Consider the following 144,179-nt stretch of genomic DNA (forward strand, 5'->3'; position numbering starts at 1 on the left):
TCACGCGACAGCCGAAGTCATTTGTTTTGTTACATGTCGCATCGCCCTTATTGAAAAACCCTGTGCTCACACATACACATATTTCAGTAAAAATGCATTTTACTGGGGTTTACCATTTTGTTAGTCTCTTCTTTTGTTTGGTGTTTCTATGCTTTCTGTTGGCGTTCGTTTATTTTATTTTATTTTATTTCGATTTTCAGTCTTTGTTATTGCAGTCCATTTGTTATGTTCCTATGGCTTGATGTTCGTTGCTCTGGCTGCTTATGTGCTGCTTTGGATCGTAATCCACATACAGTGGTTTTGTGGTTGGGTCAGTGTGGTGTACAAGTTACTCCGGAACGGAAGTGTTGTGCTCGGAGTGCTCACTTTGTTTAGAGACGCATTTCTATTTACAAAGCAGTGTTGTTGTATATAATTTTTGCTTCTAGTGCTATTTACAAAGGTGGAAGGAATATTAATTATTTATATATTCACTATTACGAATGAGAAATGAAACAGCGCTTGTATAATTTGAACGTAGTTTCAGTATAGAGAACTACAACACATACATACGCGTAACTACTACAGCATACACAAGTATACATATGCATGTGAATTAGTTGTTTGTAGTTGTTTTGTGCAGTTGCGATTGAGTTTCGCCCTGTTTTTTTTTTTTGTTTTTTTGTGATTTAAGACGCAGTGTTGTTATAAAATGTCGCGGGAAGAGGAAGAGGAGGAAGTTCGTTGTCTGCTTCTGCGGCACAAGGAACGCATAATGCTCGATTTGTGTGAGACTGACCTGTTGATGATCCTTGTTAAGAACTCTGTGCTATCGCAGTCTGAAGAGGATTTGCTTTTGAAGCCAAATTGTTTCGCATCAGAGCCGTCCAGTGCTCCACCTACAGTGACCGTCACAAAGAGAAAATTAAGCGCTGCTATTAGTAGTGGAAGCGGTAGTAGCAACAACACTGTTACTAGTTATGGTGAAGGTGGTGTTGGTGAGGAAGGCTGCTCGTCTAGTGCTAGTGTTATTGGAGAAAATGCCCAAAGTGATAATCGCTCCATAACCTCACCCCTGGTGAACGATAGTGGGACAGATGGTACCGAGTGTAAAATAAACCAAACAGAAAATAGTTGTGATGACGATTTGAACTCAAACTCAATTAATGACATCGATATGTTCCAAGAACAATCAACCAATTTGATAGAAATCATTGCCAAAGGGGGATTCTCCAAATTCAAACAATTTTGCTATGCCATCGATAATGAATGTCCAAAGCTGATTGAGGACTTGTTCAACGACAAGGAAAAATGTGGTAAGTCGTAAATTTATGGATCAAATTAAGAAAATTTCTACAATTGTATTTAGTTCCCTCGACAGGCGGTTCTGCGCTACCGGAACGACCCGGATTTATATCCGGTCAAGGACTGTCACACACACCTTTGTCAGAACACAAATTTGTGGAAAATGCTTAGGCTGTTACAACAGCATCTTTGCAAGTGTATTTATTTACATATATTTTTACATAATTCCAAGTGCATAATTATTTTTCGGAAATAAAACTGGTTAATTGACATACAAATCCATTTACTAGCACCGAAATCAATAACTACTGGAGTAACAGGTCCATCACTGATTCCGAATGAACTCTAATCATCGATAACTGGTTGCGAAACTCTTTTTTATGTGAGAGCGTACCCAGGAACTCGTTTGAGTACTTGGCAGCACTGCAACTCCCTGGGCAGATAAACAGCTGATAGACGAAATTCAAAAACTATCATATTTCTACATTTCTGCATGCTGTTGTAGCAGTCCATCGTCATCGTCTCACTCATCTAACGATAGGCCCAGAAAACATGATGTTTCGACAGGTTGGGTCCAGAGGGAGAAAAGTGTTAGGTGAGGGGGCTTAAGAGTGCCTGTGAATAGGTGGTTAATACTGAGCTCTGTACCTTCACGTGCCGGACATATATTGAGTATTTCGGGGTCGATTTTGGATAAGTAAGTGTTTAACTTGCTACAATATCCAGAACGTAATTGAGATCAATCGAATAGGGGGGTGGTTGGACCCCGGTAACCGTAGTCGGGAGTTAGGAAGGTGGTGAGAGTGTCCCAATGAATGTCTTCTAAAGTCAGTCTATACCCTAACCGGTCCAGTAGTTGCAGTTATGTTTGGTCCTGGACCTTTAAGGCTTTAGCAAATGTCTACAGGGGTGATTGCTACGGTAGCACTAAAACAGAAATTGTTTGCTGAGAATTTTGCCGTACTACTTGACCGGGAGCTTGAGAGCCTCGTTGTGAAGTTAATTCAGAAAAGACCTCAAGAGGTATCCCGTCGCTGTCTTGATAGTTGTATTTAGACAGGTCTGAAGCTTTGTCCACTGCCAATCACTAGTATCCGGGCAATTTCTTTAAATGTCGCCAGCAACATTTAGAATGCAGCTCGGTTCAGTTTCGTGGAACCGTAGAGATAATATTTGTGTTGTTGAATGGTTGCGCGAATGCATTGCGCGAGGTATATGCCGTGGGGGCTAAAGGCGCTGTGTGTGTGGCCACAAACCGTGTGCACTTCTCCCTATGTGTATTAAGGACTGAGCAGCTTTTAAGGTGACACCACCCGTTGCACTGCTTGCATCTAACCGATATGGAATTTGGGTGAAGCCGTTTTCGGGGTCCACTGTTAGGTTTAATGCCAGCCTTAAGAACAAGTATTTGGAGAAGTCTTGCTGCATGGAGCTGCTTAGTGACGATAAACGGGGTGTGAGGTTTAACGTCGGGGAGAACCCGAGTTCAACCCAGGAAAACAAGAAAAAACAGTTTCGCATCTAGTTATTCATGCTCCCGTCGTAAAAATCTCCGGTCACGAATTCGGGAAAAATGCTCTAATCAATTCCGATGTTTCCTAAGTTAGGACTGCCGCCTATGTATGTATGTGAACTAAATTCGAATCCGCGCTACCAAATCTTTTCATGAAATGCAACTATTTTTTAATAGAGTTTAAAGTTAATTTTTTATAAAGGGTGGTTAAGTTTCAAGGGCCGGTATTGATTTTGAATAAAATACAATTTTTTTAGGAAATCATTGTCATTTCTCTTTATTATGATAATATTGCTATGGCTCAATTACGTGTGGAACAAAATATTGGCCAAATGGCCACCGCGGCTTCGGCGGCACACCTCCATCCGATGGTCCAAATTTTCGATGACGCTGAGGCATAATTGAGGTTCTACGCCGTTAATGCGCCAAATTATCTCATCCTTTAGCTCTTTAATTGTTGCTGGCTTATCGGCGTACACCTTTTCTTTGAAGTAACCCCAAAGAAAGAAGTCCAACGGTGTCGTTGACGTTTAGGTGTGGTTCACATTCAACGTCGGCCCTTGAAATTTAACCACCCTTTACAATAATAAAATGGCTCCATTGCGGCGAAAGTAAAAATCTTTGAAAATTGAGCGTACAACTTTACGGGGCACCTGGAATCCTTTCAGTTTGGATGATAAAGCGTAAGTTGTTGTAATAAAATAAAGATATCCAACTAATATTTTATTTCGCAGTTATATAAAAAACGTTTGCTCAAAAACATACTGGATGTGGTATACGATGTTTTAGGGCCAAATCATAAACCAGACGTAATAAAACTAGGCCTCATAGCAGGTACTCTGCGATTTCTGCCAGGGGATCGATACCAGTAAGGTGTCTGGAAGGACCAAGTTGTCGAATGATGCAACTAACAGTGCCCGTAATGTTGACAAGATGTTTGACTGGATTGAAGGAGATGTTGCGCCCGGAATGGTTTAAACTGAAAATGAGTAATGAAGAAAAAAGAGCAGCAAAATGGAATTTTTAGAACACGATTTCCGGATACTACTATGCGTCTTGATGATACTTTTTTTAGAGTAATTCCACTCGCTGAATAAAAATTCCCTTTTTATAACCGGAAGTCTACTACAGCAGCAACACAATACTGGTAAATTAAACTTTATTTAATATTTTAATTGATTATTGTAATTTAAATTTTTTTATCAAAAGTGTATTCAATTATTAGTATTTCCAGATATGCGAGCACAAAATGCTTCTTTGGCTGGGCATTGTCGTCCGAATGGATACAATTGTTTCGCAGCTGGTGGTAGTAGAGGAAGAGGAAGACCGCTTCTGCGTTGGAAATATTAGGTGGGGCAGGACTTGTGTTCACTTAGTGTGTCCAGCTAGCGCTGGTTAGCATGAGAAAGAAACGATTGGCTCGCTTTGTCAAACTCGGTCAATCGCTTAAGCGGTTGTTCCGCCAATCAAGAAGAAGAAGAATACACTCATGCGAAGGAATACTTTGAGAGAACTTGCGGAGAATGAAAACGAACTATCTGGACTTTTGTTGTTTTAAAAAGTAATTAAAAAAAGAAAACAATAATTGATATTCCACATCAAATAGGTAGTGCCCGTTATCTACTGCAACCGTCGCTGGTTACACCATTTTATTAACCGGTGGAAGGAAGTTCTGAAAGCTTGAAAGATTTCTACTTAAGTGCATCAAGGCTTTTGGCGATTTCCTCCACTTTTTGCTCTACTCTATTAGAAACCTCCATTAAATCTTTCTAAATTTCTCCAGTGACGTTATCTGCTTTTGCAGAAGAGATCGTGTAATATCTACTACCTGCATTAGGCTGCCGCTGGGTACATATACTGTTACAGCTATCAGGGAACAATAATATCTTTCGTGGGGAGTTTCAGGTGGAGAATCTGCAATATTTTCACTAGCAATTTTGCACCAATAGTTTTCGTTCTTTGCATGTCCGGATGTGGGATGTCTCCAATTCGCAAATCTTTATGACTACTTCCTCCATATCATTGAACGTGTGTATGTGATTGCTTACTCCTCCAGTTCTTCTGGTTAGGTTAGGTGAGAGTAAATGGCTGCTCAAGCGAGGCCCCACTTAGACAAAGAATGCATTTCATCAATTGTGATGCCATACAGAGCGAAAACAGAGAGCGAACAGAGCAACTGGAGGAAAATGACCAGTGGCTTTGGACTCAGCTTTGTTTTAATTTCCGTTTTACGTAGCTTTTATGATTCAACCAAACCTGAAAAATAAATATAACCCATTTTATTTATTTCTGCTACAAAAATCCCCTATTGTATTGCTTCTCCCGATACACAAAATGTTCGTATAATAATTTCACGAAAACCCGCCAAAAGAACGTTTCACTCGGAATCAGTGATGCCAACCTCTTGAAGTTCCAAATTGCGAGAGAATTTCGTGATCATGTCGGAATTGATAATAGCATTCTCGTGGCAAAGTTGGTATTGCGATATGGGAGGATAATGTTATATACCACCAAAAATCGGTGCCGCAATATTGCATGTGCGCGTATTTGCGTCTTTGTGGATAAATCATTCGAGCGGAGCGTTGCAATTATTTTAGTGAGTGCTTTGGAAATCGAACGATTTAAAAGTTAGATATTAAATTTTGTGTGTTATGAGCAGAAATTATGAAGGAGGCCCTTAAAGGGTAAAAGATGAGAGTACATGCAGAAAGAGAGAGTCATCTGGAAGAAAACCCATGCAATCCAGAGGAGAAACAAACTTAGAAGAACCACTCGCCAGCACAGTAGTGCAGCTACGAAAAAGTTAATTACATCTTAAGAGATCGCACCACCGTCTAAACTAAAACGACCTGCCAGTTCCAGAGGCTAAGATGCTTTGTACAGAGATTTTATTAGTACCTCAGTTTTCTCCAAAGATGCTTTGTACAGAGATTTTATTAGTACCTCAGTTCCGATGGTACTAATAAAATCTATGCACAAAGCATCTTTGGAGAGAGCACCAAAAAGAGAACGAAAGAAGGGACCCATTTTATAAAAGAAACAAAAAAAGTGGTGGTAAAACGTAATGCATAAAGCAAACCAGGGAATGTTCTGCGAGCGAGTTTGAAATTAGTTTGCTTTCGCCGAGCTCAGATGAAGACATTTAAGGGGTTAGGGGTTAGAGCTAATCAGAAGCTCGAAAAAATGATGATTTTCAATAATTTTTTTTGCTAAAAATAAAAACATAGCATTAATAAATCATGTTTTGACTTGACTTTAGCAAAATTTCAAAAAAAAAAAAAAATTGTAAAAGTTATCGCTGTTTCTGGGGATCCCGTTTTTCCAGAAGTCCCTTGCGGTGATCATCACAAGTCCTTGGAGATTCATCTAACATCAATCGGACAAGAGAAATTAGTTTTATGAATGGATAATCTTGTACAAAATGGCGGCCTCAGGAAATATTTTTCAGATTTTCGAGAAAAAATCGACAATCAATTAATAAAAAAAATCGAAATTTTGAAAAAAAAATCCTCCGTATACATTTTATTGAAATCTACCAAGCGGTTTTTAAGTAACATTGATCACCAGTTCAAAAAATATAGTTTTGAGAAAAACGCATTTAAAGTTTTGCTTTCGATTTGTGTAGAGGTAAACGAATTATTTAATTACTTACACTGTGTCATCTATTCTGGGGACTAATAATAGTTCTTCAGCTGCTTCAAAAATATCGATTTGCTGTAGCCTACGTAGCATTCTACCTTCTCGAGTGTTATCGTCCGGAGCGTCCGAGCGCCCTTTGTTAATTGTTGAATAACTCGAAAAATATTTATGGGATTCATTTCAAATTTTCACACAATATTTTTAAGATATTATACTTCAAGAAAATGCAAATAAATGACTACCCCTAACCCCTTAAAAACCTGTCTACCTAATAAGGAATGCTGTGTATATCTTCTGCAAAAAGATCTTTCAGAGCGCTTGCAGTGCACCTTAGACTAGGCACACATTAATGCCCTCCTAAGCGACAATCTATAACTATTTTTGCATGCGGGTCTTGTACATCCCCTTAAAAAGTGTAAACTCAAGAGATTTGTATTTCTTTGTATGTATTTCATTTAAATTAAAATTTTTCACTGAGTCCAATATTCTGGGATGCTCCTTGGGTCACAAATTTTTTAATCATCGATTAAAATTTAAGAAGTTTAAAGGCTTACAAAGACAAAATATAAAACTGGATCCATTTTAATTACATTTTATTGACGATTACATCATAAAAAAGAGTTTTTTATGGGACTAATTCTTAGTGTTTCACAACTTTTTTCATATTCCTTTCCTTAAATAATTTTTTTTAATTAATTTTAATTATTGTAATTTTTAATTCAAACCCATCAATTATGCATTTACTTATACACAAACATATTTAAATTTATTTAAAATTCTGTTTAAATATACAGTAATGTACATAAATATTCGAACAGGCATGCAAAAGGATTGATACCCATATCAGCTGTAAGGTGCAACGGGTGGGCGACTACTTTTATAATATAAAAATCAGGGATCATAACTGTTATAAGGTTTTGGACACGTTAAAAGACTGATAGAGGCCTTTAACCCAGTTACTTTTTACTTCATTTCGGTTATTATTTAAAAGTACAGTAGGTTCTGTTTTTATGCGGTAGATACGTTCCGCAAGAAACAGCATAAAAAAAGCTACTAGTTCTATAGTAAAACTATAGATACGTTTCAAATGCTAAAACCGCATAAATCTGAAATAATGTAATAAAATCGCATAAAAAAGGGCACTAGTCCCATATTATAACTATAGATATGTTCCATAGACCGCATGAATCTGAAATAATTAAATAAAATCGCATAAACAAAATATTGTATTTTTGAAAATTATATCTTTATTTAAGAAACGTCAGAATCGAAAAATAAATTTAAGTCAGGAATAGAATCAGACAATACCCACATGTTGCGCGTTCGTTTAGGATTTGGCGTAAAATCACTTTCGTCACTTTAGGAAATGTGCACGTCTGATCTGGATGGTGATGCAGGCGGTTCCATACTTGTAGGGTTAGCATTTCTGATGTAATCTGTGATGAGTTTTTGCTTAGCTGGTTTAGATTCTTGTTTATATGTACAATTCCCGATAGGTCGACATGCATTTTGTAATTTAAATAAAAGCCGCACTATTTCAAAACCAAAAAAAAAGCCGCATAAAAACGGAACCTACTGTATTTGAAATTTGAAATTTATACTGGATAACGTCCGAAGCGAGTAAACGTGCACGAAGCTGCACGCGAGCGGCTTCATACAGTACGAATAGCGCGAGTTGCTCTGTATTGTAGGGAACAGGGGTATGCGTCGCTACTAAAATAGCCATAACTCAGAAACCATTGAAGTCTCCTTACCTAAGTCGAACATTTTCTTGTTATGAACGTCGAACAGAACAGGTTTGTGGTTACCCGTTGCTCATACGCCCGGGCTATTCGAAAATGTGTGAACAAAATCAAGAGCTCTAGTTTATACTGAGCACTTCTAAGAGAGTAAAAGTGCGGGTTTTGGAGTGGTGGCATCATTGAGCAATTTTCTTTTAAAATGCTGTGGGAAACTCCAGCGCTACAGAGTGGTAGTAAAGTTTGTTGCTTGGATGATTTTTGGTTTCAGCAGGATGGCGCGACATGCCACACAGCCCCTGCTGCAATCGCTCTTTGGCGCATCAAGTTCGGTGTTATTAGCCGTCTTGGTGATGTCAATTGGCGACGTGATCCGAATAATCCTTTAACTATTTAGGATCTTAAGGTGAATATCGGGCAAAACATTCGTGAGATAGAGCCAGAAACCGTCACCAAGGTCTAGGAAAACTGGGTTAAAAAGATGCGCTACTGGGAATAGGCCGAGGCAGCCACATTAATGAAGTTGTGTTCTATAAAAAATGAAAATGTTTTGTCTTTCGAATGAAATACCGAAAACATTCTTTTTTGTTATTTTTTTCCTGAATTTTCAAATATAAACCGCCATATGGACCACTTAAATTTTTTTAGTTAGTTTTAAGAAATTAGTAAAATAAAATTAAAAAATCATTTTCTTATACATTCCATCCGAAATTTCCGCTAGTTTGTTGAAAGGCGGTCGAACAACTCATTCAGCACTAGAATTACCATTGAATTCGAAATTTGATGTTTATGAAATGAAAGGTGATCGTCAGCACGCATTTGATTGCCTCCTATAGCGAATTCACCCTTAAGTCAATAAGCCAATACTAAATATAGTAACATTTACTTATCATAATCATGAAGAACGTGTTCATACAGTCAAACTTTTGTTACGGCAACTCAGGTGGTGGCGGAAGAGCGATGAATGAAGTGCAAGGGTACCGAGTCGCGCGTACTCGGGCAGCATGCTTTGAGTTCTTGTTCTTCTCAATGTTGTTGCAGACCAAAAATAAAAACAATTACAAGCAACCGAACTGCCGTGTGTCAACATGACGTGCAACACCAAAAGAAAATTAACAAAGCTGCGCCGACAAAAATTTCTTTGTATGAACGCGGTCAAGCATGGCAAAAGCAAATGGCATAGTATGTAAATTTACACGCAGAATATGTCATTGAACTCAATTGAATATATATTTATTATTCTATCATACATATTTATTATTCTACATATTTTTATAAATTTTTTATTAATCGAGTTTTATTAATTGCCGCTTTAAATTATTTTCAGACGCAGCAATCAATAATACCTCCCCAATCGAGGATAAAGTTCAAAAAGAATTAGAGCCGATCGATTGCACAGATAAGTAAGTATTTCACCGCCCAAGAGTTATTTTTTATTTGGTTTATTCTACTGTCTTTCTAAAAGAGGGGGATTTGTCGTATTAGTTAGCAAATTGGGTAAAGCATCACCAACATTGTCAATTATCGTTACAATCCAGGATGGGTTTTAGCCTTTTCTGGGGTATTCCTCCAGGCCTCTTTGTCTCTTGCTAGGTATTTCCAGTTGGTTACTTCGAGCGTTCGTAGGTCTTTTTCTATGATACTCGCCCAAGACCTGATTCTTCAGTTCAGTAGGCTAGGTAGGCAGGTATATTAGTTGTCAATTGACACACCTAGGGCTATCCCCTCTCCTCACTCTACATTTTCTCATTGAACCAACCTGTGGCTTTGATATATCTACCAAGGCTTGTTATTTTTAAATTAGCTACTTCTACCAAGTTATTCAAGGAACTTTTTTCTAAAATATTGAAACTTCTGCTATCCAAAGCCATGCACTCGCATAGAAAGTGTTCTATAGAGTCTTCTTCTTCAGTGTCGTTACAGCTTCTGCAATAGTCCTTATAGAGTGCTCCCAATCTACTGGCATGCCAGCTAATCAGACAGGGCCCTGTTAGGACCCCAAAAAGATTTATCATGTCCTTCCTGTTCAGTTTCAACAGTCGGTTTGTGCAGCCCATGTTCCATTCAGGCCACGTCATTCTACTTGTTGCACAGGTCAGGACTGAGTCCGTAATCCGTTGACAGCTCTGATAGTGTGTTTGCCTATAAGCATCTTAAAAGGTCCTAAGGGTATAGGTATGTTCGCTTTGTCTGGTTGAATCGGTAATGTGGTACCCAATTTCGCCAGTACATCTGCTTTGCAGTTGCCTTCCATGTCTATATAACCCGGCACCCAGAGCAGGTTTATTACAAAGTACTGTGATAGTTCTGTCAAAACGTCGATAAATTCTTTTACTGTCTTCGAGTTAATGTTAGGCGATTGTAATGCTTTCAGGGCTATCAATATATATTTATTTCTCTTGTGGTGAGAACACTTTTCTTAGAGCCAACAGGCCTTCCCTGATAGCCAGAATTTCAGCTTGAAATAAACTACAGGAATCCGGTAGCCGAAATGAAATGTTGGCACTCATTTCCTCAGAGTGAAGGCCTCCGCCTACTTGTTCATTTAGCTTGGAACCATCAGTATAGATACTGATTCCACTTCTATTGTTCATTACCCAATTATCCCAATCTTCTCTCGTTCAGTAGGGTAATTCCGCAATAGTTCTCCCACGCAAGTTTGTCACCTTTTTTATGAATTGGTGTTATTGCGTCGCAAAACCACGATTTTGGAGTGTGCAGTTCCATCTTACCTTCAATATCAAGGTTTTCAAAAGCTCTGCACGTACATATATTGTCTTCAGCAGGAGCTTTACCATTTTTCATTTTGTCCAGAACTTCGCCTAAACTACCTTTATTCTCGCTTCTGATTTGCGCAGTATTTTCAGAGTATGTTCTCGCAGTAGCTGTTCTTACTTGTTAAAAAAAAACAAAAAATTGGCACGTACACTTCTGTTAGGTGTTTGCCCGAACTTCTGCTTGAGCACCTACAATTTTTAGCCGACTCCGAAGGGCAAATGGTTTACAAGATGAAGTCCAAAATAAACAAGACTGAGCTAAAATATAAACGACAGGAGGTTTGTTCTGATAACTTCGTGTTTATTTATTCAAAATAGTCCCCTCTGGCCTCGATGCACTGTTTTGTGCGATCTAAAAGCTTTTCGAAGGAGTGTTTCAGGTCATTGACCGGAATGTCCTTCAGGATGTCGGTACAAGCTTTTGGATGGTCTATACGGGCGTAAAACGTTTTTCTTTCGTTGGCCAAATGCAATTTTCCCAATAGATAAAATTCACAGGAAGCCTTATCAGGTGAATACGATGAGTAATTGATGGTTAAAATGCGATTTCTAGTCAAAAAATAAGTCACAAGAGTAGATCGATGAGATGATGCATTATCATGCAATAAGCGCCAGCTTCCTCATTCGCGGTATTCAGTGTGAATTCGACGAATGCGATGCAATAAACGCTTCAAAATGCCAAGATAGAAAATTGCATTGACGGTTTGACCCGTTGGCACGAACTTCTTGTGGACTATTCCCTTGGAATCGTAAAAACAAATTAGCAACGACTTGATTTTTGACTTCTCCAACGCGATTTTTTGGGTGGTGGCTTTTTCTGGTTTCATCACCAGTTACAATGTTGTAGAGGAAGTTCTCGTCTTTTCGCGCCTGTTTAATGAGGCCTTTCGAATGTTGTATTTTGAGCAATTTTTGGTCCTCAGTGCGGAATGAATCGTGCACAGACCTTTCTTAAGTCCAAATGATCAGTTAAAATGCGATAAATCGATGTTTTGGAGATATTCAACTTCGATTTCATGAATTTCAACGATGATTTCGGTTCATTTTTGATAAATTTACGAAGAATTTCGATGGAGCTTTCGGAGCTTAAACTACACTTTTTTCGAACGTATGCTCGTTGTCATCTCTGAAACGTGTATGCCACTCATAAACTCTGGTACGATATAAACAATCATCGCCATAAACTTGTTTTATCAATTCAAATGCTTCGGTAAACGTTTTACCGATTTTATTATATTAGCTTTTTGTTCCAACTCATTTTTGTACCGATGGCGCAAACATACTGACACTTTAGACGCAACAACTTCGCTTGTATTGAACCGAATGTCACCAAGCTTTCAGTGGAAGTCAGCTAGAGATGTAGCTTCCAACGCACTAACTCATTAAAAAGATTGCGCCATCAAACACATTTTTGTGACACCAGTCTGGTTTATTTTGGACTTCACCTTGAATTATGTCAGAACTGCACTCGGAGGTTTGCCATTGTCTGTCGAGGGGCGACCGCTATTAGAACAAACGTTTGCTATCTTTTTGGTGTTTCATGCACGAAGATGCGAACCTATGCACTCCCGAATGGTAGGCACACACCAACTCATTCGGCTACGGCGGCTGCCGTACTTGGGTAAACACTTTTTTTTCTAATTCTAAATAAAATATTTGGTAAACATACTACTAATGGATCCGGCTGACGTTGCCGTACCTTAATTGGCTGCCGAATGTAAACATATCTTTAGTAAAATTTTAGGTGTGTGGGATGGTATAAATCTTGTAATACGTTATTTTATTAAATTTATATCTACATTGGTGTTAACTCCACTATGCTTGATACCTATTTTTTAATATTTTATGTGCCGCCTTACTTAATCACTTCTATTGTAGCTTACGTTTATTAATTATACAAAAACTCTCTTATGTAAATGAATTTTCAGACTTTTTGCCCTTTATTGTAATGCTTTCTTATAAACTACACTTTTTGTTTTTCTCTCACCGTTATTGCATTACATTTATATGTTCATACATACATATCTATATACGAGTATAAAGCATATGACTTTATAACTCTAAATGCTCCACAAAGCTGCCCAGCGAGAATACTGGTTCTCGCAAACTAATTCCACAAACGTGTAATGATTGGCCTTGCGATTTATTGATTGTTATTGCATAGGCAAGGCGAATGGCAAATAAATACCTTTGCAATTGAATGGTAAATCATTTGGAAACAGTGGCATTCTTTGAATAAGAACATGTACGCCTTTGCATTTCGCTTTCAAAATAGTTGCTTCAATAACATTTTCCATACACTCTTTTTACAGTAAATCCAGTTTAATTTTTTTTTTTTTTTTTTTTAAGGAGGTTGAAATCAAAATGTCAGAAACATCTCAAAGGTGCCGTCACACCAATGGTATGTGGGGCACGCTCCCACTAATACTATAACAATCCTCCACCTCGCTTAGTTCTACCCTGGGACCACAAAAGTATAACTTCTGGGTAGAGCCGCGTTTATGTCCGCAGATACAACAGGTACCCGCATCCAGGTTCCTCTCCTGTAGGCGTATGAAGGCTATACACCGTCGATAGTCTCAACTACTCCCACTAGGTTTATAGGTGGTCCAAAGTAAAGGAGGCATCGGAAAGCTTGCAGTAGTGTTATCTTAATTCACTACCGTCTTGTCTTCTGTATGATACTGTATTGAGTGTTTCACTCTTGGTGTTTCACGCTTGGTGTCGGTTCGTCAGAGACTGTCCGGGCAGTTTGGACAGAAAGGGCTGTCTGCCAGCTTAAAACGGTGCAGGTATTCCTGAAAACAGCCATGTCCGCTGAGCAACTGTGAGTTCCATTGCAAAGCCGTGGTGCATTTATGTTACAAATCATAAAAAATGGTGATCTAACTGTTAATATATTGTTGATGCAACAAAATTTGCCCTGTATAAATGCGGTGTAGAAGGATTTTCAAAGCAGTTGTGGCAAATGGGAAATGGTAATGTGCATACCGACTCCGAGTGGTCGGAATTTATCAGTAATCTTTCGAAGACAAAAATCTTAACCTAGAAGAAGTAAACAATTTCCGAGCTGACAGATGGAATTTCATTGAGCTCATATGCTAATGAAATCTATGGTTATCCCACACAATTCGGTTTTTCTATGCATGAAGGTTCACCCTCCCCTACTAAACTTGGGCAAACTACTAAACTTGGACAAAGGATGCAATCGTTGCTGACGTAACACTTCCGACAAACAGTGCCTGTAATTTTACGAACTACGGCTGCAGTCGAAATAAACCCATGTCTAAAAAGCTCGAACCTATATTTCCCATTTGCCACAACTGTTTTGAAAATCCGTGTAGACCGCAATCATACAGAGAAACTTTTGTTGCATTAACTTGCAACTTGTGGAAAAAGGGGAGACGAGATAAGAAACACTTTGTGTTCTCGTTCTTTTCAATGTTTTTGTTGGCTGTGGGCTAAAAACTACAGCAATTGCAAACAATGGAGTTGCCGTGTGTGAACCCGACGGGCAAATGCAAAAGAGAATCCGCAAAGTTCAAGCAACACAAGTTTGTATGTATGAATGTGGTTCTCCTACTGGTGCACCGTTGAACGCTACAAACGTGCGTGTCAATGTAGCAATTTTTTTTTTATAATTTATTTTATATTTTATTTTTATATTGCCGACTAGCTTCTCCAGAAATCCACGTGATCCATTCAATTTCATGATTTTTTGCTTTTATTTCCCTTTGCATATGTAATTTTCAATTGGCACATCACTGGCATTTTAATAATAAAAGTTTTAATTTTTTAGCGAGGTGGCAACTTTACTTAGAAAAATGTTGAAATTCAAAACTTTTCAACACGTTTTGCTTGATAGAATATTGTAATATTCACACATTCAATAGTGTAGAAGTGGCAATCCAGTTAAACTCTCTCATACTTGAATTTTAGACAAAAAAGTGTAAACAAACCAATCACACAAATTTTACGAAGAGTAATTCTCCCGAATGCTCTCAAAGCATTATCATTATCTGGAGTCAAAGAAGTTGTTGAGACAGTTTTTAAGGACCTCTTTGTCATCGAACGCCCTTCATATGGTTTGACAGGGAGCGGAAAATATGCTAATCGGTTTTTGCACGGAGAATACGGCGGATGTTGAAGAACCTCCCATTCGAGCTCTTGGAAATGATTTTACCTTGTCGATCAGGTCGTTTCAGTCGAATAGTCCCAGTGCACTCTGCCTTTCCAGTCCCACCAAACACTTTTCATTGTCTTCTTTGGATGAAGAAATCAAATTCAGAAGGCCTTCCGCTGCGGAATGAGTCATCGACGTCAAAGTCGCCGATTTGGAATTTTGTAAACCATTTCCGTGCTGTAGACTCGCCTATAACACCTTCTCCATACACGTCCCCAATGTTCCGGGCTACTTCGGCAGCTTTTTGACCTCGATGAAAAGCAAAGAAGAGCAGGTGTCGAAAATGTTGATTTGGGTATTCCATTTCTAAGCCGAAAAACTAATAAAAAATTAAATAACTCAAAAATACAATTAACATATATTAGTTTTGTAGAGTAGAAAGAGTTCATTTCATTTATTGCCCAAAATCATTTTAACATAGGAGTTTACAAAGTTATGATAAAATTAGATTACTTAGCATTATCCTAACATACATTCGTATTTATCTAGGAGTTTAAAACTTATTTTTCTTTTGATTATACAATAGGTTATCATTATTATTTGGAATGTCTTTGGCATAATTTTAAAACTTATTTATATTCTCCCAAAAAGGGCTTAAAAAGGAGATAACGTATATTAAACTTCTATAATTTATTTGGCTATAAATTGATCAATGTTATAAACTAAATTTTCATCGTTGAAGTTTTAAGTATTGTATCGCCTATGATAATATATTGCTTTACTATTTTTATGTAACATATTATTATTTTTTAGTATTTTTAAATATATTGGTGATAAATGTTTTTCTGTGAGAGGTAATGATATTTCCCTTGCCTTTGGTAGATATTTGTTTATCAGTTCATTTTCTATGAAAGAGTTCTATCGAATGAATACTTACCCTTTGCCAAACAGCAAACAAATTGTTGTAAAGTAAAAAAAAAATTCCCCAAACCAATATATGCATTTATAAATATATATTTTGTTATATGGCATGTTTAGTTTTGCGAATCCGCAGATCCCGACATCCAGCACTCATGCAAGCGTTTTGGCGGCTTTCCGGGTGGTCTGCGTGGATTAACTTTACCATCAAATGCTATCTTCGCCAGGCGTCCATTTGGCATTCTTTGGACTTGCCTTTCTTTGAGTTCGGACTCATCTTGTTATTTCCGCTATGTTGCAAATGTTTCTTATTTCTTCGTTTGCCTTTTGGTGTATCACGCTATTACGCTCAGTGTTGTCATTTCAACCGCAACTTGCTCAAATTTGAAGCTAAGTTCCTGTAGGTCGCCTTCATTCTCAGCAATAAGAACTGCGTCGTCTGCGTAACTAAGTATTTTGAATTCGCCGGTTGTCATTCGTAATCCAAGTGCAGCCATTTTGACTTGATCTGTTAGGCCGGATTCACACTATGATGCCGATCACGGTCCGCTCTCGGTCCAGTCTCGGTCCGGTAAAATATTCCCAAACGAAAAACAATGACTGTATTCACACTATCCGTGCTGTTCAAGTTTCGGTACAGTCACACTCCAGCATCGATCAAGTTCGAAGAATATTTTGCTGGAGCGTGATCGAACTTGCCGCGACTTGTACTGATAGTGTGAATAACGTTGCGTTCTCGGTTCAGTCTTTCGACAATAGCAACCTATTGGAGAATTGAAAAAATTTTCAATTTCATTTTCATTTTCAACGAACGATGAATCGCGACTGGACCGATGTAAGAACACAAATGTAGATGTCGAAAGATTTTACCGAACCGAGACTAGACCGAGAACGAACCGTGATCGGCACCATAGTGTGAATCTACCCTTATTCCTTTGGAACACTATTAAAGAGGTCGCTTATAGTTAAGCGCTTTGAACACAAAGTGGATCGGTTATATCAACTCGATTAGGTTATTTTGTTGTCCAGGTAATTCACTAAATTACATAACATTCTTTTGCAGGTCGGACGCAAAAGAATACAGCTACTATACGATCCCGATATCTGTTGATTTGCTACTGTGTTACTCACTGCTATTTCGTATAAATGCATTTTGCCTTAGCGGTAGAGCAGCGCACGCCGTGTATTTGCTAGTAATTAATAACTTAAATTTAAACATTTTGACGTAACTATGTAGTATGGAGTTGATTTTCTACATACATACATGCATATTATTTAATTTAATATCCATTCTCTCTACATTACTGATTTTATGATTCGGGGTGGTGATGTCCGACTCTCTCTCTGTCTACTTTCTCTCACGTCTTTCAGTGGTGCCGATGTTTCCAAATGCAAATGAAAAATATATTGTATATATATACATATATACATGTGTGTACGTAAATATGTGCCTTTGTGCGTATGTGAATAATTCATGTGCACATCTTTACATCCATCTGCACATATACATATTTTTATTTTGGATGTAGCGTGTGGCTCTTTCAAAACTTCTTTAGTTTGTGAGCAGCTGGCGGTCGGAGCAATTGCTCGAATAAGTAGACAAACATACGGGATGTTTTAATCTCTTTGTGTTAAAACTGCATTATGTTTAATCTACAAGCAAGCGAATATATTTATACTCGTAGTAAAAATAGTTCAAATTATACCTGCAGTTATTTGTTCTGATTGTATTGATAAAAATCCGGGAGAAGAAACTCCGTGATTCGCGCCGTGCAGTTAATCGGATGCTCGCGTACCGGCATGCAAAGTCGCTTCCGATCTAGCGATAAAATAAATCCCATTGGAAACGAAAAACAAATACATTTTATATCTATTAATAGTCTAGACAATGAAATGAATTACAAAAGTTACTTAGCCTAGCCTCCTTTAGGGTGTATTATTTTTAGTGCAAATTCACAAATTTTTGGTTTAATTTACGAATGTATGAATGGAAGTGCACACACACATGCGTGATCAGAAAAATATTCTACATGTGTACATACTACATATGTATGTATGTATGTATGTCTAGTCTACGTACATAGTACAATATAATACTTATCTCGAATTATGTTTTATATTTCTGATGCATCTTATAGCCTAAACAGGCGGCGACGTTAATCTGGTTTACCAGCGCAGTTAATTCTGATAAAATTTGTAGTGTGACAAACGGTTGTTACGTCAGTGAACAGCTGATTTGTTTATTGGATAGTTTTATCAGTAAAAGATGGATTGCAGGCAACAAATATGGGTGTTAGCTGCCCTAATACTACCGTGTTAGTGCAAACATTGCATCCAGTTTTTCTTGTTCTTCTTTTGAAAAGTCTGATTATTGTTCATTCACAGTAGATATTAACTGTAATTTTTCGGGAATGTTGCCCTCGAAAATTCCCCTAATCCGCTTAAATGAGAATTAAGTTTAGTTGTCAATCTACATTACTTGCACTTAATTCCGCCTGTCTAGGCTATTAGTTTTACTATCTCTATTTTCTAAAGAGGCAATATGCGATTTAGGATGTTTAATACAAAAATTTAGAAAATGCAGATTCTAGCAATCGAATTGTTTTGTAGCTTCATTTACGTGCATTTTCTATACCTTTAACCATATTCGGGATAATTTCATAGATATTTTCAACATCACGACATCTCGCAATGCCTCAAAGCGGTCGCCCTAGTTGTTGTTGTTGTTAACAGCATAGGTAGCCCTGTCAGTGTAGGCATATCATCGTTCGTCTTCGTCTGGCTCATCTAGGGGTAGGCCCAGGAAACATGCTGTTTCGACAGGTTGGGTCCAAAGGGAGAGGGGGGTTAGATGAGTCGGTTTGAGGGGGCATGTGAAGAGGTGGTTAGTGTCGTGCGGGGTACCTTCGCATGCCGGACATGTGTTTGGTATGTCGGGGTCGATTCTGGATATGTAGGAGTTTAACCTGCTACAGTTTCCAGAACGTAGTTGCGCCAGTGTTACACGGGTCTCACGGGGAAGCTGGAGCTCTTCATCTGCGATAGGTGGTGGTTGGACTCCGATTACGGCATTCACAGGACGGGAGTTCAAGAAGGTGGTAACGGTCTCCCGGTGAATGTCGTTTATAGACTATCTAAATACTGTCCGGTCCAGTAGGTTACGGTCAGTCTTGTTCTGGATATCGCCAGCGTAGTCAAGGAGGTGTCTCCTGACGTGCCTGGGAGGCGGCTCGGGCTCAAGCAGGTGTCTGCAGGGATGAGACCTACGGTAACATCCGAGCAGGAACTGTTTGCTGAACAATTTGTTGTGCTCCGCAACTGGGAGCATTTGCGCCTCGTTATGAAGGTGTTGGATAGGTGACATCAGGAGGCACCCGGTCGCTGTCCGAATGGCGGTATTTTGACAGGTCTGTAGCTTGGTCCACTGCGAATCACTAGTTCCAGGCGACCAGACAGGCGCAGCATAGTTGAGAACCGGCCGGCCAATTGCCTTAAATGTCGAAAGCAACAGTTCTTTGTCTTTGCCCCAAGTGCTGCCGGCCAGCGATTTGAGGACCTTGTTGCGATTTTGGACTTTAGTGGCAATTGCGGTTGTATGCGCAGAGAAGGAGAGCAAGCTGTCAAAGGTTACACCCAAAATTTTGGGGTTATTCACAGTCGGAATTGGTGTGTCGTCGACTTTTACCTTAAGGGACAGCTTGACCTCCTTTGTCCAGGTGGTGAAAAGGGTCGCCGTGGACTTGGTGGGGGAAAGTTGGAGATTCCTCGCAGTGAAAAAGCGAGAAAGGTCGGTGAGGTAGTTGTTCACTTTGGAACACAGGCCATCGATGTCATTGCCCGACGCCATTATCGTGCAATCGTCGCCCTAGTCGAATGGGTTGGTGCGTGATTACCATTCGGGAGCGTATGGGTTCGAATCTCCGTGATTTGAAAGAACAAATTGATAGAAAAATATTTTTCTAATAGCGGTCGCCACTCGGCAGGCAATGGCAAACCTCCCCATAAAAACCATTTGCCGTTCGGAGTCGGCTTAACACTGTAGGTCTCTCCATTTGTGCAACAACATCAAGGCGCACACCATAAATAGGAGAAGGAGCTCGACCAACCACGCAATAAAGGGTGCAAGCGCCAATTGTTATTATTATTACTGTCGCTCGTGAGTTTTATTAAATCAGTCGTACGTTCGCTGTTTTAGATGCTCTCTGCACTCGCTTTCTGAGCCCACGTCCGGAAGTGCATTCACATGTTCCTCAACCAAGACATTATTTTGGTATTAATAGGGAGCTACTTTTCATGAAGCTACTTTTGAGAAGCTCTACAGGAAATATATGTATGTATGTGCTTTAGAAAATAGTACATACGTGAAACTTCAAATATTAGTTTGAGGAAAAAGAAATAAATTATTTTCAGGGTAAATGGATGTAGTGATCGATATCTCGTAACGTATTGATCAAACAATTTAAAGTTTATGCTCGCTGTCAAGGTGACGTTTCAGACTAAAAATGCGTTTGCTATTTTTTGTTTGTTCGATTCAGTTGTGAGTTACAAGGTGCTAACAATGGAAGACAACAAAGAGAAAATTCGGTACAGTTTTTCTTTGATAAAGGAGAAAATGCAAGTCAGGCTACAATCAGCGGAAATTGTGAATGGTGCTTATGGTGCGTATACTGTAACAGCTAATTCCGAACAATTTTTGTTTCGTCGATTCTGTTCAGGCATTTTTGCTATTAAAGAAAATGTCGGTAAAGTCGATAAAATCACAGAAATAAGCGATGTTTGTAGTTGTATCGTTGTCGACCATAAAACAGTTTTAAACCATTTACGCAAAAATAATGATTTCTTTTTCCCCAAACCAATGTTACGAACGGCGATGATGGTGAAGAACCGATTGTCGAAAATAGGTATGAGCTTCTCGAGCGTCTAATCAGCTCTATTCGATCTGCCAACAAAGAGTAGTATTATTTTTCTAGAGAGCTAAAAGAATTAACGTTTTTCCGGTTGGAGTCAATTCGTCGAAAATAGAAACCAAATAGATTTACCTAAACAAAGATCTAAAAAAATCTGAAGTGATTCGCATTATTAATTACTGTGTTTTTTTAAATTAAATTAAATAAATGTTAAATTACTTAGATCCATAAATTTGTATTTGCTGCATCGGGTTATGTCCAATTGACTAAGTTAGTTCAAGAAAAATAATTAAATAATTAATTAATAAATTATTTTAAATAGTTATGGGTTTTATTTAAATGCATTAATTTTTTAGAGCATCAATAAAATAAGAGAAATGTCACACGTTGATTATGAAGCACACAATTTCATATGCTACATTGTGCCGAAGTATACCGGCGTTGATGTTAACGGCAACTCGAATGAAACTCCGTACAACAGGATGCGATCGCTAAGTCCGCTAGACTCGAATTCTGAAACAACTTCAGTTAATAATGCTTTGTGGAACCAAAAATTAAAGCTTAAGTATCATAGGAAAATCTTCACACCGTCTCAGCGACTTTCCGAAACGTTGTCGTCGTCACCACAATTAGGGTATCTACTTTGTTTCTCTCACAACTAATAATTTTTGCAACTATATTTTAATTTTTTTTTAAAGCTATATTTATAAATTTATATATGTATGCACATATGTCCGGTTCTTAATCCACGATTAGTTGTGAAAATTCTTAATTTTTCCTACGCTTTTACTTGCAGAGAAAAACAAAACGATCGTAACCGACGAGAAATCGGCTATAGTGATGTAGATACCAACACCAGCTCTTTACCGCGTGCTGCTCCCCGTCGCATTTCATTGATGAAAGACCCTCCTCCGCCACCTCCACCAAAGCCAAAGCAACTTCCTGTGGCTAAAAACACTGGCACCGTCTCACCCATGCCGAGCAAATACCCTCAGTCCGATTATAATCTAATTCAGAAAATGGACTCGAACAGTCCATTAACAGCGCCCGCCCAATATCAGTTGCCGAACTTTTATGTAAATGCTTACAAGAGTTCAGCTAGTAATTCTATGGTCGGTAACAACAACAATTACTCGTTGCTACTTTGCCATGCCAACTCCGCGTCAAGTCCAACGGCTGTGCGTAAGCGTGAGAAACTGCTTCATCGGTTTAGTGATGCTGCCACGCTGGGCCGGAAGCTGAAGAAGAAGAAGAATACGAATAGAACGTGCCGTTCAATGACTGAAGCCATAGAGATGCTTGCTGATCCCGTCATTGAGGATGAATTCTTTGTAAGTACAACGCATAGTGTAAATGTGCATATGTATGCATTTCCAAATGTATGTATGTTTTTATATCTATAGATAATAAGCCTACTTACTTATATGCATTCTAATGAATGTATGTGTCTGTATATATGTGTATATAGATAGCGATTCCATGTCCAGTGATCCAAGTATTTTGGGCATTGTCGTCAATTCAGCTAAAAATCGGTTTATTAGGGTTTGATGCCGCTTTCGTATTCAAATTTACAACTTTCAAATTTAACAGCCTGATAAGGCGCATTCATTACAGGTGGTGGCACTAGACCAACAACAGTATTTTGTACGATTGATTGCCAAAGCAAAGTATTGGCAAAACAATTAATGAACAAACAAACAACAAAAAAAAAAACGAAAAGGAAGTTTAATATAAGTAAAAAAATGGTCAAATGTGTTTGATTTACAGAAAAAGAAAGAAAGAAGATATGGGCAGATCCCGTCAGGTCTTCAGATATTATAATCTTTATTTCTTGCTCATCGTCCAGGAGTAAGTAATAAATCTAGGAAAGTTTTATTAATAATAATACGAATTTACTTCGAACAATTTAAACGAGACACTCGAAAGACTTTATTTACATTTCTTTGTTATTGGTACATTATTCAATTAATTTGCCTTGTAAATAATCATTTAGTTTTAGTAAATAATCATTTTAGTTTTTTACTACTGCTATCACCTTAAAAAGATATGCCTTGCAGCCTGATAAAGTTTAAAACTGATTGAAAAAAAATTTTATGATTTTGAGATTTACTCAATCTTGAACCTTTTGGTATGGATTTGCATTTCTTTTCAGATTTTTTTAAATTTTTTTACCGTTGTGTAAAAAAAAAAAAATATAAAAAAAAAATCGTTTTGAGAAAAAAATATTTTTTTTTGTTTTTATTAGAGTTTTTTTATTAATTTTTTTATAGCTAAGATTATGCTCAGTAATGGCTGTAAGTTTCATAATGGAATCCCCATAACATTTTGAGTCTCAATACGATTAACAAAATCTCAGCTTTAGAGTGTCGTAAGTGCTGTAACCGAATACTGTCCGCTACACTGCTGTGAGTCTCGGTATTATTTCGAGTCCTTCTTGAGTCATCTGCCCTGCTCTCACGATGCTAAGATTAAGGCATCTTGGCTCTCATTTCTTTGCTATGCAAATACAAAATATCCAAAAAGCTCCTTATGAAAACCATTTGCCATTACGATTCGGCATTTGTAGAACACCATCAAAACGCACGCAGATGTATACACGCCAATTTTGTTTTGTCACAAAGGATGAATTTGGTTTCTTCATTTTGAACTAACCCAACTAGCGAATAAATGAAAATTACCGTGCGCCTGCGTGGTTGCTTGGTTGATTTAAGAGGTGATTCACCAAGAATCTAATTAGCGCATCCTCAACATTTTGTTGTCATATTCCCTGAGCGATTGAGAAACTTTATAAGGTTGGTTATGTTTGTACCAGCCAGCTATTCGAGGTTCTCAAAAAGTGGTTTACCAAGGGTTAACTACCTCGCCTTCCACAGGGCAGGGCATTCACAGAGGAAGTGGAGGATAGTTTCCTTTTTCTTCGGTTGATTACAACTATGACAGCATAAATTGCAAGGGGTACCCATTTTGGCTGCTTGCTCACCTATGGGCCAAGGGCCAATTATCACTGCCGTGAGTCTACAGGCATCCCTGCATTTCATATTTATCAATATTGAAGTTTGTTTGTGGTCATACTAAAGGTAGCCCATAACGTTCTGCTGACTTTGCATGCATCTACAATCCGCGCTTCGTAGGTATTTTGAGGAGATTGCATTCTTGACTACTGTGAATACTAATTCTGCAAGATTGTTACTCATGGCAGATTCCCCTATTGCCAGTTCGCCTGCTTTTCCATTTCATTTAATGTTACGATGTCGTGGACCTAGATTAAAGTAACATTATGGTATTTGCTCGAGGTGTTTCCTTCTTTCTTCCACTAGTTTAGAGAATGTTGTGGCCGAATTAAAGAATAGCGATATTGCCCTTAAAACAGAAGTCTGCGATTAGTAGCCTAAAAGAAGCCCAAAGTATCCTCTATTGCCAATAATTCCGTCTGGAAGCCACTGAAATTATTAGAAAGACGCACAGATTTTTCAATTCTAGTTTAATTTTTACTTACCTGCTTTGCAATGTAAGTAATATACTAAAGGGTGATCAATTTATAGGTATCGGGGTCGAAAGTGCCATAAAACATCATTCAAGTTGAAAGTCCATTCATTACATTTATTTTTTAAAGATAACCCCTTTCAAATATTGACCGCAACTGCGCCGAAATTCGGCCATCCGTAAACACCAATTTTGAATGACTCGCTGGAGAACTCCGGTTGGTATCTCGTGAATAACTTTAGTAATGTTCACTTCCAATGTCTCAATCAAAGCTGGTTTATTCACAAAGCATATAGATTTTACATATCCTACAATTAACAGTCCAAAGGTGTAATATCACAGGATCTGGTCTGAGACGAGAGATAAATCGGTAACAGAAACGACAACGCAGTAAATCCATTGCTTCACGGGTTGTATGGGAAGTAGGGCCGTTTTGCTAGAACCAAATATTGTGAAGATCACGGGGTTCAATTTCCGACGGCAAAAAGTCGTGTATCAGGGCGCGATAGTGTTCGCCATTCACTGTTACATTGGCACCAGCCTAGCCTTTGAAGAAATATGGGCCTATGATTCCTTCAGCCCATAGGCCGCACCAAACGATTGTTTTGGCTGTTTTTGAATGGCTTCGGGTTGCTCTTCAGCACAAATATGGTAATTTTGCCTATTGACGTAGTCATTAAGCCCAAAATAGGCCGCATCCATGTACACCATAAGTTGGCCTGAGCGTGGGATGAACACTTTTTCCCTGATGAAATATTAAAGAATACTGAAAAAAATTATGTATTTCGTTTCACAGTAGTCAAGCGTGATTTGTCAAAAAAATCCTATTGGAAAAAGTACCTCCAACTTGATCACCTTTTGAATGTAGAAGAAAATACGGAGAGAATCTAAAGCAAAGTTTAGAAAATTAAAAACCTTCATCATATGGAAGCAAAAATAAGTGGAATTTATGATATATCATCATACAAGCCTATACAGGGGCGGAAATCCGAAAAATATATAGGAGAGTAGAGTGCGGTAGTAGATGCTAGAGTCACGATGAGTCGTGAGTTGTACCAAAAAACTGCCATACAGAAATTGTTTCACACCCATTAAAGCTATAAACATTACCAAAGATCTTGGAAGATAATATGTGTTTCATCAAAACTCCTCACCGGCTCACTTGGGGAGGAAGACTTAGGCCTGGCTCCACATCAACATTCCCTACCACTGCTCGTTTGATTTGCGGACACACACTTTCAAAGGGCAAAATAAAGTTGGCGTGTAGGCGTTTTAGATCGCGACTGGAGTAGTTAATTGCAGCATGCGGTCATAACATTAAACAATTTTCCGATTGCTGTAGTGTATTTCAGGCTTAACTGATAGCAATAATCAAAGCCACGACACTGGTACAGTGTGATGCGATACCCGGAGATGATATTTACATTTGCACTAATAGCCAGGCAGCGTTGAAATCCCTTACAAAAGCAGTCGGCAACCAAATTGACCGATGAGTGCACAGACAATGGCATATGAATACTCTTACAATCCCTACTTATCTTTAAGGAAATCGTAAGAGCAACGAATGAAAGTTGGCGTAATGAAACTATCAGCAGAATCGCCCGCCAGTTATGGTCGACTCTCAATCTTAAACGTGCAGAATCTCTGCTAAGCCAAAATAAGCGCAGTTTTAGCGCACTGATCTCAGTTATAACGAGGTGCCTAATAGGTGCGCATGCCCAGAGGATGGATGTGAAAAAACATGACTTCTGCAGAAGCTGTCTAGATGAGGAAGATACGATCTTGCATCTTCTGTGCCATTGTCCTGCTCTATCCAGACGTAGTCTTGCTATTCCAGGTAGACAATTTTTTAATGACTTGTAAGATCCCAGTTCTGCATAAATCAGGAATATTCTAAAGTTTTTGAAAAGCACACACTGGTTTTAATAGCGATCGCCCCTCGGCAGGCAGAGGAGCTGGGCCAAATACCTAGCAGAAGTGGGGCCAAATACCACGCCAATTATTTTTTTTTATATTTTCACACACTGGTTTTAGGAGAGCCAAGTTCCCCACGCGGTATCACAATTTGCTACGAGCCTGAGTGTGTCCCACAGGACAACCGCTTCAACCTAACCTAACCAATACGTATTAAATACAATTTTTCGCTGAACGTACTAGTTTTTCATACAGTTATAAAATAAATGGCAAGCCAGACTACACCAATTTTCCGTAATTAGTCAGCGTATTTCTTTTTACACACAGATTCATGCATAAACACATGAATGTACAAGTATGTATGTGTGTATGCGCATAAAAAAGCGCTTATCTTTGTATACGCCCCGGAATCTAAATGATTTTGGAAAACTTATCAAAGCCGCTGGAAAGTGCTGCAACATTTCTATTCAACGTCTATTTTCTGCTTTGTTTTCTCCCTTCAAACAGTCGAACCTTTTCTGATATGAAAATTGTTTTCAGTTTCAAATGAGCGGTCGCAGTTAAAACAAGTGGGCTGGAAATCGGTAAACAGAAACGCGTCAGAAACGAATGTAAAAGCTTAAGGATGAAATGTGCAGAAGTGTAAATAAGTAACCAAATAAGCAAACGGTTATTTTGTGCTGTGCATCCTTATTAAATTGTTATTGTTACCCACTCCACACGATTTCCGTGCATATAAAACCGAACATTGGTGCGATTCGTGGTATTCAGGTCAATAGAAGATTTAGGATGTAATCGGAAGACTAAATCTAGTAGAAAAGCAACGGAAATCTAAAAAAAAAAAAAACAAGAAAATGATTAGCTCATTATTGACTGTTTGAAAGCGTCGATGAAGGGCGTTTTTCGAAGTGTGTCATTTTAGTGACAGCTTAGAATGGCACCCACTCAAATGTGCAAAACACAACTGCATGCATTTGTATGGCTAAGAAAATGAATAAACACTCAGGAAAAACAAAAACGCGCAAGTGACAAACAAATGATGAGCGTCGTATGGGGCAGCCACGGTTCATGGCAGTAAAGAAAAGCGATCAAATAAACTAATTGGCTTATTACTTTGCTTTTGTGCGTTTGTTGGGTGTGAAAGAAAAAGGCCACAATAGCAGTACGCTAATGTGAAAATAATTTTCTGTCATTCATTTCCCAAGATTCACGGGTGAAAGTGCTACATAGGAAAATGCGGTTAATAAAACGAGTGTACGAGTATATTTGAAGTGCTTCATATAACTATTAAAATGTACTATACGTCAGAGCGTACGCACTGTACAAGAACGCTCAAGTTTTGTCTAAAAGTATTGCCTACATTTAGGCCGCCACAATACTGATAAACGTAAACGATCTGCGGTCCACTCAAACGGTATAATGAAACTTTTGAAGTATAATTCGCGGCGACATAGTTTTAAGGCGAAGCAGCGCAGAACTGTGTTGCCACCGCAATCAACAGCCGTCCGTCGTAACTGCGGCAATGGTAGTGGTGCTAACACAATCAATACCCAGGCGCGCTACATACGCGCTGGCTACACGCCTACAGCCTTCATACGTAACGGCATCACAGGTGGTGGCGAAGGTCCGGGTGCAAATGGCCTCTATCAAATTAACGATCGTATTTACACTACCACGAAAATGTTTTTACGCGATGCTTACATGTATCCGCGGCAGGCAGGGCAGCCAATAGATCCCCGTTATCCGTATGAATTGCATGAGTTTCCGGAGGAAACTGGTGCCGCTGGTCTACAGTTGGTGTCAGTACCCAAAGTGCACATTTCCGGTGAATACTTGGCTAGCAATAATACGGCTGCAGAAATTGTGGAGAGGAACAACAATGCGTCTTTGAATCGGCGCAATATTCGGAAGGCGGCTGCAGAAATAAATTTGGCTAACGAAGTGTATTCAAAGCAAAAACATCGCATAGACGGAGAGGGTTGTCGCTCGCGTAGCAATAGCCTGGGCCGAAAAGTGGTCGATGCGACTGGAAGTGTTGGGAATGCGGAAATTAAGGATCAAAGTTACATACAAAATCTTGGCGGTATTTTGCAAACGTTCGGAAAACCAGACGGTAGTGGTAAGGGATCGCCACACTCAACTGCTTCTAATCGACGTAGGAAAAAGGTAAGCTGGCGTTCGAACAATGTGGGTTATATTCTAGATGTAGAATTGCAATAGAGGAATAGAATTTGAAATAATTAAAAAAAAAAAAAAATGGATGATTCATTTTGTGCCACCTTAAAATGATAAAACGAAACAGAAATATTGTTGGAATTTTTTTTTAATTTTAATCCGGCACTAATGGCACTAATTTTTTGAGTTATTTGTTCCATTCGATCAGTCCAATATTTGACTACTTTTTTCAATAGATCTGGTCGTGTGGCGTCAACGTTGGCTTAATATGGTAATAAATCGATTGTTAGACGCGCTATATGGCAAGTTGCGCCGTCTTGTTGGCACCAAATGTTTTTGATGTTTAGCTGATTAATTTTTGGGAAGGAAAATTCAGTCAGCATGTCTCGATATCGTAAAAGTAATGGTGTAATGGTTGTACGGCTTAGGCTAAGGCCTTTATGCACTGTGACCAGTTTGATATATTCTATTAAGTTATTTAGTATTGCGAGGTATCGAACCAGCTCCTTTGAAGGGAGCTTTTGCAAGTCTTCATCCTTTAGTAGGTTCGAGCCAAGCATTTCTGTGTCTCTTGTGACGTAATGCTGTACAATTGGTGATTAGGTGTTCAATGTACTCCTCTTCATCACAGCAGAAGTTGCATAAACTAGTGCTAGATAGTCCTATTCTATTGAAATGTTTATTGCAAGCAAAGTGGCCTGTAAGTGCTCCACAGAGTAAGGGTTAAGGCAGATGGCTCTCTTCGTATTAATGACCATTCAGCGAAATGGCAGCCCCTTCCTCATTTCGAAAGTAATAAGGACCGATGATGCTGCCAGTGTTCTATGAACTTTGCGAGTAGATTTATAATTTTTGTTTTTTTTCAAAGTAAATTTCCACAATTTGGAAGCGTTTTTCTGGCATTAAGCGATAAATGCCTTTTCATTTTTCCAATTGTTACGAATTTTGTGCGAAGTGTAGCATTTCCTCGCGTTCTACAACAAAAGCCCCAAACATGGTACAAAATTCAAGAAAAATTAACAAATTTTTAAAAATATATATATCAAAATTTCGAACTTTTTATTGGGAATTTTTAGAAAATGCTGGGCATGTAGTCTCTCACAAAGTGCAAGTTTCAGTTGGCTCGAAATTCTCGCTGATTTTTCAAAATTTTTATTTTCGCTGTTGCTATCAAAATTTCCGACATTTTATTAAGAAGTTTTAGAAAAGTTCTGGGTATGCAGTTTTATAAATAAATAAATAAAATAAATAATTGGCGCATACAGTTCTGTTCGATGTTTGGCCGTGCTCCTCCTCCTATTTGTGGCGTCTGTCTTGATGTTGTTTCACAAATGGAGAGACCTACAGTTTTAAGCAGACTTCGAACGGCAGATGCTTTTTTATGAGGAGCCTTTTCATGGCAAAAATACACCGTAGGTTTGCGATTGCCTGCCGAGGGACGACCGCTATTAGAAAAAACTTTTTCTTCATTATAGTGTTTCTCGGAGATTCGAACCTATGTTCTCTCCGAATTTCAAATGATAGCCAATCCATTCGACTATGGCCGCCGCAGTTTTATAGCCTACTCAATATTAGGATAGCAAAGTGCTTTCAAGAACTAAAAATTGTCGCTGATTTTTCACAACTTTTTTTGCTGGTGCTTACCATTTTTATCTATATAAAAGAATATCTGAACATCTGCTTCATATGGAGGAAAATTCTTAATAAATTCGGATGCAAAAAAAAAATCAAAAATCAATGCAATTTTTAAGCGACCTCAAGCTCATTGCACTAAAATTGGATGGGGTATAAAATGGGATACCTTGAAGTTTTCTAAAGATTCCAATGAATCGAAAAGTTTGATGAAAATTTTTTGAAATTTATTACATTTTTGTAAATTCTGTAAAAAGTTTGGAGAATTTTGTTATATGTTTTTGTTGTAGTAGTGCATTCTACCCTTTTTATAAAACCAAAAAAAAAAAGTTAAAACGTGGTAATTCGCGGCGCTTCTAATATGAACACAGGTGTACCTATTATTACGCTTGATATTTTCTCTTTTCCGTAGTGAAATTGGGTTAATATTATAATTTTCCTTAGTAAGACTCTGTTCAGACAGGCCAATTAGCTGAGGCAACTCTTACACACACAATTTAGTTTACATAATTCGTATTTGTCAGTGAAAGTGTTTTGATTTTATTTGTAAGAAATTCGCTGTGAGAAAAATGGAGAAAAACTCAACTGTAGAATGAATTTTATTAATTTATAAGAAATACAATATATTGAACTTTCCCAGTCAACACAATCGAGTTTTGATTGCAGTCCGACTTTTTCAGAAAAAAGTGGGATAATTTGCTGATTCTTCAAAGTTTCAGAAGACAGCAACTATTGCTCTTTGCAACATTTGAACAAAACGCTACTCAAAGGTCGTTGTAGAAGCTGCTAAATGAAACTAAAATAAGTTTTGTTGCTATAAATAACATTTCCTTTTCATAGAATTTTTTAAAATTTACTTATCATCCATTTTTTTCGCCATCGTTGTTTTTTTTAACATTTAGTTTTTCTGTAATTTCATTTTCATGCTGTTTCATTTTCTCATTGAATAGACACTTTGCTTTATTGATAAAACAGATTTCACAGTATTGCATAAATATTCTGACACAAATTTAAGCCCATACAACATTAATTGCCAATTCATAATTTGAATTTTTGTATAATAAATTGTATTACAATTAGGGCTTAAATTGCTGAAATGTTTTAATTCCCAATTAGGCGCCAGTACGAACATAGTTTAAGTGTTGACATTCATGTTCAATACTTTTGCGTTGAGGTTTTACCAAAGAAAGTATTGGAAAATACCAAAATCTGTTGTAATAGAGCATACAATTTTTTTGGCACAACTTCAACGCCTTTGATTTTTTTATTTACAGCGTATTTTGTGTGTGAATCACGTATTACACAGCACCAACTTTCTTTCTTATGACGAGTGCATAAACGTACATAAGTTGCATCTGCTAAGAGCTCACATTGACACATTCACCATTGAATGTCGATAGGCGACTGGTTGGAAATGAAGTGCCATTTTAATTTGATTCTTTACGTCCATATGATATTAAATAAATGGAAGAGGAAATATTTCAATATACCCAAACACAATATGGTATTATCTTTTGATCTACAAGTAGTACTTGGTCGGTGCTCTAGAAATTGTCGAAAACAAATACCTAATTTATTCTTGATAATTCGAAAATAGAAGTTAAATAACTTTGAAACTTAAAAGCACTTACTATCATCCATAAACAAATTACAGTACTTACAAGGAATATTAAAAATGGGAGTAGAGGATCGTTTGAAAAGTACGTGTAAGGTAAGAGAGCATATCGAAGTTATGTTTAGTTAGTAGCATCTTTTGGAAGAACTCATACCAAGTCTAAGCCAGATCGGTATATTTCTCTGTGCTTTGTGTTTGCCTATTCTTTGAATCGGGGAAGTCGAGTGATTTTCCTTATTCACTAGCAAAATTCCATGACAGCAAAATTAATGAAAATGGAGTTCCCACTCGCTTCACATCCCCCTTATTCTTCAGACTTGGCTTCCTCAGACTACTTTATTTTCTCCAATTTGAAGAAATGGTTGTGTGGGGAAAAAGGTTTTATTCGAACGAGGAGGTGATGGCAGAAACGAATGGCTATTTTTCAGACTTGGACGAATCCTATTATTCCAAAAGTATCAAAACACTATAAGGGCGTTGGACGAAGTGTATAAGCCTAAAGGGAGACTATGTCGAAAAAATAGAATAAATTCTTCCCAAATAATTAAGTATCTAGTTTTTATTTCTGCATGGGCTTTTCAAACCACGTATAAACAGCTCACAAAAGTGCCAGATTTCCATCACATTTTGTTTACCAGGTCATATCAAAAATACCAGAGACGGAAAATAAGTGGAATGCAGAAAACGAATTTCATTGAAAGTAATCACAAATTTAGTGTCGAGAGTTTAGGCTAACTAGAAACACGTGTTGCTGCTATGGTAAGGGTCATGCCAAAGTATGTCTACGTCTAGGCTAACACAGTTCTAAACCTTCTAATTAGTTATGGAAAATAATGAAGAATGAGCAGCAAGCGAAACTGTCAATGCGATTTTTTATTTTTTATTTATTTTATTTTTTATTATTATTATTATTTTTTTTATAAATATGGTTGTAATACTCAGTTTATTATAGCACATAAATACGAATTAAATTACAAAATTAAAAATCAAGTTCTTAAATCTAACGTAAAACAAGGAATTGAGAACGAAAAAAAATTGTTAATGACATTATTACTGACTTATACATATATATAATTGGCGCCTACACCCTTTTTTGGCTGTTTGGCCGAGCTTCTCCTCCTATTTGCGCTGTGCGTCTTGATGTTATTCCACAAATGGAGGTACCTACAGTTTCAAGCCGACTCCGAGCGGCAATTATTACTGACTTAAGAGCGCAAAAAATCGATTTCTATCACGCAATCTATCCATAAGCAAAGACACTCTTAGCTGATCTCAAAAAAAGCCCACACCTGTGATCAACTGATTCCAAAACGCTCTTTCACGTAACGTGGTTACTTAAAAAATGATTAAATTTCATAGAAAATCGATGAAAAAGTTAAAAAATGTTTTACAAATTTAGATATTTCTCAATAAAAAAGCCTTATTATAGCTGAGAAATATATTAAAAATATTTGTTATTGTAAATTTTCCAAATCAAAAACATTATATTTGGTTTTTTGGTCGATATTCTATTGCTTTTGTGGCAAAGTACAAACGCTCCGACTGTTGTATCAAGATGGGGATGTTGGATAATGTACTTTATATCATGTACTCTTTAGCATGGCTGTACAGCCAATTTCCATGTTGGTCCAATGTTGACATAAAAATTAAAATGTTTTAATTTTTGTTGGGCGGATTTAGCGATTAAACAATGAGTTGGAACGTGTATACGAAGATTGTACAACCAACTGTTTACATTTGGCCTTTTGTTTATTTACACAAAAAAAAAACAATAAAAAACTTTAAAAAAAATTTAAGTATACACAAAAAAAAATAAATAAAATAAAAAAAGCTAATCAAATAGTTAAATAAATAACTCCAAAAAAATAAAAAAATAAATAAAATAAAAAATTCTAAAAAAACAAAAATATTATAAATAAAAAAAGTTAAACAATAAATAAATTAAAAAATAATATAACAAATAATAGATAATAAATAAAATAAAAAATTATAATCAATTATTATTATTGAACAAATTTTCACTTGATTCCTGCATTTTGCGAAATGTTCAACCCACGAAAATGAGAATAATAAAGTTGGATAACGCGTTAAGTATTTGAAACAGCCATCCAACTCATTGTACAACGTGTCGATGCAACGGTTGGAGCGTGTATACTCTGCATAATGCTACCATAAAAATTCAGGTTTGGCATAGCAACCCCGCCACTACGCTTAACCCTTTCGGTCCGAACGGGACTTATATGTCCCGGCACATGTTTGAAGATACCTAGCCTGGAAATTAAGCGAATTTAATGGACTTTATTTATCCCATTTCGTAGTTAATGCCATTCTTAACGGTATTTCCTTCCGTTATTTGAAGTTAAAAGGTAACCACTTGTTCATTAGTCAAAAAACAAACGCAAAAGTGGACGCGAATTTTACAAGTGGTAGGTTTTTTTGCGATTTTTCGTGGTTTCTTCAAAGTTTACTGAAAATATATTTATTTATTGTGCTAGTGCTCTATTATTATATTGAGGTAAGTAAGTAAAAGTTTTTGTGTTATATAAAAAATTACTGGCATTTTTATCCTGGTGGGACGTATGTGTCCCATCAGTATTCTTGTTTGCTCCTTACCATAAGTAAAAACCAATTTTTTTATACTGTATTATTTGCTCATTGTTTTCTTCTTTTCACTTTACTGAAACTAAATATATGTTGAATTCATAATAAAACCAACTTTTATTTAAAACGATATTGGATCATAAAATACTAAACGGGACAAATGCGTCCATAAAAATACTGAGGGGACATATATGTTCCAGCCCCTCCCACCGCCCCTTTTTAACCGAATACAATTTCGATGGGACAAAAGACTTTTATTTCACCCATTGCAACATATAAAATAATTTGTATTTCCGTTAGCGGCTTTCCGTACCGAAAGGGTTAAACAAAATTATCAAGCACTCACACCATCACCAACTTAGATGCCTGTCAACAAAAAGAGGAAGAAGAAGAATGTTCTTACTTGTATGATAATTTTGTACAATGGCCACATTCAATTCTGTTGAATGTGCAACAACAACAATCGAACAACTGATTACTATTATTTTACATTATTATTATTATTTACCATATTTCTATCCGCCAAAAAATGTTAACTGCGAGCTTAGCATGTGGCTGCTCAGGGGTAAGCTGCCGATACACTGCACATATGGAATTATTTAATTGCATACCTATGTATGAGTGTTTTGTAGTTTTGTCGCCAAACTAAATCTCAGCTAACTGCTGCGAACACTTAACAGCAGCGTGCGCTGACCACTTCGTGGGTAATGTTGCTGAGAGAAGTTCGAGTCGCAGGTAGCTTAAAATGTTGAAAGAGTCTGCGCTACTCTCTTTTCAACATTGAGTTTGAGTTGCGCTAGGTCTGTCTCCAGCACTTCATTGCATCCAGTTTAAATGCATGCGGGATTTTGTCGCGAGAGGTTGAGACTGGCGGACGATTTGAGCGCAAACATAAACAGAATAGTCAGAGTGTATCTACCTGTTTTGGAACATTGGAATCTGTACTTTTTCTAAGTAGTTGCGTGCTTTTGACTTCGCTATGCCTGCTTATTGGAATAATCATATGAACATAGATACGATTGCGTCTGTGTAGTTGCACCAAGGGTGGTACTGGTACCAGTATTGAAAACGAATAAAGTGAACGACGTCTCTTAAGTGCTTTGCCATTTTTTTCGGAATACAGCGCACTGCACATACGCGTATGGGTGTATACAACAGAAAGTAGTAATTCATAAGGAATTTAATAAAAGATATAAAAGTGGTATTTATGTATGTGCATACACCTATGAATAGTAAAAGCAAAAATACAATTAAGTTTAATTAAAACACTTGCGTTTGCAGACAAATTCACCTTTTAAAAATAAAAGTGCCTCTATACAGTGATTAAGTGAAAAATGTGAATCAAATGGATATACATGCCTACATACACACATACACAGATGTAAGCCTAACAAATAATGCAAAACTGGTCGCTCTTGTCCTCTACCTAAATATGAAAATACCTGTTTACACCTCTGCTGCCACTTAAAGGAAAATTCAGCGGACCTGTTATTTGCGTATATTGTGTTTTGCCATATACACACGCACACGTTTAAAGAAATATTTTACCAACATTCAAACGGAGTCTTGTACACATGAATATGGTGGCTTTCGTATAACGAGCCTGGACAAAAGAAAAATTAGCAAAGCTCAAGACCAGCTCAGTTCAAAAGTGTGTTTAAGTGAAAAATAGTGCCTTCAAAATGCAGCATTTTGCAAATGATGTAAATTATAGTTTGTAATTTTAAACAAATTGGTTTCTAAACTAGAACTAAACTGGTGCTAACCATTGAGATTGAGAAATAAAATGGATAGTGGTGTCGGTCCCACGGGGGTCAATCAGCTACAGCTAAATTTGCCAAACAACAATTTCCGTCATGAGTCACAACAGGTAAAATATACAGGCATATATGTAATTGTTTTGGTATCTAAGTGTATGTATATAAGTATACAAATCGCAGAGAAGTCGCCGGCTACAAAATATTTTCGGGACTTAAGCAGGAGTTCTGCATGATAATAAATATATTTAAGACACAAATTCGCACTACTATAGCATTTGAACAGCAATAAGTGTTAAATGCATAGTATTTGGCTTGTTAAGTGCGGCAGCTTTCCATGTTTTATTAAATTTATTTATCAATCGGTAACGAGAATTTTTGATAAAAAAGAATGCATTTTTGATAGAAAATTGCAGAAAAGTATGACTAAGCCACAAAAACCTATAGAAACTCAAACACTGCAACGCTACTTTCCAAAAGTTCTAAAACAAACGACTTAAGAAACGAACCCGCTCTTTTAAACAAAAGGATTTACCCTCTCATAAATTACATAAAGCCTGTGCATATGCAATCTCGTTCTGTGTTGCTATAAAAAAGAAAACAAAAAAACTCTTTAAGCTGCTCAACTGCATCTGGTTTATCGACATGCGCAAACTGGTTTAGTTTACAGCCGCCTGTTTTCAATGAGCTGGGACGCGTACATCGTGTTATTTTGCTCACCGTTTTTTAACCCCAACCGAGTTCGGTTTTATTCGATTTCATTTTACTTGTTGAACACATCTGCAGCACCAGCATTGACCACTCAGTCGAAAGCGAATTAAACCTGGTTATAACAAAATGGGATGGTTAGTAGTAGTGTTCTAAAATTTTTTATTGTCGCTTTTTACACTAGCAAAGGAGTAAAAAGTCTCGCCCGTTCTTTAATTTGTGTATTATACGGACGGATTTCACCATTCAGCGCACATTTGTGTAGAGCTTACTTCAGTAGGTTAGGCTGTTGTAAGAGCGATTCACATATATATTCACTTTCTTTCCGATTAACTTATTATTATTCATTTATACTTTATTCGGGCGAAAAGTTTGCTACGCGTTTAAATTTTTAAAGAGAAATTTGAAAAAAGTGTTAGATTGACACGCACGGCGACTTAGACTTTAGTAGCAGAAAATGAAAGACGTCTGCTGTGCTAATCGCATTGCATTAAAACGTTGAGCGCCATGAAAATAAGAGCGACATAGCTAGAATTTTCGTGTGTGACAAGATGAACTATTTTTGTAATATTTCCAACGAAAATGCGCATATTCGCAAGTCTTATATAGTATTTAAAATATTCATCCAGTACTATTTTTTTGAATTTCATAATGATTTAAATTCATGTTTTCAGTTTTTTATTAATGATAAAAGTTTATGTTTTTGCTTTTCGAAATTTCTCCTGTATGCTGATGATCTTAAAATTTACTACGCCACATCGAAAGTTGCAAATTCAGTTTTATTGCGATCTTACCTGGCAGTAAGTGAAGAATATGACCGGGAATCGCACAAAATGGAAAAAATTTACTTTAGCCTTATGCTCCGCAACGGAGACGATTGAATGATGATGATGATAAAAAACGCATTTTTATTTCAATGCTTTCAAGTAGTTTTTTTCAAGAAAAACAAGCACCATATATTACACCTACCAAATTTTGTGGTCTAATCTAAAAACTGTAGGCGGAATTAAAAATCTACGGGGTATACCCTATGATCAGAAAGTACCGGGAATTTTTAAATAAAACAAAACAGAGTTAAATTTCAGGCAAATTATTCTATTTCCTTCAAAATATAACCCGTCTGAAGCAACACACATCTGCCAACGTTTAACCCAGTCCTCCATGCACTCCTGGCCTGGTAGGCCGACGATGGGATGATCTTCAGCTCCTTCGTCGCTTTCTCTTTGATCTCCTCTATCGATTCAAATCTCCTACCACGAAGTGGTAACTTTAACTTAGGAAACAAAAAGAAGTCATACGGGGCCATATCAGGTGAATACGGTGCTTGCACGATGGTATTTACTTGGTATTTGGTCAAATAATCTAGCATAATTTGAGCTCGGTGCGATGGCGCGTTATCATCTTGCAAAATCCAAGAATTGTTTGCCCACACTCCCGGCCGTTTGCGACGTACAGCATCTTTCAAACGCTTTAAAACGGATAAATAATATTCTTTATTGACTGTCTGGCCCGATGGAAGGTGCTCATGGTGCACTACGCCTAGGCTATCGAAGAAAACAGCCAAAATCACATTCCCGATACTTTTTGATCATAGGGTATTTCGCTCTTCGAAATTAGTCGGTGAATGTAAGACAAAACTGAACAGTGTTGCAAAACACACCAAGTATGTCTTATTTGGGTACCTTGACATTGTGAAATTGGCCTACAAACTGGCTAATGAAGGCTCTGCAGGCATACCACTAGGCCATGAGGCCTTTCTAGATGTCAATTATGTATCAATTCAACTATGAATTGACGACTTCGTAAGGTCTACTCATAGAAGGCATTGATCTGAATTGGAGTCTTGAAGAGTCGCCCAGTACTTTGCGAAAGAAAACAAGAAATTAGCGACCTTTCTCTTAAAACTTAGTTAGAAGGACCTCAGTGGGTGTAATCAGTGGGAACAATGCCTGGGGTGAGCATATGGCTACCATGGGAATCACTGGTGATCCAATGTGCTTAACCTGTCTTGATAATGAGGGCACTGGAGAGTATTTTTTCTGTAGCTGTCCGATGTTTTCTAGAATCAGACCTAGGCTGTTGGGTTGCAAAGTATTAGCTTTGTTAGTCAGATCCTTATAGTCTCAAAAAGTTGTATATAGCATTTCGTAGAGTCCATTTAGAATGTGCCGCTTTTATCTGTTGTCCCTTCCAAGCAACTTACATTAAAAGAATTGCGCATATTCAAAAGGTACATATAAAATATGCAATACGGTCGTTGAATTTTTCAAAGTCACTGCCTTCAAACTCTTCTCAATGTCAGCTTTTGAATGTAACATCACTACACAGCAGAGAAATACTTTTGTCGTGTTCCTTTGTATTAAATGCGCTAGCATTGAAATTGATTGTACTGATATCTTGGGGAGATTACCTCTGAATATACCTTTTAGGAACTCGCGCCATTTTGACATGTTTCATCTGCAATTAAACAAATTCAATTATGCTATGAATGCATCCAATTTAGGGTATTTTCAGGAGTTTTTTTACAATAAAAAAATGAAGAAACGATTTTTAAAACTTTTACGCTTTTTATTTAACTTCTTTTACATACAAAAATAAAAAAATAAAATTTTTTTTAAATTTTAATAATTTTAAAAATGGCGCTGAAGTTGGCTCTCCCGAAAAATTGAACCTGAACGGTGTTGTCCATTTTGGCACTTTTACTTATCTGAAGTACAAAAACCAAAAAAATTACTAATCAGTATGACTGTAGCTATGTCTCGTACTAGAATAAAAAACAAAAAATTTGACAAAATTGCGCGGTTTTGATTTTGACACTCTAAAAATCGGGGTTTTTTCAGTTTTTTAATAAAAAAAACGAAATAATTAAAATTGGAATTTACCAACACCAGGTCGAAAAAAGTCGTTTCGAGATAAATGAGTTTAAAGTTTGAGGTACAGGAGCGCGCGTGCCGCTCTCTACCTAGTTAATGGGCTGTAGAAGCTAAAATATTGGGAATTTCCGCATGAAAATTTCACGGTATGTTCTTAAGATACTATACTTTCCAAATATCGAAACAACAAAAAATCGATTTATTTAAATTCCTAGACCACCGGTCCCCTTAAGTGAACTAAATAATGTCAAATATATCGACTTCTAATTTACTGGAGCGGCATTGAAAAACTTAGTCATATTCAACCTCATAGATCGTATATATAAGTGTTAAGCTGGCAAGAATATATAATATAATAATTATATTCCTTAATTAAATAAACTAAATCCAGGTTGGTGCAAATACACACATATTTTAGAGTCATAGTTTTATAATATTGTCCTCGGACCTAAATGACAAATCTCCTTCCAAAGTGAGTACTGTATTTGTCAAAACGTGCGTGCGTTTAAACGAGTTGATTGAAGCGATGGTGACACTTGAAAGGAGTTATTTATTATCAGTTGCTTTCGCATGACCAAACACTAAATTCAGATCTCTACTGTCAACAACTGGACCGTTTGAAGCTAGCGATTGAACAGACACGGCAAGAATTGGTCAACAGAAGAGGTGTTGTGTTCCATCAGGACAACACAAGACCACACACGTTTGTAGTGACTCGCCAAAAACTTCGGATCTTGGTTGGGAAGTTTTAATGTGTCGACCACATAGTCCGGACCTGACATCAAGCTTGCCTTTACCACCTTTTTCGCTCATTGCAAAACTTCCTGAGTGATAAGAAATTGGTATCAAGAGGAAATTGTGAAAATCGATTACTAGAGTCGATTTCTTTTTCTTGAAAGTAATATTTAAAAGAAAAATTGATACAGCTACAATTTTTCTTTTACAATTTTTGCGCCTACACCACTTTATAGGGTGTTTGGCGAAGTTCATCCAACTATTTGTGGTGTGCATCCTGATGTTTTCCACAAATGAAGGGAGCAATAGTTTTATGCCGCCTTCAACGGCGTTAGACTTCTTCTTGTACGACTTTTGTAAGAAACCAATTAGCTCTAAAAAGCTTGAAAAACAAGCAATGCGCAGACGGAATCTCCACAGCAGAGCTATTAAAAATTTGTTCCGTGCGAAGTCGTGGGAGCCTTTCAAATATAAAACAAATTTGTTAACAGCTCACCCGCTTATTACTTTCGATTCACTCTTTACGGGAAAAATATATTTTAGGGTCATAGTTAATACTCTATTAAATAAAATTATGAGTTTTAGTGAAATTGGAGTTGAAGTTTTTAAATCATAGTTTTTGACATACTTGTTTGAGAATATTTTTAAATTTATTTTTTATTTGGTCTTGTCTTATACATATTAGATACTAGAAAGAGATGTACTTGTATTCCAATGTTTCATGAATTTTTAAAATTTTAAAGTTATTAAATTCCTTGTTAAAAAAGGAGATTCGCCAAAATTAATTTCTGCAAAAATGTTTTGAGGATTCTTGATTTTTGAGGATACTGCACCTTCATATCGAATCGAATAAAATGGCCTCGACTATCTTAGTGTCTAGTGACGAAAATGACTAAGATAAAGTCGGAAAAAGTCAACAATTTATTCCTTAATTGATAATTGGAAATATTAATACTGGCCGATCGAAGAATTTGGGGCAGACATCAAGTAAATTACTCCTGAAATATCTAGTGCGACTTGGGTACCGCGTATGGCTCAGACCATTCGGCAAGCCACGACGATGAAAGAGTTGTAAAGATTTTTTGGAGTTATGTCAGAGTGATTTGGACGAAATCTGCATCCCCATTGTGACGGTGAGGAAGCCTGGATTCTCTAGTTCAAACACAAGTCTGGAGTCCAAACAAGAGTCGATACAGTGGATAGTAAGGGAAGAAAGATAAATAAAAGCGGAAAAGTTGAAGTCGAAGACTGCAGCAACAATTTTCCAGGATGGAATTTCATTAATTGATTACTTGCCTTAGGGACTACAATGAGTCTGGCAATAACCTCTTGTGCTGGAAATTAATTTCCAAAAGCCGGAGACTGTATCGTGTGAACCCAGCTATAACGAGCTCTAGCTAAGAATAATTTATATTAAAGCTTTTAACAGAGTGTGTTTATGTTTAGTCACAATATTTAAATGAATATTAGGACAATTAAAAATAGTTTAAAGAATTTTATTAATAATTTTTTACAGTGGGATATATTTCAAAACAATCAGGAATGTGCAGTGCAACAAGACATTTCTTACATTCCAATACAGTTTCACTGCGTTTATTTTACAAGTTTTTCGTGCATACCTGACATCTTCGTTGAGACTTTTGTTTGCATTGTGTAGGAGAAATTTTTCTTGGGAAATGTCTCCATTATTTTGCTTGCGGAGTGGTGTGTAGTCCTTTCGCGTGTTGGTTATTTAGGAATATAAACATTTTGTAGAATTTCTTCTGCAATGTCCAGCCAAAATTTTGAAAATGAATATTTCTTAGAATTTGGAATTGATTTTGATTTTCATATTTGAATATCAACAACTTGCTTTTTTACAGTTTATTCAGCATGTCACGTCATTGCCGGTCTAGAGCAGATAGTGTAACATTGCAAGAGGTAAATGAGGCAGACGACAGTCGTACGCCAGTCGTTGCAAGTGGCGCATGAAGTGCTGTTCACACCGCTCGGATTGCGAGGGATGCATTAAAAGTTACAGGATTCTCAAAAGTAGGCCACAAAACCTACGGTCCGGGCATCCAGTGACTTTTTCCTTTTTTATTTCAATTTCAAAGAATTCTTTCTCGGCCCTAGAAGAAAAAATTAAAGGTTAATTTGTTAGTGGGTTAAAGCAAATGCAGTGACTTGCATTCAATAATTGGGTATTAGAAATTTAAAAAAATTAAAAAATGTTTTCGATTTCAACGGTTACGCGTCTTTTCAGTAATTCCCTTAAACTCTTCACCACTTAAATGTTTGGTGGCGTGCCTTTGAAAGCAATTTCAAGGTTGTGTTGCTTTGCGCCGCGAGCTTTACAGATTTTTGAGTTGAATTGAATAACGATTCACCAGGAATTCCCAAACTCAAGCAAGCGCCAAATGGCCAATTAGAAAAAATGATATCAAAAACTTTATTTCCATCTCTGTTAACAAATTTGAGCGCAAAACCAATAACCAATCAGTTGGACCAATTACCAATTACCCTAAATGTTTTCGTAGCATTTGATCCTTAAACAGACCAGTTGCGCCACGGAGGCCCAGCTTTTGTGTTCTACACCTTCTACACATTCCCATGCAGTTGAAACGTTCTTTATTACACTTAGATGCATTTAGATTTTTACTAGGTGTGGTAAACCTGTTTAGAAGCGTTGATATCAAATGCACACACATACAGGTATGTCTAAGAATGAATATATACCAGTATGTGTGTGTACTTCTATGGTAGTTACATAATACAAATAGACAAGCGCTCGGTGGTATTTGCATATCGTATGTTGGTTAACATAACAAATTTATTGTGTATCAGTACATTGCGAACACATTTTAAAAACTTTATTTTTTATTTTCAGCAATAATTGTTGAAATATTTAAAATTTTTAGTTGATCACAAGGTTTAATTCCCTTTCAAACCGGTTGAAGATTGCCGCTTATTCATTCAGTTAATTGAGATTTTATGTTGATAGGAATTTATGGGGAAGATTTAGCTATGGAAATGTTTTACTACATTGTAATATTATACCTAGTATTGTAATTGTGGACACAAAATACCTTTGAGGTCGAAGCGTCGGCCAATGGGCACACTACAGACACATGCATATTTAAGCTATTTTCGAGCGGAAGAAAAGATATTAGAACAGGAACTTGTGCCTGGTGTATTAAGGGGTTATATACTATTATAAGGCCGAAGAAAACCGAACTTTCCAGAATTTTTTCTGAGAAAACTTTTAAATTTATTGATCTAAAAATTTGTTCACATATTATCTTATCTGTTAGCTGTATTTTAAGACTTAGTATTAGTAAAACTATTTATTTGGAAAGAAGCTACAGCTGATCTCCGGGAGCTCCTCTCAAAAACGACGTTTTGCGGTGACCACTATATCACTGAACTGGATCCTCTGAAATTAAAAAAACGAAGCAGATTTCGTTAAAGTAATGTTAAACATAGAAATTAATCAAAGGAATAAGTAAAATAAGTTTTTTTGACAAAAACCGCCATTCTCAAAAAAAAAAACATCGATTTTTAACCAAAATTTCGGCCTCAAATTGTTTATAAAAAAACATATTTATCGGTGAAAAAAAATCTTCGAAAAATTACTAAAAAATATATTTAAGAAGCTCGTGTTAAAATTTGAGACTAATCGGTACTTTCAAGCACGCTGAAACGCCTTTTCAAATTTGCGTGTAACTTCGAAAGTATTCACCGGCACGATATTAAATTTTCTGCGTGTTTTCCTAAATATATGTATGTGTGATACATTAAGAAAAAAAAAAAGGAAAAATCGATTTTTTGAAAATTCGAACTGTTAATAACTCCTAAGGCCCTCACCTCATTTGAAATAGTATTTCTTGGGCATTTTTTTAAAAGCGTGTAAAACGGAAATGAAAAAAAAAATTATTTTTGTTTCCAGTATTTTATTTTTTGATCCATTGTTAAAAAATAAAATTTTTTTTTACCATACGAAGCTCGTTCAAAAAGTTGTCAGCAATAAAGCATAAAGATAAAGCACAAAGATATGTCGCTTTCGACACGAATTCCGGTAATTAAAAGATATTCTCTTAAACTTGAAAAACCCTTGAAAATCAGCTGTTTTCTTTTTGGCGAGGTTCAAAGGTCTCTAGTAAGTTTTAGTTTTGTCCGTATACTCCGAACGTCCAAGTTAAAGTGGGACTTGCTTAACCCTAAAAGGGACATTCATATTTTTAAGACGATAAAGACATTCTTCGTCAAAACGTCGACACCCATTTTTAAACTTACCTCAAATGCCACTTTTATTCGGAATATTTATTTATTCATTTGAATGCTTGTTTATTTATTTTAGTGTGATAAAAACTTAAAATTAAATTGTTAATTTAAAAATTTTTTTTTTTTAATTTCTTAGTTTATAACTTCTGAGCAAATTAAATAAAAAAACAAAATTAATTAAATTAAATTTCACAAATTAGTTGTAAAATAAAAACTCTGTTTAAGGGGTTAGGGGTAGTCAGAGACCCGAAAAAATGATGACTTCCAATAATTTTTTTTGCTAGTCAATTGCTTTATTTTACGAAATTAAAAACATAGCATTAATAAATCAACTTTTAGTCGCTGTTTGTGTGGAGCTCGTTTCTCCAGGAGTCCCTCGCGGTGATCAAGTCTTGGAGATTCATCTAACATCAATCGGACAAGAGAAATTAGTTTTATTAATAGATAATCTTCTGCCTGATCGACACCTTTTTTGAAAATTAACAATATGACAGCCTTAGGAAATATTTTTCAGATTTTCGAGAAGAATTTTCGAATAATCGAAATTTTGAAAAAAAAAAATCCTTTGATCAGGCACGAGTTTTTTATGTATACATTTTATTGAAATCTGCCAAGCGGTTTTTAAGTTACAGTGATCACCAGCTCAAAAAATATAGTTTTGAGAAAAACGCATTTAAAGTTTTACTATCCAGCTCCGGAGCGCCCGAACGCTCTTTGTTAATTGTTGAATAACTCGAAAAGTACTGGTTGGATCCACTTCAAATTTTCACACAATATTTTCAAGATATACTATACTTTAAGAAAATGCAAAAAAAAAAAAAATACAATTTTTTGAAAATTCTAACTACCTCTAACCCCTTTAAACTTTATTTTGCACTTGGGGCACGTTATGCTCGCCACAGAAGCTCTTTTGACATTTAGCACATGAAGATTTAGGCCGTTTGAATGCTGGGCAAATTGCGCACATTTTTCTTTCTTCACTAGTTGCCAGCTCTCCATTGTTGTCGCATTCTCAGCATGTTTAGGTAATGCAATTTGTATATTTCGTTGAGCCGACGCTTTTAAATTTACCACTCTAAGTTTTTTATTTAAGTGCTTTTTAATGCGAGCAGAATGGAAAGATTTCATAAATTTTATGCGGCCAAGCGGCTTCTGCCCTAATTGTGGGAGTATATAATGGAGATATAACATAAATATCTATACAAACCCTATAAAGTATACTACAAAATTTTGCCATTGGGTCCACAATATTTTTTGACAAACGTGCAGCCATGCACTTGACGCAAAATATTTTGTCCATATCTATGAGACTTAGCTTTGTGTGTCAACCACTTAAGACGGCTTTTCCCAAGTAAAATAGTTTTCGAAAATGTGATTATATTAACCTTTTCACGCAAAATAGTCAACGTGATATCGCCTTCGTGTGAAGAGTAGTCTTCAGAAAAATTTTCATTTTCACTTAGCTCACCCAAGGCAAACTCAAGTTCGTCAATCGCACCATCATACGATCCAATAAAGTCATCGTCCTCAATCAGAAATTTTACAATTTCCTCGTCATTTAATGAGTATTTTTTTCTTATAAAATTAAGTATGTATGTATAGTATAAATATGTATGAGACACATAAAACTAAGTCCTAAAAAAATATTGCTTTGTTAGCAAAAGTCACGCAAAATACAAGCTTTTTAAAACGGTACTTACAAGCAACTAGCGCAGCTTAACGTGCGCACACAACTTGAGCGCACCAACGACCAAAGCTGTACAAAAAATTAAAGAAAAACAATGAGGGGAAACAATAATAAAATGTTACTGCTATTGAGCGTCGTTGATACGACGAAGAATGTGCGTCTAGGGTTAAAAAATCAGCGCACATTACTCACCAGAAAATTATATTAGACAGTAATAATTTGGAATTAAAGTAAGCAACACTAATTGAAATCAAAAATAAATGTTTAATAAACTGTGATTTTGGATGCTTTTTTTTGTATTTATTGAGTAACCATTTTGTCGTTCAGTGGTACAGTAATTTTTTTAATGAAAATAAAATTAGCGTACGTTTAGCGTATGTAATGCTTTTTAAATATTTTTTTTGTAAATATATGAGAAGTTGGTGAAAAATATAATGGTTAAAAAAAACTTTTTTTTTACCATCTAAATGTTTTTTTTAATATATATTATAAATTTTACGAACTATTTTATTTCGTTACAACATAGTGAAGTGCTACTTCTGTGAATTTTCCTTTATAATTTTATTTTGTTGCTATAATTGTTTTCCAATAGTAGTCAAAAGATGATGAGTTTCGCATAAATTGTTGCTGAAATATTGCAAAAATTATAAAAGTCTGGGTTGGTGCGTGACTACCATCCGAAACTCGGAGAAGTAGGTTCGAATCTCTGTGCATGAAACAGCAAAATGGTGGAAACAGTTTTTTCTAATAGCAGCCAATGACATATAAGTATAAAAAGTCGAAAAGTTAACTTTGGGTGGCCCACTTGGAAAAACATCAGACAAACTCCGTTGTTCAAATACAGTAGGTTCTGTTTCTATGCGGCTTTTTTTTATGCGATTTTGAAATAGTGCGGTTTTTTTTTTAAATTACAAAATGCATGTCGACCTATCGGGAATTGTGCATATAAACAAGATTCTAAACCAGCTAAGCAAAAACTCATCACAGATTACATCAGAAATGCTAACCCTACAAGTATGGAACCGCCTGCATTTTACGCCAAATTTTAAACGAACGCGCAACATGCGGGTATTGTCTGATTCTATTTCTGACTTAAATTTATTTTTCGATTCTGACGTTTCTTAAATAAAGATATAATTTTCAAAAATACAATATTTTGTTTATGCGATTTTATTTAATTATTTCAGATTCATGCGGTCTATGGAACGTATCTATAGTAATAATATGGGACTAGTGCCCTTTTTTATGCGATTATTTCAGATTTATGCGGTTTTAGCATTTGAAACGTATCTATAGTTTTACTATAGAACTAGTAGCTTTTTTTATGCTGTTTTTTTTTTATGCTGTTTCTTGTGGAACGTATCTACCGCATAAAAACAGAACCTACTGTATACGATTTCGAGGTTTTCGATTTTCCCTCTTTTCGCATTTAAGAGAATTCGCTATCGTCGTTGAAACTGGAGTCGTAGTAGCTTTAACAAATAAGAGAGTCGCTGGTTCATGTCGCAGCTCATATAATGAATACGAGCCACTTTTCCCAAGAAATACGATTTTTGTGTTATCTAGAGGCAGCTAGTTTTCTTCAACTTGGTAATGTTAACAATTTCAAAATTGACTCGGATTGCTAAGATTAATCCTTTCGAATAGTATATTTCCTTTTGGTATAATGGGTAGAAGTCACTCGTTTCTATCGCTTTTGTTTGAAAAAGCTTCTCATTTTAAAAAATTCTCAATAAGAATGCTTGCTTCGCCCTTATACTTGAAAACCAGTGGCTCATTCCTATAGTTTCAGCAATTTTGTCCGCACCCAGGTGTTCTATATCGTCATAATATAATATATAATTTACATAAAACATGTTTTTCCACAGGCTCGAGTACGTAAAAATGTAAGTTTTAGTATTTTTTTACAAACTATTCAGTTTTTCCACCTGTAGTGACTTTCGTTAATGTTTAATTTAATCTCTCGTTAATTTTTAGCTTCGTTTTTACTTTGACATAATCTTCTACTCAAATACTCCCACTTTTCTTATCTCAATTCTAAGTTATTTTGTACAAACTTTAAAAATACTTTCCCCGTCAGTTCGTTCTAATGCACAAATTGTTCGAGTATATTGCGTTTAAAATAGTGTGTGGCTTCTTTTTTACGACATGAACGATACTTATTTGCTACCAATTCAAATCCATCATATTGGCTAATGCCTCAAATCAGTCTTAAGGCTGGTTACCTAAACTACTCTTTCAGATCTAAACACATACATATATGGAATTGCTATAAAAGAAAAGAAATATTAAATCTCAAGGAGAAAGCACTCAGTTTTTTTACCGGAGCTAGCAGAAAAATGAGTATTTTGCTGAACCCTTTTGCAATGAATGACAGTGATACTATAAGCGACTATTTGATACTCTGCTGTCTTGCAGTCCCAACTCTGATGCCTTCTCATGCTTTTACACATACGTATTAACAATTTATTTTCCTTGTTGTTAGCTTTTTACTTTCATTCATTTAATGGGCACAAATTGTAATACAAAAGCGAGTATTCATTACAGACACTTACAAATAAATGTACTCGTGTGTACGCACTTGTTAGCAACGATGAGCTTGCTGATGACAAGCTTGAACTACTGCAAACTAATTTCGTTATTTGTTCAAATGGAGAGTCTTGAGTGCAATACAGAAGACAGATTTGTCATTTTAGCCTAGAATTTTTTATTCAGGTTTCTGTATCTTGGTAAATAAAATGCCTTGTCCAAGAGCTTAGCCCATTGAGGTGTGAAATTTATTTAGTGTGAGCTCACAATACATACTTACCGCTTGTTTTTCTAATTTGATATTTTGAATGTAAAATTTTCACTCAAAATGTAAAGGAAAAAATAAGCAGAAACAAAGAAGCACCACTTTGACAGTGTTGGGGGAAAGGAAATAAATTATTTTCTCGGTAGATGGCAACAGTGATCGCTATCTCGTAAAGTATCGATAGAACAATTTAAAGTTTATGCTCGTTGTCAAGGTGACGTTTCTCTCTAAAAATGCTTTTGCTATTTTTTGTTTGTTCCATTCAGTTGTGAGTGGCGGCCGCCATAGCCGAATGAGTTGGTGCGTGACTACCATTCGGAATTCACAGAGAATACGTAGGTTCGAATCTCGGTGGAACACCAAATTAACCGAGTGTATTTCTGCCATGAAAAAGCTCCTCATAAAAATAACTGCCGTTCGGAGTCGGCTTGAAACTGTAGGTCCCTCCATTTGTGGAACAACATCAAGACGCACACCACAAATAGGAGGACCAGCTCGGCCAAATACCCAAAAAGGTGTACGCGCCAATTATATATATATATTCAGTTGTGAGTTTCAGGGTTTTAATAATGGAAGTCAACAAAGAGAAAGTTCGGCACATTCTACATTTTTTTTTTTTGATAAAGGCAAAAATGCGAGTCAGGCTACAAGCCGCTGAAATTGTGAATTTCGTTTATGGTGCTGATACTGTAACAACTAATTACGTGCAATTTTGGTTTCGTCGATTCCTTTCAGGTAATCGATAACATTGTAGCCGTAGCATCCCCCATGAGCTAAAGATCGACCATAAAGCAGTTTTTAGCCATTTGTGCAAAAAGTTTACGAAAAAAACATGAATTTCATATCCCCATTATTATCATTAAAGGACAGGACATTCCTACATTTCTCTTGCCTGCGTTACATCCGATGCATTTGCGATGCCGAATCTTTATAATTTTGAGGATGTAGAATTACGTAAATATATTTTGGTACAATACTTAGAAAATAAGACAACGGCTTAAAATGTTTCTTGGAAAATCCCAGCACTGCAACTACGCGCGTGCATTCGTTCAGCACCACTCTATGAAAGTTTAGGATAAATGGCTGCCCTTGCGAGCGGCCCACTTGGACAAATATTCAAAATGTGTCCGTTGTGATATAATATAGGCACAGGGGAGGGGAAAGGAAATGGGAAGGAAGAAGGGATTTTGGATTAGAGGATGATGACCGACGGCGGCGACTTACGTTCGTATTAACCGCTTCAAACTACTGATGAATTTCACTATTGCGGGTGTGATATTTGAACCCGCAATATCCACAGGTGTAGCAGAAAAGTAAAAGCCCAGGTGTCTAAATCTTTGCTTGACGAAAGCAGGGAAGCTGAGAAGAAGGTGCTGAGATGATTCCACCTCGTCCTACAGACAGCTTCTGCAGAAAGCACTTGAAGCAATCCCAAGCCTCACCGCATGAACACCTAACGGACAATATCCGGTAACGGTGCGTACCAAATTCGAGAGCTGCAGCTTTGTTAGCGTACCCGATCTACCCGTGGCCAGAAGAGTTCAATGACGTGGCAGTTTTGCTCAACACCGCGGTGGCTTCCCTGTCAAATGAACCTAATATCGAAGTATTCGGATGCAATCAGTACTCTAAGACGTGCAATTAGTTGTTTGAAAACTACTATGGTGGAATCATTCAATAAATGATAAATATAATCATTTTTAAACATAAAAAATATTTAAAAATGCATACATATACATACATATATAAGTTTTCTTTAAAGGTTTGTGTATGTTTGTTACTGAAAATGAGGCGAAATTAAAATATTTTAGATGAGTTTACAAAAATCCGCGAAAACTTATCATCATTTATTATTTTTTATATGTACCTACATATGTATGTTTATATTGCTGTAAATAAATTGGAGTATTCGGAAAGATTGGACTGCCCCTTTGTAATTAGCTGGCTACGCCTTTGCATAGAAGAATCATTCATTTGTGTGCATTTTGAAAACACCTTCCAAAAAGACATGCACACATATCTACATAATGCATGTATACAAAGATATCCCCACTTAATTGCTTATACTCTATACATACATACATATGGCTGTGTATATGTACCTACTTATGTACATATTTATGTATGCATGATATGCACACAGGCATGAGCTGAAAGTAGTTTTTAAATTATAATAATTGAAAAAGCAATTGTGTACAAATGCGTGTATGTATGTATGTATATGCCCATACCTACGTGTAAGTATGTACATACAGACATGCCATATGAACCATGATTATTTTGCCAAAGAATGTGGAATGACCACCTCTAAAAATCCGATACCCAACGCTGGCATTGCACAAATGTCTGTATTCAAAGCGCATTTACATGCATATGCATGACACATGTATGTATGTATGTATGTATGTATGCGTGTATGCACACAAGCTAGACGAACATGAATGCCTGTAGCTTGGTAGAATAAAGTACGATGGGAGTTTAAATAACTCAGGGTTTAGTCTTCACATTTTTGTTTGCATTTTATTCTACGGATGTTTGTATGTTTGTATTTATTTTACTGCTTTCTCAACCTTAATTTTCTCCATTCCATTTTCAAATCAATTCGTGTGCCTTTATGCACTCATGTACGTGTTATAACCCTGCAGTAAATGTATCTAGTTCCGAACTAGCGGGTTCACTAAACTTCGCTGTTCGTCACTGGTCCCACGCAAAGTAGTTTTTTTGTAAACAGTTGGCGAATTTATCATTTATTTGTAATCATGTCCGAAGAGGAAGGTTATTTTCCTGCCTCTCTCTGGTGCTGGTATGCCAACTATTTCACTACAATCAGCGTCCGTACCGTCTACGTGGTTAATGCGTGCTACTACACTCACTGGTGCCATTGCACTCTACAGTTTACTAGATCTAATGAATCAACTTCCTCACTAATGAGGATTTTTTACAATATTTTTATATTTTATATTTAGTTCATTGTTTATTAAGTATTTGAATATCTAATGAATCTTAAAGTGGACGATAAGTAGGTATGAACCTATTATTATTATATATTAGTTTGGGAGAAAAAGAAATCCATTATCATAGTCGATCTTTAGCTCATGGGCGATGCAGCGACTACTAACAGTCTGTCAGCTTCGATTATTTATGTGAATTTGTCGACATTTTCTCTAACATCAAAAATGCCTCAAATGCCTTAAATGTCAAAATGCCCATAAAAATCATTCACAGTTTCAGTGGGCCTGGATTGCATTTTTGTCTTTATCAAATAAAAACTGTAAAATATACCGAATTTTCTCTTTGTTGACTTCCATTGCTAATACCCTGCAACTCACAACTGAATGTAACAAACAAAAAACAGCAAAATAATTTTTAATGTGAAATGTCACCTTGACAACGAGCATAAACTTTAAATTATTTGATCAATACTTTACGAGATATAAATTACTACATCTACCGAAAAATAATGGATTTCGTTGTTCCTAAACTATTCTATAATAAGTAGGTTAGGTTAGATTGTGTTGAAGCGGTTGTTCACTGTGGGACACACTCAGGCTCATAGCCCATTGTGATGCCGCGTGGGGAGTTTGCCCTTGTAATAAGTATAAAGTGTAAAATTGTATTCAAACTATGTATATTTTATCGCATCTTTAATGCGATTTGCATTTCCAAAGTTTTACAAACATATTTTGTGTCTGAAATTAAAATTTGGTTAATATTAAAATGTAAATTAGATTAAAAACACCCTTTGCCGCTTCGCAGAGCTTGAATTTTTGAATAGACAGCATCATCCGGACTTATTAATTTTTTATTGCTTTTACTTATTCATCTTTATGCAGGCGGCCGACGTATCCGCAAGTTGGTGCGCGATTACCATTCGGAAGTTCACAAATTCGAATCTTCGGAAATGAAACATTAAATGCTAGAAATTTTTTAATAGCGCCCTCCCCTTGGCAGGTAATGACAAGCTTTCGAGTGTATTTCTGTCCTAAAGAAACCCTTCATAAAAACCCGTTCAGAGGCGACATAAAATTGTAGGAACAATATCAAGACATGTATCGCAAATAGAAGGAGAAGCTCAGCCAAACACCCAAAAAGGGTGTAAGTGCCAATTATATATTTATATTACCCTAGCATCGCTGCCGCAGGAAAACTCATTTTATTAAAAAAGTTATTTTGTTTAGTAGTACATACAAAAGTGCACTCATGAAAATGAAACTTTGCTATAACTATGTTCCTACAGTACTTCCAGATTGTGTCGATAGGTATAACCGTGTCTCTTTTCCTTTTATTACACTAATACTATATTCCATGTCATGAAATTTGGAAAACCCGTGATATTAGTGGGCAGGTCGAAACTAAATATTAGTGGAATATATTTCTTCAATACTTATTTTTTGTTTTTTGTGCTCCGTTTACCTATACCTGGAGGACTGCCATGCCTCTTTTACCGATGCCGTCCACTTTTCTAAATTTTTAAGGCTTTAATAATTCATAATTCATGTCCAAATTTCGGTATTCAGAATCGAATGGTTCTTAAAATATTAATGTTAAAAAGCTGGCCCTTATTTTAAATTCATTTTACTATGCCTGTATCCTTTCGGCAAATGCAAGGTAATAAGTTGACGAAGTTGCATTGCAATCCGATGACTGGTTTGGCAGCTTTTAAAATACATGCAAACAAACAAATATTCATTTTTATATAAGAGATATGCCGTTAACTGCTCATTTTTATAATATGAATTCACTTTTTCACTACCGACTTATTTGAAGTTTGCTCACTTTCGCACTTCAGTTTCAACTGAACACATTACAACATTTTATTACACAAAATGCACTAAAAACGCAAAAATAATAATAAAAAAATCTGTGAAATTATGGCATCACTCTAGATATTGATGTTTGGACATGATTAATTTGGGCCGTTGACTTGAGATCGATGACAGCATTCGGGGGCATAACTGGTAGTTGTTCTAAACGCAACAAAATATGTTATTTATTTATTTATGTGAGATATATTTATAGATATTTACATTAAACTGTACGCGCCTTTCATTACCTTGGCATAGAAAAGTGGTTAGGTTTAACGTCAGTGATACAGCGGCAATTGACACTGGTGACACTGGCGGCAAACGTATGTATGCATGTATGTATATACAAACGGACATACTCGCTTTCCCTTTATTTTTATTTTCAGAATCAGATGAGCCGGCATTTCCGAGCCATGCTATGCACTGCGTTTTGTGAGCCCAATTCACAAGGCAACTCAGCAAGTCGGCTAGTTTTGTATCGCGTTTCGAAGTGTGAACATACATACATTTTGTCTAGGCGGGATTAAAATACATTTGGTGTTACTAAACTGAGCAACTTTACGTTAAATATCCTGTATCTTATTGCAAAGCCAACACATTAGATAGTTTAAAAAAATACTAATAACTTCTGTAAAATATAAATTAAATATCTACGCTTGCATGTCGGTTAAGGATGCATAAAAATGCATGTTAATGCGATACATTTTGTGTGGACTCATACTTTCATACTCGTTCGTACATGCAAACACACATGCATGTGCACATCTTTTTTGCAATTTCGCACTGGGGTATTCTTTGCTTTTAGATCATTGACGTTTCTGTGGCTTTGAGCTAGCATGAAAAGTAAAACAACAACAAAACATTTTCATTGAATGAAGCAGACAATACAAATATGACCAACTTCTTAGCAAAAGTATAACAAATATTTCTTTACGCACTTGCGATTAAACTCAAAGTTACAGCTACAATTCTCTGCGCATTGTATTGCACGAACATGAAATTCCCAAACTGCGTGCTGAACTATGTTCAGGTAAGCAATGACAGCTTTTATAAAGGGAACAATTATTTCTCTTCATATTGATAATTTCCGTTGACCATTTTAGGTAATGAGGTAATCTCTAACCGGAATGTAATTTTATAGTGCGCGTGCTTTATGCTCTCAAAACATGTGTATACATATACGAGTCCATATCTACATACATACATATGTATGTATATTCTTGTACTTACAATTCAATTGCACTGATTGGCAGTAAAGACTTACATACATACATACAAATGTATGTAGTTACTTCAGTAGTTAAACCAGGTGGCACAAAATTAATCATCCTAATAGCCTAGACAGACGCCGGCGTTAATCGAGATTACCGGCGCAGTTAATTCTGATTAAAATTGTAGTGTGGCACACGGTTGTTACGCATATTAGTGAACAGCTGATTTGTTTATTGGATAGTTTTATCAGTAAAAGATGGATCGCAGGCAACAAATATGGGTGTTAGCTGCCCTGATACTAAAAAATAATTATTTATTTAAAAAAAATCTTAAATTGCTATTTCTCAAATTGCTCCGCTATATGAAAAGAATTAATGAAATTTGAACGGGCTTGTGCAAACTTCTTCTCTTTGAAAGTTTCATTATTTTTCATGCACAATAGATATTAACTGTCATTTTCGGCAATGTTGCTATCGAAAATTCCCTAATCCACTTAAATTATTAGAATTAAGTCTAGTTGTCAATCCGCATTAATTGCACTTACTTCCTGAGATAATTCCGCATTAAGTCGTTAATCCCGACTAACACCACCGTCTGTCTAGGCTGATTATAAGATTTATAGTTCTTGCAAATCGTGTCGTACGTCAATCATATTTGACATTTGATAGCTGCAGTATATAAACAGACAAGCAATGGAGCGCGTAAAGGCCAAAATAACGATTTCTATCACGCGAAATTTTTCTTTTTCTGGTTTTTTAGTAAAAAAGTTATTTAAAAATAAAATTGGATGATTAATTTTGCGCCACAACTGAATTGAAATATTTAAATAATTTTTTAAATTATTTAAATTTTTATTAAATTAATATTTATTTTAAATTATTATTAAATTAATATTTATTTTAAATTATTATTAAATTAATATTTAAATTATTTGAATTTGGTCCACATAAAAATTATAGAAGAATAATTCCTTGCATAAAACCTTGAAAGATTAGAGCCGAACTCGCCCTCCATTTTTCTTCTCCGACCGGCAGATGCTTTTTTTGGTAAAAATTGGAGCAAAATGATTTGCAATTACTTTCCGGAGAAGGAAAATTGCTAAACAAAACTTCGTCTGTAACTTTAATTTTATGTCTTCTGTGGGTAATGAGCCTTCGTTGTTTTTTTTGTGTGGATATATCGAGCTTCGAGGCCTTTCAGATGGTCATAAACAGTTGAATTCGATAAATTTAACCTCTCACCGACCTCACCTGTTGTTATTCCTTCCAGAACGTGGTGCATCTTCGACATACAATTTGCCGGATCGAAATTTTGCAAACCAGTTTTGGCACTGGCGTATTGCCAACACATCTTCTCCATACACATCGGTTAATTTCTTTCTGACTGAACCGCTTTTTTATCTTTTCTATAGTAAAAAAGTAATTAAAATATGAGGAAAATGCTACTTATTGCTCTCCATATTAAAGAGGGCACCTTAGCATATAAAGAGTCCTTCAAAAATTGAGCCTAGATATTTTGTTTAAATAAAACATGTAAAAATGTGTATTCTTTCTGGTTTCACTATTTTTAAGCAAAAGACGGCTCTTAACAACATTTAAATTCCCACAATGAGCACGTCTACAGTCGATTCATGAATGCGTAATTGTGCAGAATGTCGAGATATCAGCAATCCAGTTTTTGGTCTTTAATCTGCAAATTCATTTTCTACCCTCGACAGAACCAGTTTCTTAAAATTATTTCACCAACCTTTAAGCTATCGACTCATTTGGACGTTTATATTCAGCAAAAAAATCACGAGTTTTGCGATATGTTCTTAAAGACAACTCATGCATACATCCCTACATACCCGTATATGTGTGCGCATTCCGCATGTACTCGTAAATATGCGAATTTATTTTTACTTTTTTTAATTTTAATTCTGAATAACTTACTTATATTTGGTTTTATTTCTATGTAATTTCAGGGCGATCGTACTACGTGGGAGTATCATACGGTGTCTGTAACACGTGTTCCGGGATATGGATTTGGTATAGCGGTTTCAGGTGGTCGAGATAACCCACATTTCGCTAATGGTGATCCCTCAATTGCCGTAAGCGACGTACTAAAAGGCGGCCCTGCCGAGGATCGCTTACAGTGAGTAACTTAATTACATGCAAATGAATAAATACCAGGTTTTTCAATAAATTTTGCGGTTCGATAAGAAAAACACTTTATTATTCAGTATAATCTTCCTGCACATCAATTCACTTCTTCCAACCAGATTCTATTTTTTTATGAATGCCCTACCTGAAGTGAAAATCTGGAAAGGTTGCAAAATATTCTTATGAAAGTCGTTGGGGGCCAAATCTGGTGAATACGGTGGATGCTCCACCAATTCGAACTTTAATTCATGGATTTTAGCCATTGTCAAAATGCTCTTGTGACACAGTGCATTGTCCTGATGAAAATTAGTTTTTTTTCCACTTTATTTTTTCACGAACTTTTTTTTTCTGCTGGTCACAAAGGTTACAATAATATTTAGAATTTATTGTTTTACCAGTTTGCAAGTAATCCATAAACAAAATTCATTTCGCATCCCAAAAACGGAGGACTCAGAAAGTCCTTTGGACTCCTCGCCATTCAATTTCCACTTCTGGCACTTCAACCATTTCACTTATCTACCCGCCTACCTTATTGGCCGATTTCTGGACACGAACTCGTTTCGGAGCCGAACAACCAGGTTCACACCACTTTTTAGCCTCTTTTTTTGATTTACGATCATGGTGATAGACCCAAGCCTCAACCATAGTGATGAATCGACGCACAAAATCCACTTTATCCTTTTGAAATCGCTCTAAATTTTGCTGAGAAAGTCGCATTCAAATATATTTCTGTTCCATTGTTAGCGAATGTGGTACCCTTTGTGCCGTTACTGCTCAATGAGATGCCTAAGGATTATAATACATCTGTCTCAGTCACTCGACGATTTTCCAATATGATATCTGGTATTTTTTGTACCATTTCTGGTGTTGTTGCTGTTTTTGGATGCCTTTGATGTGGATCGTCTTCAAGGCTGGTACGACCACGTTTAACCCCTTGCCGTGCCGTTTAGCTCGGTGAAACTCAGAATAATATAAACTACTTTGTAACAGCCATTATGAGACTCGTGACTAACTCTGGTGGCGTACAGATAGAAACTAACATTCAATCACGACCCAGGCTCGAGATGTTTATGTTTGAACCGACTATCTGTACACGACCTCGGTTCGCGATATTTCCTTTGCTTTTAAATCTTCTAAAAATAAAAATGCAATCACTGTATCGTGATTTTTTGGATGGTAGAAAATGAATTGACAGATTGATATTCAGATTCATAAGAAAAGTGTACCAACATAACAAAAAAATGTAGGCCAGTAGCAACGTTCTCTCTTATCGAACCGCAAAACTTATTGAACAACCTGGTATTTTACCAAAACCACACTCAGAACATTTTGGTATAGGCGCCATATTATCGTTATTTACAGTGGATTTTTTTCATTTTTATAGTAAATACATTTTTTATGTCACATAAAACTTTATTTATAACAAATTAGTTATTATAATTAATTTAATATAAAAATTACTTTCATATATTGTATTTTATTTGTCTTTAACAGAGTCAACGATCGAATAATATCTGTGAATGGAGTTTCTTTAGAAAATGTTGAATATGCCACTGCGGTGCAGGTGCTAAGAGATAGCGGCAACACAGTAGCGCTTGTTGTTAAACGGCGCGTTCCTATTAGCTCCACAGCACAAAATCATCAGCCTCCTAATATGAGTTCGCTCGGATTAACGGCGCCAAATGTGAATGTCAATGCCATACCAATTCATACGAGCGGCGCATTGACTGGAGCGAGTCAATCCAACTCATTGAATACTTCGCTCGTACAAAACAATACAGCGCAACCCATTAAAGTGACTCTGACTAAGGGAAGTAAAAAGGACGACTATGGCATTGTGCTTGGCTGCAGATTATTTATCAAGGAAATTTCGACGAAGGCTCACGATCAGTTGGCCGCAAACGGCTATTCGCTACAAGAAGGTGACGTAATCACACGGATACACAACACAAATTGTGGGGATACGATGAGCTTAAAGGAGGCAAAGAAAATAATCGATGGCTGCAAGGAGCGTTTAAATTTGGTTGTGTTGCGTGATATTACCAATCAGGCTGTAACAGCAATCACCAATCAGCTGAACAACTCTACAACACAATCAAACTTGTATATCAGTCACCAATCGCAGGTTTCCAACTGTAGTAACAATCTGGATGATCCCTATTTAAATGGTGGTACGAACTACTCATCGCAAAATTTGTATGTACAACCACCGACGCGCTCATTGGCGAATGGTCCATCAAATGGATTGAACGACGAAAAGAGCAACCTAACGCCTAGGGGTCGTTCGCGTGGACCCATTATGGATGCTGTTTCACTTTCGCAGCTTGATCGTCCAGTAACACCACCAAATGATATCCGTGCACGCACCGATGAACCACCGCGACCACCACCGCCTCGAGGCAATGGCACTGGCAGCACAGAAAATTTTTATAGTTCCCGTCGACAAATTTGCGAATCCGAGCAGTTGGCACACCCAAGGCAATCATCGGAGCCACGCTTTATATCATTCCAAAAAGAGGGAAGTGTGGGAATACGACTAACCGGTGGCAATGAGTCTGGAATTTTCGTTACAGCCATACAACCTGGTTCGCCAGCATCTTTGCAAGGTCTGATACCGGGCGATAAAATTATAAAAGTCAACGATATGGACATGCATGGTGTAACACGTGAAGAGGCGGTGCTATTTCTGCTTAGCCTGCAAGATCGCATTGATTTGATTGTACAATATTGCAAAGAAGAGTACGACGAAGTGGTAACGAATCAACGTGGGGACTCCTTTCATATTAAAACCCACTTTCACTGCGATCATCCGTCGAAAGGTGAGATGGCTTTTAAAGCCGGAGATGTGTTTCGAGTCATTGATACACTGCACAACGGTGTTGTCGGCTCTTGGCAAGTACTGAAAATAGGACGAGGGCATCAGGAGATGCAGCGTGGTGTCATACCAAACAAATCTCGAGCCGAAGAGTTGGCGACAGCACAATTTAATGCCAATAAAAAGGAAATGAATTCAAATGAGTCCCGTGGAAATTTCTTTCGAAGAAGGCGGTAAATTGCATTTCATATTCTTTCTAATAACTTACTTTATTTCTTTCGGTATTTGATTAATAAATTAAGATTTTATATTTGTTTAATACAGAATTTCTCGTAGATAAATATTTATGTGGTTATTATGAGTGAGTGCTTATTAGAATGGCCGGTAATGCAATGTTTCATGTCAGTAACTAAGATTGGATCCTTTAACTTCACACTCTAATTGTTATTACGCTATTGCTAGCCTTATCGTATTTCGGGTCAGCTCTCTTTGTGCGAGGTATCCAGATCACGCGGTGCTGAGTCTTCTCTTCGCTGACGTTTCTGTATGGTATGTCGTTTTCAATGGTGTTTTCCAGCCTTTTGTTGGTTTGCCTGTCCTTCTATTCGTTACCTCCATCTGCAACACTTGCCTCACTGAGTTTTTCTCTGGTCTGATCATTACATGACCGCACCAGCGTAGTCGGTTTTCCTGGACCTTAGTGCTGATTGCAGCAATTTTATTGCTGCAAGAATAGTTATTGCTATTTGAATCTTGCCCAGCAGTGTAACACCACTGGCCCACCTCAGCATCCGCATTTCTTCCGCGTGCAGTTTTAGCTCTGCTTTACGTGGTACAGCCCAGCACTCGAATGCATATGTCATTGCCGGCCTGATCATGCTTTTGTAGAGTTTACCTTTAAATTTTTGTGGAACTTTCTTGTCGTACAAGACAGCGTATACTGCTCTCCAGCTTTGCCATCCACAATGAATTCGGTGAGCAATTTTTCGTTCGAAGGTGCCATCTTCGCTGGCATGCGAGCCCAAGTATTTAAAGCTATCAACGATTTTGAGGGGGGCGTTATTGATTTTAGGAGCTGTTTACTCGTAGCCCATTCGATTCAATCCATGTCACCAACCGGTCCAGATTTTCTTGGAGGATGGCTTTGCCGCGTACAGTAAGGGCTACATCATCCGCATACAGTAGTGTCCAAGAGAGGTTTCCCTGGATTTCACGCGTAAGGAAGTCCTTCCCCGGATTAAAGAGAAGAGGGCTTAAAGCTGAGCCTTGATGTAAACCCACATTAACGTTGAAGCTTTGAGTCAGCCCACTCGGACATTTTACCTGTGTAGTTAATTGATGGTAGGTGACAATGACGAGTTTAATGATAGTTTCCGGGAGCACGTGCTTTCTTAATGCCGCCCAAACGAGATCTTTAGGCACGCGGTCGAACGCTTTTTCGAGGTCAATAAAGACTTCAGACAGATTTTTTTATTTATACGGTGCCGTACGAAGAGATAGCATCAACAGTCGAGTTTCCACTCAGCAAACCGAACTGGTTGTTAGTGATCTTCACCATACTTCTAATGCGTACATCGAGGAATCGGACCAATATCTTTAGACAGTGTGACATAAGTTTTATTCCGCGGTAGTTTGAACAGCACTTGAAATCATCTTTGATTTTATAGAAAATTATGAGATATGTTAACTATTACGCCATTGTTATTACTGATTTACAGAAGCATGCCTTGTGATTCATGGGAAATCGAAACTAAAAACTACTTACTTCTCTATTCCATAGGTCTACCCACCGGCGTTCGAAAAGTCTGTCTAGGGAAAACTGGGATGATGTGGTTTTTGCTGATAGTATATCAAAATTTCCGGCATATGAGCGTGTAGTTCTGCGCCATCCGGGTTTCGTTCGCCCTTTGGTACTCTTCGGGCCAGTGTCTGACTTAGCGCGTGAAAAACTTGCTAAAGAATTTCCCGATAAGTTCTCAACACCGCTGCAAGATGATGATAAGTCGAACACGAAAGGTCGGATAGTGCGCCTCTCGAATATACGCGACATAATGGATCGCGGCAAACACGCTCTGTTGGATATAACGCCCAATGCGGTCGATCGTCTAAACTATGCGCAATTCTATCCGATCGTTATATTCTTGAAGACTGACAGTAAACATGTCATAAAGCAGTTACGCCATAGATTGCCCAAGTCGGCACATAAGAGCTCGAAAAAATTGCTCGAGCAATGTCAAAAATTGGAGCGTTTCTGGTCGCATATATTTAGCACTCACATAGTGTTGAACGACGAAGAGTCGTGGTACCGAAAATTGCGCGATGCGATTGATCTACAGCAAAGTGGTGCGGTATGGATGTCCGAGTCAAAGGTAAGAGATGCTAATGAACAACAACACAAGAGATTATGCCTTTTAGTTGTATTTCAGCAGAATTCTAATTCAAATGAATAATGCATTGCATTCTTAAGATCCTTTTAAGGTTGGTTATTATCTGGCAGATTAAGGAATAATTTAAATACATATTACAATATTCCGGTGGCATAACAGTTATGCCACATAACATAGCATAAAATAAAATAATATATTACTAATTGCCAGTATTTTAGCGTCATGTATTTAACCCTTATAATTGCTTGGTATTTGATCTCTGAAAACCACAAGACGTGCTGAAAAAAAGATCGGAATCAAAAATATTTATTAGAAGAACGTCACAATAAAAAAATATTTTTTTAGTTACGAATAAGCGCTCTTTACGGAAATATCGGGTGTTTTTTAGCTGCATAAGAACTATCGATATCAATAACAAATAGCTTGAGAGCTGAGAATGGCAAACTGTGCTGACATTTCTGTTCAGTGAGGTTTGGCAAGTCATGGTGAATCGTTTAATGCCAAAACAACGCTTCCAATCGTTAAAATTTATTTTCGAAAGAAAAAAATATATAAATAAATAAATAAATCTATTTGCGAAATTCATAGAGCGATCTGTTGGCGAAATATCGATTCCTCATCGTTCTCAACTTGTTGGTCTTTGTCCTTCTTGGCTTACGTGTAAGAATTGAAGCCAATAACCATCGTTGGCATTGCATTTTTGCTAATTGGGCTCATTTCGAATTACTATTCAGATTTATCGGAAAAAGTAGTTCAAAATTATAGTATAACTCATAGCCGCACCGGACATATGGCGGATATTACTTTATACTCAAAAAATAAATGCCATGAAGTTATCTACCAGATTATAATATAAGATTGGGGAATAAATTCGTAGCATTTTTACCAAAGACTATTATTTCAACAAAAAACAATAATTATATTAATAGGTTAATCAATTATATCATATATTCGCCTTTGCTGTTTACAACCTCGTCCCACCTCTCGACCAATTTGTTGACGCCGCTCCGCCAAATATCGCCTGGTCTGGTGTCAAAGAAGTTGTTGAGCCAGTTTTCAAAGAACTCTTTGTTATCGAAGGTAATGCCCTTCATATGGTTTAACAGGGAGCGAAAAAGTTGTAATCGGTCGGTGCAAGGTCCGGAGAAAACGGCGGATGCTGAAGGACCTCCCATTCGAGTTCTTGGAGTGCGGCTTTGACGACTTGTGCAACATGGTGACTGGCGTTATCGTGAAGGAGTATGGCTTGACCATGTCGATCAGGTCATTTAAGTCGAATAGGCTCATTCACGTGGTGAAGCTGGGCAATGTAGTGCCCCTTGTTGACCGTGGCATTCTTTTTGAGCATTTCACAGTGCATCATCCCTCTCAATCCCACCAAATACATATCATGATCTTTGATCTTGACTCTTTCCCATACACATCGCAAATGTCCCGGGCTGCTTCGGGCCTCGATGAAAAGCAAAGAAGAGTCGAAAATGTTGATTTTTGCCTCATGGGTATTCCATTTCTAAGCCGAAAAACTAATAAAAAATTAAATAACTCAAATATACAATTAACATAGTTTTGTAGAGCAGAAAGAGTTTTATCGAATGAATACTTACCATTTGCCAAACAGCAAACAAATCGTTGTAAAATAAAAGAAAATATAAAAACGCCATGAATTTTTTCCCCAACCCAATAAAAATAACAAAAAATGCATTCCAACAATACTTCTGTTTTGTATTATCATTTTAAGTCAACAAGCTTTAAAAAAAACACCCGATACAGTGCCAAAAAATATAAACATACGATTTGAAATGGGTAAAATTTTGTTTTAAATATTTTTTATATGTAGTGCATTTCTTATGATGGTACCTTCAAAATCAATCCTGCTTCGTTAATAAATTTTGAGTATATTTAAATTTGTGGCCACATTGGTGAATATCCATTTTAATAAGTGTGAGTTCTCGTAGTTTTCAGAGTATTGTAATATTTACTATGTATGTATGTATGTATGTATAATATTGACATCGTATACGTATAATATTACTAAGCCTCTTAGGCACATACCCTTATGGGGTATTAAATGCTGCACTTACGCTACCATGAAATAAATGAACTAACAATATATTTTTTTTTTATAATGTAATGAAAATCCGAGGATTTATGAGATTTTAATGCCTACGCTTACATACACCGCACGAAAAATTATAAGACCAAGATTGTGAAGATATTTTTAATATTTGACAAGTAGAAACTACGCCATTAATAAAAATGGAACGATACAGGCTTTAACAACGCATTGAAATTATTAAAATTCACTTCAAAAATGGCATTCCACAAACTTCACTACACCGTACACTAACAACATCGTGTCTTTGCTGATTGGGTCGTTGAAATGCATGAAAATGATCCAGAATTTCATGGAAAAATCATCTTGAGTGATGAGGCCCATTTCCACCTCGGTGGCTTCGTCAACAAGCAAAATTGTCGGATCTGGTGCTCAGAAAATTCAATAGTTATTGTTGAAAAGCCTCTCTATCCTCAACGTGCGACTGCTTGGTGCGGTTTATGGTCCGGCGGAGTCATTGGACCTTACTTTTTCGAAAATGAAGCTAGAGGAACAGTTGCGGTGAATGGATTGCGCTATCGAGAGATGATTAACGATTTTTTATGGCCGGAATTGGATGGTGTTCATCTGGACAACGCTTATTTTCAACAAGATGGCGCTACGTGCAACACAAGCAACGAAGCCTTTGATTTTTTTATCAAAATAACAACTCTTATTGGAAAACCCTTTAGAAAAACCCTGTTCCAATATCGTCTTGTTGGTTGTATGTTTCACGGATATTATTCCGCATTTATTGTTGGAGTTACGCGCAAATTTTTTTTTTTTTTTACAATGCAAATTATTACATTAAAATTATTATATTATAATAATAATAATAATTATCTGGTTGTCATATTTACGCGGTTGTTTTGGTTTAGAAACAAAAAGTATGCCGCGCGGAAAAGCTTTGTCTGAATTTGTTTAGGAAAAAATTTTAGCATGATGAGAGAGGATTTGCAATGCGAGAAATTGCTTCAAAATTAAAAAGAAGCAAAACTGTGGCCTTGCATTACTTCCATTTGAAATAAAAGTAGGGATGCACCAAGCGAATTTCTAGAAAACAAAAACTTAGCGGTAGAAGTGTTCGGGAAATCAAACGTTTACAGATTACAAACAAATATCACTGCTGAAAATAATTTAGAAGTTAATCTTAATTTAGAAGTTACTACCCGTCGTGTGCAACAAATTTTTCAAACGGGTTATAGTCCAGCATATGTAAAACGAGTACCTAAACCTGAAATTAAATTTGAAAAAAAGGCGAGCCAAGAAACACAGAGAACGTTAACTCCTAAAAACACCCTCAGGCTAAAAAGCCCATTGAATTTAAGTAAAAGGGTAAATATTCAAGGAGTAAAGGGTGAAGTGACAGAGAGATAGGAAAGCATAGAAACAGAGACAGAGATAGCTACAATAGTATTTTGAGAGTTTTCCAGATTTTTTGGCAAATCTGAAAATATCCACCAGTTTGAAAAAACAAATATTACTCATTCTAATGACATCGGAACCCAAAATTCGTTGCTTTGCTCTAAGCAAGACAAGCAAATTTGGCCATGGGCTGTGTCCTGTAATAATACCAAGCATAACCCGAACGTCTTTTCTATTAACTTTTAGAAGAAAGTTCGACAGTTTTCTGTTCGCGCTTGTCACAAAACACTTTGCAGTTTAGCAGTGTTCTAAACTGAACCATCGCTCTTTATGTAAATCGCGTACATAATTGCTGATCTAATTCATGATTCCTGTAGAACTGATTCCAATTATTGGCTCTGGTTCCTGTGGGGTAACCGCTGATCTGCAGTTGACCTAAACCTAAGTTAACCACAGGACACAAACAGATCAGCTTGACATTTGAAGAAAAGTACTAATTTTGGGAAGATGAATGCGAAAGAGAAATTTTTCGGATGACAAAAAAAATGCAATACGTAGCAGATGGTTCCCAAATAAATTGGCATGATAAACGGAAGAAAAAATAGGAGAGAATGGCTCGTAATTTCTGAGGAGGTTCTCTAATGATTTGGGCAGCCATTAGTGTCAAAGGCAAAACGCCTATATGTTTCATATCCACAAAAATGAATAGTGGCAAGTATATAGAATTTCTAGACGAAGCGCTTATTACGTTTTTTGATGACGATTTCAATGAGGAGTGGGTTTTTCAACATGACACTGTGGTTGTTCATGCTTCCAATCAAAAACAGGGTTTTTGGCAGCGAAAAAATACCAATTTCTCAATCGGTTTTCAAAAATTGCAGCAGTTTGATAACGCTTAAATCCTTGACAGACGGAGGCGTTAGGCGCAGTTAATTCTGATAGAATTTGTAGTGTGCCAGACGGTTGTTAAGCGGATTAGTGAACAGTTGATTTGTTTATTGGATAGTTTGGTTAGCAGGTTTTAGCTGTCCTGATACTAAAATAATTATTTATTTGAAAAAATCTTGAATTGCCATTTCTCAAACTGCTCCGCAAATTCAAAATAATGAATGAAATTTCGAACGTGTTAGTGCAACTAGTCTGTCTTGTTCTTCTCTTTAAAGTTTTCGTAATTTTTCATTCACAATAGATATTAACTGTAATTTTTCGGCAATTTTGCCATCGAAAATTCTCCTAATCCGCTTAAATTGTAAGAATTAATAGTTGTCAATTCGCATTAGTTGCATTTAATTCTTGTGATAATTCCGAATTGTATTAAGTCGTTAAGTCCGATTAACGCTACCGTCTGTCTAGTCTATTAGAAGTGCGATTAATGTTTAATGCCCAAAAATTTATCAAATTATTATAAGAAACTTAATTAAGCCGATGCCTCGCTGGTTTCAACAAGTTATAATCAAAGTTGGATCCAACACAAATTACTAAACTCCGAATAAAAACTAACCCCAAAAATTCTATGTTGTTTATTTCAAATATAATTTTTTTTTTTAATTAATTTAAATTAAATATCAAACACGTAATTGTAAGACCTAATCTGATAATAAAATCATAAGAAATTTAGTTGATCATATAATTTTTTCGTCTGGTGTATATCCAAATATAAGAAAATATAAGAAATTTAGTTGGTCTTATAATTTTTTCGTGTGGTGTACATCCAAATAGTGTTTTATTGACGTATGTGTACAGCTGGTGATAACAAATAAGATGTGAAAACTTAACTATTGAAAAATATATTTTTTTGTTTTTTTGACTTTTGAGTTTTGTAAACGAGTTTTTATAAGGGTTTAATATAAATCACTCTTCATTAATTAAGCTTTAATTTACAATAATTTAAATAGTGTATTTACTGGTTGAGGTAACTATTAATATTCTAACTCTCTGATTACTCTCTCATACTCCTTGGTAATCCAATAGTTTCCTGATTCCCCAAACGAAATGATATTCCCTCCACATATTGCACCACCATGCAACTTTCCCTGCTGTCGCCCATCATCAGCTTCAGTACCGCGTTGTTCCATTGGCAGACAAAATTCCTTTTCATTATCAATGGACCAACGGTCTCCTACACCGCCACGCCCACCACCTCTAAGACAAGAAATAAATTACAATTCCACACCCAACACGCCAGTTGGTAAGCTAAAACAGCCAAACTGTGTTTACAAAGTAATACCAATCATAAAACCAGCTTCCTCTATGCCCGGTGGCTTAGCCACCAAAACATCCTGTATGCAACGCGCGAATGGCGCCAATGACATATTAAACGATAATGTAACGTCACAATACCACAGCTCGCAACCAAATCTGCTAAGCAGTATGTCCATACGGAATATAAACTCTACCACCAACTCTTCCGCTATGAACAGCAATTTCGATGGAAATCTGAAAAATGATAGTTATGGTGGCGGATCTACGCGCATTATTGGACGCACGCCGCATTCCGTCGAGCCGCGCACCACTGCCTACTACTACAACGAGCTAATAAACAAACCGGCCATATTTGATTCGAATTTAAATTTGCTTAACGAAACGATGAAAGACGACAAAAACATATCAGAATGTAATAATGTAAAAACCTCGGAGCAGTCCAAAACGATACTACGCTCAGGAATTGCTGCACCAGTAGCAGCAATTGGCACGAGCGTAATGAACAGTAACAGCATTTCGTTGGCACCACAGAAAGGATACAGCCACTGCTTGAGCACAAGAAATAGTGAAGACAATAATGAAACTGATACCGGTTCCGGTGCTGCCTTCAATAACGGTGGTGGTGCAAATGATGACTGTAATGGCTATTTTAAGGTGTCGAAGACATACGGAGAATACCCCTCGTCTAGCAGTCAGTTTATTAACAATGGTAATACTAGAAAGCAAGTTGATATGCAAGCAGCAGCACAAGATGATAATTTTAGCCCAACGCCGGCTGTTAGAAACTTTTCTGCAGCCACTCCCTCTTCCGCTTCCTTAGTTAAAACTTCTACATCAGCTGGCATTCATAATCACCTCATTAACAATAAAAGCTATTACACCAGTAGAAAACCATGTAACGCTGCTGGTGACTCAAGTAATATCTTTGGCAGTAGCAATCAACGTTTAGCATGAGATTGTCACATTCAATGTTAATTCAGTTGAAAAGAAGAAATCACGCATTAATGCCAGACTTTCCAAAAATGTATTGCCCAGAAAGTAGACCTACTAGCTGACGTACAGCCTTGGCCAAAAGTGTTAGGAACCCCATTAATTAATGAATGTTTCATTGTAAAGTTATTATATAACTTTTTATTAGTAAATTAGTACAAATATAAGGAATTAGTGATTAATATTTAGTAGGTCCACCCTTTAATTTGGTAACAGCAGCAATGCTCTGGGGCATGCTGCGTGAATGCTTTGCAGATTCGGCTGTACTTATGCGCTGGACTCGTGAATTAAATAATTTTTCGGGGCTGTTTGCGATGTTATGCTGTGCTCCTTTATCTTACGTTTTAAAATAGTCCGCATGTGCTCTGTGGGGCTTAGATTTCAAGACTGAAGACTTAAGATTTTCAAGGCTCAATCTAACAAAATGTTGTTATTGTCTCTAATCAACGCATCGTAGTCGCTGATTTGTGATAAGGAGCGTTGTCTTGTTGATATTGAACTCTATCTATGTAAATAAATGTCACGGAAAATGCGCATTAACGAAGGCAAAATTACAATTTCCTATACATTTATGCACTTTTGACAGTCTATGCGACCATCGCAAATGAACATTTCGCCGTCACCATCAGCAGCCATACAACGCCAGATCATAATGCTGCCTCCCCCATGCTTAACAGCGGGTATCACGCAATCTGGATGCTATTTCTCGGCAACCCGTCGCCTCACCAACGTCACACCAGGCGTTCCAGATAGCTGTAGTAAAGGAAAAAAATCACTTTATAAGATTTGTGTTATTTCCTCGAAATAATTAGGACTAAAAAGATATGGCTGTGTCTATATTTTAAAATGATGTAAACCAAGCCTCTCTCGAAGCACGATTCATCAGCCACGGCTTCAATTGAGCTTTGTACCCTTTTAAACCTACTTCCAGAAGTCTTCTTCTAACTGTGCGAGCACTAACGGTCTTTCCAATTTCTTCTGACAGAGCTACTGCAAGGGTGGAAGAGGATTTTGTACGATCCTTGAGAGACTCACATATAAGTTTTCGGTCTTCCCGTCTTCTCAACTGCGACTCCCCTTCCTCACTGAAAACTTGGATTCTCACTCTTTTGTCGTAACATATTTCGATAAAAGAAATTATTTATATCCGCTTGATAATTTTGCACTAAAGATTATTCACACATTGACGACTACCAAATTTAAAATGCCAAAATATTTTCGGTATACTTTAAAAAATGCAACTTTTTAGACTTAACGCGCCAAATGTGCCATGGCCTTTCCCATAATATTGGGTTGTTCGGAAAGTAAATTCGTTTTTTTTTTGTGAATATATCGAGATTCGAGATTAAACCCAGGCTCTCAGGTGGTCATAAACAGTTGAATTCGTTAAATTTAACCTCTCACCGACCTCACGTGTTGTTATTCGCCGGTTTGCATCAACCTCTATCGCGTCTTTATCAGCTTCAACCGGCCTTCCAGAATGTGGTGCATCTTCGACATCAAACTTGCCGCATCGAAATTTTACAAATCAGTTTTGGCACTGACGTATTGTCAACACATCTTCTCCATACACATCGGTTCATTTCTCTCATACACATTGTTGATTTCTTGCTGAACCGCATTTTTATCTTTTCTATAGTAAAAAAGTAAAATATGACGAAAATGCTACTTATTGCTCTCCATATTTAAAAGGGCACCGACCAAACACTACTGCGTACAATCAATTGAACTTATTCACACACAAGCCTTGCTATATCAGCTGTCAAAACATATAATGACAATGCGACTTAAGTGTGAAGTTAGCTGTGAAAAAAAAAATTAAATCCTCTGTCGGAAAAAAACGAAATTACTTTTAGTGGGGTGCCTAATACTTTTGACCACGGCTGTATGTTCTCTACCTTAATTGTCAGAATTCCAATTGAATTGTTAATTCCTTCTGATTTCTAACAGAATTGTTCGATTTTCAAGTAACAATACGAAATTGCACTATTTTCTTCTTTTCAACTGCTTTAATGAGAAGCTCTGTTTTGCATGGAATTCATCATTTCCCAGGAGTTTTGCCAAGCATACTTTTTAACCCGAAATATTATGTGTATCATTATGTGTATGTCTAATGTAAATTATCATGGATATGTCAATGTTTTGCCACGACCAAAGCCCATTACAAATTTTATTTATATTACGAGTATATCGCTTTGTAGTTTTATTTGTTACAGTAAGCATACAAAATTCGAATTAATTGCTATGGTTATAAATTATATATGTATGTATGTATGTATTTACCACACTGTTGCTAACTAAATGTTTTTATTACTTTTATTTCATTTTTCTTACTTTAATGAAAATCATTTCGACAAATATCACCATGGTCATTCCCTTGCTTAAATCACTCCGCACAATTCAAACCAAACCCGATTAACACAAAACGTATTTTGTTCCATTTCGTCCTTTGTTCGAATTGTGTACGTCCAATACAACGCTCGACTATTAAATAATTAATATATTTCGAAAACGTTCATATATTCTATTACTATTTTTATTTAATTCCTTTTTGCTTTTTTCTCTGTATAATGTAAAATATATACTCATTGTTTTACGTTTATATTTTAACGTTAATTGCTACTTTTTTGGAAAAAATATGTTTCTTAATTAATATCCCCATTTTGCTCCTGATAAATAACAAAATTTTTATGTCAATACAATCATATCTTCCTTCCTCGCTTTAACACTCTCTCAAATGTACCTATCTAACTAACTGTACCATTATCGAACCAATCTTAGCCGATTGAATCCCTTTCCGACGATTTCCTCTTCCCTATGACCACCTCCCGTCTATCGTATGCATCGAGTCCGGAATCTGATTTGGAATTAAGTCCGGGACCGTCGACGTCATTGTCCCTTGGTAATTTGCCGCAATTGGTCAAATCGAGCTCAGATCCGTCGATTGCCACTAATCAGGATAACTTGGATAGGGATAGAGATACTGTTGGTGATGGACTACCACCTCCATATACGGTAAGAGGCAAACACCTACACAATCATACATCCTTAACAATCATTTTCTTATTGTAAACTTATGAAGCATAAAATAATACAACTAATAATTGAATTATGGGCAAATACTTAAGTGTTGCTTATGCAAACTAGTCACTCATAGACTCATAAATATATTTTACAATACTCCTACATACTCTTCAAACATTTTTTGCGCGTAAAAAATTCATTAACAACATTCGTTAACTTAAAATTAAATATTAATTACTCTTAAAAACATCAGCCTTAGGCTCTTTCCGATTATAGAATTAACGAAATTTTCTTCTTTTGTAATGAAAAATTCACTTTTTGGTATCAGATTCCTTACGACCACGCTGCCAATTTACCACCGAACCGCCGCCAAACCATGGATACTAATAAATATGGTGCCTATGCGACAGCATCCAACATAGTTGCTGCAGGTGTTGGAGTTTCTGACTCATCAATGCCCTCTACACGCCCACAATCCTTTTATGGTATACATGCACCTGATCTGCCGCCACGCATCGATCGACAATCTAAGCCTGGACCAGGTGAGATGCCGCCGCCTCCTCGTTCCAATAGCTCGGGTGGGACGTTGGGTCGATCGGCACAGGAGCGTCTATTTGGCAAACCGATCGTCAATGATGAAGTACAAGCTGAATATATTTCACGAAGCACCAGCGACTCAATGGATCGTCATCATGCTTCATTGGAACGACAGGCACTTCTCAATGCAGCCATTTCCAATCCACCCGTTGGTGGCAATAAAGTAACACAACAAAATGGCAGTGCATACGACAGTGTGTCCAGTTACGATTCGTATAATACGTCACAGTTAACAGTACAAAATCTGGGCAGACTTGGCCCAAATGCACCCGATGATCTCAAGTCCGTTCCGAATGCAAGGTAAGCGCACACAACTTGCCACATTCTACCTGCTTTTTGTGCATAACTTTTTGTATTTTTTTTTGTATTTATTTTATTCATTTTTTATAATACTAACGGTGAATGTGAATTTACGACACAATTACTTGTGTTCGGGATGTTAATTATGTAGTAATAAAAAATGAAGCCACGGCTTTTATAATGTCACTTTGCAATTTCTTTCTTCCAATGAAAGCCGACCACTACCACCCGTTGGTATGAACTCCCAAGCGCCAGATTATGGGCGCACCACCCACGATCACCGCAGCTTTTCAGGTCCCAACGATCTTAATCGCCAAAGCAGTCCCGTCAGACCCTCTTACCATGAAAGCAGTTCAGCGAGAAATATTGGTAATTCAATTTTGCGTTTGTAGAAAATTTCACATTTAAAATTTTCCTCAATATATGTTTTTACAGATACTCGTAATGGACAATTACAACGGCCATCCAATTTGGGACTTGAAAGTAGTCCACGTAAGTCAGTTGTTGAAACGAAAACTGACTATGGAAAATACAGGTATGAAAATAATTATTGTTTAAGGAATGCCATTTGCATCTTGTGATATTATTTCTAACTAGCAGACCTCGAGGTCCAGCAAAACTTTATCATATCCATACCAAAAAAAATGTTTACCCCAATTTGGTTAGGTTAGGTTATTGTGGTTGTCGGTCTGGACAACCAACTCACTTAGACCTTCAGGTCAGTTGAGATACAACGATACGACAAGAGAACCTCAATTATTTGCCTTCGTTGAACCGTTTTGTTGTGGCTCTTATGAAGCGCAGAAGTGGTCCCATCTCAACGCCAGGCAGTTCCGTAAGAGAATTGAAAAAATATTTTCCTAGAAAACCTACTATGATTTTAGCTAAGGCTAGACAATTGCAAAGAAGCTGCTCAACTGTTTCTTCCTCTTCGTCATCTTTACAACTTCGGCAATATTCATGGCGCGGTAATCGCTTAAGCGATTTTGGCCGAGTTTAATAAAGCGTGCCAGTCATTTCCTTGTCGTGCTAACCGGTGCCAGTTGGACACACCAAGTGAAGCCAAGTCCTTCTCCAACTGATCTTTCCAATGCAGAGGATGTCTTCCTCTTTCTCTGCTACCACCAGCTCGTACCATACTTTCAGTGCCGGAGCGTAGGGGCAGTAAGGACAGACTACAAACTGTTAATAGCTGTTTATCAATAAGTAAAAATTTGTTAAAAAAAAAAAAAAAACCATAAAATTTATAATTAGTTTTTCTTTCGACATTCGTTAGAATCATAAATTTCACACAGCTCCTATGCAGCAACGATTATCGCTTGCGGCTGTTTCTTCATACACACAGGTGAATCCAATACCTCTTACGCCTATTCCTTCCACGATTTCGAAGATGATGAGCTAGAAGCATGATTCAATAATAAAAGGTTTGCTCAGTAAGCAGCTTTCTCATTCCCTCTTGACAAATCGGCTCCCTTAGCAAGACACTGGGTTGCTAGCTCTAGAAATTTTGACTAAAAGTGGAGGAAAAGTAAAATTTGTAGAAAAAACATTTCTTTTTCAAAATGGACTCCTTACGAGCAACAACTCGCTCAAGAGTTTTCATCGGTATGTTCAGGACTATGGTAGTATGACATGGAATACATATCGCTTTAGTCAGGACATGATAGAGTATTCGACGTAATCCAAGATCGATGAGTGGAGAATTTACAAAGCTTTATTTCTTGTGATGTGTTGATTTAGAAGGAATTCATGTTTTGCAAAGAGCTAGCATTTCCCAAAGAGTTAAGACAGTGAGAATAATTGGATAGTCCCGACGCAATCGATTACATTGCAGATCTCATTATAAAAATGTTGGCAGAACTTGTTTCCAATGAGCCCACCTTCCTATGGATGGATGAAGTGTCCAGAGGAGGTTTAGAAAAGCACAGTACCAGTATGAAAGAGCTTCTCATAAAAAGCATCTACCGGAATCGGCTTCCAATTGTGGAACGCGCGCTACAAATAGGAGGAGGATCTCGGCGAAACACCTAACAGAATTGTACGTGCCAATTATTTATTTATTTTTAACAAAATAGTTTCATATTGGCGAAACGTTGCGATTGGTTTTAAATTTAAAAATTAATTCACAAAATAAAATCTTGGATTATGTGAAATAATTTATTGTTTTAATATTAGGCTTGGCAATTTCCTCTAATCACTTCTATCTATACCATTATTTACATTCAAATATTAATTAAAATTTATTTTTTAAACCGTTCGCAGTTTGTTTCCATTTAAGTAACAAAATATTATTTTGCTACCATTTTTACCAAAAAGGATTTAATTTTTTCCTTTTTATGCACCTTCTTAAATACAACCTTTTGTAAGGGAGTGTCAAAATTCGAATGTCACTAGTGAGCAAACCTTTAATAATTGAATCATGAGCTAGAAGCACAACGACATCGTCTTTGTTGTTGGATAAACTCTTCACAAAACCGCATTAATTTTACATTTAATAACCAAGATTTCAATGGAAATATACTTTCAAAGCGAATCTATACGAGTACGAGTAGATTTTACAAATACAACAATTTATGGGGCTATTGTCCAATTTCAACTGAAGAAAAAAGAGGAAAAGATTTGTATTTTCTCGCTCTTTGACAATCAGGCATCAAACAGCTGATACAATAACACCACCTTGTAACTTAATTTGCTTGTCTTTTATTGACACATTGCCGGAACTTAATTGCCTCACTTTATTTATTTATTTTTTTTTTTTTGTTTTAAACTACATACTAAATATTAGTATTGTTTTCTTCTAAACGTTTACTTATGAATATAGTTACTATTTTCCATCAAAATCGCTTCTTTAAGTTTTGTAACCTTTGTTTTCGCCGCATTTCTTATCCTTTTCATATTCTATTCGCCCTGTTGTTAATGACATCACAATTTCAATCGTCGCCATCAGTCGCAACAACTCAGTAACACAAGCTGATTACAATAAACTGCCGAAGAATCCTCATATGGTTGTTCCACCACCAAACATTAATGGCAACAACAATAGCAGCGGTAACGGAGCATCGAATAGCAGTGGTAGTGGCCCATTTAAACCTGTCCCACCGCCCAAGCCGAAAAATTACCGGCCGCCAGTGCATGGAGGTAACAACGCCAGCGGTCAATGGGAAAGTGGGGTGAGTTTATCTTATCGTATGTATATATGTTTGTATATGTTATATTTAAAAATATTTTCCTTTTCAGGACTCAAGTTCTCCACGCTCACCAAATGGATTTTTTTATCCGTCCATGACAGCCTCTCATCAACATTACGCGCAGCAGACGCCTGGATCACCGGGCCATGGTAACAATAAGAACGCACATTCAACATATGGTAGCAACAGTAATTACGTTCAACAGTCACAATATCCGCCTCCGCCTGTGAATGGATATGTTGGTAATCACCACTACAATGGCGGAAGTGGAACGGGCCCGTACATCGCGCCACATCGTGGGATACCAGCGCCTCTTGGTAAGTAAAGAAGCAAGTCGATTTTTTATGTCAATTAAGGACATTACTGTCCACGCGATCAAATTATCAAGGCGCATTTGATAATGGATAAGAAGTTGGAGCTAAAAGCATATGACCATAGTGCGAATGGAGCAGTTTTTTCTAATTTCATTTTATGCTAATATTCGGATACGGCGAAAGAAATAAAGCAAATCAACTGGTTCACCACCCTTACTCAGGGCCGTGGAGAGAGTATTCGGGCCCCTTCAATTTTTTTTTATTTATCAAAATGCGTATTATGTTATAGTGATATAACATTTAAACATTGAAAAACTCATTGATAAAATTTTTGATAGAATTAATTATGAAATATTGATTAAAATGAATTTTAGAAAACTCTTCAGCAGATCTGGAATAAAAAACGCAGCTGAAAAAAGTTAAAATTTTTTATTCATTTTGTGAGCCTAACAATTATTTGAAAATTACTGCCACGTTTCAAAATTGGTCTTCATTTAAAATACAACTATCTAAATTTAATCTAATCATCACACGTGAGAGTAAAGACTGGGACTGCTACTACAGTAAACTAAAAATTTACAAAAAAGAAGTTAGGAAAGCGAAAAGGTCTGGTTGGAGAACGTTCTGTGGAGAAATCGAAGGAACCACAGAGGCTTCCAGACTGCGCAAAATCCTCTCAAAAAAAACACAATCCCACCGGATACCTCCAAAAACCGGACAGGAGTTGGACTACTTCGAATGACGAAACTTTGAAGTTGCTGGTGGACACACACTTTCCCTGCAACGAATCTTCTAACGTAGTAATCGACAATGGTACAGAAAGACCAAATTCTGACATTGAAGAAATAATCACTGAAACCAGAATAACCTGGGCAGTGAACACATTCAAACCATTTAAATCACCGGGCCCAGATGGATTATTCCCGGCCCAAATACAACATTCACTCAACTACATCATGGAGTGGTTGACGGCCATTTTTAAGGCCGCTCTGAAACTGAAAAGTGTCCCATCAACATGGAAAGAGGTAAAAGTGGTCTTTATCCCTAAAGCGGGAAAAAGTTCACACACAACACCTAAGGATTTCAGGCCAATAAGCCTATCCTCCTTTCTGCTAAAGACATTAGAAAGAATTCTAGAAGAGCATATTAGGGCTAACATCAGCCCTAATAAGCTCAGCATCTCACAACATGCGTACTGTAAAGGGAAATCAACTGAAACAGCACTTAACTCACTTGTTACAGAAATTGAGAAGTCAATGTATAATAAAGAATTCACACTGGTAGCCTTCCTAGATATCGAGGGCGCATTCAACAACATCCTACCGGATACCATAATAAAGGCACTGACGGATTTCGGGATCTCTGGCGCTCTGGTTGAGTTCATCAAAAACATGCTCTTGAGCAGATTTGTGATCGCAACCCTAGGGGCCTCAGAGATCAAGAAAAAAGTTAGCAGAGGAACACCTCAAGGCGGCGTGCTGTCCCCTCTCCTATGGGTGCTGGCACTAAACTCATTGCTAAAGAGCCTAGAGGAGAGAGGACAACACGTAGTAGCATATGCGGACGATGTTGCAATGGTAGTAAGGGGGAAATTCCCCAATACACTCATAGAAGTAATGCAGGATTTACTAAATATGGTTGAAAACTGGTCAAAAGCAAATGGGCTAAGCGTCAACCCCAATAAAACTGAACTAATCCTATTTACCAGGAAACACAAAATACCAAATATAACTCTCCGACTCTAGGTGGAACGGCACTGTCATTTAGTGATGAGGCCCGCTACCTAGGTCTAATACTAGACCGAAAGCTAACATGGAAGGCAAATGTCGAAGATAGAGTAAAAAGGGCGACAATAGCACTATACTCTTGTAAACAGCTGATAGGACTAAGTTGGGGTCTCTCCCCATCTATCGTATACTGGCTGTACACGGCAATTGTCAGACCTATCCTAACATACGGCATATTAGTATGGTGGCCAGCTTTAAATAAATTGTACATTAAAAGAACCATGGCACACGTACAAAGAATGGCCAGTCTTTGCATCTGCGGGGCCCTCAGAACCACACCCACAGATGCACTAAATATCATACTTAACATTTTACCAATAGAGCAGTACGGTAAGCAAACAGCTGCCAAAGCAACTCTCAGACTAAGAGAAATCGGCATACTCAGAACGAACCGAAGAGGACACTCCTCAATTTTAGAACAATTCCCCTGCATTCCCAACACAACGGATTTCTGTAGGACCAAGGACATCAATTTTAATAAATCATTCGTCACAGTATTTCCCTCCAAAGAGGAATGGGATAACGGGCACATTGTTAAGATAAATGACTTAAACATCTACACAGATGGCTCAAAACTGGATAAAAAAGTAGGTGGAGGGGTCTACTCCGACAAACTCGGAGTACGCCAATCATTTCGCTTACCTGATCATTGCAGTGTATTTCAGGCGGAAGTCACTGCCATAAAAGAAGGGCTTAAAGAAATAAAAACGAGAGTATTATCCACAAATGAAATCTTCATTTACTCGGACAGTCAAGCAGCAATAAAAGCGCTGGAATCAAAAACGCACTCGTCAAAAACAGTTCTAGAATGTTTTAAACTACTAGATGACGTATCTAAGTGCTACAAGGTGCACCTTATCTGGGTACCAGGCCACAGGGACATTCCAGGAAATTGTAAGGCGGATGAACTTGCAAGAGCCGGTACAACGCTCGATCTCGAACCGGATAAGGCGCTGATACCCATGCCTATAGCCACTTGTAAATCACTTATAGACAGGGAAACCATCAAAAAGGTAAATACAATCTGGCAAAACCTCACAATATGCGAACTAAGCAGACAGACATGGCCGAACTGGAACAGCGGTCGATCGAAGATCTTGCTAAGATTCAACAGGGAATCTATAAGAAAAATGATAGGTGTACTAACAGGTCATTGTTTAATAGGCAGCCACGCTAGAAGGTTAGGACTACCTTACTTCGATTTCTGTAGAAGCTGTCTAAATACAGAAGAAGAGGAAACAGTTAGACACCTTTTATGTGAGTGCGAATGCCTAGCTAGGAGAAGGCTGCGCACCCTCGATACAGCATTTCTAACCGATGTAGCGGATATAGCGCATCTAAAACGAACGAAGCTCTGCTCGTTTATTAAAGCAACCGGATGGTTTGAAAGGGAACACGTAGAGTAAGGATAAGCTCCAGTGGTATCACAATGGACCTGCCGAAGGTCTAAGTGGGTCTTACGACAACCACCCTACCTACCTACCTACCTCACTATAATTACAAATTACCTTATAAATCAGTAGCATAAAATGTTCCATTTTAATAAGGGCTCAATAATATACACTTGTGTATCACCATATTATATTTATTCTTCGTAATCGTGATCATAACATTCGATATGGTGACACCAAAAAAAGTCTGTGGCGGAACTCTGGTAGAAGTATTATTTACTATATTTTTTCAAGCAGGAAATTTCTTGGGAAAAAGTACCCGATCCAGCTCACCCGGTTGAAGTACCAGTCTGGCACTTCCCAAGTAGTACTAAAGCGCCGTTTTTATACCATTATGAGACCCCCAACAGACAAATATCTACAGCCAACCAGAGCTGTTGATGTAATGAAGAAGATTGATGGCATTTAGGTTGGCGCACTGCCCCAGGTTGTCAAAGAAAGGAGCACCCAATGACCTTAATCACCTAGCTGCCAATCGCGGACATTTACAGAGTATAGTACAGTACAGTCTCCTTCTCTGAAAGCTCCCCCACAGCTTTTGCCATGGGGCTTAAATGGTAAATCTAGCTTTTCCGCGAGTGTGCCGATCGTCCAATAACCGGTAAACACAGCTACGTGTTTGGAAATTGAATGGCGTTGAGTCCTCAGAGCTTTCTGAGTCCACCGTTTTTTTATATTGGGGCTAAAGGGCTTTTAAAATAGCATATGAAGATATGGAGCTTCTTCTTCTCTGCGCTTTCCTAAGAAATAAGTTGTGTAATTCCCCAACGGTCAGGTGGATGGGTAGGAGGTCTCTGAGACCAATTTAGTACCCTTCCTGGCAAGCTCATCAGCAATTTTATTTCTTTCTATGAAAATGATTAACCAAAAATACGAAATACGGTGCTAGTAAAATTTGAAAAACTCGGCGGTGCCACACTCTTTTTTGGATAAATGCGATCATCTCGATAACTCTTAGCGCACATATTGCTCCACAACTCATTTAGATTCGTCTTAAAATTTTTGAAATCGGATAAAAAAGACGCCCACTTAATACTAAATTTCCGTCACTTTCCTACGGCTGACAAGTTATTTACTACAGACCCTTGTAATGGACGTAGGCCATTACGATGCCTCATGGGGCGGTCTTATTCTTGTAGCCGCACAGAGGTGATTTGCCGCTTTTTTACACGATAATGCTTCGTCTCACCGATAGATACTTTTACCTTTTCTGACCTTTTAACCCTCGCCCTGAAAGACGTGGAACCTGTTGCTGATGCAAACGAGAATATAAAGAATTGTTTCAAAGTGCTTTAATATTGGTCGAAAATAGGTTGTGTTGGTTAAATTACACTGTGTGACAAAACAAAAAATTAAATATACTTTTATGGAGACCTAGCACAACTTGTGGGCATAGAAAAACTAAAAAAAATGGTATAGCAGAAATTTCCAATACACCCCCAAAATCTCATTTTATGGCCATAAAACCGTTTTTCAGTAGGTTGTTGTGAAGAATCACTCCTAACTTCGCCAATTTCCATCCATTTCGAATTTGTTTTTTTAAGTCGAAAGAACAAAAACAAACCTTTTTGACAGTGTGTTGACAATTTTTCTGAAATGACAACTGGCGAAACTGTAGACGGAAGTATTTGGATTTTTTTTATTTTTTCTCTATTTTTTCAACTTTCACATAATTTTTACGATATTATCCGTTATTGAGGATTTTTTTAGTACACCACTGTTATAGTAAATTTAATTTTGCGTCGAATGAGCTATATTTTACTGCAATTGAATTAAAATTAATAGAGTTGTGTAAGTTTTAAGATTTTAGTTTTTGTTTTTACTAATTTGGTATGTAGGTATAACTTACGCTAAATGGGAATAAGGACGTGTTTTGATGCGTTATTATAGACACGTAATATTTATTGGAGTATATATGTATACATAAGAGTTCATTGTACTGCATACAACAGAACTGGTTAGAACTTACGAAAATATCTGACATATTATAGCACTGTTTTTTTAGTAGAAATATGGAAAAGCTCCCAAGTGTACCAAAGTTCACACTGTACATTGATTAACAAAAGAAGTTTGTTATTATAATTTAACCTTATTAAAACGTCAAAGTTTTATTTTTTGTTTCATTGAAATTCAAGAGATATAAATCAAAACATTGCCAGAAAAGTCGAATTTCACAATATTATCCGATGATGTGGCATCATCAGCCTTATCATAAACCAGATGATTGTTATTTTTATAAAACGGACGTAAACGGTCATCATTATAAAGCTCGAAAGCACATAAAGTATGCTGATGTTGCAACTGCTAAGAACCCCGTAGTCTTGGACGATCTGATTGACTCAACTGCAGGAACTGAAGGAAGTTCAACTCATTGCTGATGATGATCAAACTGATAACAATAAACCTGATGATGAAGAGTACTTTCCGTCTGGTTCTAAGTCTTCAGAACGACACATTGTATCAAATTCAGATTTTCAGGATCTTTCTCGTGATTTACTTCTATCGGGAAGACAATCTGAAACGCTCGCTTCTCGATTTAAACAATGGAATTTAGTTGATGACGACTTCAGATGAATGATGATGATCGAATTTCTTACAGAGAAGTATTCAAAACTGATGAAGAGAATGACAAATGTACCGTACCATACTAAACTCCAAAGGGTCGTTTCCAATGCATTTTTAAGTTTGGAACCAGTTCCGTTGTGTACTGCACCGTACCATACCGTACAGTGCTGCACTGCACAGTACTCCAATAAATATTATGTGTTTATAAGGACACTTGTTATCATTTTCATGCTTCGAAACCTTATTCCCATTTAGTGTAAGTTATACCTACATACCAAATTAGTAAAAAAAAAAAAAAATCTTAAAACTCACACAACTCTATTAATTTTAATTCAATTGCAGTAAAATATAGCTCATTCGACGCAAAATTAAATTTACTATAACAGTAGTGTACTAAAAAAAATCCTCAATATCGGATAATATCGTAAAAATTATGTGAAAGTTGAAAAAATAGAGAAAAAATAAAAAAAATCCAAATACTTCCGCCTACAGTCTCGTTAGTTGTCATTTCAGAAAAATTGTCAACACACTGTCAAAAAGGTTTGTTTTTGTTCTGTCGAATTAAAAAAACAAATTCGAAATCGGATGGAAATTGCCAAGTTAGGAGTGATTCTTCACATCAACCTACTGAAAAACGGTTTTATGGCCATAAAATGAGATTTTGGGGGTGTATTGGAAATTTCTCCTATACCATTTTTCTTAGTTTTTCAAAACCTACAAGTTGTACTAGGTCTCCATAAAAGTATAATTTTACTGTCGCACAGTGTTATCAAAAAGAACTTTAGAACTCAACTTGTATTGAATTTTTCTTTCACTATTTAATTTACGCAAACCTTTAATCAATTGAATATACATGCATACACAAATATAAGTTGTATTATAATTTTTCTTCGAAAAGGTAACATCCCATCGCATACACCCGAACGAAACCCATTGGATTTGGCGGGTAGTCGAGAGCAACGGGGATCAGCATTTGAACTATACCGCAAACCTCAAATTGGTACAACAGGGCACCATCACAACATGAGGTAAGTGCATCCAATTTATATGATCTTAATATGGTGTGGCCACAGGTACTTACAGGGCACATAAAACAGTAGCAGCTGCACGATTGCAATTTTGATTTTTTTTTTCATTTATTGGTCTGAAAATTGTAATTTTTTTTGTGCAATTACTCTAAACCAAGGCGCATTCATTAAAGGTTGTGGCTCTAAACCAACAAATATGTTCTGTACGTATGATTGTTAAAGCAAAGTATTGGGAAACTAGAAAACAAATAAGGAATTCGCCTTGTTTCACTCTGAGCTCACAGCCACATGACACAGCGAAAAAAAAAAACAGATCAACTGATTTACCAACACCACCTTTAATAGATGCGCCTTGTTGTTCTAAACTGTCAATGGATAGATTTTATAGATTTTGACAAAAACAGAAAACATTGCTCTTGTGGCTTTTGCTCACTGCTGCGACCTGTTTAACGTGCCTTGGTACTTATCTACATAAATAATTTTTGGGAAGTGAGAAGTTAAACTTTACTTCGATCCACTCTAATCATAAAAAACAAAAGCTTATTGGTATTATTTTTTCTGCTTTCTAGGATTTATGTTAACGAAAAATGTTTTTATTTTTGTTTATGCACAAAATACAGTTTGCTAATTCATAAATTTTGCCATTTAATACCATACTTACATAATAAATACGACTTTTTCGAACATAATTTTTTAATCAATAACACACGGAGGAAAACCGAAGAAAAACCTGAAAAATCCTTTATTTTGCAAAACCCAAGAAAAAAAATTAAGAAACGAAAATAAAACATTTTTCGGGGTAACATTCTTAAATAAGTAATAACCTTTCAACTTATTTCAATGGCATTGCGGAAAGTTATTATTAAATTATTTGAATTAACTGTTTCCTTTCGTACTAAATTAATTGATTAATTTTTAAATGGACTATGAAATCAGGTTGTGGGCTATCATGCTTTTAGTAAATAGTTGATAATGTTTTTCATAAACTTAAATATATATTAATAGATGGTACAAAACTAACCCATAAACAACATTCTCAAGCTCATAAATCTGTACGTCTTTAGTATACGTACGTTGAACTACTTTTTGGTGCAAGTTATAAGCAAAAAATCCCCAATTGGTATTTGCAAAATAAAGAGTTCAAAAATTATTAAATTTTTTTTAATGGAAATTTATGCTAACGTATTTGATGATGACAAATGTATGAAGTCAATAAAAACAATCTACAATTCCAATCGATTTTGAACACTTGCTAAGATAAGGCTATTTCAGGAATGCAAAAAAAAAAAAAGATGTGCGGTACCCTGTACAAACAGCTAAATCGGCATTTTTCATCTGACCTTTTTATTTTAAGTTTGATTTTTATGAGTGATATAAAATTTCTATGAACTCTTTTCCACAGCCCGCGTAAGTTTATCCGTTGATTTGGGTCGTAAACGATCTGGTAAACTTACGTTGCAGGTAATATACAAGGATGATAGATTTACAAGGTTTGCTCTTTAACTATGGTGAAAAAGAAAGTTGTGAAGGGAACTTCGGCTGCCACCCCACTTGGAAGATTCGGTGTGTATTCACACACTCATCCAATCGGTAGTTGTTCGTATATTCCTATCTTCTACAATCTTATCACTTGCCGAAATTTGCAAAATCATTCCACACATATTCGCACACTCGTCCAACCATTCGTTATCCAGACGGCAACGAAGTGTGATCGGTTGATTTTTTTCGTACATCACCAACACAATCTCAGTCAGCCCATCAACTGATTCTGTCAAATTCGCTCAGAACGGAATAACAACTCTAAAAATATGTTCTCCATCTTGCCAAGTGTAAATTGTTGTTGTCAAACAGCTGGTAAACAATGTTTACGTCAATATTTCGAAGGAGCTCCCGTAAACATGTAAACATATGCAATTCTTAAACTTAAACGCTTAGACCACTTAGACCCTATTATCTTTAACAATCATTAACCTATATGAAAACCATGAAATTCGAAGTTTATGTACATTTTTCTGAAAGTAGCACCGCATATTAGAGTATAGGGTACTCGTGTTCATCAACTTGTTTGATTTCATTAATATGTAGTGCGTAAAGTACATAAATTCTTTCACAATTAAATAAAATCTTTCCTGGATTCTACCTGGCTGTAGCGCCAACGACATCCGCTTACCACGTGGAACATCTGTAATATGAAATTAATTATTTATTAGGTATGCATGAAACTCCAAATGATAGCCACGATTTTTCTCACTGCGGTCACCCCTCGGCAGGGATTCGCAAGCCTCAGAGTGTATTTCTGCTATGAAAAAGCACCTCAAGATAATCCATCAGCCTTTCGGAGGTGGCATAATATTGCAGGTTCGTGTGTTTGGTTGTTTCCATCGCTTTCGCATACTCTTCCTTCACAAGCAAGTAATTTCCCTTCCTTTTGATTGTTTATTGATGGAGTCTTACGACACGGCGAATTCGGAAGTCGTAACTATGTGCTCTACCATCCTTGATTTTATTTAGAGAAGAGGCTGATGACAGCTGCAAATGCTTACTGCTCTTCTATTCGTTTACTATTTTGTACATTTTTCTCTTTGGGAGAGATCAGATGATAATTCGCCAGAATTTCGGCTACTGGAAATTCTTTACTGTCAAGCTAGCCGAACAAACGCGCGAGCTGCTGGTTTTATATAGTAAAATAGCTACTGTCAAGGGGTTATTGGTAGTCAGAGGTTCGAAAAAATGATGATTTTAAATATTTTTTTTTTTTGCTAGTCAATTGCTTTATTTTACAAAAATAAAAACATAGCTTTAATACATCAAAAAATTAATAATTGTAAAAGTCATCGCTGTTTGTGTGAAGCCCGTTTCACCGGAAGTACCTTACGGTGATCATCACAAGTCCTTGGAGATTCATCTGTGTACAAGCTTTCGTCTTGTGAGAGCTGAACATTCGCAGACATTGTGCTCTGGAGTTTCGTAAGACGAAAGACGACAGACGATTATTTCTACGAGCTCGAGTTACTTGAAATGATAACGAATAATGTTCCATATAGTATTCAATGAAAGTTCGAGCCCTCTATTCAGGTTCAGAAAGCCCTCGATCCAGATTTCGGAGCCTATTTAAGTGATAAACTGTTTAGCCTGCCTCTGTTCTAGACTATACATACAGTATCGTATGAATTCTCTATCGTCCCAGTCTTTGATTACCTTGTGTGGGCTTTAGTGACCCCACTAAAATCGAGGAATGTTGACGTAGTGCCCAATTTTTCTATGCAGTCCGTCTGTTTGTTGCCATCATAACCTTCATATCCTGATACCCAGTCGAGCAAAAGGTGTTTCTAGCTCCCAGGGTATTGAGGACGGTGAAACATTCTCTGCCGCAAATGTCTTTGCCATGGAGGTCCGCTTGAAAGATTGTTGGATAACCGCCCATTGGTATCGATTTTTGTAAGTTTGATCCAAAGTCATCAGCACCAGTTCTACTATCCACAAGCTTCGACGCACCTCTGTACCAGATTTCCGAGTCAAATTTAAAGTAATGCAGAAGTTATTGCACCACGCATTTAGAGGTATTCTTATGAGTGCACTGAGCGCATCCGACATACATATTTGATTTAACATTTAATTTTCCCACGGGTGCCTTGTTTGACGAAAAAAGATCTCCGATTCGTGCATGGTTTGTATCAATTCAAGAAGTAAGGAAACAAATTTATTCATATGCAGCCTGTATCCGACTTACTTCGGACTTGTTGTTCGGCAAAAGAGTGGATTGTCCCACGTTCGTCGGTTGATCGTCGTCAAGATATACAGCGCGAATGCGGCGCTCTTCATACAAATATAATCTACTCAACTATTTGTCAGACTCTCTGCCATAATAGACGAAACGGACATATTCCATTATTCATATATTTTTTTGCTTGCAAATTCGCACAAATAAAAATTTGTCTGGCAAGAATTTCCATATTTCCCTCAATAATTAATATAGCCCTGCGCTCGTAATTTCACCTTCCTTGCAAGTTTTTAACGTCCGGTCAATTTAATTTTAACAAATTTGTGATAATTCGTACGAATCTGTAACAATTGTTTGCCGTACGCGCAGTCTAAGTAGGCAATTTGATAAGAACTAAATAAGGAACTTGCCCGGTGCGGAGCCTTACATATAATATAATAAACAATTCATAAGTGTATTCTCTAATATTGGAAAATAAAGTGGTTTTTTCAAAATTTCTTTTTGTTTTTGCAAATCAAAATTTGAAGTACACTTCATGAACTACATTCTCTATTTTCGATTCACTTAATAACATCTTTAGCGAAATGGAGCCATTTGAAGAAAGATTTGACGACCGTTTTTCGATGGCGCCACTACCACCAGGTCATCCCTGTTCACGTCCAGCTTCACGTTATTCCAGCCAATTAGGTCACCCACCACCACCACCACCACCGCCACCACCAAATCATAATCCCGATTATTACAGTTACCAAATGTGCTCTGATTATTCTCAATTGCCGCGCCAGTACTATGAGGAAAACTCAATGCCTCCACCATTGCTACCACACAAGCCGAAGAAGAAATCTGTACTGAAAAGCCCATTAGTAGCAATTAAAAACGCCTTCATAAAAACAACGCGGCCGCTGAGGCGCATGAGTAGTATGGTTGAGCCAGAAAGGAAACCGAAATTATCGCTGAAGCGTCAACATTCTATGCTGGAGCGAGGTATGCAAAGACCCTATTACCCTGACGAATACCCCACCTATCCAGCGGGCTTCGAAGGTCGATATTATAACGCATCACGTGGAAACGGTGCACTTCCGCACGGTATGATTCAGCGAGACCAGTATTATCTGTATCGAGATCAATACCACCAAGGCCTAATAGATAGCACTTACCAACATTTAGAAGGTGAAGATATATATGGAAACATAGGGACTGTGCCGCGAATGCATAGAGATAGACGAGAGGAATATAGCACTATCGGTCAGGAAAATTTATATGCAAACAGAGCTTTCATTGAACTGGAGCGAAGGCAAGCAGATGCAATGGCAGTTGCAAATCGAAATGGTCGCCAAATAATAAGACGGCATAGCACGACAGCAGCAGATCGCATGGATGGCAAAAGGATGATGTCCGATGCCACTAATGGAACGGCCTATGGCCAGGATGAAATATATCAGAGTAGAATGGACGCTTATATTTCAAATAATCAACGAAGAGCACCAAATTCAGAAGTTATGACACGAAGGCGCTTTTATACCGCCACATCAAACGAATTTGTAGATCCGATTTACCAAACCCGCAAAGAAGTACAAGGCGAAATTCATCGAAATCACTTGTCTGAAAAGGAAATGCAAGAACGGATAAATAGAGGAAAACAAAATATGGAAAAGAGATGGAGTCCCCAGAGCAGTAGTCAATCAGATCGCGATGACAAGTCAGATCGTGAATCAAATTATCAAAGTAGGCGCGAAGTAAAAGAGAGCACGTTGATAACGCGCGCTCAGTTAAGAGAGCAGATTTACCAAACCCGCCGAGAAGCGTTCGACAGCATGGCTGAACCCATATATGTGTCAAAAAAGAGAGATATAGGTAGACCAGAGCCCATATACGAAACAAAAGAAGAAAGTATTTTGCAATCGCATGAAAATGAGACTGATGAGAAAAAAGAGGAAAAAACCGAATGTACCGTTGTTGAAATTAATTCAAATGATGAAACTTTAAGTCGTTCAGATCTACACAAGTCTTCAGATACTGTCATTGCAAATACAGTAATAGAAACACAAAATATGCCCATAGGTAAAGCTCCACTTGTGCAATGTGAAGATGTAGATGATGATTTGGAAAATGCTGATGACGAAGTCGCAGTAACCCAACAACCTCCTAATAATGATATCAAACATAAAAATGTCGTATTACAAACTTCAAACAATGAAGCTTGTGAACACTCTGACGAAGTATCAGAAACATTATATGTAAAGGCTTCACCTCCGATTGTAGACGAGCCACCGCTTGCCTTGGAGTTACCAAAACCTACACAAAAATTAAACAGTCACTTGCCACGCGCCCCATTCCATATCTCAAACATTCTGAAACGTACGGGTCCTCCACCTGTAACAGCCGATAGTCATACATCGCTAGAAACACAATACACATCCCAAGGCAGCTTACCTGTGGGTGCACCTAAAGCAAGCAGTACCCCTTATACTAGTAATATGTCGTTGCAAATTGCCGGTCCAGTGCCTGTACCTACTCCGGCTGCTACCGGCATTTCGCACGTAGGCGCATTTCCAGCAACGCCTCGAGAGCCCACTACTACTCGTGGCATTTTCGATTCAAACGGAGGCACATTAGCGAATAATGTTTGGAATGTTTCACTGCAGATACCGGCGGGCGCCATACCAATGGGTGTCAAACAGGAAATATACTTCACAGTTAGTGATCCCCGCTTGGGCGAAGCCATTGGCGGACCGCCGCTGGATATGGAAAACGGTTTGTTTCATCTCATAAATATAATATAAAATAACTAAAGTCACTGTTTGTATGCGACACAACCTGTTTTAGTTAATGCTTTTTGATTTATTTTGCATACCACGCACTTACGTATTTATGACTATTTTGCATGCACACTGACAATTTAGTTTTTTTTTTTTTTTGTTTTTTGTATTTTATGTGTAAATAATACTAACTGTAGTTACATTGCAATAAATATAAAAGCAAACAGCCGGCAACTGGCTGCAGCGCAAAAATGTATTCAATTGCTTCTAATTCTTATATGCTTCGGATGGGGTACCAATAACTATAGGTGTAAGTAATGATAATCAGTTATGACGGGGATTCATACAAATCCCCTAACAAAATGTGTGTTAGCTCACATAAAATTTTAAATAAATTGTATAATAGAAATATTAGATTTTTAATTTCAAAGTAGATTTTCGTTCTCCGTGATGTCTTAAAGAGTACATTTTTATAATGTTAAGCATGCCTAAGAGCGCACACATACTTAATATGTATGTGTGTATATATGTACCATCTGTATTAATACTTAATGTAGGAGTGGGAGTATCTGGGTGATCTATCGCATTGTAGTCTAATTAATAATCTTATGTTTAATATTGGTACATTGTATCCACATATTTTTATTATCTAAACTCTGAAGAGCTGCATATATTGCATTTCTCAACTCATTGTACTATATTTATATGAACTAAATACGCAAGCAAAAATCTCTCAACTAATCTTGTATGTACATACATATTGCAATTGCAACACAACAACAATAACCTTTAGCTCAGTGTGCAGATTTATTATTGTACATTTTTATGTTGTAAATTCAAAAAGGTTATATTGGAGAATTTGGATTTCTGGTTAGCAAGCGTTCATAATTTAGTCGTATTTTCATTTAGTAACTCAGAATTTTGGAAGAAATATGTCATTCCTGCCCTATACGCACCTCCTTTGAAAATGTATGTGTACTTTTAATAACAGAAGGGGAACACTCAACAGCAGCACTGCTGAGGCAATACAGCAAATGTTCACATAATATTTCTGGAAAGTGGGAAAGGCTAGAAGAATAAATAAAGAATGGACACGAAAAATATTGATGGGACGCAAATCGTTATAACATCAAAATTATATAAGCTATTAAAATAATTTTTAATTTATTTTCTTCTTTATTAAACGCACTATGTTAAACAGAAGCTCATATCAATTCTCTTTGTTATAAACAAAATGGCGCAATTTAGATTTGACTTCCCTCATTAGGCGATGGACATTCGTTTTTGTTACGGTATCTGCCGCTCTTTGCGAATTCATTTTAAACTGCTGTTCATTTTTTTTTTCTTTTGTTCAATGGGTCGCAATTGTGGACATTTTGGTGACTTGTGGTCTTTTTAACAATATTTACCCCGTGATTTTCATATCAATTCATGCGATGTAATAAATGGCAGCAAACGTTTTTGCAAACACTTCATATAAATTTCTTGATTTATACCCTATGATCCAAAAGTACCGTGCTGAGCGGGAAGACTGTTTTCTTCGATTGCCAAGGCGTTGTGCACCATGAATACCTTCCATCGAGCCAGACAGTGAATAAAGCCTTCTGAATAAAGCTGAATGCCATCCATCCCTTCGCGGCCTACCAGGGGTGCATGGAAGACTGCGCTAAATGTTGGCACATGTGTGTTGCTTCAGACGGGTCATATTTTGAAGGAGATAAAATAAATTCGTCTGAAATTTAACTCTGTTTTGTTTTATTTAAACATTCCCGGTACTTTCTGATCATAGGGTAGTGCCCGTGGTAATGAACGTTTTGTTTTTCATGTCACACTAGCAGATGACTTGCCACACCAAATATTTTTTAGAGAACTTCTCCAACATTTTTACTTAAAAGCACCTGGAACTTCTCTCTCTTCATTGTAGTGCAAAACTCAGCGTCCCGAATCTGCTTAAAGTCAGCTTTGACGTACGTTTCATCGTCCATAACCACAATAATCCATATTTCTGGATGCCTTAATTGTATAATTTTCAGGCACGTTCTTTAGCATTCTTATTTTGTTTATCATCACGATTGAGTGCTACCAACCTTTCGATCTATAGACCTGTTTTGCAACATCTCGAAGTGAAAGGCAAGGTTTTTCAGAAATAATGACACCATTCTTTGGCGGCGATATAGTAAATCCTTTTTTTCTTCCTCTTTCAGACCTTCGTACAGCCGACAAGAATGCATTAAACTTTTTTAACAAATAAGTTACCGTACTTTTCAGACTATTTTAAGTTTTTGCTATGACATTGTGCGACAAATTGCCATTTTTCCCCAAATTTGGCAAATGAACAAATTTCTTGATTTTTGCGCACAATTTTTTTCCGCAAGCTCCCACTTACCCGAACACATTTTGAAGAATACGTAGAGATTACGAAAAGTGAATACGTCAATTAATAACTACAACAAACACTATGAGTACGTGTACTAATTTTTTATTTACAGTTAGTTTTACGCAAATGATGAATAAACACAATCGTGCCCACTTTTTATATATATTTTTAGCAGAGGTAAAATCGTCGTCACTGTAGAAAAACTGGCACCATTTAGGGTTGCATTGAATGAAAGTTGCCTGAGAAAATCAACAAAAATGTGGCATAGAGTGTAAAAACATGAATTGAAAAAAAAATTGTGGCAGATCTACGACATATTGATATGGTATAAGTTCGCACACTGGTGGCGAGCAGTTTTAAGGTTAAGTTGTAGATGTTGCTAGTCGCAATACTTGGTATTCCTAATGAAATATTGTTGAAATGCTTCACTTTTTATTGTTTATTATGAACTTCGTATTTGTTTGTTATGAGCTGAATTAAATTTCATTTCACATCTTTTCGCAGGTGAAACAATGTTATCTCCTTTGGTAATGTGTGGTCCACAAGGGCTAGAATTCTTAGTGCCGGTAACACTAAACATTCCACATTGTGCGGGCCGAACAGCATCTTTGGGATTGGCGTTGAAAGCTACAGACAGTGAAAAAAATCTACACACAGAATGGGACAATATTGATTTGCCGAGTAATGCCGCTGCTCATACGGTCTCAGTGAAAGTGGATCATTTCTAGAACATAAAATTTTATATTTAAATTAATAAATGTTTAAGTGCATATAAGTATATCCATTGTATGTGGGTAAATATGTATGCATGCATATTTAGAGCTAAGTCTGTATGGTATTTAATACACCAATTATATAATTAGAAATTGGCCAAGTTTTGCTACCATATTGTTTTGTAAATATACATATTTTACGAACATCGTTCCGAAGGAATGTCGTTTTTTAACCGCAAAGGAATATTTTTTGATAAACCCATGTATATATATATATATATATATAGTATATTTAAAAACAAACGCGTAGATATGTGTGCCTTTATTAGGTCATTGTACTCACATACGTATTATATTACATAAATCGCAAATAAATATGCAAATCTAATATATATAATATATGTATATCATATATGTATATCACTTTTACGAAATATTTACATACATTAAAATACTAGATATATTTCTATACAATTTCAACTAAGTGTCATTATAATAAAAATTAACCTGAGTAATAAGAAACTAAAAACATAAACGAATAATGCCCGGTGTTAATTATTTCTTGCAAAATAACTTGCGTAGTCAATACATATATAATATAACATACATATATTTAGTGTATCCCTTCATTTAAATTATAGCTTTGTACATATATATTCCTCATTTAAAAAATTTATAATTTAATTCTTATTCATATTAAATTTGCTTGCGGGACATAACTGCGTATTTTATTCTTTTAATTTTCCGTTAAATCCCATGATGTTACATAAAGTTTTAAATAGACCAATCCAATCCAAGTAGTAGGCCAACATTGAATACTTTAATTAAAGACTAGCTCACTGCATGTACATACTCGTATATCCGTACCTTAATATAGAAAGACCCTCACGCATATTTTGGTTACTTTACAGGAGAATAAAACGGAATGCAAATTTACCCAGGGGAATGAGTATCGTTAGGGTTTTATTGCAATGCTTGTTTAACGGTTAGTTTGCATAGTAATATAATTTTTTTTTGTATGCTGCAGTGTTAAGGCCGGCGGGCCAATTAGATGTCCTAAATTCAGTAGTTTTCGCGAAGCGTTGTAGGATGAGAAAAAAAAACAATTAGCCAAATAAAGTTTTGGGGATAGTTTAATATATATTTGAACTAAAAAAAAAAATGTGTACAATCTCCAACAATATATTGTAAGCCGAGTTATCAATAGATTCCCAGAGCGCCTTGCCACTGAAGTATCCAACTTCTGTACAAGATACAACTTGCAATTTTCATCTGAAAACAAAAAAAAAAAAGATTATTAATTTTGATGTAATTATCTTCGATGTGAACTAAGAAACACGTAAAATTCGAATTTTTGGGGGAGGTATAGAAAAAAAGTGGTTTTTCAAGGAAAAAAAAAACTCTTCAACTGGGTAAAAAAGTCGCTTAAAAAAGTTTTTGGATGTTTTTTAGTTCACATAGAAGATAATTACATCAAAATTAATAATCTTTTTTTTTATTGTTTTCAGATGAAAATTGCAAGTTGTATCTTGTACAGAAGTTGGATACAGGCGCTCTGGGAATCTATTGATAACTCGGCTTACAATACATTGTTGGAGATTGTACAGATTTTTTTTTTTAGTTCAAATATATATTAAACTATCCCCAAAACTTCATTTGGCTAATTGTTTTTTTTCTCATCCTACAACGCTTCGCGAAAACTACTGAATTTAGGACATCTAATTGGCCCGCCGGCCTTAAGTCGTCTGTACTGCTCTGCTTATGCCAACTGCTAATTACACCATGCAACCAGCCTGCATAAGCTAAGCCTAAGTCACTGGTTATAAAGGAAGGAACAATACCGAAGCTAGCAGAATGAACTTTCTCTTGATTATCCATTGCATGCAAAATGAATGCGAATGGTTATAATGAACAAGGCGGAAAATATTGTGTGAATCGTGAAGATATCATCATTTTAGATTTTTACGGCTACTTACGCTAATTTAACAGTTGTTTGTTAACAAACAATTAAGACGCTAAAAGCAAATGTAAACTTCAAATTGGAAGAGTATTTCGGAAATTCTAGTGAATTTGATGAGAGCTGCCTGTGTTGGAGTCAGAAGCAAGGTCTGAAATCGCTAACGAAATTGCGAGAACTGGTAAGTACTATACATATGTACGTCTGCACATAAATATAACAAACAATATAATAATTTATAAACAATTGTCATACATTTTTAGAACAGGTTATTCAGAACAGAGAATTCTGTAAAAAATCGTTTAGCTATCCCAATTATTTAGATGAACGCATCATCGAAGCTCATGTTGATTCGTTACTTGTTTTAGTTGTGTTCATTAGCAATATAATGATTAGCCATCAACAGCCAATCACCGGCCATCAATTCAAATTAAGAGCGTAATCGAAAATTCTCCCCCAAAGAGAAGAAAAAGTTAAAAAGTGAACGACCGGAAAATCTGCCATCACTTCCAAATGCACTTCTTATGTGGGCGATTTTTGTTATTAAATTTTCCATTTGAACGCTTCTGTCTATAGTAAACTGTAAATTTCAGTTCGGCTAAAAGGAAAACGTGCACAAAACACTGGATTCCACTAAAAATAATTGTTTTTTGACGTGATAACGTCTTATAATTCGGTTTAGCCGGCTGCACGCACGAAAAAAATGTGTCGTTATCTTGCTCATGCGTCGGTACCTTGCTTGAACTACAAGCGAGAGCGCGGAATGAACGACAAAGAGCACAATCGACCCCCGCATTCGGCAACGTTCGACATCTGGCTCTCTCCTACTTGAGTGAGCATATATATGTATGTATATACGCATATGTATATAAATTCACATATTCGTATTTGCATATGGCTTCTTCCTGTGTGCATGGTAATGAACCATTTCTCTCTTGAGGATAGGACGATGATAGGAAAAGTAGGAAGTGAAAGGGAGTGTTTCGAGTGTAATGTGTCTTGAAAAAGGCAAATCGATGGCGTTGCCTCTTAGTGTTGTTGACTTATTAACGTCAGATGCACAATCGATATTGAACATATCTTTCATGAATTTGATAAATGTTTCGTCATTTTTCACGTTTGTGTAAATGTAACTTGACCTATTCCATTGCGATTCCATTTACCTCCTTCTCTATATCCATACAAAATATCTATCAAACAAATAAAATTAAAATTTTGTTTGAAAATTGCAACCATTACATCAGTATGTTCTTATGACGTTGTCACGTTAAACTATCGTCAGTAAACCGAATTTACAGACAACCTCATTTTTTTTTTAATCTGTATTTAAATGGCGAGATGACAATCCTCACAACACCAGGGTATTCCATCGTCTGTGAGATCAGTGGTGTGCAAGGTTATGCTTAAACTCAATGTTAGCTTCTTTAATGAACGAAAACAAATTTACTGTGTTAACAAAAAGTTAAGTCATAAGTTTTCGTGATGAATAATTTTTGCTGGCTAAAATTTGTTCATCATAAAGTAAGCGTCACTCTTGCATCGAACTGTCACTTTGCTCTCGCAAATTTTGAGTGATGGATAATTTTTTTGGATGTGATGGGATAATTTTATAATGCTTCAAAAAAATAAAGAATAGTGGGCCAAAATGCATGCACAAATTTTTGAAAATATAGAGTTATGACCCAATGGAATTAAGGCTGCTAGAAATTGTTTCATATTTTTTCTAGAGCTTAGGACCGTTTCCAAATATTATATTTCTTTTTACTTAACCTTTCCCTTAGGGGGCAACAAATAAATAGAAATAAATTTTGATGAAATCATAAAGGCAAATTCATTAAAGAAGGTGACGCTAGATCAACAACAACGTTTTGTACATTAGAATGTCACGACAAAAGAAAGTAGACTAAATTTATGCGCATTAACACCAGCGAATCGCAAGCTCTTCAGATTGCCGGCACACCCCTGGAAGATGTGGATGAATTCTTCTAACTGGGGAGCATTATCTCCAATACCGGCGGGTCAGCAGCTGACATACGTAACCGTATATCAAGGGATGCGCTGCATTTTGCATGCTGGATAAGGTGTGGAGAGCGTCTCACGTCTCCAGGCATACAAAACTCAAGATTTTCAATGCCAACGTGAAATCCGTAGTGTTGTATGGGTGTGAAACTTGGAGCATATCGGCAAGTGTACTACAGTCGCTGCAAGCCTTTCTTAACCGTTGCCTACGCAAGATTATGCGCATATATTGGCCCCAGGTTATTAGTAACGCTGATCACTGGGTGACCAAGCAAACACCAGTCCACATAGAAATTCAACGCCGTAAGTGGAAATGGATCGGTCACACGTTGAGAAATCCCCACGACATAACAAGAACAGCACTGGATTGGAACGCCCAAGGCAGCCGCAGACGTGGGTGAACAGCCAATACGTGGAGGCGTCAGGTCGGCGCAGAAGCAAGAAAAGCAGGCCGTGCGTGGAACGAAATGAAATGTTTAGCCTTAGGTAAATTTATTATAATTGGTTTATTGAGGCCCTATGCTCCATCTAGGAGCCTCGGGAAAATATATGCGAATTATGTTCCACAACCGAACGGAACGGCTTTTCGTCATTTCATTTTGTATTGCCTTCATTATGAATGTACACGGTGGAAAGGAAAAAACAAATCAAATGGTCTACCTTTAATAGATTCAGCAAAAAAAACTTTTGGCCAAATTTTTTGTCAAGTTTTTTTATTAAAAAAATATATAACTTTTTAATTAATGTAACTTTTTGGTTTCAAAGCCAAAATGTGGCTTGAAAAAATTGAATGTGCGTTGAAAAAAATTGGCGACCGCTATGAGACACAACTCATTTAGAGTTTCATTAGTTAGAGTATTTCGAATTCCGGGATTACCGAAAATATATACCAAACCGAATAACCCATTCGCCTATGCCGGCCGATAAACAGTTATTAAAAATGTTCCGTCTGGTTCAGCCTCAAAATCGATGTTCGGTCATTCTCCATACATATTTATATCACATGAACTCATCGCTGCCCATTTTTGGAATTAATTTCAAATAGAGATCAAATATAGGGTAACTTTCTAATTTCATTTGGTTTAAGTTTTTTCGCGGCAACACTTTATACATCTTGAATAAAGGTCAAATAAAAAGGTAAAGCTTGTGGTAAACGTCAAATTATTTTAAACGCAAGTTAAATGAGGCATAATAAAGCAACCAAAAGTGTGTTCTAATCTCCATTGTTAGTTTGGCAGCACAGCGTTTTTTAATTTAGTTTTTTTATAAAACAATAAATTTTAATATACTCGAAAATGTTTAAATATTTTTTTATTGTGTCTGGATTCTGGTTCGTTTTTGATTTTTTTCGCAATTATAATTTTCTTTGTACATTTTTTTACTAACACTCTGGGAAATTTTCGCAAGCAAGTCAAATGTGTATAAATGTACGTAGACATAATGAAAATTCGGAATTAAAAATATCAAACATTCGCCAATACCATTACTGATTGTTAATTGTTAATCCCATATATAAAAAAAAAAAATATAGCGAGAAAACTCCTCGGCGAATAGCATCCCGAAATTATATTAAAATTCAACTGAAATCCAAAAATTATTTCGCCTCAGTATTACATCACTATTATGGGGAAGAATCCAGTGTTGCCTCCACTTTTAAATCATACCCTGCACTTATTTAAACAGCTGATAATAGTTTAAATCTCCAAATGATTAACAAAGAATAGAAGCGCAGTGCAATATTTATCAGAGCAAGATTTTTGTTTAATAGATTATTGGGAAAATATTCCTCCACTCATAAGGAAACTGCAATTCGGTCATGACGTCTCGCAAACGTAGCGGTAGTGGCTCTTCCAAAAGGCCCAAAGAGAAAGTAGTTTATATATATGAATTGTTCTTGCGAGGCGAAGATCCGACCACAGATAGCCCCGAATTTTGGAACGAGTTCTTTCTGCTCCAACCTAATGTAGAATCTCTCGAAGCTGAAATAACAAAACTAACATGTGAACAGTTCATGGTTGTCAAAAGAAATCTTAACATATTATTTACAAAAAGTATTGAAATGTTAGGCACAGGTTGGCATAGAAAACGACACCTGGAATCTACCCATGTATTTACTTATTGTTATACTTTTCGTATGTTTTCCAGAGCATCAAAAGCGCTTGTGCAATAGTCTTCAAACCCTATGCGCGTTGTTCTATGCGATTTTTAAAAAGACGTCAGCGGATTGTTCATTTAATTGTTTGAATGAATTATTTGGTTTCGAGCAGTTGGATAATAGTATGCGACAGTTAATGAGCAACTGTAACCAAATACTATTGGGTGTGTTAGCATAATAAATGAAATGCATACCAATTATTCTAATATTCTATTCTAGGCGAAGCCACTGAAAGCGCCCGAATTATGTGCCTAAAACTACTGCTCGTAATTGTGACGGGTACCGATAATGTTAGTCAAAATGTACTATTAGAGTACCTAACAATGCACACACTCTTTGATGACTTCGTACGTTTACTTAGCGATCCTTCGTTGCGAGCACAACACGGCTACGATATTGTTATTCTCCTAACCATCTTAGTTAATTATAGGAAGCATGAAACGACTAATCCATATGTGGTGCAGTTATCTATATTGGCAGATGAAATGGCGCTCAACGGGTATAATACATATATTATGCATACATTTCTGTAGAGATTTGATAAAGCTACTTAAATTTTGGTTTTGCAGGATATTATAATTATAGAAAATTATTATGTATGTTATTCTTCAGTGCGTATTTGATAAGACTAGTGCATTGTTGTTGATGTTGTAGCAGTAACTTGCGGAAGACTAGTGCGTAGTTAAGATAGGAAAAAAATACAAGTGTTACTCCGCCGGGTGTTGTAATAAATAGTTGGACGTACCCGAGTAACCTGCACGCAAAAAAAGGCCGAAAGACGTGTGTTATTTGTAATACACTGTTTTGTAGCATAAACACACCCTATAAAATGCTTGTGGAATGCCGCTGGAGTGACAGTCCTTGGACGAATACAAATCCAGATCCTTCCGGTTACATAGAACGACTGCAATTGCACTAAAAGGCAACTGATCTAACTACTGTTTGCTGTTAATATGGTCTACATAATCCCACAGCTGAAAAGTTGGTCAGGATAAAAATTCGGGTTCTGCCTGTAAAGTGGACCTCAATCAACTTGTCTTTACGTCTTCCAATGCGTTTTTAATGTTGCTTTGTCAAATATTTACAGAAATGTATTCATACAGATCTCCTCTGCATAAATTTTGAATTTTAAATTTAATCTTTTGAATGGTTTTTCCAGCTATGGTCAGATGATATCACAATCTTTGATCGACTTTTGCCGACAATACATGCAGAGCTTGTTGAATGTTCAATCTTCATCGTGGTTTTCTTCACTATCTAACATTGTTGGAAACATGTTTGTCTCCGACGAGGGATGTGAACGTGTGCAGCAAATAAAAGCCAACAATGGACTTTTATTAGCACTTTACGAAGCTGTTCACCTTAATCGAAACTTCATAACAACATTAGCGCATACGCAAGCCGAATCGAGCGCGCCTCCATCGCCTAGTAATACTTTAAGTCTAACACAACCAGTGCCCGATTTGGCAACTGCTCCTATAATCGATATGACGCAGTACCCGACGAATTTGCTTGTTGCAGTCTTTCAATATTGGTATGTCTCTTTAAAAATCAATACCATCGAAATCTTGTTTGTCATCATTGAACAGATTTTCTAAATACATTGCAGCTCCATTGTAATGCAGGATAACAAAAACGAATCCAGTGTAGCCAATCTAAAATTGTGTTTCCTTATATTGACGTGCATTTCCGAGGATCAGTATGCAAATTCAATGATGCATGACAACAATCTCACGTTTAAAGTAATGCTACATCGCGCGCAAATGCGTCATCGCAAGCTGCATGTCGATCGAGTGGGGAATTCGCAACCCCTAGCTGCTACTTTGCTCGATTTACTTGTAGAGTTTATCGTTTCGCACTTGATGAAGAAATTCCCAATGGAGTTGTATTTACTTTGTGTTGGTGTCATTCATCGCGTATTATGCTACCAAAAACGCTGCCGAGTTCGCTTAAATTACCCATGGAAGGACTTGTGGTCGGCCTTAATTGGACTGCTTCGCTTTCTCGTCAATCAAGAGCAAACGCTAGTGAAGAAGTGTAATATATTTTGTTTATCACTTCAGGTATGTACTGATTCTTTTAAAACGAAATTTTATTATACGTTTTTTTTTCTTTATTAGGTGGTTAATATTTTTAACTTATTTATAACATATGGCGACACATTTCTGGCTACTACTAATAGCTATGATGAGCTGTACTACGAATTAAACAGAGAAGAGAAAGTCTTTTCAGAAATACACGCAATGGGTAAGGAAATGTTTAATTTAATTCAAATTACATCTTAAAATATTCCTTACTGCTCTTCCGTTAAAAAAGTATTATATACATAACCTCTCACGTTGTCCAGGTTAGGTTAGGTTAAAATGGTGGGGGGGATGTGTATTTAATGAAGTCACCCGAACGATGGCTGATTACGTTGGTGTTAGCCGCTTCGTACTATTGATGAAATTCATCAGGCTTTAAATATCAATGCCTGCTACATCAGCAGGCGTAGCAAAGAAATGAGAGCCAAGATACTTAAATCTTAGCCCAGGGCAGTTAAGGAGAGAGTGCTGAGATGATTCTACTTCATATAACTGACGGAAACAGGACTCGAAGTAATGCTGAGTCTCACAGCATATATACCTCGCGGCCAATGTCGTGTAAAGGCACCCACGAATGTGAGAGCTAAGATTTTGTTGATCTCAGGATATCCCTCGACCACCTTCAAACCACTCGTGGCCAGAAAGGTTTCGCGACCTAACAAGTTTGTGTACTTGCTCAGCGTTCGCTAAGTTGAGACGAACCTGACCTCTCTAGGAGCAGACCGCAGGTAGGCGGCAGGATCCCCATCCTCTCGTTTCGCGGGACAACTAACTCACAGGTCCGCTCTCTAGCCAGTTCATCTGCCTCGCATATCCGTCTTTATACACATATGTTTGTTAATTTTGGCTTGATGGAGAATGGTTCCATGAACTTGAGCTGAGAAGCTCCACACCTCCGACTTCGGTCAAATTTCTTCTTGAAAAAAAAAAAAAAAACCAAAATCCCGTGGTGGGGCAAGCTAAAGTGAGAAAATACGTATTCATCACTCTTCAGGAGGTGCCATTTCCATGGCAGTCGGTTCTACGTTACCGAAACGACCCGGATTTATATCCGGCCAAGGATTGCAGCATTCCAGCAGCATTCCCCGTATGTAAGAATGGGGAATGTTTATGCTGGACAGACGCCCTTGTTGTTGTAGCAGTAACTTTGACCTCTCAGTGTAGTGTAATCACCGGTCTTCTTCGTCTAATTCATCTAACGTAGGGCCCAGGAAACTTGCTGTTTCGACAGGTTGGGTCCAGAGGGAGAGGGGTGTTAGATGAGTGGGTTCGATGGGCATGTGAAAAGGTGGTTAGTGTCACGCGCTGGTGCCTTCATATGTCGGACATATAATATGTTTAATATGTCGGGGTCGATTCTGGATAAGTAGCAGTTTAACCTGCTACAATATCTAGAACATAGTTGTGGCGTCTGACCGTCTTGGAGTTAGCCTCTCATAATATATAAGGAGACGCAAACTTAATCAATCATCAATTTTGTTTTTGAATATTTTTTTTGTTAAATAAAAAAATGATATTAAGCCATCGAAATCTTGTAATTTTTACCTTTACGTGCTCTATTGGTTGTCTACTTGTATGGTGCAGCTGTCTAGTTCACAAGTGTCTAATAAGATTGTCGTAGGGTGATTAATTTTGCGCCACCTTTTATAATATCTGCTTTAGAAAACATGGTATTACGCACTGGCTTACAGCTTTATACGTACGACGCCATTTACAAAAATTAGAAATCTTCCGATAGAGTGATTAATTTTGTGCCACCTTGTATTGTACATACATATATTAGTGTTCAAAATAATAATAAAAGTAGCAGTAATAAGATTGTCGTAGGGTGATTAATTTTGCGCCACCTTTTATAATATCTGCTTTAGAAAACATGGTATTACGCACTGGCTTACAGCTTTATGCGTACGACGCCATTTACAAAAATTAGAAATCTTCCGATAGAGTGATTAATTTTGTGCCACCTTGTATTGTACATACATATATTAGTGTTCAAAATAATAATAAAAGTAGCAGTAATAAGATTGTCGTAGGGTGATTAATTTTGCGCCACCTTTTATAATATCTGCTTTATAAAACATGGTATTACGCACTGGCTTACAGTTGTATACGTACGACGCCATTTACAAAAATTAGAAATCTTCCGATAGAGTGATTAATTTTGTGCCACCTTGTATTGTACATACATATATTAGTATTCAAAATAATAATAAAAGTAGCAGAGTAGAAAGCCTGGGCAGGCAGGCAATGTATCCCAAATTACGCAAAAATATAAAAACCATTTTTGTATATTATTTTATAAATCCCTAACACAATGCACGACTGACTATCAATGTGAGTTTCATGTCTTAATATGTTTACCCTTCTGTTTTATTCTAAAGTTTTGCGTTACACAACAATGGTGGATTGTGAATATAAAGACGATGTCATCCGGCTACTGAATGCGCTCGTAAATATTTTGGCAATAGTTAAACATTTTCAAAATAAAATAAAAGAATGGCTGGCCGAACAAGGACTCTCCACGCCAACTGAAGAGCAAATTCTAGATGTGGTGCGAAAGAATTACGATCTCACCCTAAAACTACAAGATTCTCTTGACCAGTACGAACGATATGCAGAAGCGCCTCGACATAGTGGATTTTTCAAAGCAATGGTTCGAGATGTAGTGATTGACACCCGAAAACACATGTACGAATATGTGAAAGAAGCTGTGCCCATCATACCAGAACAGGACGTTATATCAGCAACAAACTTATCAAACACATAAGTTTCATAAATTACCTATTACACGTGCGATTCTGATATGCGTTGAGACTTTTTATATTGCGTTTCGTTCGCCCTGATGCGAATTATGATAAACCCTATTAAATTCTGTTCATTTATAATAATGAATTTATTCATACAACAAAAAGAATAAAACAATAAAAAAACATTTAAAAATTCGTCTCATGTTGCATGTATTGAATATAATATATTGTAGCGAATATGATTCTTAACTCAATTCCTTGAGTATAGCACTAACTGATCGACTTTCTGCGTGACAAATATTGTTCTTGTCGCATATTCCCATGAAGCGTATTTGAGTTGACTTACCACAGCCACAGAGAGACAGTAAAAAACCGACAATTGGATCTCCATTATGCGTCGATGTCCTTTAGAAAGCCCAAGATCCAGAGCCAGAACCCAGATTTTGAATTAATTATACGTAAGTAGATGACTTATATACCCAGGGTTTCGGGACGATCAATTTTGCGCAACACCAAAAAATAGTTATACGAGTACCCAGGAATTTGGGTTGATCAGTTTGGTGCACTACTCGCCTAAACACTCAGTTCTATAAGGTAATAAGTCATATACATTCTTAGCTTTTAATTTTCATATATGTATAAATAATAACTCATACTTTAACTAAATTATTCGATTTTTTTGATTTCAGATGATTCTACGCTGAGATATGCTGACTACTGCAAAATGTATTTTTGAAAAGACGTCTACGTAAATGTGCTCTCATTCGCTCACTTTGCAATATTTTTACATGAAAATTTTATCAAATATTCTTGAAATGTTACTTTATAATATGCAACAACTTTTAATAAACTGACTTGAACCGTTTCGCTACAATAAATTCATGAAAAAAGTGTTTTTTTTTAGCGTTTATCCCTTAAGTATATGATGCCAAAACAAAATCACTAATGTGTCGAAGCAGTTTGCTTTCCATATGTCTAAGCTTGGTTTATGACGGTTATATTAGAATCGACTAGCCACACTGCTGGCGGCATCTATTGACTTAGTTGCGCACCTAATATTTATTATTTATATTAATATTTGGCTGTTATTTATTTATAGATTAATTTTATTATTTATAAAGTTTTTTTAATGTATTTTGTTGTGGTTGATCTCTCCGTTTTTGTCGCCCTCTGTTGTAAACAAACCGTTATCATATCTCTTATTACGTCAGCAAATCAGCTGATTCCTGCAAATTCGCTGAGAGTCGATTAACTGTTTGATGTTTGCCACACCTTTGTATTCTGTACATCGTGATCAAGAGCGTATGTGAAAATTCTCTCCCAAAGAGAAAAAAAGTGAAAAGCTAACGAACGGAAATTTGTCATCACTGACTGATTGGTTGGTTAAAGGGGTTCCAGAATCCAACTAGCGCTACCGTACGCATCCTTGTTGCCTACCAACTCGTAGCTGTGCTTGTTCACAAATTTTGGTGGTGTCCAAAAAAAAGTCATAAATATACTTTATATACTTGAGATTTCCATTTCATCATTTCTGACTATAAACTGTAAATATCAAACCGGCGCAAGGTCAAAGGTTTACAAAATACCAGATTCCACAGAAAATTATTTATTTGTTTACAGAAAGTTCGATCATATGCTTTCAGGTCAAGTTTTCGTGATGAAAAATGTGTGCTAGCTAAAATTTCTTCAACAGAAATGAGCGGCTCTCTTGCATCGAATTTTCACTTGGCTCTCTAAATTTATTAACGAACGCCTATTTGCAAAAATTAGGCATAACTATAACACATTTTTGTGCTATCAAACACACCTACAATATTATTTTGTTACATCATACAAAAGAAGGTAGTTACACTTTAAATTTTTTTGACGGAACAGACATTTTTGATGTGCAATTTGTGCAAATTGCAAGCGGCGTTGCCACATTGGTAGTAATAAAATATAAATTAAGGTATTTCGGGATGGGAATTTCTAATAGTACTTATAAATTTATAATGGGTCTTAGCAAGGACGCAAAATATATATGTATGAGTATACAAGGGAATTAAAGGACCAATTAGCGAAGGAGGGCACTACCATTCGCCTCCCTCTTGATCAAAAGATCGTAGGTGTACCCCTCTCAACCTACAAACTGCGTGGTCACTTCAGCCAACATGAGAAAGGAATTTTGGCCAGATTGGTACGTCAGGCGCTACTCAATCGGACAAGGAAAATCGTTTCTATGCTAGCTGTTTTGATCACAGGCCCCTATCTCCTAGGTCGGCATGCTCAAAGATTGATCATACCTCATTTCGACTCTAGCAGAAGTTGCAAGAATGAGGAGGAAGTGTCTGTCAGACATCTTTGTCACTGCCCTGCGTGGCATGTCACTAGGTTTAGATACTTTGACACATCGTTCTTTAATGATACTGTTGACCTTAGGGATACAATTATTTAATTCATCATGTTTCGACTTGACTTTAGCAAAATTAAAAAAAAAAAAATAATAATTGTAGAAGTTGTCGCTGTTTGTGTGGAGCCCGTTTCTCCAGAAGTCCCTTGCGGTGATCATCACAAGTCCTTGGAGATTCATCTAAAATCAATCGGACAAGATAAATAAGTTTTATTAATAGATAATCTTATGCCTGATCGAAGCTTTTTCTTAAAATTAAATTAAAGCAATATGACAGCCTTAGGAAATATTTTTCAGATTTTCTAGAAAAATACCGAGAATTAGTTGTCTAAAAAAATCGAAATTTTGAAAAAAAAAATTCTTTGATCAGGCACGAGTTTTTTATGTTTTTCAAAAGCAGTATAAATTTCATTGAAATCTACCAAACGATTTTTAAGTTACAGTGATCACCAGTTCAAAAAACATAGTTTTGAGAAAAACGCATTAAAAGTTTTGCTATCGATGTACGTAGAGTTACACGAATTATTTAATTACTTACACTGTGTCATCTATTCCTGGGCAATATATAATATTAGTTCTTCAGCCGTAGCAGCTTCCAAAATATCGATTTGCTGTAGCCTACATAGCATTCTACCTTCTCGAGTGTTATCGTTAGCGCGCTTTTGTGCCACTTGCATATGAGCAGCATCAATTTTTTCAGCATACGAACGCTCCGGAGCGCCCAACCGCCCTTTGTTAATTGTTGAATAACTCGAAAAGTGTTTGTCGGATTCACTTCAAGTTTTTGTAAATTCTGACTACCCCTAACCCTTAAGTGAACTTAAAAAAAACGTATTAATTTTATTTTCACCTAATTCTCTTTATAAACGAATTTTTTGGGAACATATCTTTCATAAAGAAAGAGAATTAGGTGTATACCTATGTAAGTGTCAGCCAGATCAATGGGTTTTCACTTAAAACAAAATGGTGTAACGAGGAATAGCAGGTAAACTTCTACTGTGGTATCACAATGGATTGGCAACGATCTAAGTGAGTTGGTTTAAAGGCCGATTACCACTTCTACCTACCTACCTCCCATGTTACTACAATGTGTATTTAACATAATTTTTCATTATTACCTCGTTTATTTTGCATAAAATTGTTTTAATTCTGCTATAACTCCTATCCGCCGTTACAAATTTGAAAAATTCCACCATGAAATCTTTGTACAGAATTAGTACAGCCTTTATTTTCTATATTTCTATTAGAAATCCCGCTTTTTTATTTACTTAATTTTTGTTTGCATTTTTGAAAAAGCAGTTGTTAAATAATTTATTTATTGTAGCTGGTAGCTTGATTTCATTGGAGACATGCCATAATGCCAGCAAAAGTCAAATGGCTAACAATGTGACCAAAATCAATGAGTGGAACTACCTTTTATTATATACCCACACATTTGTATGCGCTTATTTTTCATGTATTTCACTCTATTTAATTTCATTGCGTAAAAGCTGGCTTAAAATTGCTTTCATCAATTAGTCGCTTTTGAGATACCCAGATCTCCTCAACTAGTTGATTTAGGCTTGCAAGAATATTTTCGAAAGATGCGCTTTCTCACTTTGCTTTTTGTTGGTAAATATATTCACGTAGCGGTTTACATATACATATACTAAAAAGTGTGAAATATATAAGCATAATTATCTAAATGTGCATGTAGTAGAGTATGCAAATATATTTAAATAATTTATTCAACTAATAATGGCTTAATCAAATTGTTATTGAATTACTTGCTAAACTTTTTGTGCAAATTTAATTCAATGTAAGACTTATGGCGATTTCATTTACATCTATGTATACCTGTTTCGAATGCTGATACGAGTATTTATTTTGCTTTAAAAGTGGAGAGAGGTCAGATTAATTGGCCATTGATAGCAAAAAAAAACCACAAATTTGTTGTTTTGTAAAATATCTGTGCGCGGTGTGATTGATATGCATATGTATGTATGTGTGTACATATTTATAAATTTGAACTTTACAATAGTTGTGTTCGTGAAGTGTTTTGCCGGAAAAAGTAGCAAATACACACCGATTCGCTAAACAAACAACAAAAATTAGCTTCGATAGAACTTTTTTTTCGCTGATGATGACGATACTATAATTTGTATGACCTAATTCACAATGGAGGAGAAATTGAAGTGCAAATAATAATTTAAGTGCAATTAGTTGCCCGCATTTGTTTGCACGAATAAGATTTAATGTTCGCCAACGCCCTCCTCGTAACTTCCGTTCGTTGGGTATAACGTGACAACTTATTACTCATTTAATGCTGTCATCACTCGGCCGATTCGCGAATTTAGTTATACTCTCTTTCTTGAATTTTCGGTTTCAAGGGCGGCTTTTTTGAAACTTTTGAATTCCGCTATTTTTAATTTATATATATATATATATATGTAATTATATATGTGTTCCTTTAACTCCTTGTGGAGCATAGAGCGTCACAATTTACATATAATATATAAAAATATTTTGAAATTATTAGATGTAATAGGTTCCAAGTTAATTTGAGCTATGCGTAGCCTGGGAGATTGTAGTTTCTTAGACTAAATAAGTAAATTTAAATTGTTTGCTATATCTATAAAGCGTAGAAAAGAACGTAAAGAAAGAAGATCGATTCTTTATTTGTATTTTTTATTACATTTTAAAATTATGTGCGTGTGAGCAAGGACTCATCAAAGCCCTCGACAAATGGTTAGGGAGTTGTGTATAAAATAACAAATATGCATATACATACATACATATGTACATATATGTACTTGCCCTAACCACAATGAATTCGTACACATACGATTTCTTCCCACATACACCCGGTTACAAAATTATAACCACACCACTATCTTTTTCATAAAAATTTAGTTCATGGTTGGTTAGTTGGTTGAGGGTGATTCACCAAGAATCCAGTTATAGTGTGTATAATAGAAGCGCTGATGAATTGCATTACTCGAAATTGCTTTTGTAACCGCATTAGAAAGAGGGGTAAAATAAATTTAAATTTTAAAATCGCAATTAAACTAATTACAAATTACTCTTCTTTTTTTGCACATTATACAGAAGTACTTTTGTAATTCATGGGCGAACAATTTAAAGATCAAGTCATTCGATGACTAGTTATGGAAAATTATTCTTTGATTGCTTGGCAAGTAGTTATAGAATCGATGATGGGAAAAGCGCATGCCAAAAGCTTTGCTGGGCTAGTTGGGTCGTACAAATAATTAATTAATGCAAACGAGCTTATAAATACAATATTCTGCAAATTTTGCCGCATTAAACCAGTTTTGCCGCGGCTAATTGTTCATAGTCTAGAAAGGCCCATTGGTAGAGAAAGTTGACTGCTTAACCGTTTATGCTGTAGTCACGATGTAGAGATGAATGTATTACGTCATTCTTGTGTAAATACTCGTATAGTGGAATCGCGTTAATTTGAAAATATTCAATATCAAATATCAACAATACAAGACAATCCGTTGATCTCTTGAAAAAAGCGGGTAATTCGAGAAAATGTCCATACATTTTCGTTCTCTAATGCAACCACCTTCATATAGTGAATAATCGAAAAATTCTCTTTCTCGTAATTTTATTTATCTGACTTCACTAAGTCGGAATCTAACTAATTTGAGAACCTCATTAATTCGTAATTCATAAGTGGAAAGCAGGAAGAATTATCGCACTATTGAAAAGTTGAAAGCCCGCCAACCAAGGTGTGTTATATCGCATCCTTTTCTCCAGTAGTGAATGCAACTGAAGCTCTTCTGTTCTCACTTTTCACGAAACATCTGCCCCCAGCTGCGCATAAACATGGTTTCCGTAAAGTACACAGTACCACCGAAGCACGTATAACACGTACCGCCATAAACACGTACCGCAGACATAACAAAAACTAAGTCTAAGCTTTCGATACATTTAGCCATGCCAACACTACTAGTTAAAATTGAGCTTCCACTATCCCACGGGAACTGGAACAGATGGTTCGCAAATGATTTGATTAATCGACAGTCGTCAGTGATATTTCGAACCACAACTATGGCAGCCGGTTCTATGTTACCGGAATGACTCGGGTTTTTCGCGGCCAAGGGCTGTTGCCCCAGTAAACTATCCCTGTCTAGTGAATCGTTTATCACCAGTGATATTTCGAAATCAAATCTCCAAATAGAAGATAAAGCAAAAAGTCCCGCTGCATCGTGTCCTTTCTTCCTTGCTTTTCAAATTCTCTATTGCAAAGCTTTCTCAACCCCCAAAAGTAGTTTCCTTGATGTTGTTGTTGTTGTGGCAGCATAAACATTCCCCATACTTACATACGGGGAATGCTGCTGGCGTGACAGTCCCTCGCCGGATATAAATCTGGGTCGTTTCGGTAACGTAGAACCGACTGTCGTGGAAACGTAGTTTCCTTGATCTCATACACTGCCGATTACTTGATATTGGTGTCCAGTAATTACCGGCTTGTGTACTCCAGACTTTTTCGCTTCTTCACTGCAAGGAATCTCCAACTTTCGCACACTAAATCCATGGCGGCTCTATTTACGATCTGGATGAAGAAGTTAAAACTATCACTGAAGGTGAAAGTCGACGATGCACCAATCACGACGGTTTATAAACCGATAGTTTGCTCTACTTCTTGGCAAACATAGCCGTGATTCCCACTGAAATGTAGAACAGCAACAAAGCTCTACAGCTGCTAGCCGGTAGCATTTGGTGTAAAGAAATTGCTGGCGACTTTTAAATCAAAATCTCAAACGGATATTCATATTATATTTGGGATTTAATTATTATTTTTTAAAATAAGGTGTTTGCAAAAATTAAGAACAATAAAAATTGTTCGGCCCATGGAAGCTTGACAGGTTTAGGTCTAGATTCCCTTGAAATGCTTGCTGGGTATCTCGAGAACTAAAGGATTTTCTATCATCAGTTGTAGCCGTTGTTGAAATGACTTTTGCATTTCAATTATTATTATTATTTGCTAGAGCACCGGGCGGGAGCACAAAGTGCCGATTTTTTTCTTTTCAATATTAGGATTGAATATTTTTTATAAAAAAAAACTGACCAAGATACGTTTCATCTCACTACATCTATCCTAAATCGAAATTTCTTTCCAGTATTCTGCCTCATAGCAGCTACTTTTGCATCCCCAGCCGGCAGTAAGAAACAAGCTCCAGCATGTGCTAGAAATTGTGGCGAAAAATATGAACCAATTTGCGCCAAAGAGAAAAATGGTAATAAGTTACTTACATTTGGTAACGACTGTGTAATGGGCCGTTTCAATTGCGAGCATCCGGATGGACGTAAGTGACAGTATCAGGGCAAGCCAATAATAGTTTTTCACCTAATTTTCATTACAGAATATGACCTCAAATCAAAGGGAGAATGCGGTGGTAACGTAAGCGTACGCCTCTCTTAAAATATATTGCTGCATATTGGAAATTAAAATGTACAAGTTACATTGAAGAAATAAATGTATATTTAATCGTTCTTTTGCGTATCTCTTATCATCTAGACATAGTTGGAAAGTCCACAAATTCACAAGTTGTACTCGTATATTTCCACTTATATTTCTATAAGATAATTTTTTTTAGAATTTCTATACCATTTCATTACATTTTCTTCAGCGTTTTGGAGGATTTTGATAATCAGATTATTCATAAAATATTACGGCAAACGTTTTTAACATGAAGCATTTCTATATATATATACATAATTTAATTTCATTAAAGTGCGGAAACACTAGTCCTGAAAAGAAATAATATTTGTTTAATAATGGTACAAAAATTTGTAATGCTTGAAATTTTTTTTTAAACAGTGATTCAATTCATTTTTTTCATTCATTTATTTATTTAACCAAGGCATACAGTACAAAAAACATAAAAACATAAATTTTTTAAAAAGTTCATTAACAAAATAATAAAAAAATCGATCAAGTCTTACTTACCGACTGAGTAACCATAATATAACCGTACAACAGATCTGAACTATAATTAACTCTACAGCATAGTTTTTGAAGGCAAATTCATTTATTTGCTCTCTTGTTGTTTTATTTTATAATCAGCGAGCGCTGCTTTTATAGCATCTTCAGCCAGCATGGAACAATGCAGCTTTACTGGAGGCAAACAGAGCTCTTTAGCTATGTCGGTATTTTTAAGTTTTCCGGCTTCATCAATCGTTTTGCCCTTGACCCATTCAGTTGCTAATGAACTACTAGCAATGGCTGATCCGCAACCAAACGTCTTAAACTTGGCATCAACAATTTTACCATTTTCATCCACTTTGATTTGTAGCTTCATAACGTCACCACATGCGGGTGCTCCAACTAAGCCAGTGCCCACGCTTTGATCTTTCTTGTCCAGTGAACCCACATTCCGTGGATTTTCATAATGTTCTACAACCTAAAAATTAATAATGGTATTTTATCTTGACATATTACAACAAAAACGGTCGAGTTTATTTTATTTGGTATGAGATGGGGACTGAATGGAAACACCCAATGGAAAGCCATTTCACATATAGTTGGCGAATATATATATATGTATGTAATAGGCGCTTACACCCTTTATTAAACACCCAACTATTCTCCTATTTGTGGTGAGTCAAAAAAATCAGCCAGGCATTTGGCCATTCGACGCCAAAAAATAATTTTATACATCAAGGATATCTCACGAAAACTGCTTTTAGCAAATTTTACAATTGAGTGACGTCAGAACAGAAAATAAACAAACCTTTGTTTACAAGTTACTTGTTTGTGAATTATTCAGTGAATAGTTCGGTGAAAATTAGGATTTTTATTTTTTTTTTAATTTAATAATAAAAATGAAATACCGCATATTAAATTGCGAAAGCATGAATTACAATAAAACCTTTAAACGCAGTTTTTTGCTTTTCGTGCCGATGAGGTTGTAGAGAGTGTGTGTGTGTGTGGGAACAAGAGTAACTCAGCAATAATTGCAATAATTGAATGAACTATTTCCGAACACCATTAAAGGCGAACCTATACATCGTAGTGGCAATACATGTGTTTTGTTTTTGCAAATAGTGGATACTACACACTTCAAAATGGTTTCCGAAATGATACTCCGCATTCATGTGCCTTTTAAACATTCTCACCTAACACCCTTCTCCCTTTGGACCTACCGTTATCGTCGAATCGACCGGTGACTTCATCGTACCTAGCAGGTCTTGGTAAACAGGCACCACAACTACAAAAACTCTATCAAAATTATATGTAAGGAAATGCTGCTGGAGTGAGTCCTTGGCCGGCTGAAAAGCGGAATAAGCCCGATCACGTGAAATAGACTGCCTTGGGAACGATTTTAATAGTCTTTAGATCAATTTTATTGATACAGCTATTCTTAGGGGAATGTTGGCATTTTAAAAAACTATGCATAGATATATATAAACCTATATATCTCTTAAAATATACGTCTTTCAAAACCGAAAAATATAACTTAATTTTATTAATACGCATATGTAAGTATATTTGCATGTACTCATTGTTATGAAAGACGTACTTGTGAAATTTTTCTAAAACTCTGATAGAAACCATTTACTTACATTTTCATGATAAAACACTGCTGGAACGCTCTGGATCCGTACTAGCCTGGCTTGCAACAATCTAGATGCGCGTGTTAGAGACATTTTGTAAATAAAGTTATCAAAACAATAAACACAATTGTGAAATCCACGGCTTTCACAGTCGGATAAGAATGAACTCTATTATTCATTTCACAGCCATATTCACTCTCAAGAGGTGGCCACATTGATAAAACGCAATTCTTGATGGTGCTAACCATAAATAAAAATACAATAAAATTGTGAATTCGATAAGACACAATAAGCAATTTTATGAATCTTGGTGGAGCGGGCCTTCTGAACAAACTTTATGATTCCCAAAATTCCGGAAATAATAGTTTTGCAATTATTTGCCTTAAAAATGTGCTCGGCAACTTCACTGACATCCTATACTGTACTTTTTTCCAAACTTGACTTTGAAGTCATAAAATATATATTTATATACATACGTATTTTCACTATTTTTTCATATTTGCATTAAAAGTATTTTCATGTACTTATAAATATCATCTATTTCCAATTTGTAATGAAAATAACAATTCATTGGAACTGATAATAACATTGTGTTGCCAGATGACTGTAAATAAAACTAAAAATAGGAACAAAATTGACGAATTTGAGTTCATTGTTAATGATGATGATGGGGTTTATCATGCATTCATAGTACACATATACATATAACATTTTAATGTTTGTTTGTCTCACATTGTTTCGAAAATGCAGTGTATTTATAAATACAATATAAGGCCAAAGGTAAAATATTTTCAATAATGAAATGTGTTTATTAATAGCAACCCAACAATAAATCAGCAGACAGAATTGGCTAACAATTTTAGCATTAAAAATTCATAGACAAGTAAAAAGTGGCAACTTTGTTTAAAAAAATTGGGTTATATCAACAAAATAATGAGGAGCTTTTTCATAGCTGAAATACACTCGGACGTTAGCTGTAGTAGCTTGCTGAGGGGCGACCGCTATTAGAAAAAACTTTCTATCACTTTGGTGTTTCATGCACGGAGATTCGAACCTACGTAGTCCGAATGGTAGTCACGCACTAATCCATTCGCCGACGACTACGCCAAGAAAGCTCCTCATAAAAAATATCTACCGTTCGAAGTCGGCTTAAAATTGTAGGTCCTTCCATTTGGAGAACAGCATCAATATACTCGCCAAAAATAGGAGGAGGAGCTCGGCAAAGCATCCAAAAAGGCTCTAAACGCCAATTATATATATATTTATCAAAAAAAATAATAATAAGCTATAATATAGAAAGTTCCACGCAATATGGCACAACAAATTAATGCGTTCAAGAACAAAAATTGTATCTGTGTAGCTTCCTAAATGCTACTGTAAATAACTTTTGAAATGCTTGAGCTGAGTTGGTTTTGAAGTTTTTAAAAACTTCATACGAGAATATGCATTAAGAACGCATGAACAATTTTTTTGCCCATTTTGTATTATTAGTTTTTATTTTTTTCTCGTTTCCATTTTGTAAATGATTAGTATCGCAACTACAACAGATTTCGTTTTAGTTACAGCGACTTTTACCACTTCTCTATAAAAGTAAAGCCCGAAATAAAATTGCCAAAGAAACTAAATTCATTGATATTTGTGAATTGAAGGTTGATTCAACTAGTTGAACGACAAGTTGAATGGTGTAAGCTTTGCTTTATATTAACTATTCCTCACATTGCTGTGATGCAAAGTTGGTTCATTCATATGCTTAAATATTTTGGAAAAGGTTTAGTAAATTTTAATATTACATTGTGTTAAAAATGCATTTAGCCAAAGCGCTGACTATATTATTACTTGCAAAGTGTGCTATAATTGCTGGTAAAGATGAAAACAAAACCTTCGAAGCTACGAATGAATGGCAGGAAATAAAGGAAGGTTTGTTGTGTATTGGTATGTTCTTAAGGAAAAGTTGTATTATATTTTATACTATTTCGAAGGACAGGAAATCCCAGCAGGATTGCATGTGCGCATTAACTTACAGACCAAGAAAAAGGAAGCAAAACTGTATGAACCTGAAAAAGATGACCATAAACATAGTGCCTTGTCCAATGTAGTTGAGAATGAGGCTAAAACAAATCATAAAGAAGCCGCTAAACCTGCATCAAAAATCAGTAAAACACTCTCCGAAGCTTTGAAAAGTCTTCCCAAAGAAAGACTAAGTATTGATTACTCCCCGGAACAACTGGAACAAATAAAAAGAGATTTCAAAACTTACAGTGAATTGAAGAAATCTTTTAGTGAATTAAAAGATAAATTCAAAACTGATGCGGAGCTAATAACACAGCTTCTAAATGAGTATAAAAACCTTAGTAAAGAGCACGAGCTTTCGTTGAAGCCGCAGACTAAACTTGCAACTAAACTTCGTATACTTGAGGATCTGGACTATCTCGTTCATCAAATTGACAATGCATTGTGGTTTATTGACGAGGGAGGCTTAGAACAAATATTACTACCGCTGGTGGTAAACGAGACAAATATAGATTTACGCATAAAAGCTGTCCGTGTGTTAGGAGCAGTGACTCTTAACAATCCCAAGGCTCAAATAAAAGCGTTCGAATTAAATTTCGGATCTCATTTAACACAAATTCTTGTTTCATCTACGGTAACAGAAGAATTATCGGCAACATTGTACGCTCTGGGTAGTCTTTTGAGAAAATTTCCTCTGGCGTTACAGAAAATTCTCTCAACATCCGGAACACAAGCATTGATTACTGTCCTAGCAAAAGAATGTGAATTAAAAGTAAAAGCAAAGGCTATAACACTTATAAGCGATATAATTGTGGAAAAAAATCTTGTACTTTCGAATTATTCAGACTCAGATAACCCACTAGCCGCGGCACAATATGCTGACTTAAATATATCGGAATGGCTGCAGTCAAATGCATTTTGCGAAACTGTCGACAGGTTGATTTCAACAAATCTTTACGAACTATTGGACCAGCCCGATTCAGCAGAATACTTTGTGATAGGGTTAGAGAGCTCGGAAAAAATTTGTAAATCCGTTTGGTCAACAAGCCCTCAATTGAGGCATACTTTATTAACTATAAAAAACCGCTACATGCATAGTCAAAATGAGTTTCGAATAGAGGTAGCGCAGATGATTGAGAGACTGATAGAAGTTCTGTATAGTTCCAAAAGTCATGAAGAGCTTTAGAGGTTTTCTCACGAATTGGTAATAATAATGTTCGAAGACATAACTTGTTTAACACTTATAAGTGAGGATTGAATAAAGATTAAATGTATTTTTTTGTGATTGGAACAACTTTTATTATAAAAGATAAATTAAAATTGGTTAAATCGTAAAGCATTTTAAATTTTCTTCCACAAAAGAATTTAGTATATTTTGAGGGGGAAAACAGGTTAATACAATAGTGTAATAGTAGGACTCTTCAATCCACCAAGTTTTAACAAGTGGTGAATAGATGAAGCAACTGTCAAAAATAAACATTTGGTAGCGCCACAAAAGAGCTGCCAAAAATTACATTTGTTTGTAAAAATAATGAGTTACCCCAGATTTATGAGGTATAACCATACTTGCTAGCAGCGAATCTTACTCGATAACTCTGTTGTTGCGTTGATATGCAAATTTTTCGTGAAGTGATCTAAGCGCAGAGATAGCGAGCAGAGAGGGAAACGAAGGCGCCTACTATGAAATGTGGCAGCCAGTTTGAGGTGGGCACTAAGGTGGTATTGTAAATGTAAAGTTGCTATTGGCAAATAATAAAAAAATGCTATGGGAAAACTGTTGCCAAATATACGCACGTATTGAAAGAAAATATGTCTTGTAATAGTTTCACTTTGTTTAATATATTTTGATAGGTACTTAAAAAAGAATAAATGAAGGTTTCATATTTTCCGCTTTCGGAAGTATCTAAAAATGAAATTGTTAAAAAATACAAGTTATTTCGAATTCTTAAAATAACTGGTATACAAAACCCTCTAGTTACATGTGTAACGGATAATTAATTCTTCTGTACTCATTTTAAAAATGTTATCGCTTGATTGTAAATATAAAGATCGAAAGTATTGAAACTTTAATTTAAAAATCTTAGTGCGTTACTAAATGGAAGAAAATCATTATGTATAGAATATATCAGAATCATTTCGAATCGAATTCGTCAAATTTGGGTGATTACATCAATTCAACTAACATTACCTTCTCAAGGTGGCAACACTATAAATGGATATCGTGTTGTGTGGCATAGATTGACTGTTAGGCGGGGCATGCACGATACAAAATGTATGACAACTTGTCCCGATGGCGAGCATAAATGTAAAATCAAATTTGTATTTACACAGCAAAACACTTTTGTCGAACATCACTTTCAAAGATTTTTTCTGGCGATATGAGCGGATTTTCCGCAACCCTGCTATTCGACTAAAGCATTGCAGAAATCGCATATATAGAAACACCTAAAGAAAACAAAAGATGATTCATTCATGGTTTAATAGAAGACCAGAAAACTCGCATATAAAATTATTAGTAGAGCTTCAGCGGATTGTAAAAACTTTGTGCGAATGGATGGTCCTGTATATGAAGATTTGCTGGCCATGGTCAAGCCATATTTATATGGAAAAGCATAATATAAATATGACGGAAAATATATTAATATTATCAAACTCATTGGGATCGGAGCATAGTACATATTTGAATTACAAAAAAAAAAAAAAAAATTTAACATTGTGCACATGATGCCACTATTTACCGCCTTATTTTTACTGAAATAAATACATTATTATTATTTTTCATATTTATATTTAATGCCTCATGCTTACATTACTGGACACAAGGTTTGCCATTATCAGCTGTCAACCCACAGTTATCGATATCGATAGTTTTCATGCAGCTAAACAGTAGAGCCGTAGAGAAACTGATTTGATTTTTTATACTTTTTTGTCTATAAATTGTAATATTTTCTATAAATTACACTTAATTGACAATCTGACAATCGTGGTTCAAAGATTTTGGAATCATGATCAAAAACAAAATATATTTCTCTTGCGTTTTTTGCCCCACTGCTGTCAACTGCTCAGCGTGGCTTGCAAGAAATCAAAAATATTTGTAAACCATCAAAGAAAGAAAAAAACCAATCAGCTGATTTATCAACACCACCTTTAAAATATTCGCCTTGGATTTACACTTCCGTTTTTATTCAGTAAAATAAAGGCTTTCTACACATTCAGTACTACCATAATTAAATAATTGTAAAAGCGTAAAGCAAACTATTTTTTTATCATTCTTAGCATCAGGTTCTACGTACTGGAAATACCGTGGTTTTCCTCACCAAGGACTGCTACCTCAGTTTGGTAAATCCCATCTTTCGGCGTTCACCACTGGACCACTTTCCAACTCTGGAGAACACTCTGTTCGATCTATTCTATTTTGTGCATTCATTGTAAGATCTGCTCTGGCCTTAAGCCACACAGAGAGTGGACCACACGGTCCTGTGTTGCTTTCGTTACCACGTGGCCATATCCCTGTGGCTCCAGCCTTGAGCAATGCGCCGCCCATCAATCATTTTTTTGTATTATAAGCTACCTCGGCTATAAAATGTTTATATGAAAATCTTGTAAAATTATATTATGCAGTAAGAAATAAATATAAATGAATAAGTATTTAAATATGCGTTACACGTAAACATCTCATTAAAAATGAATATAATATCTATAAAATCCTTAACTTTCATCATTTCTGGAGTGGGTTTACATAATTCGCCTTCAGATAAGTGGCTTAGAATATTTTGCTTCAGCTCCTTCCTGCGAATTTTGTCGACATCAGTATAGAAATAAAGATGGAGTCACTTGAATATGTATATGTATAGCCAGCGATGTTCTCAAGCCATCGTAATCCAATTTGTGAAGTTCTGGATCGAACTCTATTTGGTTGTCCGGGCTTTAAGGCAATGCCTTTAAGTTAGTACTTGTAAACAAGCATTAGTTTGGTTTCACTTACAAGTCTCTCTTCATAAACTACCTGCTCACGGTAGGCAGGAAGCATCGATAGGTTGCACAAAAATGTCGACAAAAACTGCAAGCTGGGTTGTATTTGTTGATGATTATAGGTGCAAAATCCGTTAGAATTGAAATCCTACCTGCTCCTTTTCAAAAGTTATTCATATTTTTATATTTCAGGTTGGGACAATTTGGAATAAATATCAAAAGTTATTTTCTAAATAGATATGTAAAAGTGTTGTATACTCAATACATGGTATATAATACGATAAATGCCGCTAGGTGGCAGAGGGCAGTCGAGTGCTTCCCGCAATAAAAAAGTATAGTTTAAACTATTAATATTAGTGTTTTCTGGCAAATGTATTTTCTAGTTTTAGAAATTCTTATATGAGAAGATTAATTAATAATGAATAGTCAGCTGAATAGTCAGCATCCGCTTTATAAATGCGATCATGAAGAAAATCTCACAAAAGTATGCGCTCTTTGTGGGGAAAAAATTATTTTCCAAAATAAACCTTCCCATCATTTCTTGCTATCTGAAAAACACATTGAAGTTATAAAAAAGCACATTAATGGTGAATTTAATATTTATAATAGTATATTCCCAAAAAGTTCATGTAGCTCTTGCCGACTAACTATAAATGAATATGGAAATGATATTTTCAAAAGACCTTGTCCAACTATGCCCAATTACGAGGATCTTAAATTATCAAAAGAAACAAGAACGATGGGTTGTAATTGTTACATCTGTCTAACAGCACGAGTTACGAGTCATAAAAAACAAAAAAAGGTAGAGGCCAAATTAGGGATTTCTCTACAAATATTGACGTAAACAAGTGTTTTGATGATACTTCGCAACAAAAAGATTTACTTTCTAAAAATGAGGCAAAGGCAACTAAACCGAGAACTTCTACTGAGTTATGTAACAGTTGTTTTCAACAAATAGGTAAAGGCATATCACATTCTTGCAGAGGCCCTTCTACTTCTAATGCTCGTAAGAATGTTTTGACTATAGTACAAAAGTTACCCGAGAAACAGCAGAACCAAATAATAACTAAAATTTTGAAAAAAAAAATATCCAACAATGATAACGAAGATAAAGATGAGCTCGTGTTAAATACTCTGGGATCGAAGGTTCGGGTAACTGTTAATAAAAAAAAAGAAAAAGAATTAAGATTTTCTGCCGAAAGATTAGACAATTTCCAAGCTAATACTGGATCGTCTACAAATGATATGAAAAAATTGGCTAACTTCATTCGTAGTTCTGCTGGTAGAAACTCAGTTCCCAAGAATTACAATCAACATTTGTATGAAAAATCTAATATCCTGGAACACATTTATAAAGAAGGTTTCTACGAATTCGAAACATCCCAAGATGGTAATATATTAAACAGAGACCAGTTGTGTATGCTACTGCATCAGAACTCGTAGACTTTGTCTTTGAAAATCGAAACATTGAACAATCAAAAGTAAAAGTAATGGCAGATGGAGGACAAGATTTCTTCAAAGTTTCTCTTTCAATATCAATTCCAGAAGACGACTTGAAAGAAAATGACTTGGATAAAAGTAAAAATGTTTCAACTTACTCTACTGGTGGAAGTATGGCAAATAAACGTAAGTTGACTAGTGTATTTAATTAGGCATAGTGCCTCGGATTAAAGAGACCTATGATAATTTTAAAATTTTGGTTGAATTGACGAAACTCAATGAGATACCATTTAAATTTGTTGGAGAATTAAAGCTCGTTCTATTGGTCAATGGGTAGCAAACTGCAACGGCTTTCTACCCTTGCCCTTATTGCTTCGTCACATTAAATGAATTAAAAAGTTATAATAAAATGATTGAGGAAAATTATATAAGCAGTGATGACAAAAATCTTGATTTAAAGACCTACAAGCATTTAAAAGATGACTACTTTAAATTCAAGAGCTTGGATAATGACAAAAAAAAGTCTAAAGAATGTCGCAGTGCAGTAAATCACCCTTTATTCATTGAATACGGCACTACTGAAGATGATAACTTGTATGTACTTCAGAAGTGCATTCCTCCTGAACTACACCTATTACAAGGGTTTGTCAACCATCTTTTCTGGGACGGTATAGTTAAAATTGAGGAAATTGGAAAATATAGAGCGTTATTGTGGCCGAATAAATTAGGTTTATCTCATAAGAGCTATCAAGGAGATATGTTTGAAGGCAATCAATGTCGAAAATTACTTAAAGAGGCCGATAAATTGCAAGATCCTGAAATTTACGAGCTTGCAGGACTGTTTCGTTTACAGCCTTATATTGCTGCATTTAAAGCTATGAATAAAATTGTTGAAAAGTGCTTTGCTGCCAAAAAAGCTGATCTTACTGACTTTAACAAAAATTTAAAAGAACTCCGTGAAGCCTTAAAAAGTACTGAAATTTCTCAAACACTAAAAATTCATATTATCCTGGAGCATTTGGAGGAAGCAATCATATTCTTGAATAATGATGGCTTAGGTTTTTGGTCCGAGCAGGCTGGAGAGTCAGTTCATAGCGAGTTCAATAAATATTGGAATAGATTTAAAATAAATTTGCTAGATAACCCATCTTTTATAAGTCGCTTAAAGAAAGCTGTCGTTACATTTTCATCACAGCATGTTTAAATTTACAAACTTAAGTTTACAAATTCTAAATAATATATACAGAAATAGTAACACATCTTAATATCTAAAAATAAAAAAATAAAAAAGAATCTAAAAAAACAAAAAATCTGAAAAAAAACAAAAAAACTGAAAAAACATAAAAAAATAGAAAAAAAAGGTACAAAGTAAGTTACCTCTACGTGGTGCATGATTCAATTATTAAAGGTTTGCTCATTAGTGACATTCGATTTTTGACACTCCCTTGCAAAAGGTTGCATTTAAGAAGGTGCTTAAAGTGGAAAAAATTAAATCCTTTTTGGTAAAAATGGTAGCAAAAAAGTATTTTCTTACTTAAATGGAAACAAACTGCGAACGGTTAAAAAAGTAAATTTTAATTAATATTTGAATGTAAATAATGGTATAGATAGAAGTGATTAGAGGAAATTGCCAAGCCTAATATTAAAACAATAAATTATTTCACATAATCCAAGATTTTATTTTGTGAATTAATTTTTAAATTTAAAACCAATCGCAACGTTTCGCCAATATGAAACTATTTTGTTAAAAATAAATAAATAATTGGCACGTACAATTCTGTTAGGTGTTTCGCCGAGATCCTCCTCCTATTTGTAGCGCGCATTCCACAATTGCAAAGACCTACAGTTTTAAGCGGATTCTGGTAGATGGTTTTTTATGAGAAGCTTTTTCATGCTGGTACTGTGCTTTGCAAGCCTTCTCTGGACGCTTCATCCATCCATTGGAAGGTGGGCTCAAACAAGTTCTGTCAATCCCAACTTTTGTATAATGAGGTCTGCAATGTTATCGATTGTGTTGGGACTATCCAATTATTCAATACAATACACTCATCAATCTCAGACTGCGTCAATTACTCTATCTCGTCCTGACTTAAGCGGTATGTATTCCATGTCATACTACCATAGTCCGGAACATACCGATGAAAACTATTTAGCGAGTTGTTGCTCGTAAGCAGACCATTTTGAAAATGAAATGTTTTTGTACAAATTTTACTTTTCCTCCACTTTTACTCAAAATTTCTAGAGCTAGCAACCCAGTGTCTTGCTAAGGGAGCCGATTTGTCAAGAGAGAACGAGAAAGCTGCTTACTGAGCAAACCTTTTATCATTGAATCATGTACGTGGTGTACCTTGGAAACGATTAAAATCGGCTAAAAACTTACGTAAGATTCTTTATTATTCTCTTGCATAATACAAATTCAAACGAGATTATACTTTTGATATTGATTCCAAATTGTCCCGACATGAAACATAAAAATATGAATAACTTTTGAAAAGGAGCAGGTAGGATTTCAATTCCAACGGATTTTGCACCTATAATCATCAACAAATACAACCCAGCTTGCAGTTTTTGTCGACATTTTTGTGCAACCTATCGATGCTTCCTGCCTACCGTGTGCTAGTGACTTATACGATTTCTTAAAGTTCGGTGTGTCGTGTGGAAGTGTTTGTGTTTTCGAACAGCCCTTCTTCTGATTTCTCGCATATTGCAAATGAAATTGATCATGCTAATTTTAAGAGCCAATCCATACACACGAACTCGCTTACGAGAATCCGGAAAAGTTTAAGGGGATTCTAGAAATTTGAAAAAATCCATTTTTTGCTTTTTCGATATTTCGAGAGTATAGTATTATATCTTAAGAAAATACTGTGAAATTTTCATGCGGAAATTTCCAATATTTTAGCTTCTACAGCTCATTAACTAGGTAGAGAGCGGTCCGCGCGATCCTGTGCCTCAAAATTTAAACTAATTTATCTCGAAACGACTTTTTTCGACTTTTGTGTTGTCAAAAAAAAAGAAAAAAAAAACAATCCAACCGAATCGTCTGAAATTTCAATATGTTGTTCTCAACATCAATGGCGATCCCCCGTACTATAATCATATTATTATTTCAATTATTTCGTATTTTTTTGATTAAAAACTGAAAAATACCCGGTTTTTAGAGTGGAAAATTCAAAACCGCGCCATTTTGTCAAACAAAGTTTTTTTATTCTAGTACGGGACATAGCTACAGTCATACTTAATAATATTTTTTTGGTTTTTGTGTTTTAGATAAATAGAAGAGCCAAAAGGGACAACACCGTCCAGGTCCAATTTTTCGGGAGGGTCAACTTCAGCGCCATTTATTAGAATTAAAAAACAAAAAAAATTTTTGTGTGTAAAAGAAGTTAAATAAAAAGCCTAAAAATTTTAAATATCGTTTTTAATTTTTTTATTTATTTTAACTCGATTTTTCCAGGAGCTATTTGTACATGTTGAGCCCATTTTTGCAACATACGAGCAGCCGGAAGCGAAAGTCCACTCTTTGTTTCTTTTGCGTTATGGAATGTGAAATATCCTCCTTAGACCAGTGGCGTTTGCAGCTTACACAGCTGATTTTCAATAAAAATGGCTTGCAACTTCTCCTCAATATTCCCTTGTTCGCACTACGCCTTTGAACGCCATATTGCAGCTCAGCCATTTCTTTCCCAGGCTATTTTTCCGTCTTGGAAGAAATTTGCTTTCCGTAAGCAAATTTTTTATTTGCGCCGTTTTTGGACCCGGCCATTTCGAGCTGTTACGGAACGGTACACTAGACAGGGCTAGTTTACTGGGGTGGTAGCCCTTGGTCGGGAAAAACCCTAGTCATTCCGGTAACATACTACGTGCGGATGACGGCAATAGGCCGGCCGGTTTTAAACTATGCTGCGCCTGTCTAGTCGCCTGGAACCAGTGATTCGCAGTGGACGAAGTTACGGACTTGTCAAAACACTGCCATTGGGACTGCGACAGGATGTCTTCTGATGTCCCCAGTACGACATTTACATGACGAAACCCATGTGCTCCCTGCCAAACAGTATAATAAACTGCTCAGCAAGCAGTTCCTGTTAGGGTATTACCACAGGTCTCACCCATGCAGACACCTGCTTGAGTCTGAGCCGCCTCTCAGGCATGCCAACGGTCACCTCCTCAACTACGCGGACGAGATCCAGGACAAAACAGACAGACATTTACTGGATCAGACAGTGTACAGACAGACAATTAACGACATTCATCGGGAGACTCTTAGCACCTTCTTAAGCTTCCGACCCCCGAATGCCGTCATCGGAGTTCAACCACCACCCATTGCATACGAAGAGCTCCAACGTCCCCGAAAGTCCCACGTAACCTTGGCACAATGCGTTGTGGATACTGTAGCAGGTGAACTCCTACCCGACATAATAAACATATGTCCGCCATGTGAAGGTACCCCGCACGACATTAACCACCTTTTCACATGCCCCATCAAATCCACTCATCTAACACCCCTCTCCCTCTGAACCCAACCTGTCGAAACAGCAAGTTTTCTGGGACTTCCGTTAGACAACCGGTGACTACACTACACTGACAGGGCAAAGTTACTGCTACAACAACAACAACAACAGCTGTTACAGAATCTATTCAGTGCACTAAGGCATATTATTCCAAATCTGATGTTTATTTTTGTACTTCTGTTTTATTCATCAGATATTCGTAAATGTGCCTTAAGCCCTGTCTATGCCTGGAATGAAAACGTCACAGTTTCTGTTTCAGCTGTATCAAATTTTAATAATAAATAGGTGTTTATTCAGAGTTAAAAAAGTTAAGTATGCAGGCATTCTATTAAAGTGCGTTAACAGCTCTTATCAATTCGATTTGTGCTTAAAATTTCGAAGTATAGTCCGTGCTCATATTTTTGAAGTTCCTTTATGATTTTAGTTTTCTCAAATGCCGCTCCTGGGGTGTAAACTCCTCCTCTGGAAATGGTCAAAAATGTTACTTTGAATATTATTGTAAATTTAATAATCTAGATTAGATTCACAAACCGATGTGGAAGTTTTGAGCGTTCATTAAGTATCGTTATTGCGCCGACCAAGAGACAAACCGATGCCACGCCATAGAAGGGGCAGGTGCCACTTACACTGCCCACTACAACTTTATTGGGTGAATCAGCAAATGTATTTCGAATGAGTTTTGTGCTTTGATCCCAACCCTCTGCTTTAAATGTTATTTGAAAAAATATTTCATCTGCATTGTCCTCGTTAGGTCCGAAGGAGAAAAGTCCAAATGAGAATATACGAGGGCATTTTAATAGTAAACGACGAGTCCATGAGAGTTGTGAAAAAATCAAAATGATGTAATACCAGCAAACAAGAAGCAAGGCGATGGCAGGGTTTCTGTAATAATTAATTGGAATTAAACAAGTCTTGGTCGATTGGCTAAATTACTGTTAAATAATTATTGTAATTATCAGTTAACTCAGATAAAATAATTCTTTCTAAGCATTTCTAGCAGTAGATTTTCTATGCTTTTGTTTACCAATCTTAAGAAATTATGATAAATAATACAATCGCTTGTAGTGGTTTTGAAGATGTGCATAAGCAATATTGAACTTTTTTTTAAATCATTTTTAAAAAATTATAAGTTTTAATTTAGGTTTTAAAACTAATTTTCTCTGAAGTAATGGGAATCTTATAAATTTCGACAGGCGGTACTCAAAATCCGGGTGGCAAAACACTAGTTGGAGCAACATTCTTCGGCACGCTTTTTGCAACTGAATCTGGCAAAAGTTCGAATTTAATGAATTCCTCTTCTGCGGTTTTAGTCTGGCGGCATCATCGGGCCATTTTTTTTCGAAAATGAGCGAGGAGCCGCTTTTACAGTAAATGGCGAGCGTTACCGTGACATGCTCAACGAGTTATTTCCAAAAATTGAAGAGGATGACATGGACGACATGGGGAGCCGTTAAGGACAAATGCTATGCGAAACATCCAGAGACGATTGATGCTTTAAAACTCGAAATCGAAGTTGTTATTCATGAAATTGGAGCCCAAACAATCGAAAATGTGCTTAAAAATTGGGTTGATCGAATGGCCTACTGTAAAGCCAGTCGAGGCAGTCATTTATATTTATATTTTATTATTTTTATTATATATAATATTATTTTTCATTCATAAATGGCAATGTTCAATATTCAAAATAAAAAAAAAAGTTTGAATTTTAGTTTTTTGATTGGTTTGTTTCTTTTTATAACCGATTCAAAAAACAAATTTTACATGGCCCACCCTATATTAAGTGCGCATTTCGCGCGATATAGCTGTCGAAATCCATAGAAATTGCATTGCCGTGAAACATGCTGAGTTTTCGTATGTACATATCTCACGGCAAAGTACTCTCAGTTCACGCCGTGAAAACATCGCGTAACACGCCAGCAAAATGCACATGTCGCTTGAAATCCATGATATGTTAAAAAAATTTGAATACACCATTTTTAGACGAATCGTCTTCGCAAATAGTGTAAATAAATCTTCTTTATATTTTTGTGTGTCACTATGTATGTGTACAATTTGTCTAAAAACACTTTTCTTGCCAAAATTTGCCAATTACTTCTGGGGCGATGATCATAAATTAGACGCTTCTTCTCATTTGACAATCAATGTTGCTAGCAACATTTAACGGTAAGCCAATGCATGTTGCTAGCAACATTTCACAACTGCGAAACCTTTACACTGATCGTATGGAGATTGCGACAAAACAGCGTGGCTACACCAAAATCGACCTCTTTGAACTTCTTCCACTGTATCTTGGCCTCTGCAGATTTTTACGGATCACCCAAGGCTACTAATAAGTACTGCCCGTTCCCATGACAGTCGGTTCTATGTTACCGGAACGGCCCGGATTTATATCCGGCCAAGAACTGTCGCTTCAGTACTATTTTCCATATATGTATAGGGAATGCTTATGCTGCTACAACAACAACAACAACAACAAAAATAAGTACTGCCATAAGTTCTGTTACCGGATTTTCAAAGTAGTAGGCTTTTACATTTTAAATTAAATGGTTACGTTCTTACATTTATTCACAAACATTTTCTAAAATAAACTCGATTGGAAAATGTTTATACACGAATGTGTAACAAACGGAAGTCGAGAATTTATGCACTTTTTAAAACTGCTTAAAAACTAAAACGTTTAACACAAAACGAATCTACAGAAGGTAACTTCTCCATAGCAGCTCATTTGTTTTTTTCGTGTGATTTGCTAGTTGAAATATGATTTATCTTTTAATTTTTTTTTCTTGCCAAGGTCTATTTTGTAAACATTTAGGCTACTTTAAATATACAGCACGAAAAGAAAAAAAACTCCAAAATAGTCTCATAGTTGACTCGGGCCGGTTTGATATGTATGATATCAACCAAGGCGAATCTATTAAAGGAGTTGTTGGTAAATCAGCTGAGTTGCTTTTTTCTTTCGCCGTGTCCGTGTGGTTGTCAGCTCAGAATAAGTCAAGGCGAATTCATTCATTGTTTTCTACTTTGCCAATACTTTGCTTTGACAATCAAATGTACAGAACATTGTAATTGGTCTAGTGCCAACACCTTTAATGAATGCGCCTTGGTATCAACTCAAAAGACTTTACCTTTTCTTTCAAAAGTTTGCACACTACGTACAAGTTTGACACTACCTTACGTAAATAATTGATATTGTGAAATTTAGTTTGGATAAAAAACATAAAAATTTTGTTTAACAAGTTTCATGTAAACCCTTAACAACCCCCATCACTACTGGAACAGTTGACGGTCGTTTTGGGTATCCTCCACATAAAATCTATCATAATTCTTTGCGCCCTCGGCAGGCGATCTAGCAAATAATAATAATGACTCTTAATATCAGCCGGCATGCAATGACTAGACCGACAGTCTAGGTAATTTTTGCTGAATTTCAATTTGAACACAATTATTATAATACGTCCAATGCAATTTAAACGGGCTTGAACAAATGTTGCTAGCCTCATGTTGACAACATGTTGAGAGCTTTTTCACAGGGTGAACGTGGTGCAACTTTGTGGTGAAATTATTGTGAAATATCACGCGCAATTCGCGGCCAATAATTTTATATAGATTTTGACAGCTATTTCACGTTAAATGGCAGCAGACTACAAGGCTTAAGAGATAAATAAAAATAAGTGTTGTGTTATGTTGAGATTATTTTATTCTAAATGTTTTATTTTGTTTGTGGGGAGAAATAAAATGTTCGTTTCTAAAAGTACTTTACGCGTTTAATTTTTGTTGCTGTTACAATTTTCTATTAAATCTGCTGCGGTTGGATTCTTGTAGGTTGGGAACACTGCCACTAGCTCTTGGACTAACAGTAGCATTAGAAAAATATCGGAATTTGTCATCTTCTGTGAGCACATTAATTTTGTGGATCTTCCAAATAATGACCAACCCCTTAAATGCTATAACAGAGAAATACCAATACCCTGGCATTACTGTTATCAATAAGTATCCAAATCATTTTGCACCCAACTGCGAGCCAAGGTGCACTAGACAGGGCTAGTTTGGTTTCTTTCAGAACAAAACACAACTACAACTATTGTACCGGACAGTGCATAGAGAGACATTAAACGATATCTCTTGGGAGACTGTTACCACCTTCCCAAGCTCCCGATCCCCGAATGCCGTTATCGGAGGCCAACCACTATCTATTGCCAACGAAGAGCTTCAGTTGCCTCGCGAGACCTGCTTAACTTTGGCTCAATTACGTTGTGGATATTGCAGTAGGTTAAACTCCTACTTATCCAGAATCAACTTTGGCATACTCAATGTATGTCCAGCATGTGAAGGCACAACTTGTCTGTGCAAATCTACTCACCTCGTAGAAATCCCCTTAGAAAGCAGAAAATCATGTCCAGGGAAATTAATGTATCGAACAGATCCAAGATGCCAAGACTAATTATAAATGATCTCCACATGAAAGCCTTCCGCCGCTCAACTGGTCATCTTTTGACAACGCGCTTGAAGAAAACTAGACTCGACAGATGCAAGCACCATCTTCAGTGGGACGCGGTCAACGGCCATGGAAATATTTTTTTCACAGATGTGAAAATTCTCACTGCTGAAAAGGTTTTTAATAAGTAAAACGACAAAATCTATGCTAAAACTTTTAGATACACAAAAAATGTTGTTCTAAGGGTTAAGCGTGGCCACCATTCATCCATCCAGCCTCCGTAATGGCTTGGTGGGGAGTGTCCTGTAAATGCGTTACTTCTCGATTGCTGCGAAAAAGTGGTTAAGACCGGAGCAAAAAATACCAGGAGGATGTCTTAGAAGGCGTGGTGAAACAGCAGTACTCTCTTCAATGGAGAGTGTTGAATCTTCCAGCAAGATTCCGCTCCAACCCATAAGGCAAAAACTTGACAGCATTGGCTAAAAACAATATTCTTGGGTTCATAGCCGTAGAAGATTGGCCATCAGGAAGTCCAAATCTGAATCCATTCGACTACACTTTGTGGTCAGAATTGGAGGACATGGTCTGTTGAAGACCTCACAGAATTTCGGAGAGTCTCGAGCAATCTTTGGTTCGAGCAGCGAGGCCAATATCCATGGCAACCGTGCGTGTTGCAATAGCTAATTGGCTTAATCGTTTGAAGGCTTGTGTAAAAGCAAATGGTGAGTATTTCTAATGAAAATTAAATAAAACTAACTTCTTTAAAAAAAGTATTTTAATTTCATATCATCGTATAATGGACTTTACTTGTAACAGAACTTATGGCAGGACTAAGTATGTATTTTTGCTGAACAAGAACACATTTCTAATGATTTTGAAATTTAATAGTGGAAAAAGAATAAAGTATGTGAAGAAAGGCACCGAACGAAGCTCGATTTTCCGGGTACTTATCATAAATTGCTAAATAGTATTCACGGAAAAAATGGTTTTTGACGTACGGCATCGTTTATATATATATTTTTTTCCTTGTTCACTCCTCTTAGGAGCACAGGGCCTCGACAAGACTCAGTCTTGCGTTGGTTTCGTTAATCTATTTGGATTTCTGACAGGGTAGGTGAATAGCCTGCCGCTACCAGTCCTAAGTAGTGGGAATGTCCACATTTTTCTGGCAGAAGGATCGCACAGATATGGTTGAGGACTTCACTAAATTTCGTGTGTCTGTGCTATTACCGCGATCGCCCGCTTCCTTTTTGCTGGCGCAACTGATGTAATACCACTCCTTTTGCATTGTGTAAATGCAAATAATGCGCTGACTATGGTGCGGGAGTAAGGGGATGGAAAGGATAAGTTTTAGGGGTTGAGGTATGAATTTTTTTTTCTTTAGAAATAGAGAAAGTAGGTAAATTTGGAAAAGTGCGAGACCGTGCTTTACGTGGGACTTGAACCCACAACCTCTGGGATGGACTTTGTATGTTATTTGCTAATTTTATGTTACCTTAAGATGAGATTGCGAACGTAATTTGAATCAGTAAAATACTATGGGATTGTTATTATATTTACAAGCAGGCCCTAACAAGACATCGAAAAGCGAAATATCGTAGTGTCACCAACAAACGAGTATGAAAACGAAAAGTATGAATGCAGCTTACGAAAACACAATATAATTGTGATACTGTATTGGCCTCAGGTCCTTTTCTTCTAGAAAGTATAATTGAGTGCGGTCAACAATATCCTCATCAACTGTGGGCGCAGGAATACCAAATCCTTTTACAACGTTTGGTTCGTTTATTATGGTTCTAATGGCAAATGAAAACTTCGATAATACAAAGCAATGTGAAAAGTGACTCGTTTTTTACCTGCATGGGGCTACCGGATTCATCTTCGGAAGCAATTTTCTTCGAAATCTTCTCATGTTGCTATTCCCCAGAATGAAACTTGCCCAAACATTCATTATTGAGCCAAAAACCCATGGTTTATTAGTCCAAAATTCCATATAAGCATCAATGCTGTTTATAGTGCCTGTAAAGGGGAAGATTAAAGAATTTAAGTACGTATACTTGTATATATGAATGTATGTGATTTTACGAAATAAAAAAATTAGGTGAGTTCTCGTACTCAGCAACCAACTTTACTTAGGAATTGCATGGATTTTTTTTTTGCTGTAAACTAATATAGTGTTTTCAATCTTGATAAATAAGCAAACTGTTGAAATTGTCAATTGCACAGAATAAGGTTGCTAAGTAGAAATAAATACCGACGTCACGGCCAAGGGAGGAGGCGAAATGTTGTATTTTATCATTCTTGAAATTAACTTTTAAATTTACGCTTATCCTACAGCTAAGCCATAATGGAAAGAGTAATGAGATGGCGCCTATCGTTGTACCGTTACTTTGTTCTAAGCGAATTTGACAATGAGTGATGTCGTATTAGCACCAGTAGGGCCAGATTACCATTTTCGAAACTTTTTTTTTTGTCGGGACAACTAGCAAGTGCAGCACTCAGACATTAATTAAGTCCATTGTACTACACTTGGATTCCCATTTAAATTTCTTTAACGGGTAGATTTATCCGCAGAAATCTGAGTAGATCTTGTGGTGTCAAGGAGCCAAGATGGTCGCTTCTTAACACATCAGTGCCAAGGACCTCAAACCTGATTCGAGAGAAGGCGGGGCAGTCTCGAAGTTTTAGTGCTTTCTTCATGACATTTTTCTAGGCTTTTCTAATTAAAATGTAATGTTTATAATTTGTAAAATATACATTTTTCAAAAAAAAGTTCAATAATTCACTCAGTTTTATTTAGCTTTACTTTTTTTTAACATCTGGTCGCATTGCGCGCGTTTGCTGTTATTGTTGGTGTTCTTCTCCTTTCAGCAGTCAAATCTCTCTCTCATTACTGCAGTGCTGTCTAGCTTTGGAAAGAAAACCGCACTAACTGCGCATTTAAAGAAAATAAAATATCAAATTTTTACATTTTTATTTATGAGGTTTTTGTTAAGAGAAACAAAAGTTTAGAGAACGACTTTTTTGCTATATTTCAGGTTATGTAACAAGATAAGGTACTCTTTTTGTAAAAATGTCGTTATGGTTTCTTCAGTATTTTTTGGTATTTTGTTGCTAATTTTTACTACGAATACACCTCTTGATGCCCTATGTCCCAACCATAGAGTTCCTAGTTTTAATTCGCATTAATAAATTTAGCGCTTTTTAAATGTGTAAATGTTAAGAAGAGTTGAGAGAAGAAGATTCAATATTCTTGCATAACGTTTAAAGGAGCAAAATTTGAATTTTTCCTTTCAAAATATCAAAATCTATAAGAACCAACAAATTTTCATTAACACTAAAATCTTTTCAAAGTCCTTTTTAACATTATTTTTTTTAATAATACAGTTTTTTTAACTTACAGTTTCGGTGGTTTTAAATTAGAAAAAAGAAACAAACACCAAACTTAAAAATTTTCGCATTTTGGGTATAAAAAAAAACTAAATTTATTGCGAAGAGCAAATGGTTGGCAACACTGCACAACTCCGCTAATGCGACGTCACGCATTCTCTGATGGGCGCAATCTTGTTTCTGCCATTCTTGCAGCCAAGCTGTGTTCATGCACAATGACTTGTTATCTTTGTTAATCTCTTTTACAATAACAACTAGCAAACCAGGCAAGTGAAGTCGAAGTGAAAGTCTTGAAATAAGTTGATAGCGGCTGCATTGATCAATTATAAAAAAATTTTCGCTTGAAAAATAATATACCCCTTAAATTATATAAAATAAAATACAAAGAAATATAAACGCGTATCATTACTGAGAAAATATAAATGTTAATTTGTAAACTTGCCGTTAAAGTGATTTCTCATATAGTTGATACCAACGTCTGCAGGCAAGCTTTGCAGTCCGCAACTCATTATAACATAGACACCTCTTTTTTTAGCTAATTCATCGAATTTATAGTGTATGTAGTCCATAAAGTGAGACTCAATACAGAGATCAATATAATGGGTTTTCGCTAATATACAGGCTTTGACAACATTCTCGCTGTATGATTCATAAGGGCCAACGCAATTAATTAGAATCTGTAAAAGTGACAATTTCTATAAAAACAGGCATGGACATAAATATATCAACTTTACTACAAACTTTTATTTTAAAACAACTGATTTAATATAAGTACGCACATTTTTATATGAAACTTATGGTGGCACAAAATTAAACACCCTATCGGAAGGTTTATAATTTTTGCAAATGGCAAACGTCAATCATATTTGACCCTTGTGAACTAGACAAAACAAAGATTTTCATCATCCAAAATTTTCAACAATTTTTTTCTATTTAATAAGAAACTTATTCAAAAACAAAATCGGATGTTTAATTTTGCGCCAGTGAAAATAATTTAAGCATAAACTGTACCGTAATTACAAATAAGGGCAAAAGGTCTAAGCTCCGGCAGTATATTACAAGATGAAGCCGAAAATAAACAAGACTGAGCTAAAATAGAAACGACGAGAGCTTTGTTCTGATAACTTCGAGTTTATTTATTCAAAATGGTACCCTCTAGCCTCGATACACTGTTTTGCGCGATCTAAAAGCTTTTCGAAAGAGTGTTTCAGGTCATTGACCGGAATGTCCTTCAGGATGTCGGTACAAATTTTTTGGATGGCCTCTACGGATGCAAAACGTTTTCCTTTCATGACCAATTTTCTGAATAGGTAGAAGTCATAGAAGGGAGCCATATCCACAAGAGTGAATCGATGAGATGGTGCATTATCATGCAATAAGCCCCAGCTTCCTCCTTCGCGGTATGAAGGACGAATTCGACGAAAACTGCATTGACTGTTTGGCCCGTTGGCACGAACTACTTTTGGACAATTCCTTTGGAATCGTAAAATCAAATGAGTATCGCCTTGATTTTTGGTTTCTCCAAACGCGATTTTTTGGGTGGTGGTTCGTCTGGTGCCGTCATGTTGGAAACATCACGTTTTACCACCAGTTACAATGTTGTAAGGGAAGTTCTCGTCTTTTCTCGCCTCTTCAATGAGATCTTTCGAATGTTGAATTCTGAGCAATTTTTGGTCCTCAGTCCACAAGTGCGGAATGAAACGTGCACAGACCTTTCGTAAGCTCAAATGATCAGTTAAAATGCGAAAAATCCATGTTTTGGAGATATTCAACTCAGATTGCATGAATTTCAACGATGATTTCAGTTAATTTTTTATAAATTTACGAAAAATTTCGATGGAGTTTTCGGTGATTACTGATTTTGGGTCGTATGTTCATTGTCATTTATGTCCTCACAATCATCTCTGAGACGTGCAAACCACTTATGAACTCTGGCACGAGATAGACAATCATCGCCATAAACTTTTTTCATCAATTCAAATGTTTCGGTAAACGTTTTGCCGATTTTAACAAAATTTGATATTAGCTCTTTGTTCGAAACTCATTTTTGGACCGATGACACAAACATACTGACACTTTAGACGCAATAACTTTGCTTCCACTGAACCGAATGTCACCAAGCTTTCACTGGAAATCAGCTAGGGATGTAACTTCAAACGCACTAACTCACTACTAAGATGGCGCCATCAAAAACATTTTTATGTCGCCAGTTTTGCTTATTTTAGACTTCACTTTGTACAAACCTCTTTTCTTTGCCGGCGTCCATTTTATTTAGTTTTTACTCTGACGCTTCTCCTTACATCCGTAATAATAATTATCGATAACGATATCGAAAACGCAGGGTTGTACGGGAAAAAATGTGTTTATAATTTCAGATTGTTTTAATTTGTAAGAAATTGTGTATAAGTAATCTCGCTTTTTAATTATTGATTGGAAGTTCGAAAAAGTGGAAAGTCTAGTTATATGAAACCCTATTATTAAACTCTTCAAAAATTGTGAGCTGCATTTAAAATAAAATATAATGATTAAAGCACGTGAACGACTTCTTTAGTGGTAAATTAATATATTTATAGTGTTAATAATCCCTTTTGTTTAATTATTAATCACTTCTTAAATATAAATAAACTTAAGCATAAATGCTTTCACTTCTCATTATCGATGAGTCTGTTTGATTCTAAAAATTACCAGCCACATCAATTAAATTTTACTAAAATGTGCGCTGGTGTATGAAGTTCAGCCCAGACCTTTTTTATTTTAAGTATTAAATACTTACTCGGCATTTTCTTGCCAATCTATAAAGCGATCTTTTCTGTTTTAGGTTTGCAACAGCTATGGGAATTTTCGATAGATTTTTTCTAGATTGAATGCCAATATCTTGCAAAAGGTCTCTCATTTTTTGCTATTAATATTAATAACATACGTACATGCATTTTTTAAGAGTAGATAAACTTCTACGATATAGTGACTTACCTTATTTCGGCCTGCAACGCCCCATGAATACGGTTTGAGCGCTCGCACTGCTTCTCTTACTGTAAAACGTCCTGCACAACCTGTTGCCCCAAAAATTATTACATCCAGCCGTCTTCTAGTAATATCTGTAAAATGTAAAAAAAATTTTAAAAAGTAAAAATTAACAAGATGGTGGAACAATTAATTTTAAGAGATGATTTTTCTAACTTTACATCCAACAACATTAAGGAAATGGGATGTACCCATAGTGTACTATATTTAAATATTTATGTAAAGCGAAAATAATATTCAAAAGACTAGACTAACGCCTGAATAGGAGCTGTAATCCTCAAAAATATACATATCTACCAATCAGCAGTTTCTGGTAGCTTTGTATTCAAGGCGATATTTTCAATGAATTTTCAAATTTTATTGGCTCTGCCACACTAAGAAGATTGTAAAATATGCATTTTACGTTTTTTCAGAATTTGTAAATATTGATTGCTTTTGAATAATTTTATGATGCTCTGCGATAATTATGTCGTTTAGAATATCTCTAAGGATCAAATTCGTATTCCATAATCCTCTGTCCCCTTTTTGAAATGTAATTTAGAATATAATACATGTTTCAAAATTCTTGCTTTTCTTTTCGTTTTATGTATCTGCCCTATACGGCTTAATATGGCATTTTAAGCACTTGTGCGAAAGCTTAACCAGTTCGTCCTCTCTATATAAGTACAATATATATATAAGCATTACCGCTATGGCAATCAATTCTTGCCCGGTGAGGTTCAGAAGTTTGTGGAAATAATTGTTATTGATTTTCAGGGATTTCTCATCTTATTTATTTGTGAACGAACGAAGGAGTCTGAAGATCTTTTCCCCGAATATTTTAAATGCGTTGGATATTGTCACCCATTTTTTTGTATTCATCTATTATTTGCAAATTGTCTTACAGGAGTGATGAACTTTTTCTCATCGAGAGCGGAATTCATTTCTCAGTTGAGTACGCAACCAGCCTTTATGATAGCAACAACGCATAAATTTAAGGTACGAGCGGCACGTAGTGGTGTATTTGCTTCGTTACCACTTAAGCTGATTTAGCTTAGCTTAATTAAAACCTGCTCAATCGGCATATAAAATTCCAGGAAGGCAATAAATGTTAAAAGTAATAGATACAATTTTTATTAAAGATTTTGAAATTGAAATGTAGAATAATTGATGTTAAATCAAATATTTCATATAATTTTCGTTTTAACGGATGTTCTTTTTTTAATTTTATCTAAAATGGAATGAAAATCCACAAACTGACAAGGTATTCCACCATTTGTGAGTTCAAAATTGTTTGAATCATTTTTGTTTTAAATCTAAGGTTTTATATCTTTTAGTGTATTTCTTTTTGGTTTTTTTTACTAAATTCCGTCTGATTTTGCATATGCTTTTATGTTGTCTTGGAAGTATATTATTTTAGGGCGTAATTCATTTATTTTATTTTGTTTTTAATTCGTTTCGGTTTTTTTAGATAGATGGGCTTGTATGAATATGTAGTTGTTTATTTTTGTTGTACCCGATTGTTCTACGTAATCTTCTAATCGGGGAGCCATTTTGTGATTTTAACGGCTGTTCCAAGTTTTAATTTTTCTCTCAAATGAGAGAAGTGTGAAAAGTTATCAGAGCTTTCAGTTGTCGATAAAAATGTTTTTCTGTTTGTCAAGTGATAAACCAACTAAATATCCTTACAATGAAACTTTTTTTGTCATCAAATTAATTTCTATACCATTCTGCACCATTTGAAGTTATGTATTAATACTATTTTTTGCAAAAAATATATAGCTACATATGAGAACTGCTGACCATCAATGAGGAGGCCATTTGAACGAGAGTTTAAGCGTTGGCTTAACTCCACTAACAACTTACTTACACACTTACGTATTACTTTACATTACATGCCAGTATGAATCTGAAACGAAGTTGCTCGTTTCTGTAAGAGCTGTATGCGAAAATATGGATGCATATGTTTGGAAAGTAAGGCCAGGGACTCATTTTTTTATCTTATTTAATACATTATCTTTCTGCAAGTAAAAATATTGCTCAAAGCGATTGAAATCATCGCTATGGGGAGTCAAATTTTCGAACCGATCTATGCGTGCCTGCGAGTCAACCAGTTCAACCTCACCTAATCTATGAGCAGTCGCGGCGAATTCTTTTGCAATCGAACATTTTTGCTACGAATATACAAACATATGTATGTACACAAATATTAAAATCCATTACGTTTCGTTTTTCATTTAATATTATGTTCAACTTTTGGAACTATATCTTTTTAAATTTTAACATTAATAGTGCAGATTATGGGTTTAAATTACTGATTAGAAAAAATACTTAAAACTAATTTGCCATTACCACACGATTTTATTTTGAATATGAGTATTTTATATATCACACTCATATATGCATGTAAACATTGAAGTTAAGAATACATTGAAGGCTTACCTTTCCAAGTACTTTGTTTTTTAACGAGTTTATCCTCACTAAGCACTCGAGAGTTACTTGCTTCATTACTGAAGCTCATGATGAAATGAAATGAGTGCGGCGATCCCTTTTATTATGCAGATTTTCCTTCCTAAGCATTAACTTTCGATTCGAAAATTTATAAGACAAATATTCTTCAAACATAATTCAATAATTTTTAGAAGGTAATTTCAAAATTTTTGACATATTTTATGTCGGTTGACAAATACGCAATGTGGCCACTGCTACGATATTGAAACCGAGTATGTTAATATTTATGTACAATATATATTTTGGTAGTAGCTGTAATAGTAGTAGTATTTATTGCAAATAAAAGTAAAATATATACAATTTTGATAATTACTTATTTTAGTATTAAGAAAAACAGGAAAACAATCTCCTCACTACCAGAAATTGAAACACCAAAACCATGTTTAAAACGAAATGGCGTTCAGCGGACAGCCGTCACTACCGTCGTCAAGATGCCAGCAGTACCGAAAGCAGCAGCAACCACAAATGTTCCGAGCGTTTAACGGAGGGTAGCTGTAGTGAGGAGTACAATAGTCCAGGTTGGTTTAAACATTGCATTGGTTGCTAATATTTTTGGCAACTATTTACAAGGCGAGACAGATAAGTTCAAGGAGGGCAGATTTTTGGAAATCTTTCCATGGCCCAATGTATTCACTTAAGCAGGCCAAGATTTATGTATGTACAATGCGTGTCCGGTATTAAGATTTTTAAGAATAATTATGTATCGAAAAATTTCATGAATAAAATACATGTTAAAGGGGGGAAACCGGTTTAGATCGATCAAAAAATCGATTTTGTTTTATTTGCATAAATCGTTAGTATAGCTACTCAAGAATATGTGGTAAACATTTTAAAGCGAAATTCGCATTATTCCCGATTCTATGAGCACTTAAGTGACTACCCGTCGGTTCCGCACCGTAGCGCGCGTTAGTTAGAACACCGTTTTTCTCGAAACTACTTTTTTTCAACTGGTGGGAATTCTAGCTTAAAAAGTTATCGACCAATTGTTCAAAAATTTTTTGGGATTTTTTCGTTATTCAATTCTAATTTATATGAACCTAATTCTGGGACTATGTTATTATTTAAAATATGGGTTTTTAAGCAAAATAGATGAAAAAATATGGGATAAAAAAACTACTTTGAGTTCAAGCGCCTCAAAAGCATGCAATTTTCAATATTTTTTTACCACAATTAGGTTCATATTCTTAGGAAATATGTTGTTAATAAAACAAAAAATTGGTGTTGATTTCAGAGAAAAATTTCAACTTCAGGAATTCCCACCAGCAAGACATTAGGATGGCGATCGTCCATGGACAGCACGCTCTAACGCCACTATCTCCCGCAGAAATATATTAGCTTCAAAAAAATTTAAAAGTGCACCTAAAAATATAAATAAAATATCCTCTAAACTTAAACAATTTCGGATTATTCCTTCTTTGTTCAAAAAATTCTCGAAATTTTGGCCTCCTAAACCGGTTTCCCCCCTTAACCTTGAATTTATGTTCTTAAGGAAAGTTAAACAAAAGAAAATATAAACCTTTTTTGTTTAATGGATATTTTCTTAGATATCAGGTTGAGAAATTAGTAATTATCCACTTAACCTCAAAGGTGTTTCTCCAATTGGTATCAAAATAAATAATTCTGTTTTTATTTGAAAACTTTAATTAATTTCTTATTTAATATTCAATTACTTGGTTTGTTTAGATTAAAAATTAATTACAATATATAAACTTTTGAGCTAAGGATTAATTATATACCTACATTTAATTGATATGAAAACTTTGAATTTAATCCAAAAGTAGATTTAGCTGGAGATACATAAAAAAATTATAAGTGAATATACAGTTGGGGTACATTTAGAATCAAAATATCAGCTACTTTATAATAAATTATGTATTCAAATATATTTTGAATTATATGAAATATTTATTTTGAATTATTTTTTAAATAAAATGGCTGGGATGTAAAGAATGGGCACGAAAAAACTAGTCGATTGTGTTTATTCATTACTGGCGTAAAACCAATTGTCATAAAAATGAAGTATACATATTCATAATATTTGTTGTCATGATTAATTTGGTGTATTCACTTTTTGTAGCTTCAAAGTACGAGTATTCTTTAAAATGTGTTGGGTTAAGTGTGAACTTGCGGAGAAAATTGTGCGCAAAAATCAAGAAATTAGTTGATTTACTAAATTTGGGGAAAAATGGTAATTTGTCACACAATGCCATAGCACAAACTTAAAATAGTCCGAAAAGTATAGTAACTTACGTGTTAAAAAAGTTTGGTGAAACTTTGTCGGTTGAACGAAGGCCTGAAAGTGGAAGAAAAAAGGATTTGTGTCGCCGTCACAAGCCAAAGAGGTGGTGCCATTATTTTGGAAAAACCTTCCCTTTCACTTCAAGATGCTGCAAAGCAGGTCCATAGGTCAAGAAGTTACGTCCAAAAAGTGCACAAAAATGAAGGTTAAGGATCATGTAAATAGATGGTAGCACCCAATCGCAATGATAAACAAAATAAGAGTGCTAAAACGATTGCGTGAAAATTATACAGTCAAGACATCCATAAGCATAGCTGTGTGGACTACGTACGATGAAGCATACGTCAAACCTGACGCTGAGTTGAAAAAAGGAGTCCAAGGTGCCTGTAAGCTAAAAATATTAGGCAAGCTCCCTATAAAATATTTGGTTTGCTAAGTCATCTGCTAGTGTGGTACGAATAGCAAAATTCATTATAAATCAAGAAATTTATATGAAGGAGTTTTGTGCCATAAAATAACATAAAGGCTAAGTTCTGTTATGGTCCGATCTAGCATCGTATTATTACAGCCGTTTTGCTATGAAAATATATAAAAATCACGGGGTAAATATTTTTCAAAAGGACCACAACTCACTAAACTGTCCACAATTGCGACCCAAATATTGGGTAATTGTTAAAAAAAACTGCTAAAAACAAAACAAAAAGAAATTAAAAGTGAGCAGCAGTTTAAAATGAATTGGCAGAGAGCGGCAGATACTGTAACAAAAACGAATGCCCATCGCTTAATGAGAGAAGTCAAATCTAACATGCGCCATTTTGTTTATAAAAAAGAAAATTGATATTAGTTTTCTTGTTTAACATAATACGCTTAAGGGGTTACATGGGTTTCGTTGGGTAAAAAAAGGCCTATTTTCAATACTTTTTTTTCTATGTAAAAAATTATTTATTTAATTCAAACTTTTTTCTGTCCTATAGATACATATTTAAAGAATAATTTCTGAAATTTTCAAAAAAAAAAAAATTAAAACTCCTCAATTGTTACGTCTTTTCCGGCGACCCCACGAAAAAAGGTGCGTCCGCGTTGTCAGCATAACTCCTGACAGGATCATTTAAAATGAAAAAACAAAAATAAGTGTTTTCGTTAAGATCATAAACTCGTGCTTGAACGAAGGAAAGAAAAAAATAAAAATCGGATATTTGGCAGACATTTTTCCAAAAAAATGAGAATTTCGGTCAAATTTGCTTGACATTTTGTTTTTTTTTCTATATAGTTGTAATTGAAAAAAAAATCCTTCGTCCGAGCACGAGTAAATTGTATCTCGAACACCTGTGTAAAATTTCATCAAGATCGGTTGAATAGTGTTCGAGAACATTTGACAACCGAATTTGAAAACACGGTTCCGAGAAAAACGCGTTTAAAGTTTTGAGTAACAATAAAAGTGGCTTGGAGCGCACACCTTCCAAAGGCTGTATCTCCGAAACAATTATTCGGATTGGCTTGAAAATTTAGGATAATGTTCTTGAGATGTTGTTGAAATTAAAAAAAAATAGATTTTTTGAACCCACCCAGTTTTTTCTTCGAAAACTTTTAAATTTATTGATCAATGTTTACAATATTACACTGTGTGACAACTGTGGCTATAGAAAAACTAAACAAAATGGTATAGGAGAAATTTCCAATACACCCCCAAAATCTCATTTTATGGCCATAAAATCGTTTTTCAGTTGGTTGATGTGAAGAATCACTCCTAACTTCGCCAATTTCCATCCGATTTCGAATTTGTTTTTTTAGTTCGAAAGAACAAAAACAAGTCTTTTTGACAGTGTGTTGACAATTTTTCTGAAATGACAACTGACGAAACTGTAGACGGAAGTATTTATAGTGTTTATAATGACACTTGTTATCATTATCATGCTTCGATGCCTACATACTAAATTAGTAAAAAAAAAATAAAATCTTAAAACCCACACAACTCTATTAATTTTAATTCAATTACAGTCAAATATAGCTCATTCGACGCAAAATTAAATTTACTAATATATAATATATTATAATATTATAATATATTATAACAGTAGTGTTCTAAAACAAATCCTCAATATCGGATAATATCGTAAAAATTATGTCAAAGTTGAAAAAATAAAGAAAAAATAAAAAAATTCCAAATACTTCCGCCTACAGTCTCGTCAGTTGTCATTTCAGAAAAATTGTCAACACACTGTCAAAAAGTCTTTTTCTTGTTCTTTCGAACTAAAAGAACAAATTCGAAATCGGATGGAAATTGGCGAAGTTAGGAGTGGTTCTTCACATCAACCTACTGAAAAATGGTTTTATGGCCATAAAAAGAGATATTGGGGGTGTATTGGAAATTTCTCCTATACCATTTTTCTTAGTTTTACTATACCTACAAGTTGTACTAGGTCTCCATAAAAGTATAAAATCACTGTCGCACAGTGTTATGTTATCTTTTCACTGTATTTTCAGACTTAGTATTAGTAAAAATATTTATTTTGAAAGGAGCTACAACTGATCTTCGGGAGCTCTTCTCAAAAAAGACGTTGTGCGGTGACCACTACATTTCTGAACTGGATCCTCTGAAATTAAGAAACTAAAGCGATTTCGTTAAAATAATGTTAAACATAGTAATTAATCAAAGGAACAAGCAAAAAATATTGTATTGGTAAAATAACGGTTTCTCAAAAAAAAAAAAAAAATCGTTTTTTGACCAAAATTTCGGCCTTAAATTGTTTATAAGAAAAATATTTATAGGTGAGTAAAAATCTT

The 144,179-nt window shown here is 36.1% G+C and overlaps 6 protein-coding genes across 14 annotated transcripts; 4 read left to right on the forward strand and 2 right to left on the reverse strand.

The window, feature by feature from the left end:
• Nucleotides 1-326: 326 nt before the first annotated feature.
• Nucleotides 327-93,874, forward strand: LOC128867065 (tight junction protein ZO-1). 7 transcript variants are annotated; one of them, XM_054108162.1, is made up of 15 exons: nucleotides 328-1,295; nucleotides 9,503-9,578; nucleotides 21,697-22,231; nucleotides 57,118-57,287; nucleotides 58,790-60,343; nucleotides 61,891-62,479; nucleotides 71,928-72,161; nucleotides 72,499-73,067; nucleotides 73,282-73,436; nucleotides 73,503-73,602; nucleotides 76,015-76,237; nucleotides 76,305-76,572; nucleotides 83,271-83,400; nucleotides 87,702-89,875; nucleotides 92,762-93,872. In XM_054108162.1, exons 1-15 carry the CDS (start codon nucleotides 692-694, stop codon nucleotides 92,983-92,985), a joined length of 7,605 nt encoding a protein of 2,534 aa, XP_053964137.1. In that variant the 5' UTR covers nucleotides 328-691; the 3' UTR covers nucleotides 92,986-93,872. The 7 variants fall into 7 exon arrangements, with proteins under 7 accessions (XP_053964144.1, XP_053964137.1, XP_053964177.1 ...); XM_054108169.1 differs by lacking the exon at nucleotides 71,928-72,161 and having other exon boundaries at nucleotides 327-1,295; nucleotides 92,762-93,873; XM_054108202.1 differs by lacking the exon at nucleotides 87,702-89,875 and having other exon boundaries at nucleotides 330-1,295; nucleotides 92,762-92,852.
• Nucleotides 93,875-98,630: 4,756 nt separating this feature from the next.
• Nucleotides 98,631-104,127, forward strand: LOC128867109 (armadillo-like helical domain-containing protein 3). Its single transcript, XM_054108213.1, has 7 exons — nucleotides 98,631-99,018; nucleotides 99,092-99,265; nucleotides 99,321-99,600; nucleotides 100,261-100,635; nucleotides 100,711-101,164; nucleotides 101,222-101,348; nucleotides 103,567-104,127. Exons 1-7 carry the CDS (start codon nucleotides 98,763-98,765, stop codon nucleotides 103,950-103,952), a joined length of 2,052 nt encoding a protein of 683 aa, XP_053964188.1. The 5' UTR covers nucleotides 98,631-98,762; the 3' UTR covers nucleotides 103,953-104,127.
• Nucleotides 104,128-107,818: 3,691 nt separating this feature from the next.
• LOC128867128 (uncharacterized) lies at nucleotides 107,819-111,823 on the forward strand. The gene is made up of 3 exons (XM_054108231.1): nucleotides 107,819-107,932; nucleotides 111,451-111,636; nucleotides 111,694-111,823. The coding sequence occupies exons 1-3, from the start codon at nucleotides 107,905-107,907 to the stop codon at nucleotides 111,750-111,752; spliced, it is 273 nt and encodes a 90-aa protein (XP_053964206.1). The 5' UTR covers nucleotides 107,819-107,904; the 3' UTR covers nucleotides 111,753-111,823.
• On the reverse strand, nucleotides 111,790-114,058 carry LOC128867118 (iron-sulfur cluster assembly scaffold protein IscU). The gene is made up of 3 exons (XM_054108221.1): nucleotides 113,897-114,058; nucleotides 112,281-112,734; nucleotides 111,790-112,081 (listed from the first exon to the last, which is right to left on the reverse strand). Exons 1-2 carry the CDS (start codon nucleotides 113,978-113,980, stop codon nucleotides 112,363-112,365), a joined length of 456 nt encoding a protein of 151 aa, XP_053964196.1. The 5' UTR covers nucleotides 113,981-114,058; the 3' UTR covers nucleotides 111,790-112,081; nucleotides 112,281-112,362.
• Nucleotides 114,059-115,578: 1,520 nt separating this feature from the next.
• On the forward strand, nucleotides 115,579-118,575 carry LOC128867139 (nucleotide exchange factor Sil1). Its single transcript, XM_054108240.1, has 2 exons — nucleotides 115,579-115,804; nucleotides 115,867-118,575. The coding sequence occupies exons 1-2, from the start codon at nucleotides 115,690-115,692 to the stop codon at nucleotides 117,081-117,083; spliced, it is 1,332 nt and encodes a 443-aa protein (XP_053964215.1). The 5' UTR covers nucleotides 115,579-115,689; the 3' UTR covers nucleotides 117,084-118,575.
• Nucleotides 118,576-126,074: 7,499 nt separating this feature from the next.
• LOC128867170 (saccharopine dehydrogenase-like oxidoreductase) lies at nucleotides 126,075-139,300 on the reverse strand. Of its 3 annotated transcripts, XM_054108266.1 has the most exons (8): nucleotides 139,088-139,299; nucleotides 136,616-136,740; nucleotides 136,419-136,544; nucleotides 134,088-134,322; nucleotides 132,112-132,274; nucleotides 131,905-132,051; nucleotides 126,352-126,702; nucleotides 126,075-126,282 (listed from the first exon to the last, which is right to left on the reverse strand). In XM_054108266.1, the coding sequence occupies exons 1-8, from the start codon at nucleotides 139,164-139,166 to the stop codon at nucleotides 126,159-126,161; spliced, it is 1,350 nt and encodes a 449-aa protein (XP_053964241.1). In that variant the 5' UTR covers nucleotides 139,167-139,299; the 3' UTR covers nucleotides 126,075-126,158. The 3 variants fall into 3 exon arrangements, with proteins under 3 accessions (XP_053964241.1, XP_053964251.1, XP_053964247.1); XM_054108276.1 differs by lacking the exon at nucleotides 131,905-132,051 and having other exon boundaries at nucleotides 139,088-139,300; XM_054108272.1 differs by lacking the exon at nucleotides 136,419-136,544 and having other exon boundaries at nucleotides 139,088-139,297.
• Nucleotides 139,301-144,179: the final 4,879 nt, after the last annotated feature.

This window comes from Anastrepha ludens, chromosome 2 (assembly GCF_028408465.1).
Source record: "Anastrepha ludens isolate Willacy chromosome 2, idAnaLude1.1, whole genome shotgun sequence".
Lineage (NCBI taxonomy): Eukaryota > Metazoa > Arthropoda > Insecta > Diptera > Tephritidae > Anastrepha > Anastrepha ludens.

Coding starts and splice junctions, on each gene's coding strand:
- LOC128867065 (XM_054108162.1), top strand. CDS start 692: ATGTCGCGGGAAGAGGAAGAGGAGGAAGTTCGTTGTCTGCTTCTGCGG. Junction 9,579..21,696: donor CCGATCGATTGCACAGATAA/GTAAGTATTTCA, acceptor TTTTACTTGCAG/AGAAAAACAAAACGATCGTA. Junction 76,238..76,304: donor GCGGTCAATGGGAAAGTGGG/GTGAGTTTATCT, acceptor TTTCCTTTTCAG/GACTCAAGTTCTCCACGCTC.
- LOC128867128 (XM_054108231.1), top strand. CDS start 107,905: ATGCGCTTTCTCACTTTGCTTTTTGTTG. Junction 107,933..111,450: donor TCTCACTTTGCTTTTTGTTG/GTAAATATATTC, acceptor ATTTCTTTCCAG/TATTCTGCCTCATAGCAGCT. Junction 111,637..111,693: donor TTGCGAGCATCCGGATGGAC/GTAAGTGACAGT, acceptor TTTTCATTACAG/AATATGACCTCAAATCAAAG.
- LOC128867118 (XM_054108221.1), bottom strand. CDS start 113,980: ATGTCTCTAACACGCGCATCTAGATTGTTGCAAGCCAGGCTAGTACGG. Junction 112,735..113,896: donor CAGTGTTTTATCATGAAAAT/GTAAGTAAATGG, acceptor ATTAATTTTTAG/GTTGTAGAACATTATGAAAA.
- LOC128867109 (XM_054108213.1), top strand. CDS start 98,763: ATGACGTCTCGCAAACGTAGCGGTAGTGGCTCTTCCAAAAGGCCCAAA. Junction 101,165..101,221: donor TATTTTGTTTATCACTTCAG/GTATGTACTGAT, acceptor TTTCTTTATTAG/GTGGTTAATATTTTTAACTT. Junction 101,349..103,566: donor TTCAGAAATACACGCAATGG/GTAAGGAAATGT, acceptor TTTATTCTAAAG/TTTTGCGTTACACAACAATG.
- LOC128867139 (XM_054108240.1), top strand. CDS start 115,690: ATGCATTTAGCCAAAGCGCTGACTATATTATTACTTGCAAAGTGTGCT. Junction 115,805..115,866: donor ATGGCAGGAAATAAAGGAAG/GTTTGTTGTGTA, acceptor ACTATTTCGAAG/GACAGGAAATCCCAGCAGGA.
- LOC128867170 (XM_054108266.1), bottom strand. CDS start 139,166: ATGAGCTTCAGTAATGAAGCAAGTAACTCTCGAGTGCTTAGTGAGGAT. Junction 134,323..136,418: donor GATTGGCAAGAAAATGCCGA/GTAAGTATTTAA, acceptor TCACTTTTACAG/ATTCTAATTAATTGCGTTGG. Junction 132,052..132,111: donor AATCCGGTAGCCCCATGCAG/GTAAAAAACGAG, acceptor ATTTGCCATTAG/AACCATAATAAACGAACCAA.